At 41.2% G+C, this 144,179-nt stretch overlaps 2 protein-coding genes across 4 annotated transcripts; both read right to left on the bottom strand.

The window, feature by feature from the left end:
* Positions 1-33,010: 33,010 nt before the first annotated feature.
* On the bottom strand, positions 33,011-96,423 carry gcgrb (glucagon receptor b). 3 transcript variants are annotated; one of them, XM_034120659.1, is made up of 14 exons: positions 96,119-96,423; positions 51,938-52,085; positions 51,702-51,798; positions 51,511-51,618; positions 48,851-48,955; positions 48,069-48,175; positions 46,949-47,101; positions 42,303-42,462; positions 39,182-39,242; positions 38,930-38,999; positions 36,699-36,787; positions 36,439-36,583; positions 35,270-35,311; positions 33,011-34,927 (listed from the first exon to the last, which is right to left on the bottom strand). In XM_034120659.1, exons 2-14 carry the CDS (start codon positions 51,989-51,991, stop codon positions 34,517-34,519), a joined length of 1,602 nt encoding a protein of 533 aa, XP_033976550.1. In that variant the 5' UTR covers positions 51,992-52,085; positions 96,119-96,423; the 3' UTR covers positions 33,011-34,516. The 3 variants fall into 3 exon arrangements, with proteins under 3 accessions (XP_033976550.1, XP_033976551.1, XP_033976552.1); XM_034120660.1 differs by having other exon boundaries at positions 46,949-47,105; positions 48,867-48,955; XM_034120661.1 differs by lacking the exons at positions 51,938-52,085; positions 96,119-96,423 and having other exon boundaries at positions 46,949-47,105; positions 51,702-51,793.
* Positions 96,424-119,780: 23,357 nt separating this feature from the next.
* Positions 119,781-133,823, bottom strand: slc25a10 (solute carrier family 25 member 10). The gene is made up of 11 exons (XM_034120638.1): positions 133,325-133,823; positions 126,757-126,876; positions 126,062-126,176; positions 125,880-125,928; positions 125,160-125,201; positions 125,034-125,077; positions 124,873-124,943; positions 122,864-122,956; positions 122,702-122,779; positions 122,503-122,559; positions 119,781-121,612 (listed from the first exon to the last, which is right to left on the bottom strand). The coding sequence occupies exons 1-11, from the start codon at positions 133,412-133,414 to the stop codon at positions 121,511-121,513; spliced, it is 861 nt and encodes a 286-aa protein (XP_033976529.1). The 5' UTR covers positions 133,415-133,823; the 3' UTR covers positions 119,781-121,510.
* Positions 133,824-144,179: the final 10,356 nt, after the last annotated feature.

Here is a 144,179-nt window from a genome sequence, read left to right as displayed (position 1 = left end):
AATACAGGGGCATCTCCTCTTGCACTTGATGTAGCTCTTTTATCTTATCTTGCACTTTATATATCATAGCTGCTACATTGTTCTGCCATGTGGTACATGCTTGTATGCTGCTCATGCTCTTTCTGCATATCATGTATTTATTTTGCTATGTATATAAATGTCATGTTCTTAAATGTTGTATGTGAGGGACTACGGATGGAAACTAGCTCAAAGCTAAAATCCGGCATGTTTACGTTTTTAAAGCATTATTTGTTTTAAATGTTCATCAATGTGCACTGTCCCTCGTCAAATAAACGATTACAAAAAAGAAAATGACTTGCAAAGACTGGTATAAGTCCACATAGGAGTGAGGGATACTCCCATTTGTGTGAGTACGTCTTTCTTTTTCACAGCAGTGATCCCAGGTGGACCTGTGTGCATATTCTTTGGTTCAATTGCATGAGCACCTCTGGTCTCCTGCTTTCCAACTTGCAGCTTGGTCTGACAGCTCATATTTGAGCTGAATCCCTTTCGGATCCTCTTTTGTGTAGCGCAGCCATTTCATTTTCTGCCAACTAACTGTTTGTCCCTCTGTGTCATTGGTTCTGTTTCGGACCGTGTGTTGTAGGGCTGTGCAATTAATCGTATTTTAATCTCGATTTTGACTTGCAACGCTTAAGAAAACAACATAATCGAAATAAAACGATTATTTTGCTGCGTGCGCTTTCGCCCCTGCCTAAAAGCCCCCTCGGCCAGGTTGTGAGTGACAATAGTTGTGCGAGTTCAGCGCGAGCGAAGATGGCAGAACAAGAGCAACTCGTGACCAAGAAAGGTCAAACGAATTCCGCTGTTTGGAAATACTTTGGGTTTAAGGAGTCCGACGTGGAACAAAAAAAAGTACAGTGCAGCAGGGGCGGACTGGCCATCTGGGCCCGCTTTTTTTAAACGCCATCATTTCAGTTGCGCTGACAGGCGACTGAGGTCCACAGTTTCCCCGCAGCGAGGCCCCCCCCGCATAAATAAGGTTAATTCGTTTTTCTGTTTTGCACATCCTCCTATAAATATCTTTGGACATCCAGCACTAAACTGTTTTATTGTAGAGATCACTTACATCTTATCTTCTTGATTTTTTATATTCTATATTTCTATCATTGACCTTCTACTTTCCCCCTATTTTGTATGTAAATATAACATATTCAACCAAAGAATTCAATAACGTGCTTTAACCACAAGGCGGTGCGGGTTAAAAAACTGTCAAGTTTACAGTGAGTGTTAACCATAGACTGTAGATATAAACACAATAAATTAACGCAATAAATTATACTTTCCAGTATAAGTTTCCAGCTTAGTTCATGACGGATGTATTTTGTTATCCAAATCAAATCAAATCAAGTTTTATTTATATAGCACATTTTTAAAACGATTTTTGGTCGAGCCAAAGTGCTGTACATACAATAAAAACACTTTACAATAAAAACACTTTACAACAAATACAACCGCACAAATACAAAATCACACACAGGGAAATGTCAGGAGTCGTGCTCCACTCAGACTAGAAGGCCAGAGAGAAGAAGTGAGTTTTAAGTGTAGATTTAAAAACCCCTAGAGTGTTCCAGAGCCTAGGGCTATATATGTGTGTGTCCACACATATATTCTTTTGATATTTGAACCTACACCTGCAACAGTCAAAGACAGGCAACTGTTGAGGAGTTGGAAGGGTCTGAAGATGTTACAAATAAGGTACACACAGCATACAATGCCATAATAACTTTGTATTATTAGCGTAGGACACTTATGTATGTATAACATCTGAAGATGTGTAGTTTTATTCATGTTTTCACATAATTCTACAGGATATTACTATATTATTTCACATGTTTTACTTCTACACATTAATATCTGATTTGTAAAACATCATAGACAGAAAGGTATATCCGTCATTTAATGGTAAGCTATTTAAATTCTGAATCCATAGATGTGTCTCCCATCACCCAAAACCCCTGACTATTCTCTCAACTCAGTATTTACATTCTTATATTCAAAGAAAATCAGTAATATCTTTAAAAACTACAAGTCCCTGTCTATAAGCTGTGCACCGTTATGGTGTCTACCAATTGGATCAAATATAAAAGTCAGCCGAATTAGTGTTGATACTGCAAGGAGACGTACAGTATTGTGTGAAGAGAAATTGAAGATGTTGTTTAATTGCTGATATATTTATGATCCACGCCACGTATTCAGTTTCGGCGGCAGTTCTTCCAGTTTGTCCAGAAGTCTTCTCATCAGGGCTCTATAAATAAAGAACTATGGCAGATGTGTAATATTTAATGCAGCCGAACCGTGTATTACAATGCATTTATGTGATGACTTTCAAAGAGAAAAGCAAGCACACTCGGAATAAAGTATTATTTAATTTTTTGTAAATGTTTTTCGGATTTCAAGTGCATTGCGGCTAAAACATCACCGAGATTAAACCATAGCTGAGGATCTTGGGTAATCAGTTCAGTGGGTGTGTATCACAATGATGCTCGAAATTTCCCTTGACTCCGGACCGCACAGTAAGCAGCGTTAAAAAAAGCAGAGCCGAGATTTTCAGGATTTTCAGGTTCAAAGTTGAGCAATGTTCAACTTTTGAAGCTGAGGTGGAAGCGTCAGCCAATCAAACCGCGTGTATGCTGGGAGAGACATACTGTACCGCAGGTCATTTCCTCATATTCCAAAAAATTAGCGGTAGGGAATCACCCGGTGCTTTATGACTAGTCCCTATTTACCTACCGGGATATAAACCGGAGGAGCCAGGCATGGAGGGAGGTGGCAGAGACAGTGGTAGGTTTTCGCCTGTTTGGGGAGTTTATATTTACTTCGGGCTTTTTTGCTTTGTATGTCGGGGGCGGGAGATTCATGTGATTGGTTGTTGGTGCCTTGCTCGCAAAAAATCCCCAAGCTTCAGATACGCCCACCTCCAAGATTTTTTTAACGCTGCTGTGTGGACGGTCCGTTATAGGCCTACGTCTGTTTCCGGTGACTTTATTTTGAAATTCAGTTCCTGAGGAACGGCAAAAAAGCCCAAGATAATAGATTTAAACAAATAAATAAAAACAAGGATAATTGTGTGTTATTGATGAGTAAATAACAGTGTGTTATTTAGAAAAGAATGACAAATTAGAAGGAAAAAAATATTTAAAAAAATACAGATTCCAGTATTCTGAGGCTCTGAGCCCTATTTCTTTTCCTCGCGGATGGCAAAAGAAGTCCGACATTATACAATTTAAAATAAAAACAATAATCGTGGCTTGATATTGAGTAAGAACATGTTTTTATGAACCACACAGCTTCCGGTCTTCCAAGACCCGACCGGACAAAAAGACGTGGTGCAGGCACGAAACATATAGAAATACATTGCTTTTAAAATCGTTCTGTGTGACACGAAAAAAAGGGGAAAATCGTGTTGGTGAACACGAATCAATAGATTAAACGTCGTGACTATAACACGAAATGCCGTGAGACTGGGTTGAATTATTACCAATTCCAACTGGTGTATGTTTCTTTTCCTCATCGCCTTGTGGGGACGTAACACTGGGGCACGGGCTGGAATCCTGGCCTTACGTCTCCTTCCATGCTGCCTTGAAGCCTTGCGGAGGCTCAGAGGTCCTCCAAAGGCCAGACGAGACTCAACGAAAGGGTCCTCGAAAGGAGCCTTGTTGGGAACTGTGGCAGGCAGGAGGCTAGCATGCCTGGGGCTAGCAGGCCGGGAATCGCATGTCTGGAGGAAGTCCATAATCCAGCCAGGTAAGAACTTCAACAACCCTGGTTTTTCTGTTGCCTTCTGGAGCGCCTCTGCCAGAGCAGCCCCTCTCTGCTCAACACTAGACGCTCCCCTCCACTTACCATAGCAGAAAGCCAATGAATAGGTAAGAATATAACTCCACCTCAAATGGATCATCTGCTGGGTCCATACTGGTTTGATCGTTCTGCGAGGGTTGGGGAAAATCAGGACCCAAATGCAGAAAGAGGAGAAGGTACAAGGTATAACAAAAAGCGAGCTTTAATTAACAAAAAGCTGTTGACGATGAACAAACAAGAAAAAACCTAAAATTCATGAATCCGTAGCATGAGGAACATAAGGACAAAAACCGAGTAGGGACCAACATGAAGCGTAACATGAAAGACGACGATCCGACATGGAGCATCTTCTTCTTCTTCTCTTCGTTTTTGGCGGATTGCAAACAACTTAAAAGGTGCATACCGCCACCTACTGTACATGAGTATGAATCATCATATCATACCAACTCTTTAACCTATGATCTAATCTAAATAAATCTAAATAAATAAATAAATCAACAAAAAACATGAAATAAATAAAACAAAAATAAAAATCTATGTTCTTTCCTGACCTAATGTTAAATTATTTTTCCTACCCCAGTTTCACTCAAGAATGTAAACAGTGCCTTTCTGGTAGCTCTTACTCCCTCTCCTTTTGTTCCCGAAACACCAACCACACTCCATTCCCTCTCTGCCTCTAAAACTTTAGCCTTTAGTTTTTCTCTTTCCGCTTAATAGATGTCACAATGTAACACAATATGTTCTACATCTTCTTTTACTCCACAGCTCCCACACTTGTCACTGTCACTTTTCCCCATGATATACAGCGTACCATTCAAAGCCGTGTGATTTATTCTGAGTCTCGCGATCGTGATTTCCTCCCTTCTGTTTCTTTCTTTATAAATATTAATTGTAATTGTCTTTTGTACTTGATGATACTCTTTGCCTTTCTGGTCTTTCTCCCACCTTTTCTGCCAGATCTCCATCCCTTTTTTCTTAATTACTGCTTTTCCTTCTCCTTTTCCAAGTTGAACTGGTAATGTGATTTCCTTTTGTAGTGCACTTTTTGCTAATTTATCAGCACACTCGTTCCCTTTCACCCCCTCATGTGCAGGCACCCAGCAGAACTGCAGATCTATACCGCCTCTGTGCAGTCTTAACAGGCTATGATTCAGTTCTATGAGAATGTCTTCTCTGGCAGTTGTTGATTGTAACACTACTAAATGGGGTTCCTTTGGCAAACGTGATATTCTCCACTCCATATGCCCTCGTTCTCTCCTTACTTGTCCAGCCAAACCCACGTCCCTGGAATTTTGCATTTTCCCAGCAATCCTGTAATATTCAGTTTGAAATATTTTCTTCTCCACTTCCTTGTAGTCTGACCCAGTATGACAGAGCAAGTTTCTCTCTTCTGATCTCCAGAGGTGTTTCTCCTGCTTCTATCAGAACTGTATTGATAGGGGATGACTTTATCGCTCCAATACACAACCACAATGCTTTATATTGCATTCTATCCATTTTTAAAAGCGATGTTTTTACTGCTGCTCCATACACTATACAACCATAATCTATTGTGGACCTCATAATTGATCTGTAAATGTTTATTAATGCTTGTTTGTCTGCGCCCCAGTTGCATCCAGCTACAGCTCGCAATAAATGTAATACTTTTTTGCATTTTGTTTCCACTTGATTAATATGCATTTTCCATGTATATTTGCTATCAAACCACAGTCCTAGGTATTTGAACTCATTCACCTTTGTCATTGGACGATCATATAGTGTTAGCTGTTGGCCATCAATCTTGCGTTTGTTTGTGAATACCATGTAGCATGACTTGCTTTCTGACATTTTGAATCCCCAGTTATATGACCACCTCTCCACTTTTTGAATCGCTCTAGCTATATTCTCCATTACGTATGGGGCATTTCTTCCCCTCATCCAAATAGCCCCATCATCTGCGTATAGAGCCGATTGAATGCATGTGTCTAAACATGTAAATATATCATTAATCATGATGTTAAATAATATTGGACTGACTGCACTCCCTTGGGGAATACCATTTTCTATTTCAAAATAATTGGAAATATCTGCTCCAACCTTTACTCTAAATGTCCTGTCTGTTAAAAAGGCCCTTACCCAATTGTACATTCTCCCTCCAATACCCATTCTACTCAATTTGATCAGTAACCCATCCTTCCACATACAGTCATACGCCTTTTCAATGTCAAAGTACACTATTGCCATTATCTCTTTCATTTTCAATGTTTTTTCCACATCATTACTCACTCTTACTAAAGCATCTATTGTGGACCGCCCTTTACGAAATCCGCTCTGAAAACTACTCAGCAGCCCTTTCTGCTCCAGTACATGTGAAAGCCTACGGACAATGATCTTTTCCATCCATTTACATACAGTAGGTGTGATGTAAGAGCTATTGGTCTGTAGTTACTAGGGTGAGCTGTATCTTTCTCTGGCTTATTGAATGGTAGCACGACTGCTGTTTTCCACAAACTTGGCATATCTCCTTCTCTCCAGATTTTATTGAAAAGACTCAGCACCATTGTCATAGTTTCCATAGGCAACTGTCTAAACATAGCATAATATAGCTGGTCTTGTCCTGGGGCTGTATATCCTGTACCTTGTAAGGCTATTTTGAGTTCTGACATTGTAAATTCCACATCAAGAGCTGACCTATTATCCTGTCTCTTCTCCTTCACGTTTTCATTCTCTGCTAGTAACTGCTGTTTTTGCTGCCTATGAATATCACTGAGATGTTCCCCGCTATGTACTGCTGCAAGTGTCCTTCCTAACATATCTGCCTTCTCTTTATCTGTCACTGCCAGCCTCTCCCCATCAACCAAAGCTGGAATTTTAATGGATTTCCTTTTCCCACTCATCTGCTTAAACATGGACCAGACATCACCTAATTTGACTCCTCTGCCAATGGTAGAACAAAATTCTCTCCATGTTCTCTTTTTTGTGTATTTGATTGTCCGTCGAGCAGCTGCCCTTTTCCTTTGAAACTCTATAACATTATTTTGTGTCATGTTTTTCTTTAATTCTCTAAATGCCTCATTCCACCATGGCACCACTTTCTTCCTACCCTTGGTTGTTGTTTTGGGTATACTGTTCTCTGCTGCATTTAGAATATGTTGCGTTATTTGGCTTGTAATTACCTCTATGCTTCCCTCTGATGTTAGCAGGTGGACCGACTCCTCACACCATATCCTAAATTTCCCCCAATCAGCTTTAGCAAAGCACCACCTGGTTATTACACCTCCTTCCTGCATATATACATTAGTATTCATTTTAGTAAGCACTGGATAATGGTCACTTCCTACTGTGGAGTTATTCAAAACAAACCATTCGCATGTATGAACCAAACAGTTTGACACTAATGTCAGATCCAGGCATGAGACTTTCCCCCTGTGTACATCTACAGTACTCTTGTGCCATGTCCATCATTAAGGCATACTAGTGTTCTTTCCTCCAGCATTTCTTCCACTATATTTCCGTTACTGTCTGTATGGTTGCTGCCCCATAGACTGTTGTGTGCATTGAAATCACCACACCAAACTTCCTTCCTATGTTTATTGCCTGCTATTTCTTTAAATATATCAGTGGTTAGATTTTTACATGGGTTGTATTTGATTATCCTAATGTTATCTTGTTTCCTCGGGTTGCAGATTTCCACTATAATACACTCTATATCATCAGGAGATTGCACTCCCTATGCCACTGCCACACCATCTTTGAGAAACGTGGCACACCCTCCACCATTTTGATTATTATCTCTATCATGCCTTATACAGCTAAATCCTGGAATGACAAAGTCTAATTGAGGTCGTAACCAGGTTTCTTGCACACATATTACCTCAGGGACTACCTCTAGAGATCATATATATATTTCTTGAATTCTTGACCATTAGCTATGAGGCTTCTTGCGTTCCACTGTAGTATGTGCAGCACCATGATTAAGGATCTAACCCTCATCCTGATTTTCATTTTCCCCAGCTCCATTTATAGTTAGCATTGCATGTATCTGATCTGCTTTAATATCTTTCATGTCAAGAAATGTTCCAGCTGCCTCCACAATGGCTTTGATTCTATCACTTTTCTTTTTTAACTGTAATGCAACATTTACAGATGGCATATAAATACCACAAAATTCACCTTTTTCACTCTTAAAACATCATCATCCTCTTTACTCTTGGTGGCGCTGTGGGGTTGGATTTTAAGATTACTTTTTGGTGTGTTCCTGACATGTTGTATTGTAATGCTCTGCTCCATTCCACTAGGGGTCTTATTGATTGCTACTGTTCCCCTTACTTTCTTTATTGCTTCTGCGTATGAAACTTTGTTTGTAATCTTAACTCTCTGCACCTCTCTGGCCTCTCTCTGCACTTCACAACCTCCAAACGCAGCACTGTGATCTCCTCCGCAGTTACAACATTTAACCTTTGCATCCTTTTCACATTTTCCATACTCATGTTTTCCTCCGCATCTCGCACACCTTAGCTGTCCTTTACACTGCTGCGCTGTGTGCCCCTCGTTGACATGCGTAGCACCTGAGAGGTTTGGGGATGTACTCCCTAACCATGAAGTTCAAATATCCCATTTGTACTGCCTTAGGTAAGGTTCTCTCAAACTGAATGAGAACTGATAATGTTTCTTTGAGTGTACCATCCCGTTTGCTTTTAAGCCTTGTGACTTCCACTCTTTTGCCTCCTTTTAATTCACTTTTAACATCTTCCATTGACATGTCCAATGGTACTCCTGAGATTACTCCTCTCAGTTTTGCCATTGCTCCTGGAACATGCGCCTTCATTTTCTCCCCATTCAGTGAGTTCATTCCCAGAATCTTTTCCTGCTGCTGTTTGTTATTGGCATGTATCAATACCCGCTTGTTGTTCATGAATTTAGCAAATTTAATTTTTCCAATCTCTTTTTCAATTGCTTTGGTAAGTTTAATCGGGTGGTAATCCATCCTACCATCCTTGAATTCTATTACAACATTCCACTCGTGTTCTAGTACTTTATTCAAAATTGCTTGGCTGTCATTTTGACTGACTCTTGATTTTTTGCTTTGATAAGCCTTGTCTGCTTCACCCAACCAATCCGACCAACTTCGAGCTCTTACTGAACTATCTCTTTCTCTCAAAGATCTTTTCTTCTTCGCAGCTTTGGATATCATCCATTCCATATTGTTTCTTTGGCTACCATCTGAGCTGGTTGACATGATGAAACAGTCAATGTACAGTTTATGCAAATCCGCCAAAATAACAGTCCAATGCTACCGTTTCTGTATGTATCCGAATTTTCCGATTCTCTCTGAGCTTTCTGCCACGCGTCTCCAACTTCACTTCCTTCTTCCGGCTTCCTCCAGCAGCGATCCAGCTCAGTCACTCCCGACATGGAGCATAGGGGAAGACAAGACTAAATACACAGAAGGGTAATCACAGGACAAGACACAGCTGGGCAGGGGAGGCAGAAACAGAAGGGCACCAGGTGAACTCAATCAGACAATCAGACACAAGAGGGCAAACACAGGAAGGAGGACCAGACACAGGGAAAACAGAATTTCAAAATAAACCCATAACTAAACACACAAAACTAAAATCATGACAGTTCATCACATCAAATCTAATGAAGATAGTTTAAATAGGTTTCTCTGAAGTTCAGAAACATCCATTTGAATTGCCAAGAAATGCAATGCTTGTTCCAGATTTGTATTGAGCATCCAATCGACACATAATGAGGCTTACAGCGAACCATCCCATGTAAACGACAACCAAGATTTAAGTTTAACATTTGCTTTTTCATCTTGTCACCCCACATTTTCCATAATCCATTAGCCCAAGCACTGCTCATTGCAGCTGTTTATGAATCATTGAGAGAAAGAAGTATGGAAATAATGAGAGGGAAAAATAAAATGGGAGGAAAATGGGTGATTATGATATAAAAAAACGGTATTTTACAATAGCTGAACACAAGAAGACATGATAACATTTTTTATTTTATGGTGTCTTTAATAATAAGTAACAAAGTAGTAGATAAAAGATCCCTCTGTTCTCATTTACCCATAAAACAGGAGATGGATGATGGAGAGCAACTCATTGTCAAAGCCCATAGAGAACATTTCCCTCTCCTACACAACAACATATAAAGAAATACCCAGAGGGAGCGATGAGGTGTGAGTGTGTTGGTTGATGTGTGTGTACCACGGTTTGCAGTGGTTGAGGGAGAAAGATATGTTTTGTTTATGACGAACACATACAGTCTCAGACCCAGTGAGAAAATACAAAGGGAGATTCATGCTTCCTTTGAGGTTTTGTTGTCCATAACAAACCTCTTATATTCTGTTATACACACACAAAATGTATGCGCAGCAGAGGTTTCATTTACACAAGATGTTAAATTGAATCTGTCCTTTAATCAAGTCCTGCTGCCTAATGAGCATGTTTCACCTCTGAGAGATGTTGAGAGGAGGCGGTGAGATAGCAGAGGAAGGTGAGTGTGATATGTAAGCTCATTGATGGAAACAGAGAGATGATGATGATGAGGAGGAGGATACAGATGTGCCAACAGAAATGGCTCCAGGCTCCCTCCCAAACTCATGCGTCAGCAGTTCCCCTCGGACGCTTAGAGGGGGAAGGAGTTCATAGAGACACAAATGATTGAGAAGTGGAGGAGTGCGGAATGAAAGTAAAAGCAACACATGTAGGAGAGGGAAACAGAGAGGGAACAAAGGGACGAAGAGGAGGGATATGGCCTCCCTACAGGCAGATCACGCAGACCTCACCTCGCGGATGGGGCCTCATCTTGCGAGGGTGCTTCATTTTGCGGAGGGAGCCTCATCTGAAGCTCAAATGCGGCGCACCAGAGTGTAAGCGCGCCACAGTTTCGGCGCTGCGAGGCTCCGCTAGCATCAGTCATTAAAAAGCAAAGATAATAAAATAAACATTAAAAGAAAAGATACATGAATAAAGTTACAGTGCAGTTTAAGATGTGAATAGTTCAATTAAAAGCAGCGACAAAAAGAAAAGTCTTTAGCCTGGATTTAAAAGTAGTACGAGTTGCAGCGGACCTGCAGGTTTCTGGGAGTTTGTTCCAGATATTTGGAGCATAATAACTGAATGCTGCTTCTCCATGTTTAGTTCTGACTCTGGGGACAGAAAGCTCACCAGTCCCTGAAGACCTGAGAGTTCTGGATGGTTCATCATTTAGCAGTAGGTCAGAAATGTATTTTGGGCCTAAACCATTCAAAGCTTTATAAACCAGCAGCAGTATTTTGGAATCAATTCTTTGACACACAGGAAGCCAGTGTAAAGACTTCAGAATAGGACTGATGTGATCCACTTTCTTAGTGTCAGTGAGGACTCGAGCAGCAGCGTTCTGAATCAGCTGCAGCTTTCTAATGGATTTTTTAGTGAGACCTGTAAAGACACCATTACAGTAGTCCAGTCTACTGAAGATAAAGGCATGGACAAGTTTTTCCAAATCCTGCTGTGACATTAATCTTTTAATCCTATAAATGTTCTTTAGGTGATAGTAGGCTGATTTAGTAATTGTTTTAATGTGACTGTTGAAACTCAGGTCAGAGTCCATGACTACACCTAGATTTCTGGCTTTATCTGTTGTTTTGAACATTGCAGACTGAAGCTCAGCGCTAACTTTTATACGTTCTGCCTTGGCTCCAAAAACCATTACCTCAGTTTTATCTTTGTTTAATTGGAGAAAGTTCTGACACATCCAGTCATTGATTTGTTCAATGCACTCACTCAGTGTTTGAATTGGAGAATAGTCTCCTGGTGAAATGGTTATGTACATTTGGGTGTCATCCACATACTGTAGCTATGGTAACTTATTTAGTTGTTTTTCATTATCTGAGCCAGTGGTAGCATGTAGATGTTAAAGAGAAGAGGCCCCAAGATGGAGCCTTGAGGTACCCCACATGTCATATTTGTCAACTCAGATGTGTATTTACCTATAGAAACACATTTTTTTCTGTCCTTTAAGTAGGATTCAAACCAATTTAGAACTGTTGCCGAAAGTCCCACCCAGTTTTCTAGTCGGTCTAGTAATATGTTGTGGTCAACAGTGTCAAACGCAGCACTGAGATCTAATAATACTAACACTGAAGTTCTGCCACTGTCTGTGTTTAAGTGGATGTCATTGAAGACCTTTACAAGAGCAGTCTCAGTGCTGTGGTTTGGTCGAAAGCCTGACTGGAACACATTGAAACAGTTATTTAAATGCAAGTAATTACTCAACTGTTGAAAAACAACTTTTTCAATGATTTTACCTATAAATGGCAGGTTTGATATGGGCCTGTAATTGTTCATTACTGAAGCATCTAGATTATTCTTTTTTAAGAGCGGTTTAATGACTGCAAAGAGATTTGTTTACTCTATGAAGTAGATCTGAGGCCATGCAATGAAAAACATTTTTGAAAAATCCTGTTGGAATAATATCAAGGCAGCAGGAGGAGGATTTCAGAAGTTGAATAATGTCCTCTAGGTTTTTATCATTAATCTGATGGAATTATGTCATGGTGTTTGAATTGATATTAGGTGGACATAGTGACAACACATTTGCTGTACCTGATACAGAGGCACTGACTGCTTGTCTGATTTTCATGATTTTGTCAGTGAAGAAGGAGGCAAAATCATTGCAGGCCCTGGTGGATAGAAATTCAGAGGCTACTGACACTGGGGGGTTAGTTAGTCTATCGACGGTAGCAAACAAGGCACGTGCGTTGTCAGGTAATGATGTCAGAGAAGAAAAACTGTCGTGCGTTTTTTCAATTCCAAATTATAAAGGCCAAGTCTCTCTTTATAGATTTCAAAATTAACCTGGAAATTTGTTTTTCGCCACCTACGTTCAGCTTTTCAACACTCTTTTTTCTGTTTTCACGGTCATGGCCTTTCTCCATGGAGATATTTTCTTGCCAATCACTTCCTTTACCTTAGTTGGAGCAATGGCATCTATAACATTTTTTATTTTTTTATTAAAAGGATCAACTAGCTCATTTACTGAGATGTTAGCAGGGGCAAGTGTGGAAGAAAAATTCTGAGTAAACATTTCCCTAGTATTTTCAGTTAAATATCGCTCAGTCTTTCTCTTTGACTATCTTGGCATAATAGCTTTGCTACAATGTTTAAAACGTTTTTTTTAAATCAGTTGTGATAAACCACATTGAAACACAATGTTATACTACAGAGACTTCACTTAACTTCAGTGCCTCGTGGGGGGTTAAGATGAACCACTGGCTTAATTTACCCCAAAGCATCTGGCTCACTTGGCCCCACACATAGTTTTTGGACAAAAAAACATCTAGTTCTGTCCTTCCAGCTAAACCATGTGAATCATATAAACTCAACACAAAAAGTAAGGCAATTTGTGTTTGGTAGATGATTTCTATGTTGTACCAATGCTTTTTGGCAATACATCTTATACTGTTGGAAAGCCTGTTTTCTTACCTTTCCAATGGTACCAACAAACATGAGGAACAAACATGTGTGGGATGAGCAGCAGAGCTGAGTATGTGGGGTGCGCCCATGAAAGATGTGACAAATCTCCTCTGCCAATGCCAAACAGCAGCCACTCTCCGGTCTCGTACGGCTGCCAGGAACCTGCCATGACTGCCCTTCACCTTCAGGCCTGTTCGCACTGGAACCTCAACATGTGGAGGAACATTATGTTCAGCGATGAGTCCAGCTTCTGCCTACGGCACATGGATCGTGAGGAGATCGTGTGGAGAAGACGCAGAGAACGCTCTGCTGATTGCTGCACCGATAGAGTAGGAGTGGAGAGGATGGAATGACCTGCAGTCCTGACCTCAACCCCATTGAACCCTATTTTGGGATCAGTTTGGCCCTGCTGTCCATGCCAGAGTGACCAACACAACCACGTTGGCTGACTTGGGACAAATGAAGAATGGGATTCCATCCCACAGCAGAGTGTGAGCAGGCTGGTGACAGCATGAGGACGAGAGGCTGCTGTGGCTGTGTTTGGTTCTTCCACACGCTACTGAGGCTGCTTGTTAAATTAATTAATTGTTAATAAATCAATTGTTGCCAATATGTCTTTATTTATCAGACTTCAATCATCCAACAACACCAAACTAGAGACAGCAGCAAAAAAAAAGCTGTTTGGCATTGGCAGAGGAGATTTGTCACATTATTCATGGGTGCAACCCACATACTCAGCTCTGCTGCTCATCCCAAAAATGGTTGTTCCTCACAAATGTGGTACCATGGGAAAGGTAAGAAAACAGGCTTTCCAACGGTATGAGACTTATTGCCAAAAATCATTGTTACAACATAGAAATCACCAAACACAAATTGCCTTACTTTTTGTGTTGAGTGTATATGATTCACATGGTTTTATACCTTGTTAAATAACCAACATGTATGATACATAGCTTTAGACCTGGAAACATTTGCTTTGACATGACAGTAATTAGAACTGACATGTTGAACATTTGCTTTGACAAGCAAAACATGGTTTATTGTGAAAAAAACACATTTACAACTCTATCATGAGCTTCTCTCCATCACAGCCAAATAGAAATGAGAAATGATTGGTGCTTCCTGAATTTATGGTCACATGACAAATGTTCACAGTTGCCTAGATTGTCAGGGTTGAGTGAAGCAGGCAGGACCCAAATGCAGATTACACCAAAAATACCTTTATTTCAAGGTTTACACCAGGGGTAGGCAAGTAAGTTTGGCCGTGGGCCAATTTTTTGCTGTGCCACAAGATGGCGGGCCAGAACATAATCAAAGCCTAATTCAAGGAATTGATTTTGGTAAGAGGGCGCAGCGCCCCTGTTCCCCGGTTCAGAAAAAACTCTGATATCGCTGATAACCCTCCCCATCAACACTCTGATGCCCAGTCAGATCCGCTGATTGGTTCACTGATGATATAGGCGCCCAATCCAGAGCCTCTGGATAGACCCGCCCAAAGGGAGGATCGTCGTCTCTAGCCCCATTTCAGTCCCATATTAAAAGTCAGGGCTATTATCTGTATTTTAACAGACTTATCTTTTAAATTGAGGTGCATTTATTGTTCTCTTCAAAGTAAAACAATTTCTGAAATTTTAGGGAGGATGGTCCTCCCTTTCTTCACTGAGTGAGTTATTAACTAGGTAGCAGTGTTATTTAACATACTTTTATTCTGATAAGTATTGTCAAGTTCTCTGGGTTTTTGGCATTTATTTGAGTGTTTGCCCACATTTGAGAGGCTTGAGGGGCAACAGAGCACGCATGGACAACTGGAATCCTTTTTCCTTTTCTTTATTTCAACTTTTCAAGGACACATTAGGATTCTTTCAGGTTGAAAACCTTTAAAAAATACAAAATAAATAAATTACAGCATGTTTTGCTTTGCAATTTATTTAATATATTATAACCTAAATTAATCAGTAACCAAGTATTTTACTCAACTCAATGTATTTAATAGTTAAAGGGGACCTATCATGCAAAATGCACTTTTGTACGTCTTTTCTACATGAATATGTGTCCCCGGTGTTCCAGGGAACTCACCAAGTGTCAGAAAACACAACCCTCTCTATTTTCCTCCATACCCAAATCTCTAAAAAAGGGGCTGCAACGGATCTGATAAAAACTGATCCAGATTTGAACACTGTCCTGACGTCAGGACGGTGGCGCTACGGCTATTGGGCCAACTCTCCACCTATCAGGGGAATGTGGGGTTGGGCCACGGCCGGCCATTGCCGCTCGAAAGCGCTGGAGACGCTGTAGTACATATGCCAGGCCTGTGAGTGGCGCTGTAGTCTGCCACAAAAGCAGCGAAGAAGACTTCCCGCGCATGGTTGCCATGGTTACCCTTCTGTTTATTCTCCGCTGTGGCTTTTGTTCTCCCTCCCCGAGGCAAGCGTTTGCTCCCGCTGCTTTAATGCAATGCAATCCCTCCCCGTCGAGGCAAGCACTGTAATTCTCTCCAGTTAGTCCACCAGCAGATGACAAACACCCACCTCACCGCCTCTTCCAAGGAACGAGGGGACAGTGCGGCAGAGTTTCAGTTAGGTTTTCTTTCGCCGGTCAAGATGTCCGTTAAAGTTGAAATCTTCCGGACAAAATTAGAAAAGTGCCGGTCAAAGGTCTTCTTTGTTATTTATTGAGCTTTAAAACAAATGAATAACGACTCTATATAATAATATAAGAATAAAACACGGAGGACGGAGATCTCTTTTTCTCCCCCTCTTCTGACTTGATCAGAGCACGCTCCCCTCTCCTGCAGGGGGGCGTGGTCAGCTGCAGCTCACAGAATCAGCCCCCTGCAAAAACAGGGCTGGAGAACAGCAAATAGAGTGAAATGAGGCATGGCTAAAATGCATGATCTGTTTGGTATTTTGAAAACAGAAACGTATAAATACACCTTATATAGGTATGGCCCTACAATATATCATTTAAATATAGCATGATAGGTGTCCTTTAAATAAGTACTTTAATTGACGTCAGTGCACCCCACTGCCTGATTGTGCCTGTGCTGTATGTCATTCATTCTCAACATAGATAAAAGTACAATAAGCATTCTTCAGGTGTAGGTAGATTCTCTATTCGGACATTATAGCCTATATGTGCGACTATATGTATACATATGTATATTGTATACATACATAATGTATGTATATTTTCTATTTTGTATTTTGACATGTATATTTTATATTTTATATTTTATATTTTATTTTATTTTATTTCTATTCTTGTATATTTTGTTTTATTGTAAAATGCCTTTTATGCTGCTGTAACAAAAACAATTTCCCAATTTGGGATCAATAAAGTACGATCTATCTATCTATCTATCTATCTGTCAGTCCGATGTTGTAAAAAAAATAAAAATAAAAAAAATCTCAAAATATTTTTTGATTTTTTATTCTCAAAATGACGGGCCAAATATTATTGCTGGCGGGCCAACAATGGCCCGCGGGCCGCCTGTTGCCGACCCATGGTTTACACGGTGACAAACAGAACACTACCCCGTGAACACAGTCACAGACAAACAAGGAACTAACAATGACAGACAGAAAAACCAGAACTTAAATACACACAAGACTAATCACACAAACAAGACACAGGTGAGGAGGGAGGAGAAAACACAGGGGCACCAGGTGAACACAATCGGGTAATCAGGTAGGAAGGAAAACAGACAGAAATCAACAGGCAAGACAGGGGGGTGAACACTTTTCAAAATAAAACAGGAAACCAAAGACAGAAAAAGACAAGACAAAACACAGCACAGACAGATCGTGACATAGATAAAGGGGGTAGGTCAACTTACCCACTAGCTCATCTTACCCCACTCTCCCCCATGCACATTTGAATTGATTAGACATGATAATGACAGCTGACAGTATTTCTCAATAGCTTAAAGCACAGCCAACAGTACTGTATGGAGCTGTTGCACTGAGGAGCAACATTGAGATGAGGATTACTTTAGAGGCGTGCACATTTTGCTCAGTTTATTACAGTGACCCTCATTAATTAATGTTTACACATTGTGATGAGCTTCATAATGTACCCTCCCACATACCCACTGAGCAGATCACGTCCCACTCATACACACTGAAGACACTATGTTTCCGTGTGCAAAACTACAGGTAGTCATTTCCTATCTCTGAAATGAAAGCAGGTGTGCAAATGCATTCAGGTGCATGTCATATGAGGAGAACATATACATAAAGGAATAGTTTACTCTTTGCTTCCTTGCTAATATTTATTTTTGAACCATTGATACATCTCTCATATATGCAAATATGAAGCTACAGCAAGCAGCTGATTAGCTTAGATTAGCATAAAGATTGCTGGTAAACAGCCAGCCCGGTGCAGTTCAGAGGTAAGAAAACGTATTTTACCGCTAATCTAGCCTAACTCACGATATAACAGGTTACATCCCTTAAAGGTGGGGTAGGTAAGTTTGAGAAACCGGCTCGAGATACTCTTTTTGTTATATTCCATGGAATGCTCTTAACATCGCGATAGCAGTGAATATCTTAAGTGCTTTGACAAAAAATCCATAAAAAAATGTCATCTGGGGAAGCCGTAGTACTGTAAAAAGCACGACCAATCATTTTAGCAGGCCCGGCTAAAATAACTGGATGGCCTACCTGCCTGTCAGCCTTCCATCTGTGCACAAACTTATCTCGTGCCCTCATTGGTCATGTGCGCGTTCATGTGTGTTGGAGGAGGGGCTCTGTAAGGAATTGGCAGATTTTCTCCGGTTGTGTATTTTCAAATTCTAGCGATCTCGAGCCGGTTTCTCAAACTTACCTACCCCACCAAGTGGTTCTAAATGATGCCCGGGTAAACTTGATATATTTGTGATACATCCATAATATTTACCAACCCTATCTTTTAGTCATTTTTCAAACTTCCTTTGTCCTGCTGTGATGCTGTTATTACAGAAAGATCTGATCTAGTCCATTCTTGCTTATGGACTGAAAATGTAACCTGTGATGGTCGAGAACTCCTAGTGTGTTAAAGATAGCTAATAAGGAAATATTGAACAAACAAACATGATATATTGTTCTTTTAAACAAATACTGTGCATATTTGGAAGTGAGCCACCAGCAAAGACTCCACTGCTCCCAGCAAATAAATAGTCCCCCACAGCTTGCGATAAAATGGCAAGATATACTACATATTGCATTTTGATGGATTTTGTAACAGACCCATGCTTTGTCCTTCATGTTTCCATTCTATTTGCAAGGCCTATCGGCTGCTTTCTTTAGCTTTTTGCTTATTGTACTGCTCAAAATGTCCCGGTGTTTCTCAAACTGTTCTCTGGTCTGTCTTTGCCGTCTTTAATAAAACCGGATAAGGTCAGAAGGCTGGGCAGATTTGATGCCTTCAAATGGTCCCTGTGGGAATCGGAGCTCAGTACTCACTCTTTGAAATTCAGATCCCATACGTTCCAAACATGGCTTTCCATTTCTAAGTATGGAATTTTCTCTATTTCCACATATAAAGGAATATGTTTCGATGATAAGTTCAAAACTATGACACAAGCACTAAGCTTGTGCACAGTTTCAAATGTTTACATTCAGTCCCCAAACCTGGACTCTTCATGTCTCGGCCAACCGTCCACACACACACACACACACACACACACACACACACACACACACACACACACACACACACACACACACACACACACACACACACACACACACTCACACTCACACTCACACTCACACTCACACTCACACTCACAGCAACTGTTTGTCATTAATGAAACCTTGAACAAACACTGTGGAGTCTCTGTGGACACATTTCTCCCAAAATGTGCTACTGTTTATATAGGCCACAGCATGAGAGAGGAGATAAGGGAAGTGATTTACAGTGTAACAGCAGAGCCCCCCGGAGGAACCAATGACTGCCAATATGTTACATTTAGTTTAATTTATACGTAATCAGATAAGGTCTTTGAAGCTCTGAGCTTCCTGTTTTGACTCTGATTCAGCAGTGTGAATTATTGTGGGCGGTAATCATTTAGTTTTAAAATTGATCTATGTTTTTGTCCCTCTTTCCAGTCATCTGAACAAACATAAAATAAACAATTGGAAAACTGAATGATAAATATCAAGTAAGAATCCTGACTATTATGACTTGTTACTAGGGATGGGTATCGAGAACCGGTACTAAGTCAGTACCGGTACCTGATTGGACGGTATTGGTATACCGTTAAGCCGACAAACGGTGCTGCTATCGTATATGAATTACGCTACTTCAAATTCAAATTTAAATTCAAAAGCTTTTATTGTCATTGTACAGAATACAACGAGATGTATAGTTACTGCTCCAGCGAGTGCTTTAAAAACAGACATATTAAACACAGATTAAAAGGTCTGACAGTTACGACCAGCAAGTAGTGCACACAGCTTCGGATCGTCATGTAGATGACCAGGATTAATAAATAAATAAATGAATAAAATAGAATTATGATAAAATATATATGATAAATATTACAGTGTATACATAGAGACTATGCACAGTGGGGATATGGGGAGTTATTTGTGTGTGTTTAATGTCCTAATGGCCCATGGGAAGAAACTGTTTGTGAATCTGGAGGTGCAGGCTTTCAGTGAACGGTAGCGCCGGCCCTCCGAGGGCAGCAGGTCGAACAGATGACGGGCTGGGTGGGATGAGTCCTTCAGGATGGAACTGGTCCTCCTGAGGCAGTGAGAGCTGGTGATGTCTTCCAGGGAGGGCAGACAATAATCCTCTGGGCCGTGTTAATGAGAACAGACGATATTAACCATTTTACCTACACGGAACAGAAGTCCAACACCAAGAGTCTAAATCAACACTTATGCTGTGTTCACACCGGACGCGATGCGACGTTTGGGGGCGGCGCGATTACATGTAAAGTCAATGCAGAGACGTGGACAGACGCGAATTCGCTCCGACGGCGTGCATGAAGCGGTGGACGCGGCGCGAATCACACGATTGAGGCGATTGAACGGTGCCGCGTTAAACGCGAGAGTTCAATTTTTTCAACTCGAGCGTCAAATTCACATGACGCGTTCTCGCGGAAGCCAATCAGCGGTGAGGATCTCAGCCGCCGTCACTGACGTTCAACCACACAACATCAGCCGTTAGCTGTTAGCAGTTAGCACACAGAGCTCACAGCTCCTCATATCCGTTCAGAAACTGGACAAAACTTAAACAAGTACAAACCACAGACTGTCTGTGTCATGGTGAATACAGTCGCTGCTTTATTTATGTCTGTAGGCCGTTGTTATGAGTGTGGAATGAGCATATACAACGTTAGCTTAGCCTGGTTGACCCGATCTTCATTCAGAAAACAAGCATTTTAAAAGGTTTTTCGCCTGCCGTCTTGTCTGCAGACTTGTCAAAGCATTAATTCATGGTTGTTACTAACCGGTATCAGTATGTTGTTACTTCGGCATCATTTAGAAACGTGTATTACAATTTAATCACGGTAAAATATGTTCATTTGTTGTAGTTGTAGCTCCCGAGCCAGCGCGTCTTGTTTGAATGACGCGAGTAAACACAGCTGGCAGCCGCGGTGAAACTCCAGCATTTAGAGCGATGCGATAGGAGCGATTAGAGCGAAGCGAATAGTCGCATCGCGTCCGGTGTGAACGCAGCATTAGTAAAACGGGCTAACGGGGCTAATGGCTACTTTAGCACATAACTGGCAAAAGCAATCTTTTCTACGTCATTTTAGTTGTGTTCATACAAACGGTTAATCCAATGTCTCTGTGTAACTTTAAAATGATTACTGATAATCCATCATTACAATTATAAATAAACGCAATAAACGGATTATAATGGTTAGCCGACCGGAGCTTCCGGTTTAGGAGGTGCGCACGCAGCGTCTCGTTTTAACTGAATAATGGTCATGTTTACATGGATTTATGAACTGCCCCTAATTACCGCCCCCCTTCCAGAGACACACTGTCAAACACACTCATACCTGCTTGGTATGACATTGAAAAAGTTACATTAAATGATAAATACAAATAAATTACAATAAAATTACTGTTGTTTAATCTTCACATCTTGTAATCATGTCTATAATTTTGAGCACCAAATTATTGAAAAGTATCGATAAGAGTATCGATAAGAGTATCGATAAGAGTATCAAAAAATACCGGTATCAATAAGCAGTATCGGTATCGGTATCGATAAAATCCTAACGATACCCATCCCTACTTGTTACTAACCAAATAAAGCAACATAATAGCATCTGTTAGTTAGACCTTTCGATATTGCTACACATATCTAGAAAACAGATTTTTTGATTTGTAACATTGGTGGATTAGTAAAACGTTTACAAATGTAAGGTCCCCTATCATGCAAAATGCACTTTTTGATTTCTTTTATACATAAATATGTGTCCCCGGTGTGTCAGGAGACTCACAAAGTGTCAGAAAATAAAACCCTCTCTCTTTTCCTCCTTGCCAACATCTCTAAAAACGCGGGTACAACGGAGCTGATCCAGATTTGCTGCAGTCATGACGTAATATTGGAAATGTGGGCTGGCTTTACGCCTACGGCCCTATCAGAAACGTTGCTGTATCAGAAACAATGCGCGATGTGTTTTGGACGTAATATGGTCTGTGTTTACATTAGAATAGAATAGAATAGAATAGAATCCTTTATTGTCATTATACAGGTATACAATGAGATGAGTAGAGCTACTCCATTTTTTAAGGTGCCATCAAAAATACAAAAACCAACAAGAGACGTACAACATTCAGGAGAAGACAACATACAAACAACAAGCATTCATACTTCAATATTCAGATAAGTTTAAAGTGCATGAATATATCGGTTTAACCTGTTAAACCCGGCGGGGGCTGCAGGTTTTTATTTTTCACGAAACTGTGTCTCAGGGCTTCTTAACATTTAAAAACCTATTAATGTGTCGTACCCACTTAACGGGAAGAAACTCAGTTGCATCTCAAACTGACGATACAAACCATTTTTACCGAAACAAAACACAAGTCTCACAAGAAGCGTCTAAATGAGCCCTGAGCGAAAAAATGCTAACGCACTTAGCACAGAACTCACGGTAGAAATACTTATACTTATCGGATCTGCACAGACAAGATATTAGCTAGCAAGCTGAGATTCCACAGATTCTAGGGGTATAAGTATCAAAGCTTGCGGCAGGGGAAGCAAACCCAGACAACACACAACGTAGCTTTACGGAGCAAAATCGGAAAAGTTGTGTTCAATGGTATTAAAACGATAAAAACGCTGCTGAAGGTTAATCCAATGTGTCTGTGTCATTTTGAAATGATTACTGATAATCCATCATCATATTTATGTCAATAACGGAGATTTCATATTGGCTGCTACGAGAGTGTATGACAGCTTCCGGTTTTGGGCATTCTGGTTACGCAGCACTCATTCACCAATGGGTAATGTTTAGATGGATTTTAGGGCTGAGATAAGCCCCACCACAGTGGTGTCGTCAGCGAATTTGACAAAGATGTTACCTGGGTGGGCTGGACTGCAGTCGTGGGTGTAGAGCGAGTACAGGAATGGACTCAGCACACAGCCCTGAGGAGAGCCGGTGCTGAGTGTGCAGGTGGAGGAGTGATGGGGCCAAGTCTCACAGACTGAGGCCGGTTGGTTAAGAAGTCTTTGATCCAGGAGCAGGTGGGTATTGGGAGGCCTAGGTTTAACAGTTTTTCAACTAAGATTAGATTAGCAAGCATCGCTAACATTCAGAGCTAAAGCTGTACTGGAGAGAATATGTGAAGCTGGATATAAAAAGGTATTTACCTTGTGGTAAACCCGCAAGAGAAAAAGCATTTGAGCTCCACACTATTTCAGAAGTAATCCTTGATGTGGTTTGGAACATAATATGGCGTTTAATCACTGCAGCGGTTTTTTCTTTGTTAAAGCTACGGACCCAGAATCAGCAATTCTCTAACAGGGCTGAAATAGAGGGGTATGAGGCATGGCTAGAATTGGTGATCTGTTTGGTATTTTGAGCAAAACACTTCAGAGACATGTTTTTTATATATCTGAAACCTACAATATATGCCGAGGCTATAAATCAAGGGCGCCGGAAGCGGGGGGGCCAGGGGGCCATTGGCCCCCCCACTTTTCAGCCCTGCCCCACATTTTCGCAGCGGCGGATGCCGTGGAACACTGTACAAATACCGTTTCAATAATTCCCCTCTACTCTAAAGTCGCATCTAAAACGCGATCTGATATAGCTGTGTATATTTTGTTATGTTTGATTGTTATATTCAATCTCATTAGCTACAGGCATTTTTTAAGCTTGTAAAGCTCTCACTCGCCACTCTGCTGTTCCACAGCGCCGCTTCCCCTCCCTCTGCTGAAATTATGAATGTAAGGCGTATAGTAATCATAGATAACACGGCAGGGTCCGTTACAGTTTGTTTTTATCTGATTTCAAATAAACAAAGTCTTGGCTTTCAGAATATTAAACTTGTTTCGGCAAATTCAGATGATAAATACAACTTTGAAGCTTGTAACGGCATAATTACAAGCAACGGAGTAACTTTACATCACTGCAGGCATAACAGCCGGTGTTTCTCGTGAGTGTTTTCCCCGGGAAACAAACACAATACACACAAACGCAAAAATAAACAAACACACACACGTATATACACACACACACTCACGGGCTTCCCCTATCTTCCCTTCGTACTATTTTGATCATTTGCTCTGCTAATAATCAATCAGATCGATCCAGAGAAGAGGAAACTTTAAAGGCCTTTTTCTCAAAATGATGACTCGGTGACAGTCATTATATAATGTGACATATTTTGCTCCTGATATCATTAGAAAGCTAGGAATCTCCTCTTTCCAACAGTGTATACAACTCAAAATGTGTCTTCGGGTCAATGCGACTGATTTCGATGGAGCAGGTCACTTTGCATTAGGTAAAATAAAGCAGGCAGACATAACAGGAAGAATATGTACATTTTAACCCAATCAAATAGGACATTGTCACACCATTCAAATGTATCCATGTAAATTACAACCAATAAACAAGCTTAGATTTGTTTATTTGTTACGTTGTTTACTTTATTTGTTACGTTGTTCTGTGTGTGTCAGCCGTTAACCTAGATAGAAAAAATATATACATTTGCAAACACGTCAGAAGAACCAGCGCAGAAGAAAACTAAATACAGTCAATCTAAACTTAAATTAACAACTGGAAGGTCACATCCCTGACATCCACGTCTCCGGAGCCTGGACCTTCATCAATCATAGAACCAGCGAAGCCAGATAAACCCAAAAGCAGCAGCTCTGCGGCCGCAGAGACTGTCAAAACCGCCGCCACCGCCGTCGTTGAACCGAAACAGGCTGGTTCCGACTGCATGGAGGTTTGTTGTCGGGACATTGAGACGGGTAAAGCTGCAGCTAACTGACCGCTAGATTATTTGGGCAAAGAGAAAGGTACTTCAACGCAGAATGGTACAAAAACAGAGAGTGGTTAATTCTTTGCAAAACCACTAAACGGGCCTTCTGTGAAATATGCAGATTTGCTGCTGTCAAACGGCTTGTAACTTTCTCAAAATGTGGAGATGATAGCTTTGTTAATATCGGAGTTAATAACTGGAAAAAGTGCCCAAGCCTCCTGGACAGCCACGAAAAGTCTAATTTCCACAGAGAGTGTATTAAAAAAAAGTGCGCTTTCTTCAGTCAAACACCAGTCAACATACAGCTTGTCAAACAACAGCGTATTGAGCAGGAAAAAAGAAGAGATGGAATGATGGAGCAACTGCGCTGTCTGCAGTTTCTAACCCGACAGGGCCTAGCAATCAGGGGGCATAATCAGGGCGGATAAGGAGAGCAATTTCCAAAAGAACTCGTAGCTGAGAAAAACCCCATTCTGAAAAGCTTCATGCTCACCGGGAAATATGCATCATGAGACAATTAATGAACTTATAAATCTAATGTATCGGGAGTCTCTCACCACTATATTAACTGAAATTTAAAAGCAATGCAAAACATGCAGTTATTGTGCTTCCAGCAAACATCCACTGATAAACTGCGATGTTAACAACCGCATGATAACCTCATATTTTTTTAACTGAGGATCTACCTGTGTTTAGTCTAGAAAAAGGTAAATGTGTGCATTTTATTATAAAGTTGTGTATATTTACAGACTGTTGCAAAAACTAAGAAACTTATAAACATCAGGTTTAAAACTAAAAGAGCTTTACAAAAAAGTAACACAATTAGAGATGTTTGGAGTTTTATTTTAGTTATTAATTTACATTTTTTGTCAAAGAGATGCTGATTTGATACCGTTGATACAGTTACGGCATTTCCTGTTTCTGCCGGAGAGAGGGGAGTTTGTCCCAAAGCTTGCCGCTGTATCTACTCCCTCCATCTGACAGGAGGGAGCCTCATGTGTCACTCCACGGAGGGGGAGTGTGTAGGGGTAGGGTGTAGGGCGTGGTTTGGGATTGGGCCATACACACGCACTTTTTTGGCCCCCCCACTTCTAAAATGAATCTGGCGCGCCTGCTATAAATAGTATGATAGGAGACCTTTAAAATAAGTCATGTGGTCAAGTGTCAAGACCTCAAGTTCATGGTGTGGTGTAAAGAGTTTTTGTCTCTTGTATTATTTTGAATAATAACCTCTGCCAAGGAGGATGTGTTTTCAGCTTGGCTTGTCGGCCTGTCAGCAGGATTACAGAAAAACAACTGGCCCGATCGTCATATAACCTATCATGAAGGGTGTAGGGTCAAGGAAGAACCAATTAACTTTTTAAATGGATCCGCGTCACTGGGTAGATACACAAATTAAGTTTGACTTTCATTAACTTTAGGGCATTTGTGATGCATTAATGTGGTGTTGTAATAATTGGAAAAATGTATTCTAGACTGAGAAATTCCACCTGTACGTTCGCTTAAGTCGGGCAACACCTTTGAACCAAATATCAGCGAGTTGTTTTGAGCGTTCTGAGCAATACAATCACTTATTGTTAGCTGCTAGTTGGCTGATTGGTGAGTCAGAGCTTAACCAAGAGTCCCTGTATACCAGAGAGTTACAGCAATCAACTGGCTCGATTTTCAATGAGTTTCAGCTTCTTCTTCTGGATGGATGATTATAGTACCAAGGTTTAGAACAAAGCAGTATAAAAATGGCTTTATTGATTTAGTTTTTACTGGTTTTAAATGTCTATTTTCTTTCATATCCAGCAGGCGGCAACTTCACTGGTCTATTACCTCAGCTAACATGTTCCTAATGAGTTTATGGTCTCTAGTGCAAGTTACAGGGGTTTTTCAATACAGCCTGATGCTACATTTGTAAAATTATGCTTCCATTTAAAGTAAAATACACAATAAAGGGCAGGGTAGCTTTAGGGTGTGTAACTCTCGGATTGACAGGTCGCTACCCCAGTGTTGTCGGTTTTTTGTTTTGTCAATTATTTCATTCTAAAACTTTAACCTTTTCACAGTCTCGGCTCAAATGTCAGAGACAGAACCAGTAACAACAACATGGATATCCAACCCAGTCTCACGGCATTTCGTGTTATTAGTCACGAAATTAATTTAATCTATTGATTCGTGTTCACCAACACGATTTTCACATTTTTTTCGTGTCACACAGAACGATTTTAAATGCAATGTATTTCTATTGGTAGTATGTTTCGTGCCTGCAACACGTCTTTTTGTCCGGTCGGGTCTTGGAAGACCAGAAGCTGTGTGGTTCATAAAAACATTTTCTTACTCAATATCTTACCCTAAGCCTAACCCTATCCCTTTTATTTGAAATTGTATAATGTCTGAGTTTTTTTGCCGTCAGTGAGGAAAAGAAATGGCTCAGAGCCTCAGAATACTGAAATCTGTATTTTATGTCATCTTTTTTTCCTTCTAATTTGTTATTATTTGGTGCAGGCACGAAACATACTACCAATATAAATACATTGCTTCTAAAATCGTTCTGTGTCAGAATACTTAAATCTGTATTTTTTTAAATGTGTTTTTCCTTCTAATTTGTTATTATTTACATTGCTTTTAAAATCGTTCTGTGTGACACGAAAAAAATGGCGAAATCGTGTTGGTGAACACGAATCAATAGATTAATTTCGTGACTATAACACGAAATGCCGTGAGACTGTGTTGCGATATCATATGAGCTGTGAAAAAAGTGCTGTTAATTCTATGTTATTAATTTGCTCTCTCAAGCATGTTCTGCCCTTTACATACATATGTCATTTGGGTAATCAGGCATCTTATTAATCAATGTTTCTATATGTTATTTGGGTTTAAATGCCAATCTCCTCAATATAACTAATTGAAATTCAAGCTCTGTTTTTCAGCACATATGTGGAAAGAAGTGCAGCTCATCCAGTAAGATAATGGAGAAGACTGTAGAAGGATGTGATGCAGAGTCGAGTAGAAATAATCTTACTGGCAGGAGGTGCAGCAGAGCGCACTTCTCTGGCAGATGAGCTGAAAAGTCATTACCAGTTATTGAAGTCCTAGCCAAGTGTGGAAGAAATCAGCATCCATTATGTCTTCTTCTATTGCTCTTACATGTATTAAGAATTATTGAGCCATCAGTGAAATGCATTTTATATCTGTGGCTTGGCCTGTAGTACCAGTGTTGTCGAAAAACAATGGCGTTGTGTGTGATAGTTCTTCAGAAATCTCCAGACTCAAATCACAGCTTTGAAAAAGTTCAGTCAGAGCAGCCATACAACTGTCCAAGTTTTACAAATGAACAGACACAAATGCAGACTTGACTACTTGGCAGTTGATTAAAGCAGATTTGTCCTTTTTCGTCTCTCAAAGGTTTGGGTCCTGTTCAACACTGGGTACAGAAATATATTCAATATACAGTCATTTGTACGTAAGAATTTTAAGTTGTAAGCACTTAGAAATATACATTTGATTGCATTTAAAGTGACTGTAGACAACTTATCATAATGAAGTAGTTGATTGCACACATTTGTAATGGATGTAGAATAAAGACGACATTAGCATTTAAATTGGCTCCCTATAAGACTCGCTTTCCCTATGAAATTATGTCTGGCTCTGGGTAGTGTTCTCCCTCTCACAATAAAAGCCCCATCACAATACTTTCTGAATCACTGCAGGAAGTATTGTGCTAAAATGCAAATAAAAATAGCTTACAGTAGCTCCCAAGTAGTTGAACAATTGGAAAACCGCAAGAACTGTGGAAACTCCTACTGGCAAAGGATTGTGGAGGCAAATGATGCAAAGAGGAAGAAAAAACATTCTATCTAAAGCTAGATCAGTAAGTAACACAATCTGCATGTTGACAGTATAAGTACAAAAAAACCAGTATGCATGATGTTCAGTAAACGACCAGTCAAAATCGAAGGATCCAATGTGTTTTTAAACGGAGCAGAAACATATCAAGAAAGTATCCAATACCATTAAATTCAACTTGCACAATTTTAAACAAATTAGACCTTTCTTAACTGTCAATGCTGCAAAGTCATACCTCCACTGTATGATTCTATCCCACATTGAATACTGTTTTACAAACTGGTCGTTTGCTTGTGCCACAAACCTGAAACCCATAGAACAGCTGTACAAGAGAGCTATCAAGGTGTTTGACAGAAAGCACCATCCTAGAAAAACACAATTTCTTGAGTTTTGACAATTTTAAGTCTTTTAAAAGTATGTGTTTTATTTATAAATGTTTACATGGACTGGCCCCCCCTCCCTTAGGGGAATTCATCCACAAAAGACACACTGGACGCTGCACTAGGTCAGAAACCAGAGGAGACTGAGGTCCACCGCAGACGGACCACTTTTGGACAAAATGTACTTTCCATTAAAGGCAGCTCATTCTGGAATAGCCTCCCAACTGAGATACGGGACTGTCCCACTCTCAATAGTTTCAACCCTTAGATGCACGAGTGACTGGACCCTACACTCTTCCATAAGTGGGTCTAAAAGGACCCGTATTAGAATAATATGTGTTTTTATGCAATTTTTGCATACACAAAATATGTTATTGATGTCCCCATTCCCAGTTTGTTTGGTAATAATTGCGATGTTTACTATGTTTTGGTAGCTCTTAACAAAACAGAATGCGATTCGATGCTAGCACCATGAATATTATCTGGAAACGCTAGGGGGAACAAAATGTTGTCTGTTTCTGCTTTAACGTTGTGGCTACAAACCTTGTTTTTTTTTAGCAACAAAAGCGAGTCATGGCAACGTGTTGATGTGATTCAAAAAAAGTTCTGGTGAATTTGTTTTCTCTGTACTGTACATTCCACATACTATAAGTGAAGGATTGCGGTGGGAAAAATATTCGATTTGGATCTTAGACCAAATAGCATTGTTCTCATGAGATTTGTATGCAATATCAATACCACACCCACACCAACACACCCTCACATACTACTCACACAGATCAGTGTTTTCCCCCGTTTTGTTGGACTGTTAAGCCTCACCCAGTCTTAGCCTGTACTTTGACTCAAGTGCTTTCCACAATAGACCTGTCACAACTGATTGATTTATATAACGTGTAGCTCCTTTGTCATTGCTACTGTATGTCATTGTTCTAAGTTGTTTTTGTCCTGATCCCAAAATAACTTCTCCTGGCTTCGTGTGGCGCGTGTATACGACTTCCTATCCATTTATGACTCACAGGAAGTCGGATTTACAGCGACAGAAAGAGATAAACACACACACACACACACACACACACACACACACACACACACACACACACACACACACACACACACACACACACACACGTGCGTGCGCACACACACACACACACACACACACACACACACACACACACACACACACACACACACACACACACACACACACACACACTCAATGATTAAGCTTGTCATTCCAAACCAAATTCCAGTCACTGAAGGTCCATGAACCATTGCGCAAAAATTGAATTTAGCCTTTAAATATTTATTCATTCAATTTTAATGAAGATATGAAATCATTAATTCAGTCATCATAGTGGCCTTAGTTCTGATTATGGCACTAGGTAATGATAATTTCCTCTATCTCCTTTCAATCACACCTTTACCCTCTTCATTCACACTTTGGATATCTCTATCGATCTAAATATTTTCAGGGCTCATGTTGTTGGATACGTTTATGGACGGAAGAGAATCAGCTTGTTGGTCCCCCTGGATGGACGGAAACATACTCGATTAAGGCAGAATGTATCATTTGTGTCAAAATGTTATTGGATTGAATATTTTTTCACACAGTTAAAATACCTTTGGGCTGGTGTTGTGGGCCGAAATTCACATATAAACATTGCTGTGAAGTGTTTCCTCAATTAGCCGTATCCACCTCTCACAGATGGCTTTAGCAGATTGATCCAGAGAGAGAGGAACAGAGGATGGAAGATGTTTTTTTGCCCACTGTTTTCAATGACCTCCTGTTTACATAATGTATTTTCCACTATCCTCCCTGTAGACTTGCAACATCTGAACTGCCCATCTGGAGCATTGGCTGGCCCCAGTAGTTAGACAAATATGACAGTCCCTAAAATAGATAGTTTCCTGCAAGGGAGGAGTCAACACGAACCAACTATTTGATCTGTTTTTGTAGCTGGGTTGGTTGAGTCTTTATTGGTCTGAGCTTTAAGTAATGAGACTCTGGTTGCTCATTAAGCAATCAGTAAAAGATTGTTTCTCTTTTGGTGATAAATCTTCTTTGTGAGGTTGGGAAAATACCAACAAGGTTTTAGTAAAAGCAGATTTCCTAACAGACTGGTCAAGATTGTGATGCTTAAGAAGATTTACTCAATACTTAGAAATACTAACTAACTTGGGATGTGCATTTAAGGTCATTAATAATAGTCACACATAAGAACACGATATGAGCAGTCAAAATACTTCTTTATTAAAGGTGAGGTAGGTAACTTTGGAGAAACAAGCTCGAGTGCGCCAGAATTTGAAAATACACAGCCGGAAAAAATCTGCCACTTCCTTACAGAGCCCGTCCTCCAACACACACGAACGCGCACATGACCAATGAGGGCACGAGATAAGTTTGTGCACAGATGGAAGGCTGACAGGCAGGTAGGCCATCCAGTTATTTTAGCCGGGCCGGCTAAAATGATTGGTCGTGCTTTTTACAGTACTACAGCTTCCACAGATGACATTTTTTAATGGATTTTTTGTCAAAGCACTTAAGATATTCATTGCTATCGGGATGTTAAGAGCATTCCATGGAATATAACAAAAAGTGTATCTCGAGCCGGTTTCTCAAACGTACCTACCCCACCTTTAAGGTGAGCTTGTATTCTGTGGCCATATCATCCAAGAGGTGTACAATTATCTAATTAAGGTGAAAAATAGGTATTTGAGTCTTTCTACCAGATGGTTAGTTGTTTAAAACATATTAAAAACACATTTTAACATAAATACAAATCTACCTAGGTTACTTAATGCTATCGGTTGTGCACATTTGCTTCGAATAAACAGCGGGAGATGGAACGACAGCTGAGCGCACATTCATTAACATCACAGCCTACACCTAGCAGGATTAGCTGGAAAGAGTTCTCATAAGAAGAGATGAATAAACACAGAAGAATACATCTTATTTAGCTATACGGTAATTCATTAAGATAATAGAGCACAGACTTTTACCAACTTCTAATTGTTTGTGTCTCAAAATGGTCAAAATATCTAGTTAGGCATTATTAATCATACATTTGACAGAGGATAAAGTTATTTTGCAAATAGGAAATCGTTTATCTGGCATGCTTTTCAATTCAGTATTGAGAGAATGTCTGATCTCTCTCTCAATACTCACAGCTTAAAAAAACGCAGATAATGTTTTATTCATTTTTTTGATATCGGTGTATTTATTTATCCTAACTATCTATATTTAATTTCCCATTTAGTTTGGTGAAGGCGATGGGCCCTAACTCAAAAGAGAATGAATGCAGTAATAGCAAAGACTCCATAATTGAATCCAAGATTAACGTTATAAATAATCTATCATGAATCTTGAATGCATTTATTCATATAAAACAAATCCTAATTTTAAAATGGCAATGGATGTTTTTAAGAAAGGAAAATGTGCAATACATACAGAGCCAAAGCCAAACCCTTACTTTCAAAATCCTCCCATGCATTCTCATTCTGTAGTCTTTACATAGGGTGAAATTCAGGCGATTCCCATGAGAGACATTGTGATATGATAATCATGCAATATCCTCTGCTGGATTATTTTCCAGCCACGCAGTGAGCCGCCTCCAGTGGTTTATGTTCTCTGTTATATGTTAATACAGGCATGGGGAGGGAGGCGTTTTCAGAGAGATTACAAGATCAATCACACACAAGAATACCCGTACACAAACGCACATTATTGGACATGTGTGTGCAACCAATACATAATGTATCCGCCGACAACTAGTTACCCTCTGCGCAATAACATGCTGAGCAGTCATTATAATTTCATGTTGCATCTCCAATGAATCACGTAACTTGATTGATAGTAAGTCCACTGATTGGCTTTGCAGTCAACAATGATGGGGAATAACTGCCCTATGATATGCATGAGCACACCGATATTTATTCAATATTTCATCCAATGTTGAAACATACTGTAGTCGGGTTTTTGTTGTCAAAAGTACGTCAGCAAGTGACTGGCAGACTCACTGCATAACTGCGGAGGAATGACACTCATGTCTCTCTATCATGTTACATTGACAACACTTCCTGACACTTTTTTGCTGACAGAATTCAGTTTAATTGGATCCACAGACATATGAGACACAACAATTTGGCTTTTATATAAAACTTTTGACATTTTTTTGCTTTGGACCCCGTCCTGACAATTGCAACATGGAAAGTAAAGGACAAGTACAATCATGTTTGTGTCTTTCTCAACGTAATAATTCATGTTTATTCTTTTCTGTCACCTGGACTGCAAGCGAAAGCACAGAACAACAACACATCCCTCCACCAACACGTCCTTGACGTTATAATACCGGTATTAACTTTTATTAAAGTTAGTTTAATATGTACAGTTCTCTCTCTTACACTTCAATTGAGTGCTTGTTTACTATCTTTGTGAAAATCCTTGTTGGTTTTCAGTGTTTGATTCGGTGAACTTCAAAAATGGATAATACCAAGAATTAAATCCAGATCCGATTCCACATTTTCAAGTGAGTCATGTGTTGTTAATGTGGATTTTGAAATGGAGAACCTTTTTTTATTGTAATAGGACTATTTTCCATTGTGTAAAAAAGCACTTCATGTTCTGTTTGCCTCCATTTGACAGAACACTGTTTGACTGAAAAGCAGGTTCTGGTGGCATGTTTTTTAATTACATATATACACTTACATATCACCCATAATTCTCCATAGTCCTTATACATTCAGCCACAAAACTCAGTTTAAAAAGAAAGAAAAGGGGTTATTATAAACAAAGAAGGGAGGACAGGAATGTGCACGAAGGATGCCTGCTTTACCCAATTGATGTAAATGTATTATTATTTTCTTGTTTAGCATGGTCATTTAAAACCAGAATAACTTAAACATTCAAGTCTCTCTAAAGATCAAAGCAACTTCTTCCTCAACACATCAATAGTCGGTAATAGTTCTGTCCTCATCCTGTTACAAACAAGACATCACGAGTCATGCATGTTGAAGTCACATTCAGTATCATGAAACCAAAAGAACAAAAATAAATGTTTTTTCTTGGCACTTTTGAGATTTCTTTGTAGAAGAGTACCACAAATGAGCATCCATTGCTGGAACCTTCCATACAACACAAGTGTGACTCACAACTCACGATGACAACAGCAGTACACATGACTCATGACATACGAGTGACGTGAGCAGGGTCCTATTGGGAGTCCTCCATATGTGCATGCACACACACACGCACGCACGCAAACACACACACACACACACACACACACACACACACACACACACACACACACACACACACACACACACACACACACACACACACTCTAGTCACCATTAGAAAGCTTATTTTGAGTGTATTGAATCTGAAGTGAATCGTTCTTATTAGCTTAAGGTCCCAAAAACAATAAATATTCATTTGCAGCAGGCTGGTTAAAACATTGTGACTTTTGGGGGTTAAGTCCTCTTTCTCTTCCCACTCAGGCTGCCTTGTTTGCACATGTTAAACACTGATCCGAAACATCTATAAGCACAGTTTTATTCTTCGTGACGAGGTCTTTACAGCAGGCCGCCCTCAGACATTAGTCTCCTCCCCTTCAACAGTGTTTGTGTGCAGCTTCTCCTCCAGACACGCCTCCTCTGTGGCCGTGCTCACGTGACTGCTGGCGCCCCGGTGTGACAGGAAAGAGAACTGCAGGGTGTGTCTGCTCTTTGTGGTCCCGCCTTTCCCCGTGCCGTTGCTATAGGAAACCACTAGTCTGCGGTTCTCCTCGGGTGCGGTTGAGCAGGAGGGCTCAGCTTTGTTGAGGCGAGGCGAGTCACCGCCGGGGTCGCTGGCGTTGTTGTCGTGGAGATAGGGCAGATTGCCAGTGACAATGCTGCCGCTCTTGAGATGCGGCGTGTGGCTGTGGGTGTGGCGGTACTCCTCGTCAATGTCCTTACCCAGCTTCCACCTCTTCCACTTTTTTAGCATCTCTGACTGCACCTGCAGGATGGGAAAACAGCGGACAGACGAATGAACATATGTGATGAAGATTAAATAAGACACCAAGCACTTCATCAGATGGATTTGTCTTGCGTAACATTATATTTAAAGATGTAGAGATGAGCTGACAGAAGATGTTGTGTCTGTCGCACGTTGTAGACAAAAGGATAAAGTGGATTATTAAGATTTAGAGATACACCAAGGAACGATAAAGGCTGGAAACAGAAATGCTGATGATGTAAAATGTCTAGTTTATCAGCTCTAAAAGAGAAAGGGAGGAACTCCAACAATAGCAGAGATTAAATGAAGGTGCATCTTGACGTGAAAGCACATCTGTCTCACCTCTTTGTTGATGAAGCAGTACAAAATAGCAACCAGCAGGCCCTGAAACACAAAGTGGAGTTTTAATATTTCAGTCATGGAAGATACTGGTAACCAATGATACGCACTTTGTACTGGGTTTTAACGGACAGAGGTCTAACTATTTAATCTGTGAATTATTATCAACAAATACCCTGGTATCACTTTGGCCTTTATATTACTCCAAAGCAAGCCTGTTGTGAAGTTATTTCAGAACAAACTAGACAGAACATGTGGAGCATATTTAAATTAGATGGCACACAATGCCTCAGTACGGGTCCTTTTTACCTGTATGTTAAAATAGAGGTCTTTGTTACTAAATTAGACTACACAAGCAAAACTTAAAGAGTATATACAAAACTTCGTAGTGAATATTCTTTTGGATGCTGATTGACAGGTTGCTGTAATGCACCAAGGAAATCAGCAATGCAACAACAAAGGCATGGAAGAATAGCAATCACAGCAAGAAACAATACAGGTTTCACATTTTTCTAAAGGATTGGCTTTGTAGATTTTATAAGGAAGGAAAAGAGTGTAGTTGTTAGACCTCGAGGGACAACATAATTCATTTGGTTGAGTGACACTGTATGTAAAAGAGAAACATGGTTATTTACAAAAACTCCACTGGGCATCTTTAAATATTAATCCTATCAATCCATTATTCATCCATTTTTACAGAATTTACGCAAAGTTACTTGTTCCCAATTAAAGAAATGTTGAGAAAAGGAGAATATGATACTGATTAAACACAGTTTGACACCAAAACAGAATAAGATCATTTAACGGTCACCTATTATGCAAAATCCACTTTTTCAGAATCAGCATTTTTGAAACAGGGCTGAAACAGAGGGGTTTGTGGGATGCATGATCTGTTTGGTGTTTCGAGCCAAACTATTCAGAGACATGTTTTGTATATAACTGAGACCTATAATATATTGTTGAGAAAGGGTATAATATGGGACCTTTAAGGTAGACTATTTATTACAGATGAATCAAAAAGTAATACTTAATACTAGAGTCAGATGCGTTTAAAGAAATGACAAAAGGCTAAGGAATTACTTTGTGTACAACATAAAAAATAAAAACAGGAGAGAACACGGATAGACACACTGACATCAATATTTGAGATTCATGTGGAGGTGAGCTCTGACCTGGAAAGAGTTGAAGAGCAGGTCGCAGAAAAGGCGAATGAGGCGCAGCATGGAGCCTTTAGGGACGGACTCATCGATGACGAAGGTGAAGAGGATGGCGTGAATCCCAAGGAGGGGAATGAGGGTCAGAGTGGACTTTGCTAATCTGGACCAGAGGAAGACAAAGAGGGAGATAACATCATATTTCCAAACATGTTAGACACTGCTCATTCTGCTTTGTTACGACTTTCATCAGGTTTAAAGATCAAGGCAGGACTCACCTGAACTTGTAGTCAGTGTATCTCATCTGATGAGCTCTGAGCTTAGACATCAGGATTTTGATGATCCGTATGAATATGAAGAAATTAATCTGTAATAAGAAGAGGGGGGGATCGAAATGATGCAAACACATGCATTCTGTAAATGTTTACAAGACATAATGGGTAAGAGAGACAGATATTCCCCAAAATGCCTTTCTGAGTATTTCTGTGCTCTGTGGGATTTCAGCTGGCAACACACACCACACACGCACGCACACACAAACACACTGTGATGTAGTGCAGACCCTCTCCAATGACAGAGAACATTAATTATTGCAGCACTCAAGATATTAGCGCTCCAAATTTGGTATCATGTGTATGTTGTCTCAACAGATGTGTTGGTCCAAATATGTGTGAGTGCACACAAACACAGTTTATTTAGGTGTGAATATGTGTGTGTGAACTTTAGAGTTGTGTTGTGGATTACTGGAGGATGACATACACAAGATTACGATAAAGAGAGTTTTTCCACAGAGCACAATCTGTGTGACTTCCACAGTGTATGCCACTTACGGGTGTCTGGATATTTCAGCTTGTGTGTGAACACACGTACGCTTTTGCATGAGTTCACAAAGGTTGCTATGTGAATGTGCACTTGTTCTCATACTGTAAGTGTGTCCATCCATAATGTTGTTTGTCACTATGGGAACAAGAGGCAGGAAACACACAAGTGGAAGACCACTACTTATTGCTGTTTGAGCACGTATGTGTGTGCATGTGTGTGCGTGTGCATGTGTGTGTGTGTGTGCGTGTGTGTGTGTGTGTGTGTGTGTGTGTGTGTGTGTGTGTGTGTGTGTGTGTGTGTGTGCGTGTGTGTGTGTGTGATGTGTGTGTGTGTGTGTGTGTGTGTGTGTGTGTGTGTGTGTACATCAATGTGTAAGAACACCAAATACAAATTATGTAAACAATAGTCTACAGCTAATATTCCAAACAATTTAGGTTGAACATTTTGGTTAATTTTATTGAGATGTTTGAAATCAATTTGGATTCTCACTATTATGAAGGTGTTGCCAGTTTAATCTATAAACAGACTCACACACTAGGCCGTGAGATGGTTAACAAGATAAAAAAACTTTAATCAAACTTAAATGCTTCACATAATACTTCTCTTTTCCAGAATACATTTTTAGAAGTTTAATATCCTCTTTACCTGGTAAATAAGATAGAAGATAATACACACAAACATCTGTAATTAAAACATGTTTAACAAAAGAGGAATCCTTTTTTTTTGTGCCAATTATATTTTTAAAAAGTGTGATTCATTTCTTGCTACATTTTGCATGGTTCACTTCAGTGAAAACCTGAGTCAAGTCACAGTCTGTCGTCCCCAGGAGATCTAAAGTTCACCCGAACACTTGACTGAACTGGCTGATTTCATTATTTTCTACTCCATAAAATCATTGTTGGACGCCACACCCGACTGCACAGAGAGGCATTCTGTCGATATTATCTAAAGTACTCAGCGAGGAGGGATCATAGTGGCACTGATGTACAAGAGGGGATGCGGGGAAACTGCGAAATTAGGTGTCATTCTAAGAGGAGTTTTACACTCGCAACCCAACTTCTATAAACTTTCTAACATGCATACGTTCATAGAAGCACAGAAAGCATGTTTTTAAGGGAGACATTTTGACATGTCATAGTAGGGAAATCACAGAGGTATTTAATCACATTAATTATGGATTCATCTAACTGAGGGGAGGTCCTGCTCTTGTGGCTCATTAAAACGCTAACTTGGACACTTAATGGAACTGGGCCATATTAGCATTTCCATGTGTGCTCTTTCTACTAGGACAGGTCAAATTGTCTGCTGTGAAAAAGTTAAATAGTGAATACACTCTCTGCCTTTTCTGCCTGTGGCGGGGTCATGAGGAAACAGTTCACACCTTTGCTCTCTTCCTTGGGACAAATATTTGACTTTTGGTTGATGATTCAGCTCTTTGTTATTCTCTTTTATCATGGCTGTGCAGCCCGGTATTTGACAGTGTCTTTATTCACAGCAACATCTGCCAAGACACACTTTGTGAATGTCAGCTGCTGTGTGTGTCCGTTTGGGTTTGTGTGTTTTTGCGTGCATCTGTAGCTCCATCACATGCCAGCACACTCTGTACCTGAATTTACTTAGTCCATTTGTTCTAATGTATAGTGACAGGCAGAAAATAATTGGGCAAGGAACAAACAGACAGACTTACCAGATAAGCAAATAGTATAGGGGAACGGATAATCCACCAATATCCCATGTTAATATTCCTCTCCCAGCACCTACACACACGCACACACACATTATACATTGTACATTATTGCTGTTTTTTAGTGATTTTGTCACAAGATATTCATACAGTGTGGTAGGAATTCACAGATAAAAGCTGTTACATTCAAACTGCCTTACATTTTATGTAACAATAGTATTATTGAATGTTATTACTGTACGAAAAGTGACTTACTCTTCGTTTTCATACAGATATTTCACTGTGATCCACGGCAACACGAATATGAGCGGTGTACCTGAGAACGAATGTGAGAGTGAACGTTATAAAGTTGTTGAAACAAAGATTAATGATGATATCATGGAAATGGTGCTCCTGGTAGATCATCTGCTACACAACTTAATACAGTTTGAGCTATATTTATTATTTTACCCGGTTATCATGATGATGAGTTTACAAATCTCATTATCTCAAGACTAATCATTTTTGTTTCCCCAATGAGGACATGAAAGGTCTTTAAGTATGAAAGTGTCTGTCTGCCTCTGCAAAGCTTTATCTAATCTGTTCATGAGGCGGGTCTCTTCTTCAGACATGATCTCACCAACAGTTGGACCATCCAGTGAGACCACGATTTGTTATCTCCGCTCAGAGAGGAGTTTCATAATCAGGGAAAAGAGTGTTGGAAATCTCAAGATAACTATATAATTGTTACATCAGAGTAGCAAGCTACAAATTAAATATGAGCATCATAAAGTCATTCACAAGAACATTAAGATTATGTTCCCAAGAAAGCACACATGTTTTTGTTGTAATTATTATGTGTCCTGACAATTCATACTTTTTGAATGAATATATTTGAATTTTTTTATGTACACTTTCTCACAGTCTTAACATACATGATATCCCACCGTCTTGGGCAGTATTAGTGCAAAGTAAAAGAAAAAATAGAAAGCCCTTTGATGTTCCAGAGGGAAATCTGAAGCACTTGAGTCAGTGCTGGTTTGGTCTGTCAACTACAAATGTGAAAATGAAATAAATGTGAGAGTGTGCAGTTAGAGGCGAGATAACCAGTCCCCTGTGGCCAGCTCCTCATCTCTCCTTTTTATTTGTGTTGGCTCCTTATCCTCGCTTGAGACTTAATAACGCAAATAGCTTAATGAGCGGTTGGTCGTCAAGTTGCCTTGTGGGTAACGAAGGCACCAGGTTTTGACGATGAAGTATGTACTGAATAAAAAAAAAAATAAATTCTGCTCTTGAGTGTGACACTTAAAAACGATCTCTGACTCATCCCTCAAACACACTCTTTGTGTTTGCTTGTTTGTTTGTCACTAAGTATCATCACTTCGAAACACCTGTTGACAGGAGGCCCTTGCTGATTTTAATCACTTCACTAAATTACCTGACTGCCTGAGAAAGGATACTTTTTTTTGCTTTTCCACTAGGGGTAGTTCCGTCTCAGGGCTACTTTTTCACCTTTTTTCTGGCCCTCCAAAATCAAGGTTCTTACCGGGCCAACAGCCGGGCTGAATATGCTAAACTAGTGACGTAAACACTCTCGACTGCTGAATGGTCAGAGAGAATCGCTGGCAAAGGGGCTACAACTACAACAAAATGAACATATTTTACCGTGATTTAATTGTAATACACGTTTCAAAATGATGCCGAAGTAACAACATACTGATACCGGTTAGTAAAAACCATGAATGAATGCTTTGACAAGTCTGCAGACAGACGGCAGGCGAAAAACCTTTTAAAATGCGTGTTTTCTGAATGGAGATCGGATCAATCAGGCTAAGCTAACGTTGTATACTGTATGCTCCGACCGTCCACACTCACAACAACGGCCTACAGACATAAATAAACCCGCGACTGTACTCGCCATGACACAGACAGTCTGTGGTTTGTACTTGTTTAACTTTTGTCTAGTTTCTGAACAGATATGAGGAGCTGTGAGCTCTGAGGGCTAACAGCTAACGGCTGATGTTTTGGTTTTGTGGTTTGCAAACTTCGCATTGAAGATGACGTCACGGCAGTTTTACGCAGCGTCGCTCCACCCGCCGAACAGCCGATCGCTCCGCCTACACTGCGTTACTATAGTTACTACCCCTGTTACTAAACTGTAATGGAAACGCAGCATAAAGTGAGCCTGGCCTACCAAGGCCTAACCATACCGTACTAAGCCGTGCTAGGTCCTGCAGTGGAAAAGCGCCATTAGATACCTGTTGACCATCCATGTCCGAATACTTCCTGTTGCCGTTAACCTTGTTCCTTTGAACAACTGCTCAAATAGACTGTTTGCTGTTCTCCTTCTTGGTAAAATGTATGTTTTCTCTTCTCACTTAGTTGAACTGTATTTGTTTGGTTAAAAAATAACAGCAATACAGGTTATTTTATAAGCGTAAATGTCTATGTTAGTCATTGTCTAGTTTAGATGTAATCAGCGCATTGGATGGGCATCATCAGCCTCATGTATATTGGTAATGAAAAGAAGGTTGATGGGCCGTCATCACTTAATTAAAGGTGGGGTATGTAATTTTGGAGAAACCGGCTCGAGATCGATAGAATTTGAAAATACACAACCGGAAAAAATCTGCCACTTCCTTACAGAGCCCCTCCTCCAACACACACGAACGCGCACATGACCAATGAGGGCACGAGATAAGTTTGTGCACAGATGGAAGGCTGACAGGCAGGTAGGCCATCCAGTTACTTTAGCCGGGCCGGCTAAAATGATTGGTCATGCTTTTTACAGCGCTACGGCTTCCACAGATTACATTTTTTATGTATTTATTGTCAAAGCATTTCATATATTCATTGCTATCGGGATGTTAAGAGCATTCCATGGAATATAACAAAAAGTGTTTCTGAAATAAATTACATACCCCACCTTTAATCACATGGTTGATCCACGATACAAGAACTAAACCTCTTATGGCCATAATTATTATAATGGGAGAGAAAGAGTGTAAAGAGCCTGTGGCCTCCAAGAAGACCTGAGGGCGGCAGAGAGTCATACTTTAAAGAACAAACTCAAGAACCACCTTTTTGATTTGATTTAACAGAATGTTATTTTAGTCTTATCTTATTCCTTTTTATTCTTATATTTATTTGTATTTTATTTGTATTATTAATTTTATATTATGAACTGTTTTTTTTAATCACAAAGCTATGTGTTACTCTGGTTATACCTTTGAAGGAGGGGGATAGTATTGTTTTATTTTTTGTAAATTGTGTTTGGTTTGTGAAGCACTTTGAGTTGCCTTTGTGTATAAAAAGTGCTGTATAAATAAAGTTTGATGATTGACAATTGAGGAATCAAATTGCCGATAACACCCAACAGGTGAGCAGTTTTTCTTACCCCAGCCAATGGCCAGATAAATGTAGAAGTACTTCCTCTCGCTGAACACGGTGATGACGAGCAGGCTGTGCAGGTAGATGCCCTCCACCAGCAGCCAATAGTTGTTGGCCATCACGCTGTACTGCATCATCACCATGGCACCTCGACACCACGTAACAGCCTGAACACGACACAGGATGGGGGTGGTGCGAAAAAGACAGTAAGCCAAAGAGAGACCTTCTGTTATTGTACACAAGATGGAAAGTGTGCAGCAAAAATACAATGCTCAGAGTCCTTGTCCCTGTCCTTCACATCACGCGTTTGATTCTAGCACACAATCTTTCCTCACACTCCTACACAGCAGAATATGTTAAACACAAATCGTTTGCTCCTATTTTCAGAAATAATAAAATACTTTCTGCACATTAAAGGGGCTTATTCTCATTCATTTGTTAAAATCTGTGTAAATGAGCACTTCTGCTAACATAATCCTTCCACCTGGCAGTTGAGGCATATGTAGATGCAGATTAAACAGCATGAATATCAGGTGTGCCTAAGGCTGGTCATTTGTATCACCACTCGAGAATGTGCAATTTTATGTTGAAAAACAAATGCATTAGTGACTCTAAACTGTGAAGTGGATGGATTATCTTGGAGCAAACTGCTCACTAACAGAAATGTTAACAAATATGTGCACATCATTTGAGAGGCATTAACTTGTTGAGTGCATTTAAAGTTCTCGTGAAAAATGAGAGTGAAAACAAATATGCGGTTTTCATGTTTGTGCTCAGTATGCAATATCAAACTAAATCGATTTCCAATGTCGCTTACACTTCGGCACTTTCGCAGGAAATCACATTTGTTGTAGTGGCCATTTTGTCATTGTTAATGTGAATTTATGCAAGGCCGTTTGTACCATTTTAAATAAGATAAATTGCATATTCCTCCGATGCAGATGTAGAGAAGCTTAACAAGAAAGGAGTTAGAGGAACTTGAGGGATCGGCATGTGTTGGAGTTTCTGGGCTTTGTTTTTCTCTCTGATATTAAACATTCACAAGTTGAGATGTGTTCTCTATGAGCTGATGATGATGTATGACATTTCAAATACTAATATTGTCCTTCAGAATTTTCCTAGGGGATTTAACTTCCATTCATGAATCACTTGTAGGGGGACTCAACATTTATTGCTTTCTATAATAGCTCATTTCTTCTCATCAGAACCATATTAAGTTATGTATATAGCTGTACAATTTGTAAAAGTCTGTTGAATTTATTCAATGTCCAAAAAGAGGTTGTAAATGCACATATTCAAGAAAAATGTAGTAGCCTAGACTTTGTATGTGCCACAACCCTCTGTCTGATTACATATTCTCACTATACACTGTAGTAAATTTACAATATGCCCCATTAACAGAGCAGGAAGTATTGTGATGTTTTTTTTTGTAAACATTTTTTTTAATTCAATTTATTGAACATGTCAGAAACAAAACATACAACAATAATAATATATATATATATATATATCATTTTCTTTCTTGTTTTTTCTCACTCATAATAATAATTATAACAAAGTACAAACAAATAATAATACAAAAAAAATAAAAAATAAAATAATAATAATAATAATAATTCTCAAATAGTCTCTGTCATGTTCAACAGGGGCAAGAAGAAGCTTAAAAAAAACTTTTCTGGTCCTACCCCCTCTAGCATACATTTTCCTTATAAATAAAATATTAGGTCATCGTCATCAGCGATATGTTTGTCTTTTTTTTACAAAACAATCAGAAAGAAATTACTTTTACAATTACAAGAAATAACAAATGGGATTTTACAGGTCCTGTTCATAACCATTAATGATTTGGCTCCTAAATAATACTTTCAGTTTAGATAGACTTGTACAATATTTCAGTGCATCATTAGAGTTATTCCACAGACTAACACCTTTTGATGAGATGCAATGAAGTTTGGCATTTGTTCGTACGGGTGGTTTTTTGAAAATGCAGTTTCCTCTCAACATGTTCTCCGTGTGAAAAGTCCCTGGATATTATGAGGTAATTGTTGATTTGCGGCTTTGAACATAATTTGAATAGTTTTATAGTCAACCAGGTCTTGTAGTTTTAGTGTTTTTAGTTTGATAAATAATTTATTTGTTGGTTCTCTGTACGAAGTTTTATGTATAACTCGTATGGCTCTTTTTTGCAGGATGAAGATAGGATGTGTATTTGTTTTATATGTGTTCCCCCAAACTTCCACACAGTACATCATGTATGGAAGTATGAAGGAGCATACAGCATAAACAAGGAAGCTTGATTAATTAGGTATTTGGCTTTATTCAGAATTGCTATTGATTTGGATATTTTGGCTTTGATATAGCTTATATGTGGTTTCCAACTTAAAGGGGACCTATCATGCAAAATGCACTTTTGTACGTCTTTTATACATGAATATGTGTCCCCGGTGTTCCAGGGAACTCACCAAGTGTCAGAAAACACAACCCTCTCTATTTTCCTCCATACCCAAATCTCTAAAAAAGGGGCTGCAACGGATCTGATAAAAACTGATCCAGATTTGAACACTGTCCTGACGTCAGGACGGTGGTGCTACGGCTATTGGGCCAACTCCACCAATCAGGAGGAGACAGCCACGGCCATTGCCGTTCGAAAGCGCTGGAGACGCTGTAGTACATATGCCAGGCCAGTAGATGGTGCTGTTCTCACTGAATCTGCCCCTGCTAAAACAGAGCTAGAAATTGTCAAATTGAGCAAAATGAGGCATGGCTAAAATGCATGATCTGTTTGGTATTTTGAAAAAAAAAAAGTATAAATATGCCTTATATAGGTATGGTCCTACACTATATTATTCAAATATAGCATGATAGGTCCACTTTAATTTATTGTCTATGATTACTCCAAGGAATTTTTTTTCCGATACTCTTTCTAGTTGGACGCCATTTATAGTGAGTTTCTTCTCTGTATTGGTCGATCGATTCCCAAATATTATGAGTTTGGTTTTGCTTGCGTTCAATGTTAATTTATTTTGGTCAAACCAGATCTTCATCCTGCTCAGTTCCTTTTCCATTGTGACCAATAGCTGTTCTAAATTGTCCCCACAGCAGAGTAGACTTGTGTCGTCTGCAAAAATAATGGTTTTAATAGTTTTTTATACTTCACATATATTGTTAATATACAGAATAAATAGTAATGGCCCCAATACTGAGCCCTGAGGCACCCCACATGTGACCTGCAGTAGTTGTGATTTATGGCTTTGTAATTCAACGTACTGTTCCCTGTTATGTAGGTAGCTGGATAGCATGATAGTGCAACACCTCTAATGCCATATCTCTGTAGTTTTTTTATTAATAATTCATGGTCAACCGTGTCAAATGCTTTTTTAAGGTCCAGAAATATCCCTATTGCATATTCTTTCTTTTCTATTGCCTTAGTAATGTGTTCCATAAATTCTATAACTGCAAATGATGTGGTTCTGTTAGCTCTGAAACCATATTGTTGTTCATAGAGTATATTATGTTTGGTGATGAAGTCATTTAGTCTTGTATAGTAGATTTTTTCCAGTATTTTAGAAAACTGTGAGAGCAATGAAATTGGTCTATAGTTTGACATGTTTATCTCCAGATGTATGTATTGGTATGACTTTAGCAGTTTTCATTTTATTTGGAAATACACCGGTTTGTATTGACTGATTACAGATGTGAGTTAGTGGTTTGGCTATACATTCAATAATGTTTTTAACTGTATACATGTCAATATCATGACAGTCTGTAGACCTTTTACTCTTAAGTTTTTTAACTGTGTCAATAATTTCATTTTCATCAGTCCCCGTTAAGAATATAGTTTCCTTCACATATATATCTTTACTTTCTACATCTTCACTACTACCAGTATTTGGAATTTCCCCAGCTAGACAAGGACCAACATTGACAAAGTACAACTGAGGTCATGTCATAAATTACTGTATCGTTTTTTGACAGAAAACTGTTTGGGTATTGTGCCTTTCCATTTCCTTTTTTAATAATGGTATTTAATACATTCCATGTGTTTTTAATGTTATTTTTGTTATCCTCCAATAATTTGTTGTAATGATCCATTTTGCTACATCGTATTATCTTTGTTAGTTTGTTTTTGTATGTCTTGTATTTTTGTTCAGCCTCTACTGATCTATTCTTTAAGAAGTCTTTATATAATTCATTTTTCGTTTTACATGCATTTAATATTCCCTTAGTGATCCATGGTTTTTCAGCATATTTTTGTTTCACTATTTTCTTTACACAAGGACAATGTTTTTCATACAGCCCTGATAGAATATGTAGAAATGATTCATAGGCTTCATTTACATCTGATCCATACACTTTGTTCCAGTCTTGTTTAGATAATTCTTCTTTAAGAGAATTAACAGACTCTGGTGTTTTGTGTCTTGTAATTGTGACTGTTCTGGTGTCTTTTTTGATCCTAGTACAGTTCTGTATTGTTGCAAAGACTGGCAGGTGATCACTTGTGTCATTTATTAATATTCCACTTATTACTTTCCTATCCATAACATGTTACTGCAGTGAGAAATGTCCTTATAGAAAGGTATTTCTCTCGTGCTAAATAGCTGCACATCAACACATGAATAGCCGGTGAGGCTGGCGTGATGTTTTGGCTCTGACCGGTATGTTGACCCAGGCTTGTGTCCGGGTGTCCCCCCCGCTCCTGGGGTCCAGAGTGAGGGTCAGCAGGGCGTCTTTGACCAGGATGGACACGGCTCTCAGGATGAACGATGCGAACAGGTTCATGTGGATGTTGTTCCTCATGCAGTGCAGCTTCCTGGTGCAGAGTTGACAGTGTGTGAAATATTTTGACTTTGATATGTTGTATCATATCACTGTAGTAATGCATGCAGGAACATGACTCTAAAACATTCTTCCAACATTGTATTTCTTACTTTTTTTCTTTATGTGTTCCTTCTTTATTCCATCAGCACTTACACTGGCTGTCACTATATTGTTTTACACAATGTACCATACCCATCCTGTTCATATTCATACTGTTATATCTTTCTTTTCTTAATGCATATTTATATATTCATACACCTATATGAATATAATAGGCTATATACATCTTATTTAGTTTTATCATGCAGCACATCGTGTCCTATTTTCTGGAACAGTTTTTTTTTTTAATGTATATCAGGTTATATTTTAAATGTGCATGTAATTTGTATATATGACAATAAAACATCTTGAATATTGAATTCTGTCGTTCATTCCCTGTTTCCCTCCTTTCTATTACTAAACTTATTTTTCCCTGCATCTTTCATTCATTGCTTCTTTTTCTTTTCCTTTGTCCTGTTTGTTCTTATTTCTTCTCTACTATCCCCTTTCTTTTCTTCTCCCTTCATTCATCCCTGCCTTTTCTTATTTTCCTAGTTTGCTTTGTCTCTTTTCCATTTTTCTTCCGCCTTCACGTATTTGTATTCTTCTATTGATTACTTCACCCTTCTTTCTTACTTGGTAGGAAAGCAAAAAGGGAAAGATTTTTCCCTAATATTATTAAGTGCTTCTTTCGTCTCTGTTATTCGTGCCCTATCTCCTTGCTTTTTTCTCCTTTTCTTTTTTCCTGCCTTCCTTTCTTCTTCCCTTGGTTTCCACTTTCTCTTTATTCTCATCGTTTTTCACAACCATTATTGATTCCTTTCCTTTTGTCTTTTCGTTCCTCTACCTCTTTCATCCTCTTCTCTGCCCCCCCCCTCCTCCTCCCTTCCCTGTTTACTCCTCGCACATGTTGTACCTGAAGGTGATGAGGGTACCCAGGGCCAGTAGCAGAGCCCCCAGGGAGAGCGAGTAGCCCACTGTGTACATGATGCGTAACTGACTTAGGATGCGGCCATACTGCTGCTGCAGAACAAATGGAGAGACATAACCAGTTTCATCGACACACACACACACACACACACACAACACACACACACACACACACACACACCACACACACACCACACACACACACACACACACACACACCACACACACACCACACACACACACACACACACACACACACCACACACACCACACCACACACACACACACCACACACACACACACCACACACACACACACCCACACACACAGTGCTGATTAATTCTGACACAAAATATGCAAAAAAACGTGAACCAGGGCCGCCCCTCCCTACAGGCCGATCACGCAGACTGCGTGGGGCCTCATCTTGTGGAGGGTTCACCTACAGTTTCGCCGCGCCACAGTTTCGCCGCGCCACAGTTTCCACCCCCCCCCCCCCCCCCCGTCGACGAGAGACAGAGGGCCTCATCATATAACTTGCGTGGGGCCAAGTTGGCCAGGGTTGGCCCTGATTGGAACAGATGGGGGGATTTTCACACGCTGAGTCTCTTCAGATCGTGTCAAGTTAAAGTTTCATGTTAACAATATCGTAATCCCATCTGCTGGCTTCAAACATGGTAGTTTATACTACACACACACACACACACACACACACACACACACACACACCCACACAAACACACACACACACAATTTTACATAAATACACACCACTGTATACACACACCTCACCAGGGTCGTCCTCACACTCGCTGGTATTCTTTCGCGCCCACTGACCCTCTTCACTGCAGACTCTGTAGACCCGACCCTGCTGAACTGTGAGACATTTTACATTACATTTTACATAAGGATGTCATGTGTAGCTCCCACCGTTCAGAAGTGTCTTAATGCCCTCACAATCATTTAATTTAGTGACGTTATTTTATCTGAAACAAAAATAAATTGTCAATCCTCCATATGGTTAAAATGAAGCTAAAGCAAGCTAAGCACAAAGACAAGAAGCGGGAAAAAGGTTAGCCTTGCTAATAATGAAGGTTAAGCCCCCATTTACACGGGAACGCAAACGAAACGCAAACGAACCGAACTCGATATCAAAAAAGTCTTCCGTTCACACGGATACGGCTCAATAAACGTGTCCCTTCACACAAGACCGCTCGACCCGCTGGAGACGCTGTAGTACATATGCCGGGCCTGTAAGTGGCGCTGTACTTCCGCCACAAAATACACCAAAAGCAGCGAAGAAGACCCCCGAGCATGGTTGCCATGGTTGCCTGGTTGCCCTTCTGTTTATTCTCCGTGGTGGATTTAGCAACATGTAGTTCATGTAGTTCTCCATGTCCACTTGTTGCTGATGGTTGTGGTAGAGGAGCTGTAGATTTTGCACTAACATCTGTAGCATGGTCAGTAGCAGTAGCAGTAGCTACTGACAGTAGCTACTGACCATGCTACAGCAGTGAGCAGCAGAGGTGGGGAGAGGCGGGGCTATGGCTTCATCGTTATCAGGAAATGATCGTATAGGACGTACACACTGAGCCGTTTGGCCCCCCAGAGCATTCCGTCCGCAGATCTATCCACCTTGGGACCCGTTATCGTTTTAGGGGTCCGTTTCCGCGGTTCCGTTACGGTTGCCTGTGAACGAACGGACTATACGAAAGAGAAAAGTAGCGGATACAACCCGTTTCGTTCCCGTGTAAACAGCACCTAAAACTAGCTCACAATTAACATGTCATAGTTTAATTGTTGAACCCATTAAAAAGTTATTAGGTGGTGGTCTACTTCCTGGAGTAGCTGCTGGTTGCCTGGCAACTGCATCTCATGCAATTGTCCAGCACATAATCCCCTGTCAAACTACCACTCAACGTTTTTAGACCTCAAGTTACTAAGTGAGCTTTATAAGTCTTGTCAGGTTAATTGTATTTTTTTAGGTCTGGGCAAAGCTATTTCCAGTCTTTTTACTAAGCTAAGCTAGCAGACAGTAGCTTCATGTTTACCTTACAAACATGAGTGGCATCAAGCATTTGGATGTCATTGGGTCATTGTCCAACAACCTGTCCTCCAGTTATCAGATAATGATATTTTGTACCAAACTAATAATCTGATCAGAGCACTTACAGTAAATTGCCAGATGTTCCGTGCATTCATGTGACTTGTTTTTATTATCAAATCATTAGCATGGCTTAGCCAATTTGTCTATACAACGGTAAAGGAATATTGTCCATTTCAGTTTCCCAGATCCCACTGTGATCTTTAAATGTTTGGTTTTGTCCAACCAACAGTCTAACATCCAAAGAGATTCCCTTTACGTAAAGAAGAAAAAGAGAAGGAGTTGGAAACAGGGGTTTGACTCTCTACACTTGCTGGAGAAAACAAGGAAATCCCCTGCTGCTACTCCACAGGAGATAACAGATATAATCCTCCCCTCACACCTATGCAATGCCTGCTACCTGAGGGAAACCTGAACATGAAAAATAACAATTCTATGCAGGAAGAGCAGCACATCTTAGAGCCTCATGCTTCATGTATCAACAGTTATCTCTCTGACAGCCTGCACACTAAGGGAACATGAATCACAGGAGACACTGTTTGAAGCCTTGACACCACTTTCAGGTTGATAATGAGAGTGGTAGCTGACTGATACGTATCACACCAGTTGATGACGTATCCACTCTCTTCTCACTACTGCATTCACTCATCAGAAGAATGACAAGGACATATGAGCTTAACTGACTGAATGACTTTAATGAAAACACGTTAAAGAGCACGTGTTCTCATGCCCCTCAGTGCGTCCTTGTATTTCTTTAACAAATTCAAGTCAGTTACATACAAGTCACTTTGTTTCCACTAAGGTGTGTTAAAGAAGAGCTTTAGTTTGAAAAGGGGGAACATTTCTGCATACTGGAATTGCTCATTTTAATTAAAGACATATTATTTCAGTTATATTTATGACATTATAAACCTGGTTACATTTATCACATTGTTGCATATGGCACTTTACTGATATATTAAACTGCTTTTAATAGATATATTTGCACTCTTTCCCACGCTGCCACTGCTACACAACTATTTCCTGCAGGCAAAATAAAATGAATCTCTTATATCATCTATTTCTAAAGGAGTACTCAACCCCACAACTACTAACACTGTGTTATATAAAAAAAAGTTCACATTCCTCTACGGTAAAGAATGAAAAAACTGAGAAATTCTAAGTAAATGGGGGCCATGTTTAAAAACAGTACATTTATTTCAAAACATCTGGCTCAATTATCTCAAAACTCATAGAGTATTGAGATCAAGTTTTGCTATCTATACTTGTCTTGTATTTTGATCCTTTGTTCACCTTGGCTGTGGGCATTTTCTGTTAACACACATACCTTTGCGGTACCATGGCAGGAACCATGGGCAGGACACATTGACAGTTGTTCCTGGGAGTCCATCAGGCCAGCAGACGTACAGATCAAAGGTCCGGTTACACACCAGCCCTGCAGCGGAAAGCAGGTCTGTGAAATCATGCTACTTAATTCTACTGCAGAAACATGCTAATGCTGGGAGGAGAGGGGCTCACCGGTGGCGGGGGGCGTGGCGTTGAGGTAGTCCAGGCACTGGTCTTTGTAGCTGCTCCACTTCTCCTTCACAAGCTCTAGGGAGTTTGTAGAGAAGACCTTCAAGAAGAGGAAACGTCATCAAGCCTCGTGAAGTTTCAGCAACACCATCATCACATTTTCTACACCTTCATCTTTCTAGATCAAAGACACATCTCATTGTGGTGTGTGAAAACGAAAGAGACACTATGAGTCGTACCTTTGTGCAGCTGCAGAGCAAAAGCAAGGCCAAGAGGAGACACACCTGGGACATCCCACTGACGCTGGGAGGATGGGGGTGGGTGGGGACCAGAACACAGAGGAGACCCGACACATGAGGCGGTCTCAGCCCTGTCTCTCCGTGTGGCCTACACACACAATATGGAGGAGCTTGTTAGTGGAAAGAAGGTGTGTGTGTGTGTGTGTGTGTGTGTGTGTGTGTGTGTGTGTGTGTGTGTGTGTGTGTGTGTGTGTGTGTGTGTGTGTGTGTGTGTGTGTGTGTGTGTGTGTGTGTGTGTGTGTGTGTGTGTGTGTGTGTGTGTGTGTTGGTGGCCTTTTGAACTGCAACTGAAAGAGAGACAGAGTGAAATGATGAAGATATCGGTGATCAATGACCAGAAAAAAAGTTACAACCGGTGATATACTGACTGCTCTCTCACACACAATCCTTCACAATGGAAGCTCTGTATGAACAAAGATCTTGTGAACCCAAGGTCATTGGTCAAAAACATACCTCTTCACACATTCTTTCTAAGCATTGAGTGCGAAAATGCAGCACAAAAGCATCAAGCATGGATGTTTAACATATAGAAAGATGGGATTGGACAGCAAGGGTGAATGGATCGGAGTAGAACATGTACCCTATTGCAAGAACAAAGATGTTTGTGTGCATTTGTCTATGCATTATGGCAAGTATACCACATATAAGGTCTGGAAATCAATAGCATCAAATTACAGGTAAAATTGTTTGTGTGTTGAGCTGTCACATGTCCTGTAGATCGTCTTCATCCATGAAGTTGGAGAACAAAACGAAATCTGAAACGTTTCTGCAAAAAACACCTTGACCATGGAAACATTTTTGGCTAAAACGTTTCAAATTCCACTCTGTTCCAGTCTCGGTGCTTCTGTTGGAGTGCCGTAAGGAAGATATGTGTGTGTGTTTCATTATGTCCAGTGCATTGAACTGCTGTACCTGCCTGAGATCTAAGTCAAACATCGATAGCCTGTTGTGTTAGCACAGCAGAATAACACCTTCATTTTGAAACAGAACAAACATCCATTCAGTGAGCTGCGGCTGTTTTTTCTTCCAGTAACAAACCTTCTATCTTGTGGTGTTACAGTAATAACCTTCCTCTTTACCATCACATGCAGATCTTATCAATTGAGGGAAGACAGAAGCTTTACATGCTCCTGTAGGCAGATTTCATGTTATCTACATGTTTGGTACACAATTTGTGAGATTAAAATGTACCGGGATGATAAATGTTCATTGTGAAACCTAGTTATGATGAAATATGCTGAGGATTTTCTCTGTCAGTGATATAAATACGACCATAGATTATGAGATGGAGTCATATTTTAGGCAGCTATTGACTCAGTTTACACTGGAATTCATTTAATAGGGCACATACCAACAACTGTTCTGTGCTTGTTTATTCTCATTGTCAACAAATCGCATAAAATGACCAAAACCTGCTTTACTAACACGTAGTGTATTCACTTAAAAGCCCGATATACTGTATTGCTCTGTTACATGAACCTCTATTGTTGTACAACACTTCTTAAAAACACATCAATGAGCCATATTGTGTGACTGGGTGACATTTCCATTCATTATGACAAAAACATACACTGTTTAGAGTCAATCGCTCACAGGATGTACTGCTAATGTCAATACTCATTAGACTAGAGCATGCACTGTATCAATGCATTATGTTCTTCGGTTTGACTGAATTACTTAGCATGTTTAGGGATGACATGGTGCTTCTTTTATAAGAATCTCTATGTGGAAGACTTTGCTTCATCTTTTGGGGTTTCTAGTTTTCTGGTCACTGAGTGATAACTGTGAAATATTATTCCTTTACCAAACAGGTCATATTTTCGGTTTATCTTGTTTGACTTGTTGTTGTTTGTCTGTCTAGCAATGATAGAAAAAGCGTTGGAACGATTTTCATTCAAATTGAAGAGTGTAGAACAGGCAAAGGATAAACCTCTTACATTTGGAGTGGATCCTAACGGACAAATACACACATGATATTTCACTTTTGTTCGTATTGTGAAATAAGGAATGGGTTTGCTGGAGGACAGCTCTCTGAGTGCCCTTCTTGTTTATGTTGTTATACATATTAATTATAAAGTCTTAAATAAGATGTTCTTGAGGAAAACTGTCATTGTTACTGTAATATTTATTCTCTGTTATAAAATATAAATGATGCCTGCTTGTGAATAGTAACAATCATTCCTAAGTCAGGTCATTTTCTGTTCCAACGTGCATTTTTGGTTTAAAAAGGATCTTTGTAATCTGCAGTTTTATGTGATTTCATCTCCTAACCTCCCTCATATGAACAGTCACATGCAGAGATTTACATGGTAGCTGGGCATCTGCGTGTGTGTGTGTGTGTGTGTGTGTGTGTGTGTGTGTGTGTGTGTGTGTGTGTGTGTGTGTGTGTGTGTGTGTGTGTGTGTGTGTGTGTGTGTGTGAGCATGTGTGTGCCGCTGGCAGCGCCTGTGTGTCTGCTTTGTGTTAACCACAATACAGAGAAGAGGACAGTGCATAATCACAGGATTGTCTCAAACTGATAGCCTTATCGACCCCTCATGGAGGTTTTACATTACACACACACACACACACACACACACACACACACACACACACACACACACACACACACACACACACACACACACACACACACACACACACACACACACACACACACACACACACACACACACACACACACACACACACACACACACACACACACACACACACACACACACACACACACACACACACACACACTCCAGCGTGCTGTGGAATGAGGATGTCCTAATGCCTTTTGCAGCCTGTGAGGGTAGCACCTCGGGTTGCTAAGGCCTGCAATTTAATCCTGTGTTGCAGAGGACTGCAGCTACTTTTGGATGAATCTATCCGTGTTATTGGATTCAGTCTTTGTATCGCCAAAATGTCAGCCCTCCTCCAGGAGTGAATACAAATCTGCATTGCCTTTTGATTGGGGAGCATTTTTGAGTTGCTTTTTTCTGGAGGGTTTTTGTAGAGAATCTTTATTTTTAATGAGTCCCAAAAGGCTGTAAAGGCTTCTCTTTTTACTTTGGAGCAAGTAAAAAGATAAGACATATTTCTTTAGAGAGTATGTGCTGACGTCACTTGCCGGACAGATTGAGTGGCAAAAGGGGTAAAAAAGCATCCTGCAACATGGCAGCTGTTTAAATGGCAAACTGCGAAACTGTGAGTAAAACAAACTGTTTAAATTAAATGCAGTCCGACTGAAAAGAGATTGGCACAACCGTAAAAAAAAAACGGTCAATGGACACTGATCGGGGATCCTCACATTTCCATGAAACATATCTTAACACAGGTGTTAAACATAAAGCAAAGACGGAAGAAATACTTAAGCCTTGAAGTTTGGATGTACTTTAAGGCAGCATTTGTTTTTTGATTTTTTTGTAGCAAAGACACCAAAGCATATTCTGGTCTTATGTGGACTGGATGTATTTTTTATTTTTAATACAGCACCTTTTTATTTAGAAAACTGTGAGCTAGCTTGCTTTGAAGCAAACACTATACTGTATAGAGCGTGACATGTACACTGAATATAAGTGAAAGAGGATCATTATTTAATTTATGGCTGTCAATACAGTGTGGGAAGATTTTACCCAGAAATCCAGCAGACCTGAAGATAAACAGAAAACGCAAAGCAACGTTTAGTTCTCCCTATTTGGTTGTTTCTGTGAATTGCTTCTCTTTTTACAGCTTTTGAAAATCTATAAGAAAAGAGCTCTATTCATATAGTCAATCCCACAACAACCGACTCTTTCCCATTCTAATATGTGTTATTAAAGCTGAACCCTACAATTGCAATTCATTTGGCGTAGCAGCAGCAATTTTCCTTCAGTCAGACAAACCTTTATTTGAACTTTGAGCCATTACTGAGCCAATACTCACATCCTTCTTCTGAATAACCACTCTGGACATCATTTTACATGACGTCCCTGTATTCATATGATGAATACGGAGCTGTGTGTTTGTTTGTCTGTGTTACTGTATCCAGGAGAAAGAAAAAAACAGAGATAGAAACACTAAAGCAAGCAAGCAATATATCTGCACACCGACGCTCACTGGTTTTTAAAAGTGAGTCAAGGCTTGTTGCTTTGGAAGATTCCACGATATTGTGATGTTCATGTAAAACAAAAAGGACTGGCGCTCTCTTTCTATGTGTGTGTGTGGTCATTGTAGAAGTAACATTTGCTTAAACAGACTTCGATTGCGTTTATTTGTTACACCCACACAAACACACACATTGTCACGATCTTATGAAGGACCCAAATGCAGCACTCGAGAAACCAAGGAGTATTGGTAATGTACTTTATTGGTAATACTACCAGAGCAGAGGAATACCAGCAGAACAGTATCAGCCGGATGATGTGCAGGCCGACGAACCAGAGGACAGCGGGCAGAAGGTGAGTCAGGGCCGGGCAGAGGGTCAGGGAGCAGGCGAGGCGGTCAACGTAGGTACAGGCAGGGTCAGACAGCAGGCAAGGCAGGATAGTCCAGGGACAGGCAGGATCAGGGAACAGGCAGAGCAGGCAGGTCAGGGACAGGCAGGGTCGGAACCGGGTGGGCAATCTGGTGACAAACGCGTGAAAGACTAGCATGAAGACAAAGTACGATCTGGCAATGGGTGTGTGTCTGGTGAGGGTTTAAATACTGGCAGTAAAGCTAATGGGTGCAGAAGAGAAAGAGAGTGAGCAAAAACGTGGGTGTGGTTAACAGGTGAGACAGGTGAATGGAAAACTACTGGTGAATGATGGAGCAGAACTGTGACAGAACCCCCCCCTTAATGGACGGCTCCTGACGTCCCTAAACACTAATCTACAGAGGAGGGTGGGAGGTGGGGTTAGTACTCATCTGAAAAAGTTCTTTCGGCCTCCTTCTCCTGCCCCCTGTGGGAATCGGCGTCCTCATCAGAAGCAGGCCCCTCACTGTCCTCCTCGGAAGAGCTGACAGTATGTGGAGAGACTCTCCTAGTGTCTCTGCCCGTCGATGTGATGGCCTTAGAAGGTTGCTCGGGATTGCGCTGATGGAACTCTCTGATGAGCCGGGGGTCCAACACATGACGAGCTGGAACCCAAGACCTCTCCTCAGGGCCGTAACCCTCCCAGTCTACCAGGTACTGGACTCCTCTCCCTCTGCGACGGGAACGAAGCAGTCGATGGAAAGTGTACGTAGGTCCGCCGTCAATCATCCGGGGGGGGTGGTGGAGGAGGGACCGCAGGAACCAGTGCACTCTCTCGGACAGGTTTGATCCTGGAAACATGAAAGGTGGGATGGACCCGCAGAGTCCGAGGCAGTCTTAGCCTTACTGCTGCGGGATTGATTATCCTTATAATCTCAAATGGTCCAATGAACCTCGGTGCAAGCTTTTTCGACTCCACCCGTAAAGGAATATCCTGGGTGGACAGCCATACCTTTTGGCCCACCTGGTAGACGGGTGCCTTGGAACGTCGGCGGTTGGCAGAGGAGGCGTACCGGTTGGCCGAACGAACAAGAGTTATCCGGGCTTGATTCCAGGTCTGGCGACAGCGACGAATGAAAGCCTGAACGGACGGACAGGTAACCTCCCTCTCCAGGGCCGGAAACAGAGGGGGTTGGAACCCGTATGCACACTGAAATGGGGACAGCTTGGTGGCCGAACTGATCAAAGTGTTGTGGGCGTACTCGACCCAGAGCAGTTGTTTAGCCCAGGCCGCTGGGTGCTTGGAGACTATACAACGTAAAGCCGTCTCCATCTCCTGGTTCTTCCTTTCGGTCTGACCGTTGGACTGAGGATGGAAACCGGAAGACAGACTGACCGTGGCCCCAATGAGCGTGCAGAATTCCCTCCAGAACACCGAGGTAAATTGGGGACCACGATCGGAAACCACATCGGTAGGTAGCCCATGGAGCCGGAACACATGGAGCAGGACCAGCTCCGCCGTCTCTTTAGCTGAGGGGAGCTTGGGTATCGGCACAAAATGAGCCATCTTACTGAACCGGTCTACCACCGTCAAAATGGCAGTGTGCCCGTTGGACGGTGGCAGACCAGTAACAAAGTCCAGAGAAATGTGGGACCAGGGGCGATGAGGGATAGGCAGAGGTTGTAGGAGACCAGCAGGAGCTTGGTGAGAAGACTTGTGTTGATTGCACACAGGGCAGGCATTAACAAATTCCCTGGTGTCCTCCTTAAGTGTTGCCCACCAGAACCTTTGCTGGACTACCTCCCGGGTACGTTGGATACCAGGATGGCAGGTGAGTCTGGAGTTGTGGGCCCACTGGATAACATCAGACCTCAACATCTGCGGAACGAACAGGCGGTTCGGAGGACAGGCACTGGGTCCCGGCTGGTCATCCAGGGCGGCCTTGACCCTCTCCTCCACTTCCCAGGTAAGGGCGGCGACGAGCTGAGGAGTCGGAAGGATGGTGTCTGAGCCTCTGGGAATGTTACCTCCCTCCCCAAACTGACGAGACAGAGCGTCAGCCTTAATGTTCCGAGAACCAGGGCGGTAGGAGAGGGAGAAATTGAACCGAGTGAAAAATAGGGCCCATCTAGCCTGTCGGGAATTCAGTCTGCGGGCCGACCGGATGTATTCCAAATTCTTGTGGTCGGTCCACACCAGGAAAGGTTGACTGGTCCCCTCGAGCCAGTGGCGCCACTCCTCCAGAGCCAACTTCACTGCTAGCAGCTCCCGGTTTCCAACATCATAGTTTCTTTCCGCTGGTGTCAAACGCCTCGAAAAGAAAGCACAGGGATGGAGTTTTTGGCTGTCTGTTGCTCGCTGAGACAGGATGGCCCCCACCCCCATATCAGAAGCATCCACCTCCAAAACAAATTGTCTTTCAGGATCGGGTACTCGGAGGATGGGGGCGGAGGTAAACCTGGCCTTAAGGTTCTGGAACGCCTCCTCAGCCGAGGAGGACCACTGGAACATAACCTTAGAGGAGGTCAGGGCTGTGAGTGGAACGGCCAAGGTGCTGTATCCACGAATGAACCTCCGGTAGAAGTTGGCGAACCCGAGGAACTGTTGTAGCCGCTTCCGGGAGTCTGGAACCGGCCAGGAAGTGACTGCATCGACCTTGGAGGGATCCATCTCAATGCTCCCCTGTCCCACGATGTATCCCAGAAAAGAGACAGAGGATGTGTGAAACTCACACTTCTCCGTTTTAACAAACAGTGAGTTCTCCAGCAACCTCTTGAGAACCGCCTGGACGTGGTGCACGTGTTCCTTCAGAGTCTTGGAAAATATCAGGATGTCATCCAAGTAAATAAATACGTGTCGGTCCAACATGTCACGGAGCACGTCATTTACCAACGCCTGGAATACTGCAGGGGCGTTGGTAAGTCCAAAAGGCATCACCAGATACTCGTAGTGCCCCGAGGCAGTGTTGAAGGCGGTCTTCCACTCATCCCCCTCGCGAATACGTACCAAGTGGTACGCGTTACGCAAGTCCAGCTTGGTGAATATGGTTGCTCCCTGCAGCAACTCGAATGCAGAGGAGATAAGAGGCAGTGGGTATCGATTTTTTACAGTAATGTCATTAAGACCCCGAAAGTCGATACAGGGCCTTAGGGTCTTGTCCTTCTTCTCCACAAAGAAGAACCCCGCTCCAGCGGGTGATGAGGAAGGGCGAATAATCCCAGCCGCCAGAGAGTTATTGATGTACGTCTCCATGGAAACTCTTTCCGGAGCAGACAGGGAGTACAATCGACCCCTGGGAGGGCTGGTACCGGGATGTAGGTCGATGGCACAGTCGTAAGGCCGGTGTGGTGGTAGGGAAGTAGCCCTCGTCTTGCTGAATACTTCCTTAAAGTCCAGATATTCCGGTGGAACCCCTGTAACATCCGGAACTTGGCTGGGGTTCACCGAACGCTGAGGCGCGGCAGCCTGTTTCAGACAGATCTGATGACAAGAGGGGCTCCACCCCAAAATGGCTCCCGTCTCCCAGTCAATGTTAGGGTTGTGGCGGCGGAGCCATGGGTAACCCAGGATAAGCGGGATATGTGGAGACCGGAGAACATGAAACTGAATAGTTTCGTGATGGTTCCCGGACAGGAGCATGTGAACAGGTACAGTCTGATGAGTCACTGTCCCCAGCAGGTGACCGTCTAAGGCGCTGGCTGGAACTGGGCGAGATAAGGGAACCCGGTCTATTCCCAACTGCAGCATAAGCTCTTCGTCCATAATACTCGCGTCCGAACCAGAGTCAATAAAAACTGCAAGAGCCTGAGAGCTATCCGGTAATAGCAACCTGGCGTGGCTCAATGGTCTCTGAGCGGGAACAAATCCAGGGGTTTGGCTCACCAGTATGTTCCCCATTACTGCTGAGCCTTGCCTTTTACCGGGCAGCGAGAAACAAAATGGCCGGCCCGGCCGCAGTAGAGACATAGGTTACCTCGTCTGCGATGTTCACGTTCCTCCAAGGTGAGGCTGGTGCGACCCACCTGCATGGGCTCATCACCCCCTGGTTGCGGCTCTGGAGTGAGGGGAGGAGTCCCAGTCGAACCCGGATGTCGGGGCGCCCATGCATGTTGAACTCCCTCCGATCGTCGCTCCCGTCTCCGTGTCTGGATGCGCCGATCCATGCGGGAAGTCAGCTCAATCAGCCCATCCAGTGAGTTGGGCAGATCAAAAGACACCAGCTCATCTTTAATGTAAGCCGCCAAGCCACGCAGATAGGCGTCACACTGGGCTTCAGAATTCCAGTTGCTGAGGCGGCCCTTGGTGCGAAACCCAATAGCATAATCCACCACAGATCCATTACCCTGGCTCAGGCTCAGTAATCCTCCTGCAGCGTCTGGACCCACAGACACGGGTCCAAACACCTTGCGCAGCTCCGCGGAAAAAGCGGGGAAAGAAGAGCAGGCGGGTGTCTGCCGCTCCCATTCAGCTGTGCCCCACAGTCGGGCTTTCCCAGTCAGATGATTGACCGTGAACGCCACACGAGCTGCTTCAGAAGCGAAAGTGTGTGGCTGCAGCGCGAACAGGATAGAACAGTTAGTAAGAAACGGGCTGCAGCCCTCCGGTTCCCCGGCGTAACGCTCCGGAGTTCCCACCCGAGGCTCTGGGGTAAATCCCATCGGAGAGAATGCAGAAGCGGGTGCCGGCGGCATGGGAAGAGGCGCTGGAGCAGCCCCTACTGCCGCCGCTAGCTGCTGCACAGTAGCCGTTAGCTGCTGTAGCTGCGCAGCTAAATAGGTTAGAGTCTGGTCGTGTGTAGAGTTATCATGATGAGCCTCGGTGGCCAGGGAGGCTATCGAGGCTTCCTGCCTCTGGAGAGCGTCCTCAACTCTCTCGAAACGGTCTTTAGGTGAAGAGGAGTGCGCTGGGTCCATGTTCTGGCCAGATCGTTCTGTCACGATCTTATGAAGGACCCAAATGCAGCACTCGAGAAACCAAGGAGTATTGGTAATGTACTTTATTGGTAATACTACCAGAGCAGAGGAATACCAGCAGAACAGTATCAGCCGGATGATGTGCAGGCCGACGAACCAGAGGACAGCGGGCAGAAGGTGAGTCAGGGCCGGGCAGAGGGTCAGGGAGCAGGCGAGGCGGTCAACGTAGGTACAGGCAGGGTCAGACAGCAGGCAAGGCAGGATAGTCCAGGGACAGGCAGGATCAGGGAACAGGCAGAGCAGGCAGGTCAGGGACAGGCAGGGTCGGAACCGGGTGGGCAATCTGGTGACAAACGCGTGAAAGACTAGCATGAAGACAAAGTACGATCTGGCAATGGGTGTGTGTCTGGTGAGGGTTTAAATACTGGCAGTAAAGCTAATGGGTGCAGAAGAGAAAGAGAGTGAGCAAAAACGTGGGTGTGGTTAACAGGTGAGACAGGTGAATGGAAAACTACTGGTGAATGATGGAGCAGAACTGTGACACACATTCTCTCTAGGGAAAAGGAGGTGGCACTATTAGCTCATAATGCAAATCATCAGCAGATGAGGCCGCTGTGTCCTTCTGCTCTCCTCCATCTGCAGTTTAATGAAACATTCCTGACAACAATACTGCACTTGACAAATGTCAGTTTGTCAGTCCCTTTCACTCATATTGGTCATCATCTTCATAAGACCAGAGTGTACTTTTTCATTGTCTCTCTTTCTCAGTCCGTATCCGTGTGTCAGAAGTCAGAACCTCTCCTCCCACACATTTCCATTCAAGTGCACAATATGTATGTTTGTCCTGGGGAGAAACACAGAAACAGAGCAGGAAGGAGATGCAGAAGGAAGTGGAGTGGAAATGTGTGTCAGCAAATCATTGTAGAATCTAATAAAATCTACTTATCACACATCAAGGACCTCGAACGATCCAATGACCGATAATGAAGTCAATCAGGAAAACAGACCTCTCTCCATTACCATTAAGGTTATCATTAAGGTTATACTGTCCATGCTACCTTCTATGAGCACCTCCCAATTATGTTTTTTAAATCAATAAGCCTCTCTGTAATTAGGCAGTATAGAGGGTATGTGGGCGGCAACAGACAGGAGTGCAGTGGCTGTAATGGAGTTAAACAGAGCTCTAATTATGTTGTTTCTGCCTCTGTGAGCTGACAGCCAAATGCTCTGGAGCTCCAATACCATGATTTGTACTCTCTTTCTTCACTTCATTTACCGTCTCTATTGCTGACTTTTTGTACGCAGCTTTTAAACTACATGTTATTAGGACATCATTAAAATGTGAAGGTTTGGTTCACCATGGTGACAAAAAGGACATGATTCATCACTTGCCACTTGTGGTAATTTGTATAAATGACCTTCGTTTGGTCTATTATTAGTCAAATTGTGTCTCATGTTCACTCATTTCCCTTTTTGTCTTTCTATTCTTTGTCAATATGTGTCTTACAAGGTATTGTGAAGGTTGTAGCTCTTATTTTGAAGGTAACATATCTTTAAGGGCACTGATCAGACTTTTTAGTTATCGATACTGATACCTGAGCTTAAGTGTTTGAGTCAGAATTGGCCAAACATCCATTTTCTGTAGCTATTCATCACTAATGTCTTTTTAATCAAGAATAAAACATAATAAGACCACAGAATATGTCAATATTTAGTTTCACATTAGGTTAAATATTGAGTAAATTGCCCTTTCAATGATCATACAGTCATGAAGCCATGTACACTAATTTGATGTATGTCTTTTGACAACCCTCATACATCTCTCTGTCCTGATTTCTGCCCTTTTTAGTGACAGTAGTTAGGGCAGATAAGCCTAGTGACAGTCACAATCATTTTTGTGTGTGTGTGTATTTGTGCGTGTGTGTTTGTGACTGTGCATTCAAGCGTGGAAAGCTTTGTGTTATCATTAACTGAGGTATAGCAGATGGAGGTGACCCAGTATCTGCTCCTTCAGCACATGTCATGCATCACAAACAGAGCTGTGCCATCTATTTTTCTTTCTGTTCATGTTATCTTGTCTGTCTTGTTCTTGGTTCTCCTTGTTTTTCCCCAACTCGTCTTCTTTAAAACTTTGCAACCGTTTAAAAGCAATCGGGATTCTCAGAAATTTCTTTTTTTCTTCTTCTAATTTTATTTTTGCCTTCCTCAGGGGAGAATTGTCTGACCATCTTGTTTCCTGGGAGATCAGTTTAGTGGGAAATACACAGAGATAGCAGATGGGTTTGACAGAGACAAACACCAGTCCCATGTCATCTATACAGTAAGCACCTCAATTTAAACAATAGCTGATCAAAACTCTTTACAATAGATCTAATAAACACATTAGCCCAATGCTAAAGAACTCAGTGACCTGCACTGTTTTGGTATATCAGCCTGTAACGTCCCATAGTATACGGAGAAACTGAATGTAGAAAAACACAGCGGCTTCATGGTTCTCATATTAAAATAGTGGAGATAGTTTGGCTCCCAACACTGATATCACACTCAAATCATACTCCTTCCACTTGGAGACATCTGGGATGGAAAGACTTTTGGATGCTGCCGATCCTCTGGCAGATGGTCAGGGCGGCTTCGAGCTGACAAATTAGCAAAATCATGCACTGTTAAGATTTCATAATGGAAAACATTGCATCTGAAGTGTCCAGTGGCGATCGTGGATGAACCCACATGAGCGTCGTAAAAGTTGTGTGTAAATGTGAGGAGTGTGCGAAAGAAGGGGAGAGGAAGACAGAGCACATGGGAAGAAGAAGGCTTGCCCAGTACATACCATTCTCAGTGTCCCGTGGAGAATGCCAAGAGCCAGACCCTAAATCCTCAGCCATGTGCTCCCCGGACTCCTCCATAAAAATGCTTTACTTATACCACAGTTATCCTGCTCACTATATATTGTCCTTCAGGCTCGCATTGCTCCCATATAAACCCTCTCTCCTATGGAAACAAATGACAGCACATTCCCCTGCCAGCACACACACAAACCAGTTAATAAGTAGAAGATGCAGTAAACTACCCCATGTTACCTGCTGTGGGTTTATTCAGCTGTTTAGGGGGAGAAATGCAACAATATAAGGTCAATTCGTTTTTTACATTTTTGCCTCACTTTTTGCCAAACTGTGCTAGGCAAATATCAATAAGGTAAATATCAATAAGATATAGGAACAGTTTTAGGTTTTGGGAAATAAAGTATGTTTGTGCAGAGGGTTAGGAAAACTGCTGCCACTCTCATGTGAGGCAGCTGCGGCTCAGGAGGTAGAGCGGGTGGTCTGCTGATCACAGGGTCACAGGGGCATGATAACAAGCCCCCGTCCGGGTGCTGACACAACACCACACTAAATTCAGTTCATAAATTTGACACTTAAAAGTTTCTTTAAATATTTATAATTTCCTTTTCAAAATATATATCATTCCCTTTTTGGAAATGCACATGAAACACTCTTACCATTGGCAGCTCCACAGCTATTATTTAAAAACAAAATACTTTCCTTTTTTAAAGTTTGCTTGTGCTGGTATTTCTATTTCCCCAACCAGTGATGAATAACACCAGAAGCAAATGCCAGGAGATTTTTCAAAAAAAAGATTTATGATTGGTCCTACACAATGAATGTGCATCAAAAACCTTTTTGAGGTCTTTTGGACAAAAGTGCTTCATAAATTAGGCCATTTATCGGTTAGCTTAGCTTAGCATAATGTCTTTAGACTTTGTACAGATGTTAGCTAGCTGCCTCCTGCTGCTTCATTACTGTACAGACATTGGAGTGATATAAGTCAGTAACTCTCAGTAGTAAAGAAAAAGAGTATAAAACAATGCCAAAATTAGGAAACATGATATTTTGTTTGAAGGTAATGTACAAACAGCTTGCATAGCCCAAGTGACTAAACACAGCTATTCTGATGTCCTGTACTCGCAGTGAAGCTGTGGGCTTCACTCTCCAACTCCGGCCAAACAGTAGAGACTAAGAGACTATTAACCCTTAGAAGCCGAACTAAAATCCAGCTAACCTATACCTATACCTGCATCCTGTAAACCAAGCTAACCCACATCCTAACCAGCCTCTCTACTGAAAACACAAAAAGTGATCAACCCTCTGATCAAACTAGTAAACTAGTTAACTGCCAAAATGTCAACTATAAATGACAATTAAAAAAGAAAAGTAATCCCATTTCAGTAGGGTGCACAACACTGGTAGTTGACATTTACACAATCAAAGGACAGATGAACCAGGGATGATCCATAGTGTCTCCTAAGCCCTGTTTCCAGTTGAGAGAAATATCACAAGTGAGAGTGTTTATAGTGTGTCATATCCAAACTAACCAACAAACCTGACTGTCATGCACTTGCCAAAGGTGCATCTGCTAAACACATCCCGACACACTCCGTCAAACCTGTGACAAACACCAACATGAGGGACACAAACCGGTCTTTGGCAACCTGATACGCTAAAATAGATATAAATGGTGCATAAAATACACATCAGCAGCTCTTCTCATGGGCTTTATAATGCACAAAAACTAATAGAAAAACATAACAAGCTAGCAGCAAGAAGCTAACAGTCCTGTGCCCCTGTTCCTGTTAACAGCTCTGTTTCCATAACTCAACTGTGCATGTGTTCAGCACCTGCATACATACCTGCATGTGTGCTGTTTGAAGGAATGGATGGAGACAATCATGGCATCAACATTGTGCTCACAGTAGCCTACATGAAAACACACGCAAGAGGATGGGGGGTGGGCAAACAGAAGACTGTCTGTCTGAAGAGTTAACATTTTGAAAAGTGTATCTGTATAGAGAGTTCCCACACAATAGCTTTTCATTATTCCTCTTTATATTAATAACTAACATGCATTGAAATTGATCCTTTTTAAGTAATCGGGATATTACCCTTTAGAACTGAGATGGAACGATGAGCTTTTTAAAACAGTAAGTTGGAAAATTGTTTGAAAATCGAAGCACATCAGCCATAAATGAGACAAAACGCAAACTGCATCCTGCAATCAACGCACACATCAAACAGACTACCTGATTTGAGCTTAATACATTATAACTCAAGGAACTGTGAAAAAAAAACGTTTACTGAATTGCCTTGAAATATAGTTGTATTGTTCTATGTTGACGAGAGTACTTACGCCTACTAACATCTCCTGATGAAATACAACTTTTCAATTCAGCTCAGTCATGTTATTATCCAAGATGTGAAACTTTATTAGCAGATATAAAAGAGCAAAACAAAAGATACAAGGACGTCTTTTGTCCAGAAAACATTCAGGTGTTTAAAAATGTTATTCTGTGCTGCATGCTGTCAAAATGAGATGTATCTATTACATCTCGCGACTCTTGGCATTTTATGTTGTGATGTACTTTTAACAGTATTTCATTGTTCCCAACATCAATTTTTCCCCCTCTTGTTTTTACCAACATTTGCTTTTGTTTTCCTTCTGTTTCCATAAAGACCCATCCTATAGTTCATTATGAGGGTCATCATAGTGATTAATAATGCGCTCATAATTCCAACTGAATGTACTAATAAATACAAATAATGCTTTCTGAGGCCTGAACCTTAAGACAGATGAGACCTTTAATGATTCATCGTGATTATTGGCAATAACTTGAATGTCTACATCATCAAAATACACAATTCTATCATTGATTTGAATGTCCTTACCAACAGTAAGGCCTATGCCATTGATCTAGTCTGGATTTGTAAAGATCAGCAGATTATTGGTTTTGTTCCATGACAACCCCTTCTCATTTACATTTCAAAAGATACATAATATCAAGCTGATGTATCCTCAATATCTTTTTGGAAATCTATCACACTAAGTCAATAATACTCAAATGTAAATAATGTATTTAAAATGTTACATACAACCAGTTATTTCACCAGGGAACAAACTGTTAAACAAAGAAGGAACAAAAAGAAGAAACTGGAGCTTCACATTAAAAAGACGAATGGGAACTAAATTCTCTCATTTCTGCCTAATGGGAATTATTTGTAACAGGGAATCTGTTTGAGTATGAAAAGTGAGCAAAGTAAAGCGGAGAGAGAGAATGTGGGGTCCATTCTTCTCTTTCCGATGAGAATATTTCAGATTTAGTGAGGAAACATAATTAAATAAGCTAAATAGACCCATATGTGCCAGATGCCCCGAGAAATACACAAGCTGTATCTCTGTGTGTGAGTGAAATAGACACAAAGAGAGAGAGTGTGTGTGTGTGTGTGCGTGTGTGAGTGCGTGTGTGTGTGTGCGTGCGTGCTGAAGGGGTCTGGCTTATAACTCAACTCAGAGTATTTGGCTGCAGCTTCACTCCCTTTAAATTATAATAAAGATAATTGAATTTATAATGTTGTCGTCAGAGAATGCTCAAAGTCGTAAGACCACATCAAAAACTCAACTGAATGTCCTGTTAAACACTGGCACTAATTTAAAGGCTAAATTAGTCTCCTGTGAACAATTTCTCTGTTCAAAAAACATTCAATGTAAAATGACCAGCAGACTCAAGATATGTCTGGAACTACCAGCATTGTTTATGAATCAAAAATATTGATAATGTCGTAACACATGACTCCATTTTTGTCTTTATGAACTCCCAGACAATATTTAATAAGGGACATTTGGCAGGGTCAGAGTTCAATATGTGCAGCTGCTCTAAAAAAAGGGAGCTTTGGCATGTAAAGTCAAAAACAATTCAAATGCACAAATACTTAACAATTGCTTTATGAGCTGGATGAGGGGATCAGGGAATTTAGTGTAAAATCAGTTTAAGTGCCAGTGATCTTTGTTCATAATCACTTGAGGCAGAGACGTCTATGAAGTGGTATTTTAATTATTTCAAATGTACACAATGTAATTTCATTGAGCTCCAATAGGCTTTTCAAGTTAAGAGCTTTAATGGAATGCAAAATGAAAGGGCTTCCTTTTATTTTGCATTCATTTGGAAGATTTGCATGCAGGTAGAACCCTTCTCAGTGTGTTGAGAGTTAGTTTCAGGTCTTCCCAGGGTTGGACCAAATTCAAATCTTAACTGCGCTCCCACACAGGTGTGTTAAGCTATCCTGGCTGATCAGAGCTGGAGTGAATGAGCTGTGCTGGGACTTTGCTAGGAGTATACCTTTTATCACAGCAGACATCGTTGGACAAGGGAATAAGATTCAAAGATATAGTCTTATTTAACTTTTGTCCCTTGAAAGTTAACTCCCTTTCAGTTAAATTAAGAGTTCAGAGTTCACTTTTATTCAACACTGCCTTGTGTATTTTCTATCAAAACATTGATGCAATCTTCGGTAATGAAGGCGTCATTATTTCATGATCATCTTGTTTTGTACATGAGGATACCCCTCAGAGTCTGTTTAAAGTATGATTGCGTTCCTCAATATTAATTAATTACTCACATCTAAAACATGACATGCATCTTTTATTCAAGGCTGAATGTGGGGCAGTCTTTTAGGACAGGGGGCTATTGAGACCACCTCGAGTTCAAGTAATTAAACAGCACAAAAAGAATCAGCGGAATGAGTAAAACCCTGTTTGTGTGGAGCATACCGTGTAGTTAAAGTCTGAATGTATTTTATTGAATAACACTTCACACCATGTTTAGATTCATTCAGCATTTTCCTATATACTGGCAAGTGCTAGCAATGGGTTTCAAAGGTTAAGGAGACGTCTTGCAAAGGAAATTGTATACTTCTACAAAGAAGAAAGAAATTGTAGAAACAGAAATGTAAATCAGTGGGCCTTGAAAGCAGCTCTACAGGACCTTACCCTCTGCGTCATGAGGCATTCAATAAGCCTTCAAATCCACACTATTGCTGTATGATGACACACACAGGCAATATGGTCCTGTATATCCTTCCCATATATCTTGTAATCTCATATCTAACAGCTTAGATGAACAGATATCACCATTAAACTTCCACAATTACATTAAGACAATTATTTTGACAAGTTTTCTTCTTTCATAATTCTTGTTTCATTTTGTTGAACCATTAGAGGAAATCGTTTTTACAAAGGGAGTTTTGGATATCTTATTAGAAATACAAGGTTTTATAAATCAGGCACAAAACTAAATCCAGTTTTTTTTTTCTTCCTTCAGGTGTTGGAGGCAGATACACACTAAGCCTGTTGAGTGTAAATATTTGTGTGTAGCAGCAGGTTTGTCATAGCTGCTGACTCTCTGCAGAGCAGGCTGGGCTCCATTAATAATGGACAGCGGGACGGAGCTTGGACAGAAGCACCGAGCCGCAGAGAGGGATTATGGAAGGAACGCTTGGATTGAACATAGAGGCTCTGATACTCAGGTTACATGGACTGTGACTCTGCAGGGACCGGGACTCGGCGGTCCCACAGTTGAGTGGAAAGTCATTTCGCCCTGAAAATACTGATGCAGAGGCACAGACTATTGACTGTTCACTAAACCCTGCCCACCTAGATACTGTTGCTACACGTGTCAAGGTTTATATCTTAGCACTGCATTAATATTCTTTGATGAAGACACCAGATTTACCGCTCAAAATAGCAAGTTATCTTTTAAAGGTCACCTATTATGCAAGATCCACTTTTTCACGTCTTTTATACATAAACATGTGTCCCCTCTGTGTAAAGATATTCTGAACGTTTCAGGAAAAAATATCCGCTAACTTTTTGTCCTGATCTATTTATAAAAACTATATAAATGTATATATCTGAAAATGAGCTGATCAGATTTTGGCCACTTTATGATCTCTTAATGTTTTTCGGGTTGTGTAACCATTAGCCAATCACCAACCAAGGTAACCCCCCCACCTTATCACCTGAATCTCCTCCTAGAGCACCTTTGTGTTCTTTTTAACCAAATATCTCTCAGAGGGGCGTGAGGAGTGGCTCCTTATTTTCATCTAAAGTAACAGACAGAGAATCTGCACTTTTGAAACAGGGCTGAAACAGAGGGGATTATGGGATGCTACAATGCACGATCTGTTTGGTATTTGGAGCCAAACACTTTAAACAATAAAAAAATAAAAAACAGCAACTATATGCTATGCGCCTGATTGTCTCTTTGAGCTCTCCTTTAATGAAGAGCATTGCAGCAATACTCTCCTTCAAATTATATGAAAACATATGTCCCTCTCATGCTACCTCCAGGGCTTTCCTATTGGTATACCCACAATTCCCTGTCCTTCTGCTCTCCACTCTCTGTCCCCTTCAGCATGTATGTGTAAATGCATTTAATTAATATGCTAAATTTCATCAGTACAAAAACCCATACGCCTCATACAGATAAGTATTGTTTAGTGTGTAATTCTTATGTTGCATGCATGGTTACATTTTTATATACAGAGCATGACTGAAGGGGCCTGCAGGAAATTATGTGAGTGCGCCTATGCATTACTGATGTTGATTAGGGAAATTAAATACTATGAACAAATATGAACAGTTGGCCACACAGTATGGACGATGTGACTCTCTTTGGTGACACCATATCATCCAACACCTCACATCCAGCAGCATCCAGAGCATCAGCCGATTTCCCAGTGGGTGGAAACATGCTGTTATAAAAATGCAAATGAACTGTGTAGTTTCTACTTTTAGAAATGAAGACCACTAAGGACACAGCTTGCGGCATGAGATCAGACGTAAGAGCTGTTAATATAAGAAGTAACAGTTTGTATCGAGCAAGAAGACGCATGTGTTACTGTCAGATGAGCCATAGTGTTGGAAATGGAAATGAGATCACTTACTGTATGGAGGAAACTAGGCCCAGTTCACTAACCGCGTGTCTTCTGTGTACGCATCCTGTCTACATTCATTTCCATTCATTACAACGTTTTTGCTAAACTTTCCTCACTTAATGAACAAATGCAAATGTAACATGCATAGAAAAACTATCATTTGTTAAGATGGTTTGGTCTTACTCCCTCTTGGGGACATAAGGCACCAATTGATGCTCTAAAGGCGAGACACTAAAGGCGAATCATCATTGTTTTTAAATATGGAATTTAACAATACATAGCTGAAGGACATTTTTAATGAACTTGTTTTTTCTCACTCGGTTTCTCACTCGGTTTTTTCTCACTCTAGCATCATGCGGCTTTCACACCGGCGCTTTTCACTTTCTAGCTCCTCGCGAGAGCTTTTCTGGTTCAGCTCCCGTTTCCCTTTTCAGCTCCCGCTCTGTTCACACTGCCCAGAGCTGCCGCTGCTGCGTCATGACGTCACAGTTTACGTCGCTGATTTTCTCCCACAACAACAACGGGCCGGGGACTGCGTTGCTTTTAATCATACGAAGCCAGATTAAATTAAATAACGACTTCTCCAACCTTATACTTTTCTCCAGAGTGCCGTGGTTCATTGTTTATTAATGTGTTTCAGCGGCATTTACCGACCGCTGCAGTGCTGGCTGCTCTTCCACGGGAGTTTATTGTCCCGTTAGCTCCGGGTTAGCTCACACGGCTCTAAAGTATTCACTGTCTGACTGTCACACAAGCAGCTGATACATATCCCCAGTTCCCCTTAAGTGAATGTGTGTCAGTCTGAATTGACGCTGTTTGGCATCACAACGCTGTTATGAAAGTTTCTCTGGTATAACATGGGTGATGTTAGCATAGCAACCGAAGCTAAACTGACTACTTGCTAAGCCGTTTTCTATAGGCACATTTTACCGGCGTATTTTTCATTATGATTCTACTTCTGATAGTCGGACATGACAACCTGTATAGCCCATGTACAGTATCTCCACAATGATCAATAACAGCGAACGGATGGTCAAAGTAAGGTTTCCTGCACGCCTCGACGTAAGAGACGTAAGCGACGCCGCGTCATAGCTCCGAAGCTCTTGCCTCTGGACCGACAATTTTTTGGAGCTGGAAGTGAACCGCATTCCGGAGCTATGACGCGCCGCCGCTACGGTGTGAACAGGAAAAACCGGCGCTTTTCAGGCTCTAGCTCCCAGCAGGAGCTGGAAAAGCGCCGGTGTGAAAGGGGTATCCAAATGTCCACTTCAGTAGCACCTCAAAACAACAAACCCTTGCCATTCTTGTCCCTTTTATGAAGGTTTTTACAGATGTTTGCTCATATATAATGCATAGCCTGATTTATAAAACATTCTATTTCTAATAAGATATCCAAAACTCCCTTTGTAAAAACCATTACCTCTAATGGTTCAACAAAATGAAACAAGAATTATGAAAGAAGAAAACTTGTAAAAGAAAAAATAATCATCTTCATGTAATTGCGGATGTTTTATGGTGATATCTGTTCATCTAAACTGTTGGATATGAGATTACAAGATATTGAGGGCAAGATATATAGGATCATTTTGCCTGTGTGTGTCTTTATGCAGTAATAGTGTGGATGTTAAGGATTATTGCATGCCTCATGACGCACAGCTGAAGGTCTAGAGCTGCTTTCCAGGCTCACTGTCTCTTTATTCAGCCTCTTCAAGGTACAGTAAGAACATTTACATTTCTATTTCTACAATTTCTCTCTTCTTTGTACAAGTATACCATTTCCTTTGCAAGATGTCTCCTTAAACTTCGAAAGCCCTTCATAGCACTTGACAGTAACATGGAAAATGGTGGATGAATCCACCACTAAACATGGTTTGAAGTGTTATTCAATAAAATACATTCAGACCTTAATTACACACTGTGCTCCACACAAACAGGGTGTTTTACTTATTTCGCTGATTATACCTCTTCTCGTGTTGCGTTTGCTTGGCAACAGCTTGAACTCAAGGTGATCACATTAGCTTCCTGTCCTACAAGACTGCCCCACATTCAGTGTTGAATTAAATAACAAACACAGCAGGAGTATTTCTTTGTCAAAAACACCAATCAGCAGGAAATAAAAAGAACTGCTGAGACCTAACAATGATTAACATATGACAGTGTGTGTGACTGGAAGGAAGGATATGTACAAGTCAGCGGAAAAGATGTGCTACTGATAGAGAATGATAACTGTGAGGTTTGATTGACAGCACTCTACCTCGCTGTCTTTCTGCTTCAAAGCAATATGACAGAGGAAAAGGTGAATGAATTCGAAAAGGAAAAAATAACGACTGGAGAGCTCCACAGGGCCCGGTTGGCACACTGAATGTCATTCATAACATCAAAGCGTCAGTGTCAGAACACAAGAGCTGTGACAAGCGGCTTCATTAGGATATCAACATCCAGCCTCAGGCGCTCTCTGTCAGGAGATTAAGAAGCAAGAACATCTGAAGGAAAATCAATTATGGCAAGGACAGTGGATACACACATATAATATAATAAGACAGGTTGATGAGTGTGCACATTAAATGACTGACAGAGTAAAAAGAGGCTGATCCTCAGCCAGCAGCGGAGGCCTTAACGCAAACAGTTTACTGTTACTAAAACACTATTTATACCCACTGAAGTTCTTATTTGTATTTCTTCATTTCACACAAGAAAGGTTTTTCAATCATTTTGATCATCAGATGTCATACAGTAGTTCTGATTGACAGTTTTACCTCTGTTCCAAATCAGTGACTTTCTAAATGGGGCGGCGGTGCCTAAGTCCATAGGGAGTTGGCTTGGAAACTGGAAGGTCACCAGTTCAAGTCCTACAGAGGTGTTCCTGAGCAAGGCACTCTCCCTACACTGCTCCCCGGGCGCCTTACATAATGGCAGCCCACTGCTCCTAACAATAGGATGGGTCAAATGCAGAGATCTTTCACATTTCCCCTCTGTGGGACAGATAAAGGTTTAAAAAAAAAAGAAAAAGACATTCTGTTTTTGACCCTCATTACTCTGTCCTTCAATGATGCAACTATAGAAAAAGAAAAGCGGAATACATTTACATTTAAAACCTTTTTCAAGTCACCGGTGCCTGTATCATAAATGAACACTATGGTGTGACTAAAAACCTGCCAAGATAAAAATACAAAAGGTCAATCAAACTGTGTGTTTGTGTCAGATGTACCTTTATGTGTCACACACAGCGTGACTAACAACCAGCTTAATATTTTTGTCAGCTTTCAGTTTTGGCAAAAAAACAAACAGAACAACGCAGCATCCCAAACACAGCCTCCTCATTAATTTCAAATAGGTCATCACAGTAAGGTACTGACTCAGAGTGTTGGGCAACACAGCGCAACGGCATCCAGCAAGGCTCTGCGTTGGGCCACTCAAATATCTGTAAGTTCCCGGTCCTGATAAATCAAACTTGAAAAACATTGTATTAACAGTGTTTAAGTTGTGATCGCTGTGTGAGTGTGATAAATTGAAGGCTGTAAAATCCTTCTTCACAGTGGTATAAATCACAGAGCAGTGTGCAGGCGTCTGATAAGCCTTCAAACTCATGAATCTATTACTCAAACCAGCCTTTCCTGCAGCAGCAGCAAGAACCTTCCTCAACTTGTTCACACTTAGAAGCAGCTCTCCTAGCTTACGCCCTGTATGGTTTGGGTTTGATGATTTTTAAACCTACTTCTGGCAAAGTATGATTGTTTATTCTCACAGCTTAATGCTGACCATGTGGTCTACACTGTGGTGAGGCTCGCCCCCGCTTCAGAAATGTTTCAGTGTTTCTGCAGACTAAGAGCACAATAAGCAATCAGTTAAAACAGGTCTAAGCTAATCATAACAAATACTGCTCATTTCTGCTTTATACGGGGTGATAAGATATGTATTCTCAGATCTAATGAGCCTTAGTGGTATCATGAAAGACTTATCTCTTTAATTGTCTTGTCCTGTCAGCCCCCTTTAAACACTCACTATGGATATATGTAATATGGTTTCATTTTTAATTGGACTGAGATATGTGGATTCACTGTGTTATCTCTTTCATCCCTCTGATGTACTTAAACCTCGATTATGCTGCAGATGTTAACAAGTTTTAAGAACTTCTAAAGCATTTCATAAATGTCATCTTCACCTTTAATATGATATTGAACCAAGAAATCTATTAAGTCATTTATCTGCATGAACTTCAAGGGCAGCAATTATTTTTTGGTAGTTACTTTATTTATGGCCCTAAAAGGAGTCGATTAATTGTTTGGTCTTATGTTGATTTTAGTAAGACAGTAAAACTGAGGGACTAAGTTCTTGGGACAGTGTGTTCTCATTTTACGGTATTTTTGCATTGTGGTGGTTGTAGTGACAGTAGAGGTGAATGTCCGGGAACCCTGTGGTCAACCATGAAGAAGACCCTTTAAGATTTTAATCAGCCTCTTAATCCACCACGATTCAGATCTACATCATATTGATCTGTGTTTGGCAGGCGCTCCACACACTGACGCTCATGACGGTGGTCAGCTGTCCAGCCGAGGCTGATCGTTGCGCTGATTTAGTTGAGATTGTTCATCAGGATGTGACCGGGCAGGGTAAACCCACACGAGTAAATCTCAACGGACCTCAAGTGGGATTAAGGTTTGTAATAAGATGACTTGTTTTCCATGGATCGATATCCTCGCTGCTCTAGTGTCCCTGCATGTGTGCCATGAACCACGATCGGTGACCTGAGTCTTTGCTTTAGTCACGTGTAACGGAAACCAAACACGGCAGCAGCTACATGAGGTGGCAATTTAATCTGCTGTAAAGCTTTTGTAGCAACAAGTAAATTGCATATATCCAGCAGACAATTCTTAAAGGTTTATGAAAATACTGTATCCCAATGCCCCATTTTTCTGTACACTTGTTCCCCAAATTCAAAAGAACCCAAATATAATCCACTTCCTCCATCTAATATTAATGATTCAGTTTTCCAACTTCCTGTTCCTGTTTGGCCACAGTTGACTAATCCTGGAAACCATCAGGATTGGAAAACAAAGACATCACAATATAATTTAAAAATTATAAAGTATTTTACAAATACTGGATCAAGTCAACACACTTAAAATGGACAGTGCCTATGCAATATACACATTTAGACATCTCTGGTGCATTAAGTGATGTGTGTCTTTGGTCTGGGATGATCAGGTAAAAAAGGGAATAAAAATGAAATGCACAACCAAATATATAATATTTTTTATTATCATTCCCTGTTCCAAAACCTGGCTCCTAAATTAATTAATTACCCACAATGCAACTCGACCCATCTCTGTTATGCTAGTAGCATGAAATGTTTTCAAACCTATAGTCTTCAGAGGTGCTCAACACTGATTTAAATGACATCACTTGACGTATTGTTTATTATTCCCCAAAGACCTTTAAACCGAATTGAAAGTATTACAATTGTCCCATATAATTCTGTAATTTAGATGACGGTGATTTTAGATACCGAATAACATGTTTTGATGTGTTATTGATTTAGGCACTTCCCGTTTATCCAGAGTTCAACTAGAACTACACATAGGCCACTTGTAGTAGGACCTGATGTGTTTAGATCAGCCCCAACTAACAAAAGACTGACAGAAGGATGGTAAACAGAGAAAATGTTGCAATTGCTAATATGTCTGCTATTCTAGCATGAACAATGCCATGGATTGTTCAAGGCACAGTTACATAGGCTACTGATGTTTCAGCGCCAGGGGACAGGGCCATGCATTCCTACGAGACCAAACCTCAGTGAGATAATGAGTCAATAAATCATGTTTACTTGACCAACATACTCCACTACTAACAGCCCCTCTGCCCTGCACTCTCTCTGCTCCTCAGGGAAGAAGAGGGGGGATGGCAGGTTAACAAGGAGCGTGCATTTGATCATTTTGCTAAGTAGGATGACATCCTCCCTCATACAGTATGCCCTACTGATTGTAATAAGACTTTAGGGCTATCTGTGTTCACGCAGTTAGATAGTTATGGCTCCTCCGTCCGTAACTGAGAAATCATTCATACATTTCCTGTAGTGTCAGAGTCCCTCTCTGATGAATGAATCACAGTGATGGCAGTCTGCATTAAATACCCTGCCTGTTCTTCAATCAGAGGGTACACATATAAATGATTAAAGATTGTGAAATTATCTGGCAGTGATTACACATGATCAGCAAAAGAGACACACATCCTGCCAGTTTCACTCACACATAATTATCTAATCAATGGAAATCAGGCACACACATTATGGATGAGAAAAAAATCACATGAAAATATTTTTTGTTTGTTTCAAATACTATGCCATATATTTCATAGAAAACATGGATTTTCTTTGGTAGGACAATTCTGCCAGAAGAAAAAGTTACATCTATGTTACGAGATTTCCATTCGAAAAAACACATATTTCTGGAATGCATATACTGTATCTCTGGTAAAGATATAACTTAACATGTTTCCCTAATGCTAAATTCACGTCGTACAGAATCTTTCTGGAGGACAATTTAAAATACTGTGTTTGTTGTTTAATTTGGATGACTAATTGTCTAGAACCTCATGTTGCATTCCTATTGCCTTCCCTAAAGTTTGATTAGGCTCTAACTAAAAAGTCAACTTCGAGACGAACAGGACCGGTTTTTCGATTCAGGAAAACTGCTCCATATTTGCCATCCAATGAGTAATGCTTCTAGCATGACTGAAGATAAAAAATGAATAATTATTTGCTGCATACTGTATACATTATTACGTTTCCTTACTGTGTTTGTTTGTTGTCGCTGTATTTTTCTTTTAATAAAGAAAGTTTGCATGTCCTATTATTGTTGGCCACTCAGCAACATACTGTACAGCCAATTAAATCTAAATACAAGTTTAAATTATTTTTCCACTTGTTGTTATTTTCCTGAATTCCCTGTTGTACTTTAACAGTGGAGTGTGCAGATAGTTGTTCAACTTTACAACTCTTTAATTCATCGTTAATTCACCATTCATTTGTCACTGCCAACATAAGCTCATTGACACTGGAGTGGACGGACATCGGGATGAGTTTCCCGTAGAGAGCAGCTATAGGATAACGGTTGTCCCAACAACAGGAGTCATGACGACAGACGAGCAGCATGACTAAAACATTAGTTGGGAGTCGGTGAAAGACATAGCGGGGTAAGTGATATCCTAGAGGGTAAATGTTCACCTGTCTAATTATAAACACTGTCTTTCAAATAACGGCGCACACAAACACACACACACACACACACACACACACACACACACACACACACACACACACACACACACACACACACACACACACACACACACACACACACACACACACACACACACACACACACACACACACACACACACACACACACACACACACACACACACACACACACACACACACACACACACACACAGAATGCATGGAGGTACTCAAGAGCGAGACAAAAACTCTTACAGGGAATGTAGTGTAATGACGTCCATTACCATTTTGTAGAGTCACCTTTGAAAACAGGTTTGAAAAACATGGAGAGTTAAATCCATCAGCCATTTGTTACTGTCCATTTAAGTACTTCATGAGTCAGTGGAGTAACAAGTGTCAGTTGGGATTTGTCTGCGTAAGCAAACAGCAGAGACAGCCGATCTGTGTTCATGGTGTCAAAATGTCTTGTTTGACTCACAGACATCACAGACCAACTCTATCTACATTGCATCTCTTCCTCCCTCCTCCGTCTCTGTCCTTCCTCGCAGCTGTGTACAGTAGATCACATTATCTATTAGCACTTCATGTTTATGTCATGTTCGGGCACCTAGTAAGGATGCCACCTGGGCGCCTCCCTAGGGAGAAGATGGATGGATGGATGGACATCATGTATAATGGATCAGCTTAGAGGCAGAGGATCTCGCCAGCTTTACTTTACTTTGCTCCCAGCATATCTTTGGTCCATTTGCGGCACTTAGTACACACCTGCAGTGCTGTGGAGAAAAGCTTTCTGTTCTCTCGCTTTCCATGCAGAGAACAAAAACCTTTCTCTCCTCTTTCAAAAGCTTCAGTGAAAGGAAAATAACTATGCACTTTAGAATACTTTTCTTCAGACGTATTTTAAATTGGCCTGCAGTACACTGTAGTTAATGAATGGCAAACACTATATTACCCAGGAAAAATGGGAAATGTATGAGTTTTTCTTATGTGTCGAACAGCAAAAACAGTAGTAACATGAAGTGCTTGATTTGAATTTCACACGTCCTGAGATATTGATACTGAAATTGTGCAGGGGTAGAATAAATACCGAGTTACAAAGGCTAGCAGAGAAGCCTTCAAGACAGAGTTTTTTGTGTTTTTTGGAATATTCTTGCCCTCCCATTTTTTGAATAACAGAATGCTTGTAATGTTCTAAAAGATCTTTATTTTTCCCATACTGCCTGTGCTGCAGCACCTCTTTTCACCCTCTGTCGGAAACCAGAGCCCAGTCTGCTCTGATTGGTTAACTGGCTGGCTCTGTTGTAATTGGTGAACTGCTTAGAAATGTCCCGTCCCTTAGCCTATCACGTACAATGTGTTGGAGCGCTAGCCAATAGAATCACGAATGTAACATAGTCATGTCATCATGTTACGGATGTAAACAAATGGAGGCGTTTCAGGCAGGGTGGGAGTGAGTGACTTTGAGATGTTAGCCTTAGCCTTTGCCATTTATATGCACAAAAACCTATATAATATACTTAAGGAAACGGAAAACCCCCAAAAGTATTAAAGGAGAGGTGTCATGGCATTTCCACTGATCATAATTCCATTGTTGAGGTCTACTAAAATAGATTTATATTGTGCATTTTTCCAAACTCACATTGGTTTCGCATACAGCATCTCTGTAAACTACGTGTATTCACTGAATTTCACTCTCTGCCTTTAACGGCTTGTTGTAGCTCCAAAAGCTCCAGCCCCCACCCTCCCTGTGAGCACAGTGTGCTCTGATTGGTCAGGACGTTGTGAATCGCGCTGAGCTCCGTGGAGGTGTTGTTTCCTTGTTTAGCGATACATAGCGAAACACAGCCAAACTCATCCCGAGCACACACAAACTCACAGTCGAAGTAAAAACAATAAGTGTGGCTTGATATTGAGTAAGAAAAAGGTTGATAAACGCTGTGAGAATGGGTCTGCAGAGAGAATTTCGCCGCGATCCCAACTGTCTGTTATCAGCTGAGCTGCCTGCTCCCTGCACACAGATGTGTGTGTGAGGAAGTCCGTGGATTGGTCAATTTGGACCAATCAGCGGGGGCTTAACGTAACGGCTCCGCGGACGTAACGTAACGGCTCCACGGATTGGTCCATTTCGTTCTGGGTACGGCATGACATCATGCCGTACCCGGAAGAATCAAATGGACAAGGACGTATCTCCAACGAGGCGTTTTGGGGAGGTATTTTCTGTGTTAGAGTTTTACTCGCTATCGGGTGTACTTTGAGGGTTTTGACTCTGCACACCGTTTACATGCATAAAAACCTTCATAACACACAAGGGGACGGGTAATAACCGGAAAAGCATGACACCTCTCCTTTAAAGGGCCCCTATAAAAGAACTGGGGAATCATCTCAAGGTTTCTAGAGAAAATCAATGTCAAACTATATCAAACTTTTTTTTTCTAGGGGCTACATTTATTTTCCAGCACTTGTCGTATAGTCTATTCCTCTTCTCTTTATCGGTTGTATCATGCTCCTCTCTCTTCACACTTTATTGTATTGCTAATGTAGCTCATCAGACGTCATTTGTCATTTAGTGAAGACAAAAGATACCCGAACGCTGCGCTGTGCCACTGTGAAGCTTCCAAGAGGGGGAGTCGAATGAAAGTCAAGGGTGTGGGCGAGGACTAGTGGAGAATTGTTCAGCTGATCACACACACACTTAAGCACACACATACCCACCGACACATACTGAACAGATTACTGATGGGCAGAGGTGGGAGAGGTTCAATTTTACGCTTCAAGAAAGAGAGTGAGAAAATAAAAGGAGAGTCAGACTGGGGTAATTTGAGAGTGAGCGTTTCAGAAGGACTGGAGGGGGGAGAAATGTAGTGGCACATACACGGATGATTTATCTACATTTTGAGGGGATTAAATAAATAAAAGGAAAAGGAAAGGAGGGGTAACAACATACAGCACAAAAACAAAGGGAGTTTACTTAACTGACTCACTTATCAGACTGCATAAAGGAAGTATTATTACCTTTAATGGGTGAAATGGGCGAGATAATTGATTTAGATGCGGGGCAGGATAACTGAAAGTCATAGAATGAAAGAGGGAGTAGTGGAGTCATGGATGACGCAGGAACGTAATGAATGAGATGGACTGATTCATGGTTTTCAATTTCACTGTTCGTCAGAGAAACTCACAGAGCAGGGTGGAGATTAGATTTATCCAGATACTCATTAACGAACACACACACACTGCAGGCACATGCATGAACGTCACAGTATGGATGTATAAAGGCTAATAGTCCTATTTGAAATGACTGTTTTGCTCTTTATGGCTGCGAGTTAACAAGCAGTTTGCCATATGTCCAACGAGTGTGTCTGTACCATAGAGATCAGATGACTGACAGGTAATATTGACGCTGCTCGCTCCACTCTTCAGCGTCCTAACTCTATGCATACTTAATTTTTTAACAGCACAGTATCTTGAAGAAATAGGGTGCTGCTATCATGTTGCAGATCTGCTAAGAACATTTTTGATTATTAATTGTGACAACCATCTTGCTCACCTTAACAAAGTTCCTTAACCATTGCCTTAACAATTGTTTATTTGCATATATGACAGAGCTTAATAGAGAGTTTAAGCTTGTAGGCGTATGTCCTAAAACTTTACTGTTTTGTTTCAACCTCAACCAAGCAGCAACTAGGCAGAGGGCGACTCGACTGGTTGTAAAAATATGTATAGAAGTCTACGAGAAATTGTTGTTACTTCAAAGTTGATTTATTACCTCAGTAAACATTTTCCTTGCTAGTTTATTGTCTCAAATGCTGGTTTCAAATCTTCTTCAATGCAGCATTATGTTCATTTAGTAAAAAACGGTCACATTTAGAGTGAAAAAGACAATAAACCACAACAAGGCCATCTTGTGATTGACGGGTATAGCTAACAACAATTAACACTGAGTAGACACTGCAAACATGAAAAACAGGAATTTAAAGATTATTGATACTATCTGTCATGACTTCCAATATTAAATGGTATACATTTATTGTGTACATTGTATTTTGACATTGGGACGCAGTCTTTTCTCCCTTGCACTCAGTCTCTAAACACTTAGACATATCTTATCACCATGTTAGTGTGAAAACATGGTGATAGTCCCTTTATCAGATTTGTGATTCTTTGTGTTTAATGCATGCCGACTACAATTAAAACAACTTCCTTGCTTCACCTTTAGCTCCATGTCCGTAGATAAAGTTCAGGCATTTAAAACAACTGTAGGGCGAGAAACCCTGCGATCATTTCCTAGATTAATTAACCACAGAGGCTTCTAACTGAAGACATCAGCATCAGACCATCATTTAGGTTATAGCATGTAATGTCTAACCAGGCAGGGGCAATCTACCTCTAATGTGCTTTGAATGTGTGTGTGTGTGTGTGTGTCCACAGCATGCGTCAGAAACCAGTCTGGGTCAATGTTGATTAAATAAACAATTGTGTTTATAGAGCAGACCTTCTTTCAACACGCATGCATGTACCATATACACACAGACACCTCTAACATGCTAAGCTGTCACACCACTTTGCTGACAAAGAGACAGCCTTTTACAATGGAATAAAGTACAATTGAAAAACCTCAAACACCACCCCCACACACACATACAATATCAACAACAGAATCAGGCAGGGAATATTTAATAATATATATAAACTAGAGAATGCAATTCCTGAAGAAATTGCTAATGGGAATGCTTTATGCTGAAAAGCTGATGCTGAACTTGTTAGGATGGCGTGGAAGGGTAGGACCCAAATGCAGACTATCAAAAAGGTAACAGGTCTCGTAACAAAAAGCGAGCTTTATTTTAAAAGCTGATCAAAAACAAGGCATGAAACAAATGGGTTGTACAAAAAACTGACCGTGACCAACATGGAGGGAGACAGGAGAGACAACCGTGACTGACATGGAGGAAGACAGGAAAAACCAACAATGAACCGACAGGGGCACACAGGAAGAGACAAGACTAAATACAGGGAGGGGTAATCACAAGACAAGACACAGCTGGGGTAAGAGAGGCAGAAACACAAGGGCAACAGGTGAACACAATCAGACACACCAGGGGAACTAATGACAGGAAGGCAAACACAGGAAGAAGGAACAGAGAAGACACAAGGAGGAAAACATTTCAAAACAAAAGGTGGAAAATGAAAACATAAATACAAAACCGTAACAGAACCCCCCCCTCAAGGGACGGATTCCAGATGTCCCAAGAAAACCCCCAAAAGTCCAAAAAATTCCAGCAGGGTGGGTGGAGGGGGTCTGGAGGACGGGTTTGAGCTGACAACCCAGGGGCACAGCGGAGGACCCGGAAGGGGTCTCGGGCGGACGGCCCGGGGGCAAGGCAGAGATCAAGGAGGGGGTCTCGGGCGGACGGCCCGGGGGCAAGGCAGAGTTCAAAAAAGGGCGAAGACCACAGCGGGCGAACTCAGGGGGCCGGGCATGAGAGCAAAGGCAGCGGCTGAAAGCGTCAGGAGGCCGGGCTCGAGGGCGAAGGCCACGGCTGGGGAAATCAGGGGGCCGAGCTCGAGGGCGAAGGCCCCGGCACTCAGGGGGCCGGGCTCGAGGGCGAACAAGAAGGCGTCGACGGGACAGCTCCGGAAGCCGGGCAGGAAGGTGCTGACGGGACAACTCCGGAGGACGGGCAGGAAGGCGCTGACGGGACAGCTCCGGAGGCCGGGCAGGACCCGTTGTCGGCCAGACAGGAACCGGAGCCGACGGAACAGGCGTAGACGGGATCCTGGACATGACATGGACTGGTGTCAATGGGAGCCCGGATGGAGCAAGGGCTGGTGTCGACTGGACCTCCAACGGAACAGGACACAGAGTTGGCAGGACCCCCGGTGGAACAGGTGTCGGCGGGACCTCCAACAGGACAGGACACAGAGTTGGCAGGACCCCCGGCGGGACAGGTGTCGGCGGGACCCCCAACAGGACAGGACATGGTGTAGGCAGGAAATCTGGTGGAGCAGGTGTCGGCGGGACCCCCAACAGGACAGGATCTGGTGTTGGCAGGAAACCTGGCGGAGCAGTAGTCGGCGGGACCCCCAACGGGACAGGACATGGGGTTGGCAGGACCCACAGCTGAACCCCCAACGGCACATGACACAGGGTTGGCAAGACCCCCGGCAGGAGAGTAGTCGGTGGGACCTCCAACAGCACAGGACATAGGGTTGGCAGGACCCCCGGCAGAAGAGTAGTCGGCGGGACCCCCAACGGGACAGGACATAGGATTGGCAAGACCCCCGGCAGAAGAGTAGTCGGCGGGACCTCCAACGGCACAGGACATAGGGTTGGCAGGACCCCCGGCAGAAGAGTAGTCGGCGGGACCTCCAACGGCACAGGACATAGGGTTGGCAGGACCCCCGGCAGAAGAGTAGTCGGCGGGACCCCCAACGGGACAGGACATAGGATTGGCAAGACCCCCGGCAGAAGAGTAGACGGCGGGACTCCCAATGGGACAGGACATGGAGTTGGCAAGACTCCCGGCAGGAGAGTAGTCGGTGGGACCTCCAACAGCACAGGACATAGGGTTGGCAGGACCCCCGGCAGAAGAGTAGTCGGCGGGACCCCCAACGGGACGGGACATAGGATTGGCAAGACCCCCGGCAGAAGAGTAGTCGGCGGGACCTCCAACGGCACAGGACATAGGGTTGGCAGGACCCCCGGCAGAAGAGTAGTCGGCGGGACCTCCAACGGCACAGGACATAGGGTTGGCAGGACCCCCGGCAGAAGAGTAGTCGGCGGGACCCCCAACGGGACAGGACACAGGGTTGGCAAGACCCCCGGCAGAAGAGTAGTTGGCGGGACCCCCAATGGGACAGGACATGGAGTTGGCAAGACTCCCGGCAGGAGAGTAGTCGGTGGGACCTCCAACAGCACAGGACATAGGGTTGGCAGGACCCCCGGCAGAAGAGTAGTCGGCGGGACCCCCAACGGGACAGGACATAGGATTGGCAAGACCCCCGGCAGAAGAGTAGTCGGCGGGACCTCCAACGGCACAGGACATAGGGTTGGCAGGACCCCCGGCAGAAGAGTAGTCGGCGGGACCTCCAACGGCACAGGACATAGGGTTGGCAGGACCCCCGGCAGAAGAGTAGTCGGCGGGACCCCCAACGGGACAGGACATAGGATTGGCAAGACCCCCGGCAGAAGAGTAGACGGCGGGACTCCCAATGGGACAGGACATGGAGTTGGCAAGACTCCCGGCAGGAGAGTAGTCGGTGGGACCTCCAACAGCACAGGACATAGGGTTGGCAGGACCCCCGGCAGAAGAGTAGTCGGCGGGACCCCCAACGGGACGGGACATAGGATTGGCAAGACCCCCGGCAGAAGAGTAGTCGGCGGGACCTCCAACGGCACAGGACATAGGGTTGGCAGGACCCCCGGCAGAAGAGTAGTCGGCGGGACCTCCAACGGCACAGGACATAGGGTTGGCAGGACCCCCGGCAGAAGAGTAGTCGGCGGGACCCCCAACGGGACAGGACATAGGATTGGCAAGACCCCCGGCAGAAGAGTAGTCGGCGGGACCCCCAACGGGACAGGACATGGAGTTGGCAAGACCCCCGGCAGGAGAGTAGTCGGCGGGACCTCCAACATCACAGGACATGGGGTAGGCGTCGGCCATAGAGCCAACAGGACACGGGGTGCTGGAGTCGGCCGGACCACCGACAGAACACGAGGGGCTGGAGTGGGCCGAACCACTGACAAAACACGGGGGGCCGGAGTCGGCCGGACCACCGACAGGACACGAGGTGCTGGAGTCGGCCGGACCACCGACAGGACACGAGGTGCTGGAGTCGGCCGGACCACTGACAGGACACGAGGTGCTGGAGTCGGCCGGACCACCGACAGGACACGAGGTGCTGGAGTCGGCCGGACCACCGACAGGACACGAGGTGCTGGAGTCGGCCGGACCACCGACAGGACACGAGGTGCTGGAGTCGGCCAGACCACCGACAGGAGACGGGGTGCTGGAGTCGGCCGGACCACCGACGGGACACGAGGTGCTGGAGTCGGCCGGACCACCGACAGGACACGAGGTGCTGGAGTCGGCCGGACCACCGACAGGACACGGGGGGCTGGCGTCGGCCGGGGAGCCAGTACTGGAGCCGAAACTGAAGTCGGGACCATGGCTGCTGGGACCGGAACAGGGGCCGGAACCATGGCTGCTGGGGCCGGAACCATGGCCGCTGGGGCCAGAACTGGGGCCGGAACAATGGCTGTGTGGGCCGGTACTAGAGCAGGCACCATGGCTGCTGGGCACGGAACCGGAACACGGAACCATGGCTGTGTGGGATGGTACTGGAGCACGGTACCATGACTGTGTGGACCGGCACTTGAACACGGAAACATGACTGTAAGGTCCGGTTCTGGAGCAGTGACTATGGCTGCTGGGCACGGAACAGAAGCCTGGACCCTGGCTGTGTGAGCCAGGTAATGGAGCACGGAAGCATGGCTGTGTGGGCCGGTACTGGTACACGGATCCATGGCTGTGTGGGCCGGTACTGGACCACGAGCCGGCCTCCCGACCTTGCGTTTCTCCGAGGCCCCCTGGAGGCTCCGTGGACCTCCAAACGCCAGGCGGGATCCCAAAAAAGGGCCAGAGAATGGAGCTGGAACCACTGGAGCACGGGCTGGAATCTTGGTCTTGCGTCTCCTAGAGATTCTTTGGAGGATCTGTGGGCCTCCCCAGGCCTGGTCATACCCCAGGAAAGGGTTAGAGGCTTCGGACAAGTCCTCGGGACTACTTGTGAAAAGTTGTAGCCACTCAGGCAACATGCTCCTAAGCCAGGGCTGGCGAGCAACCTCCTGACGTGCCTCCTTCAACGCAGCCTCTCTACCACGTCTAGAAGAGGCGCCATTCCAGGTATAAAAAATGTACTCCAGAGAGTACCCAAGACATTCTGCCTGTAGAGCAAAACGATCCGAGTCTGCTGAGTCCAAAGCTGGTCGGTTCATTCTGTTAGGATGGCGTGGAAGGGTAGGACCCAAATGCAGACTATCAAAAAGGTAACAGGTCTCGTAACAAAAAGCGAGCTTTATTTTAAAAGCTGATCAAAAACAAGGCATGAAACAAATGGGTTGTACAAAAAACTGACCGTGACCAACATGGAGGGAGACAGGAGAGACAACCGTGACTGACATGGAGGAAGACAGGAAAAACCAACAATGAACCGACAGGGGAACACAGGAAGAGACAAGACTAAATACAGGGAGGGGTAATCACAAGACAAGACACAGCTGGGGTAAGAGAGGCAGAAACACAAGGGCAACAGGTGAACACAATCAGACACACCAGGGGAACTAATGACAGGAAGGCAAACACAGGAAGAAGGAACAGAGAAGACACAAGGAGGAAAACATTTCAAAACAAAAGGTGGAAAATGAAAACATAAATACAAAACCGTAACAGAACTGCTATGCTGAAATGTAATGTGCAAGAAGAAAGTGAAGAATTTAGATTGAAATGATACATGAACACTGGGGGCTTGAATGTGTGATAAGAGAATTAAAGAAAGTAAAAATTCTTGGAAAAGCAGCAGAATATTTGAACTGCAAACTTTTGAACTAACTTGATGGCGAATGATCTGTCGCCATGGCAACGGTATTTGATAACACCCCATAATACGCTTAGATGTGTTGATGGCTGCATCATTCCCAAACCTGTGAAGTTGTGGGCCGTTTGGAGCATTTTCACTGAAGTTATGAGAAAACCGTGTTGCATAGCGAGCGTTATGTTGCCAAGGCAACGACATTTGAAGAAATCTCAAAACTGTCACGTAGATGTCTTCACGGCTGGACTGTTAGCACACATGTGAAGTTTGCGCACTTTTTGACAATTTTCATAGGAGTTATAGTAATATCGTGTTTTTTTGCGAGGGATGCGTTGCCATGGCAACAGCTTTTGAGGAAAACTCACTATTGGCACATAGACATGTTGAGGGCTGGACCATTAACCATTATCTGAAGTCTGGTGCTGTTTTGACCCTTTTCATAGGTGTTACGACAACATCGTGTTTTTTGGCGAGGGATGCGTTTCCATGGAAACGGCATATGGTGAGATGTCAGATTTGACGTAAAGCTGTTGAGGGCCGGACCATTAACCATCATCTGAAGTATGGTGCTGTTTTGACCATTTTCATAGGAGTTACAACAACATCGTGTTTTATGGCGAGGGATGTGTTTCCATGGAAACAGCCAATGGTGATATGTCAGATTTGGCATAGAGCTATTGAGGCATGGAGAGGTGATATACAGGTGAAGATTGGGGGATGATCGGACCGTGTCCATTGGAGTTACAGCGACATCGTGTTTTATGGCGAGGGATGCGTTTCCATGGCAACAGCCTATGGTGAGATCTCAGATTTGGCGTAAAGCTGTTGAGGGCCGGACCATTAACCATCATCTGAAGTCTGGTGCTGTTTTGACCATTTTCATAGGAGTTACAACAACATTGTGTTTTATGGCGAGGGATGTGTTTCCATGGAAACAGCCAATGGTGATATGTCAGATTTGGCATAGAGCTATTGAGGCATGGACCGGTGATGTACAAGTGAAGTTTGGGGGAGGATCGGACCGTGTCCATTGGAGTTACAGCGACATGGTGTTTTATGGCGAGGGATGCGTTTCCATGGAAACGTCATATGGTGAGATCTCAGATTTGGCGTAGAGCTGTTGAGCTGGTCAACAACACACGTCACCAAGATGGCCGTCACTACTGTCTTGTCAACAAAACGATTGACTACCCTCACTATCACCACAATGAAACACGTCCTGAAGAATGTCATGCAAAGCTGCCTGCCTGCCTTCCTTTGATTCTCTCTGAACTGCCTGGTCGTTTTAATGTTTAATGTCAACCATTTGTGCAGATAGCATGAAGTAGAGAAGATCGCTAGCGTTAGCGTTAGCATTTCTCCCCCGGGCTTAAATGGTGTATTATAGAATGATCACATCGGTGACAGTACTCTTCAAAGGGTTCACGAAATATGACTACTACTCTTACTGTTTAACATTTTGGGTTACTTAATGTTACTTCATGTTAAGGCTAATACAAATGACAAGGCTGTAATGCTAACTAACGTGCTAGCTACTAGCTAGCTTGATCCACACACTCCTGGTCCTTTCATCAGACGGGAAGTGAAAGAACGAGCAAGACCCATTGCTGGTATGAACAACCTGGTACTAAGCACACAGGCATCTTGTTAAAGTTATCTTATCTTAGCCAGCGCCATATAGATAGATTCTATCTATATGGCGCCATACAGTATAGATAGATTCTATCTATATGGCGCTGATCTTAGCTATCTCAATTGTGCTGATCTTAGTGTCTCAATTGTGACATCACTTACGCGACTCTGGGATTTGTAGTCTTTCTAGTTGCGTATTTTTCATAGTCTTATATGTGACCCGCTCTATCGAAATCAGTCGGAAGTCGCAACGGCTCATTTCAAAATAAACGTGGATTTGCGGAAAAAACTATTTTTTCGGGGTTCGGGTGTTTTGTTTGATTTTAAATAAACAAAGTCTTGGCTTTCAGAATATGAAACTTTTATTTCCAAAATCACACGATAAATACATTTGTGAAGCTTGTGAAGGGAAGATGACAGGCACCTCTCAATCGCAATCTGCTGTTCCGTAGCGCAGCTCCCCCTCCCTCCGGCTGAAATTATGAATGTAAGGTATAGTAATCATAGATAACACGGCAGGGTCCGTTACAGTTTGTTTTCATCTGATTTCAATTAAACAAAGTCTTGGCTTTCAGAATATTAAACTTGTTTCGGCAAATTTAGATGATAAATACAACTATGAAGCTTGTAACGGCATATTTACAAGCGGAGAACGGAGTAACTTAACGTCACAGCAAGCATAACAACAGCCGGTGTTTCTCGTGAGTGTTTTCCCCGGGAAACAAACACAATATACACAAACGCAAAAATACACAAACACACACATACACTCACACACTCGCGAGCTTCCCCCAGACCAGTAATCCAAACGGAAATATTGATATTATTATTGATAATAATCAATCAGATCGATGGATTCCAGAGAAGAGGAAACTTTGAAGGCCTTTTTCTCAAAATGATGACTCGGTGACAGTCATTATATAATGTGACGTATTTTGCTTAATATTTGGAGTACAACAAAAATCTTGATATCATTAGAAAGCTAGGAATCTCCTCTTTCCAACAGTGTATACAACTCAAAATGTGTCTTTGGGTCAATGCGACTGATTTCGATAGAGCAGGTCACATATTTCAACAGTTTTACGACAAACTGTGACTTTTTTGACATGGAAATGATTTTTTAAGATTGACAAACATCATATGTGTAATTCATGGCACAATTCAAACGAGATCGAAAGATAAGTTTTCTCTCTCCATTGACTTCAATACATAATTTTTCCGAAATAAGGTCCCATGGGGCGGAAGTAGATGGGCGTGACTTCGCCACTCTATATCAGGTGGAGTTATGACATCATCATGTCATATCTCCAACACACAGGTGTTTATGTTTGAGCTAACAACGTTATGAAACACCTGTGCTTGAGCCCAGAGATCAAAGGTTTGCATGGTGATAATGCAATAATCAGTGAGAGGAGAGCCTTTCCATTGCCTTTCCATTGTTCTGAATGAGAGATAAACCTCTTACATGTGAACGTTTTGTTGAAGAACCGTAACAGATATCAGTGAAATTTCAACGCGTGAAGCATTTAAAGGACCCTGAGCATCTGAAGTGTGCTTTTTGTGTACTTTCGGGTCAATAATGTGGCCTTTTTGGTAGATTAACTAAAGGTGTGCGGCTGCTGCTGTGAGGAAAGATCGGCCTGAATTTACAATGGTTCTTAATGGAGACATGTTGAAAGTTGTTGTCACTTCATGCCCTCAAGAGGCATTTTGTTTAATTATTTTGCTTAATTTATTTTTATTTTTCAAGCTACGAGATGTTTTCCTACGTTTCTAATGAAACATTATGTCTCAGGAGTGTAGGGTTTGGGAATTATGGCAGGTTTAAAAAAAAAATATGAAGGCAAATTTCAAGCTGTCCTCCACTCTCGTTGTGACATCACGCACTCTAGCCTTAACGAGCTGCGCAATACACACTAATGTTAAAATCTGAAAAAGGCCTCTTTACCAAGGTCTGAACAATGTTTAAGATCTCTAAAAGTATGAATCTGATTTAAAAGTTGTATCAGCTGTATCAGCATTCCCACTAAATAACCTCTGGATGAATGTGTGCACAGTTACTGTATGTTAATGCAAAATGTGTTTGTTGGTGATGTGATAAAAGACAAAAGGTGCAGGGTGCTCTTGTGTAATCCGTTCCGCAACGCACCCTGATGAATACATATCAGAAATATCAAATGGAGGAGTCTACAAAAGAAATAAAGTGCATGAAATATTCAAGACTTTCTTTTTGAAATTAAACTCCTTCTCTCTTTGAGCTTCTTAACAACAGTCCGCAACACAAACCTTCTTATCAGCAATTTGGTTCATACGACCTCGGTTTTTGCACATGCAAATCTCTCTGGCTGAGTGGTTCCACGCTGAAATGACGCACTTCTTTCAAGTTAGATCTGGCCAGAAATTGTGACAAAGTATGCTTGTGTTTGGTTCTGATTTGAGGTAAAAACACAGATTGATATAGTGCTCAATATCTCCACAAGGTAAACCTTTTACTGGGGGAGGATGGGTATTTATTTTTGCATTGCAACATGTTAAACATTTCAATCAGCTTCAGCTGTCTGTTTTTTACTTAAGTTTTTTAATCAGCTTGCTACTCAGCACACAAAATGTATGTGAATTTTACCTTGATCCACCCTCGCCAATCAGAACTGGGGCACCAGGAAAGTACCACCTCTCAGCAGGCACTAAAAATGGGGGTAAAAGTTCCCGGCACTAAGTACTCTTTTTGGTGTGAACGCGACATAAGGGGTACTAACGGAACCGAACGCGAAAAGTACGGGGTAAAGTACTTCGGTGTGAACGCCGCTCTGGCTTCTATTATGTATTGTGTTTTCCTTTGAATGTCTTTTAATGTGTCATTGGCTGAATGTGATATTATGTGTCAAAGAAAAAACTCTGCCTTTTGAATCCAACGAGAAAATGAAGTACTTTTTTATTTCAATTTTGTCTCTGTATTTTGTGCTGTTAACAAATATCAGCATAAAGTAAGATGACGGACGTGGTAAACGTAACACCTCGTAACTTCAGCATGATTAGAGCATTTAGCTCAGAGCCCCGCTATGTTCAACTTCAACAGATAGCTGAAAGCAATTTGCAGACTGTTATGAGTTGAGAGGCTATTTCCAGTTCTCATGGCAGCCGTGCTTGCCCTGTCTCTCAAGTAGGCTTCAATCAGCATTCACCTACAGTAGTCCTTCATTGATTCAATCCCCAACTACATAAGATGACAACATGATAGCAATCAACAATGTACGTAACAAAATGCCCCTGTACGCTCTGTTTTTATCACAAGGGCCAAATCAAATCCATACCGAATACATCGCTCAGCACCACATCATTTGGTGGGCGTAAATGACACCATTTTGATTACATTTTATTGTGCATACTGAAGTAATCAAGGGTTGACCATTTGTGTTGAAAAGTAGTGGGGACATACTGTAAGGTTTTGGGTGAAAATATCATTTTTTTTAAAGCAGTCTTTAAACATATATTTAAAGTATGAGTATGGAATAGTTAAATATAACCCCTCTTAAAGGGGCTCAACATAGGCTTTTACAGGCTTGACATAAGAAATGATGAACATTGACCATAGAAATAACAGCTATCTGTATGCACCTTTCACAGACAAAGGATGGAAAACTGTGTCAAGAAGAATCTATGTCAATCATTTGTTAAAGTTACTGATTTAATATAGATTTCATTTCAGGTTTTCTTGTATTGTAAACACATTTTTTCAAAGTGTTCTTATTCGTTACGTCGACATGCATCAGTGCAGTGACCAACCTCCACTGAATATTAACTTTTAAAATGTAAGTTTGTCATAGTAAATACCGGAAGAGACAGGAGGGAGCAGTGTGCCATTACTAGCTATGTTATCTGCAGACATTAAGTCAAATGGAAGTCTGATTTACTGTAATGTATAGCTTTTAAATGTAAGCCTTACTTCTAGTTCCAATTATCAACATAAGTTCATAGGTCAAATCGATCACTTTCTTTAAACAATGCCCCCCACAGGCTCCACCCACAGCTCTTGTGATTGAGACTTGTCCGGTCTTCACAACAACCCTCCATCTCTGTTTGCTTATTTAAAAAAGACTTTAACCAGTGAAACCTCAAGCTTTCTGACAATAGTTTCAGGAGGAAGAGGATAATATAAAAAGACATTAGCTAATTTCGTCCAAACCAACATCCAAGACCACCGTCTGTTAATCAATATCTGTCCTTTGTAAATGTGCGCCTACCCATCCTGACCAAATCAAATCTCTGGCCATCATACCATTACAAAAGAGTGGTCTGATGTCTGAGAAACCAGGGAGACCTCAGGCAGGACAACTTAGGATATTACTTATTGGAGATGGGGGGGGGGTGAAAGGACGCAGAGGGAGAGGAAGGGCTCTGAAGCAAGTACAAGAACACATTTGGGGCAGTTCTTGCAAACCAGGTGTACCGGCGCACAATCTGCAAATGAAGACAGATGGGATGATAAATTGTTCTTAGGACAGGCTTCACTAATGGACAATCACATCAGCATCTCTCATCCCATTTTAAATCAGAAGACAATTTTCATGAGAGTCCAGTTCAGCTTCTCCAAGGACAAACCTGTCAGTGAGGTGCAGAGAGTCAAGGTAATAAGGGTATCTTTATCTTGGATTGTGTGCCGCAGTGCGTTAGAATTTTTTCGCTCAGGGGTCATTTAGACGTTTCTTATGAGACTTGTGTTTTGTTTTGGTAAAAATGGTTCATATCTTCAGTTAGCTGAGATTCTTCCCGTTAATCTGGTGCTACACATTAATAGTTTCATAAATGTTAAGAAGCCCGGAGACATTATCTCGAAAAAAAAAAAACGGTGGGAGGGGTCCAATGGGGGGACCGCCGTGCTTAAAAGGTTAATAGTTTCCTACATCCCAAGCAATCTGTTCAGATTGCAATACTTATTTTGTCCAATATATTCCATTTATGTCATGTATTACAAAGAGGGCAGGCAAATCAGCACATTTGCAAATCTAGAACCCGTAAATACTTTCTACACATTTTTGATTGAAGAAATTACTAATAAATTAGATTGATAATCAATATATTTTTTTAATTAATTGTCTGCAAAATAATGTATTGATTCATCGACTAATGGTGCAGCGTTATGATCACAGAACAATAATTGGATGATCTGGATGTAATAAGATGTTCCTTATTACAGCAGCTGCACACAATTAGACCCTTATAGGGATATAACATTGATTTGTGTCTGATGTGGCCTCTTCAGGCTTCTGTAAACTAACTGATGATCACCACAGGGCCACTCTCGGCCCCTGAGGGCATATTACAGGGACGCTGGTTACAGCTGCATTAGGCTGCAATAACTCTTCTGTGCAGATGTCAAATGTAGGCAGCTAAACAACCGGCAGTGATTGTCTAATGTCTTCGGATTCTAGATGATTACCCAGCACAGTCTGGCGTGTCTTTACGCGGTGATAACAAGACATTTAGGGTAAATGAAAGGAAATGTAGTTAGTGGAGGTAACAAACCATTTTCATACAGTTTGTGAATGTGTGTTGTGTGCAGCAGTCACATTTGAATCGAACTTAAAAGCATATTTACACACATCATGTAACCAGCTTTATGCAGCACTTCATATCACACAGCCCAAACCAAAAGAAGCCAATATCAATAAGCATTTGCATATCAATGACTTTCATGAAAACATAAGCCATAGAGAGAGAGGAAGAGAAAAAGAGAAGAGAATGACTACCCCAAACCTTTCATAAATACATTTAAAGGGATCATGCAGGTATGCCTTACATTTGCCATGAGCAGATAAGATTTAACATCTAATACAATATCCATGGATTCATATTCTGTCTTATGCCTTTCTTACACTTTCAAAAACGACTTCCCTGTCCTGGACACCAACAAACAAAAATACAAAATGTACATAACAAACACACTACATAACAAACACAGTCCAACGTGTATAGATTTTGTTTTTTGTCTAGCTCCACAAAGCAAATAGTAACAATAAAATACAATACAATACCATAAAAAATAGAAAAGGTTCCCAAAAGAAACAGTAAAGGAATATTCCAGCATGTTTAAGAAAGAGTAAACAGTGAACCAGCATAAACTGCATCATTGATATTGTGCAATGGCAGGTGATTTAAATGGTGAATGATGTATACGTTATGGATCACCATGGTAGAAAGAGAACAAGCAGATAATGATAACAGAACCTGGCTTGCTGTTCAAATACAAATAAGACAAGTTGCCTGTTGAAAGAGGAAACGTTTTTTTCCTCTTTCTTTTCATCTAAATTCGTTAATTCCCTCATCTAACACACACACACACACACACACACACACACACACACACACACACACACACACACACAAACCATAGCTTCTAGAACACCTCCAAAAGTTTCAGAACAAAATGTCGTTTGGACCACAAGGAGAAAAAAAAGGAAAATAAACTCTTATAGGCTGCATCATTCGACACACAAGCTCCTTAAAGCTTTGATAGAATAGCTATAGTTAAGATGAACACAGCAAACATTAACAAAAATAGTTTTTACCTAAGCGTCCAGACCTCCTCGTGCGCCCCTGGCACCCCCACACCGTGCGCTGCTCATCTCCCGGCCCGGCCCATCACAGCAGGTACTGTCCGGAGAGCACAGCACATCACCGTGTCCGAAAGTGGAGATTTAAAAAATAACTCTGACGTTCAAAAAGAAAATAGAAAGAAAAACTGGACTTTTGAGTTCTCAACCTTTCTGTCCAGGCTGCCTTCTCTCAGTACATTCCTATAAACCACTTTCCTAATTGAAATCTCGCTTCTGTTTCAGTGGACTGAAGTGTGTCCGACTGAGCGAGGCTGAACGGTCCGCTGCTGGGGCTCTGCGCTCCAGATTTTCGTCAAACTAGTCAGGATATCCGGGGTACTTCCGGTGAAGAGTTTCAAAATAAACCTAACAAATATGTATTTCAAGGTTCATGGATGAGTAGCCAGATAAGCACACAAATGACAATGTTTATAAGCCATTTTTGTAATTTAAGGTCTTACATTTTAAAACTCCTATAGCAAAAGAGTACCATATTGTCATGTGCATTTGTTTTTTAAAGCAGCAGATGAAGGCCTGCAAACATTTGGAACATTTGTTGGATAGTAAATCCAAAAATGTGGTCATGCTAACCTACGAGAATATGTAATCAGCGTAAAATGCATGAAATACAACCTGGCCTATAAGCGAACCTAGATAAAACGTTTTTATTGATACTACAATATTTATTGTTATAATTGTCAGAGTAAGAGTTTGACTTATTTTAAATGAAGCGTTGCACATCTGCTCTTATGAATGAAGGAACTGCTTGTGTTTTAATGTAATTTATTGTGAGTCTATCCTGGCCGTACATTTGTAGGTATTTGATGATCTCCTTATAAGACAATTGTATATCATTATGTGATGAAACACAATAAGGGTTTTCTTTAATCTGTAAAATCTACACAATGTGCCTGGACATAATACATGCTGGTTTAAAGTTAAGGTGTGTTTGTTTCATTGAATTGATCACCATAATTGAGGCATTGTTATTGTTACAGTGAATGTTTTAATGAATGAGTGCAACAGTTAGGAATGTAAAAATCCTAAAACAGCTACAGTATGAAGTTGGCTTGGAGGTAGAGGTGGATGGTTAATTTGTTCCAAGGCTGCATTAATTCACTCTTAAAGGTAGGTTAGGTAAGTTTGAGAAACCGGCTCGAGATTGCTAGAATTTGAAAATACACAACCGGAGAAAATCTGCCACTTCCTTATAGAGCCCCTCCTCCAACACACACGAACGCGCACATGACCAATGAGGGCACGAGATAAGTTTGTGCACAGACAGGTAGGCCATCCAGTTTTTTTAGCCGGGCCGGCTAAAATGATTGGTCGTACTTTTTACAGTATTACGGCTTCCACAGACGACATTTTTTAATGGATTTTTTGTCAAAGCACTGCTATCGGGATGTTAAGAGCATTCCATGGAATATAACAAAAAGTGTATCTCGAGCCGGTTTCTCAAACTTACCTACCCTACCTTTAAGGTTGTCAGGTTTTCTTTCTTTTCTGTAAAAGTCACACAATGAAGGTGGATCTAAAGCTAGAACAATTGCATCTCATCTGTTATATTTGAATGAAAGTTATTGTCATTGTTTGCTCATTGACAGATTCTAAAGAACAATACATCAAACTGGTCATGTTTATTAGTGCCAACTTTTGTGCCTTTATTTTGAAATACCATTCAACAAGGTTCCGGTAAGTGTTTTCCTGAATGTAGGCAACTTTATCCAGGTCGGTTCCTGGCTGGTCTTTCTAATTGAATGATCCTTAAGTCATTGAATGTATTTTTATTTTCTGACAGAAGGACTTTAGGTAGTGATTGTAGTGGAGGCTTTTATTTAAGATATGCTAGATAGAAAAGGGACCCCATATGTGTCTGCACTGGGAAAAAGATGCAACGATAGGATACATTGCAGGGGGGTGTTGAAAGGTTACACTCAAATGTGTGGGCAGCATTCAACAGGAAGATACTTCTGAAGCATGAAAGCAAAGTGAAAGCTGCTTCAGAATTCTGATCAGTCTGCCCCTCTGTCCCTACCCCCCTTCCCTCAGGCCCATTTATTTCTGAGGATGTTTCCGGACCTACCATTTTTCACCTGTACACCACTTGACCTGCTCTGTGTCCTTCTGCATTTGAGTCCTCAGTCCTATCGAAATGACACCATGAGGCACATGCTGATGAAGCAATGAGACTCGTGAGAGAAATGATACTGGAGACCCTGTTTGTTATCTCCTCTCTGACTCCAGTCCCATGACTTCCAGCCCTTAAGACTTGTTGCATCATATCATAGGATGCTCAGCCACAAGAAAAGGGAAAATGAGGTAACGTGAAGTTCCCTGGTGCCAAGTTTACAGTGAAATCAGTCATACAGAACCTGCCATTTTTGTAAACAAAATAGTAAAACAAATGTATTCACATTATACAAATGTACTGGCAAATTAAATCTCAGCTGACTTTGTTAGCGTTTTGTTTAGTGTTATTTCCATTTCCATTTTCAGTCATACATGATTTACACTCGTGGACTTAAAGGGCCCATCATGTTTTTCCGGTTATTACCCGTCCCCTTGTGTGTTATGAAGGTTTTTATGCATGTAAACGGTCCGCAGAGTCAAAAACCCTCAAAGTACACCCTGTAGCGAGTAAAACTCTAACACAGTCTATGCTGCCCCAAAACGCCTCGTTGGAGATTTCTCATTTTCCATTGTTTACTTCCTGGGTACTGTGACGTGTGAATACCCAGAGGCCACACCCTCTGCCAGCATTTCACGGACCAAAGCTTCACGGACCAAAGCTTCACAAACCTTTCAGCGATTCATGCCGGATATGCACAGCGTAGGGCACTGAAGAACGATGCTGTTCCTACTTTGTATGGACCAGCGGGAGATTCGGGTACACAACCTGTAAGTATTCATTGTTGTTTGTGTATTTATGATGTTTAAAACAAACAAGGTATCTACCACGACTGTTTAAATGGGTAAACGTTTTTCGGGCTGCTAAGCCATTGACACAGTGCTAACTGGGCTAACTAAGTTGCCATCGTTTCCATATATCAACTCCAATGTCAGCAGATGGCCTTACGTGTATCTCATAGCAGGAGAATGTCTGCATTCACACACAAAATACTCATAGACAGTATACTCCGGGTGATTTACCGTACGGTCAGTCGCGAAACTTAATTACATTATAGTTGGCGTTCCTAGCGTGTATGCTACCGAGCTAAAAAAGAAGGCTACCAAGAGCTAGACATGAGTTTGCTAGGGAAAACATTGTTTTTATGCCAGCTACAATGAATGACCGAACGTAGCAGACTACCCGTATAAGATTGCAATTGTAAACATGTTCTTGCTAGCCTAATATGAACCACTAGCTGTTGTTCATACTAGGTTGGCATATTACACTGAACAACTAGTGTAAATTACCTTTAATATGTTTAACCTTTTGTAGAGGTGGTTATATTTGTGTCCCATGTTTTCCTGTGGTAAAGTTTTAGTTTTGTACTTTTATTTTGATAGTTATAAGATCCGGACCTTTATTTTGAAGGGACTTTTGCCGGAAGTGAATAGAGAACGGAGGAGTGTAAACCAAGCCCCCAGGAAGTGCGCCGGACTCAGATGAAAATATTCGTGCTGGCCAAACGGCGGTACTACACTTCCTTTTGGTTGCCAGGCCCGGAAACACTTTTTCCCATTGACTTACATGGGGAAAGAGTGGTCTGTAAATCGTTGGATAATTTTTTTTAAACTAAATAAACTACCCAGTATGAACACTTGTATAGCCCTTATTAAAAACATTCGTTCCTCAAGTTGTAAAAATGTGCTAATAACGTTATTCTGTGAGTTATTTCCCTCTGCATTATGAACGCGCATCTAACCCACGGGACCGCGCCGCCCGGCACGTTCATGTTACGTGTTCAGCACTACATGCGTTTATCTTTACCCATGGATGCACAATAAGAACGGACCCATATCGCCTTACTGCCAGCCGGCGGAGCTGTAATAATGGATATATTGCACATGTTTGCTGTAATTCATCATTTGTAAAATATTATACTACATGGGCTGTATGATTAAATCTTGTACCGTAAATGTTGTATTAAATAAAGTTAATATTACCGACGTAGATTAACGTCCCTGTAGCTTCTTATTGCACTAAGAAGCTTATTGCACTGTATATATATATATATATATTAGGGCTGTCAGTCGATTAAAATATTTAATCGCGATTAATCGCATGATTGTCCATAGTTAATCGCGATTAATCGCAAATTAATCGCACATTTTGTATCTGTTCTAAATGTACCTTAGAGGGATATCTTTCAAGTTTGTAATACTCTTATCAACATATGAGTGGACAAATATGCTTTATATGTTTGTTTATTATCATTTGAATAATGACAAATATTCTCATGAATATTAAACACAACAACCTCTGAACATTACAAATATTCGCCTCAATTCAACCTGGAACCTCTCTCATACAATAATACTGTGTGTGTGTGTGTGTGTGTGTGTGTGTGTGTGTGTGTGTGTGTGTGTGTGTGAGAGAATGTGGAGACACTGTGATGGATCGTTGGAGCTATGTGCAGCTCAAGGCATATATGCTCGAATGGGAGCTGCCTGGACGCTGCAATCATGTTGCGCGTACTATCCGTGCTGAGTGTGCTGACTTTTCGTACAATGTCCCACTGTCTGGCTACCTGCATAAAGTCAAGTGCTCGGCGCAGTTGTCGGCGAAATGTCATTGAAACAGCTCCTTATATCCGTTAGCGCAGCAAGCTAGCACCAGATGCTAACAACAACATCAACACGTAAGGTGTGCCTCGCTCACACTCCCTCCCGGTCCTCCCGATGGCCAGTCCGGGCCTGCCAGTGAGCGTGGAAGTGTAGTCTGCCACAAGCGGGCGGCAGGAGCGGGGCTGTCAGCATCAGCTTGTAGATGGTATTTTACACTCGATGCGCTCTGAAACTACGGCGGCCGAGGACAAAAAATACACATGCGTTAATCGCGTTAAAATAATTAGTGGCGTTAATTTTTTTTTGCGTTAACGCGTTATTAACGCGTTAACTTGACAGCCCTAATATATATATATATATACATATATATACATATATATATATATACAGTGCAATAATTATTTCATGCTAAATGAAGCTCTGTTGCTTGGATATCACTAGATCCTGTTACAGCGTAATATAAAAGTACATAACGATTGATGTGTAAATTAGCATAATTACTAGCTAACCGCTAGCTGCTAACTGCCGCCTCGTTAATATCAAATCTATCATAATAACAAACCATTACCATGCTGTCATGAACGTGCGGTGCTGTTACGTGTACGCAAATTGACGTGCTTGATGTGAACGAGCATTTTGGGGGGCATGGTTAAAGTTGCGCATGCGCTATGAGCGCACATACGGGTACTTCTCAGGCATGCCGGGTAATCTGTGACGTTTCGCTCTCTCAAAAGTTGGGCCATTTTATCATCATGCGCGAATGAGCAACTCTCATAGGAATGAATGAGGCCCCGCCTCCCACACTGTATCCAGTTCTTATTATACATCCATGGTGTAAACACGTGTAATGACGGATGAATGACGGAGAAATTAACATAAAATAATTAGTTACGTTGGGTTTTTAGCACCTGGCTGATAGGGGCACAAGGTTTGTTATTACTTTAATTAATATGTGTATTGATATTATGTGGTGTTATTTCGTAGTTTTGCAGAGTTTTGAGTCCATGCTTTTGAATTAGCAAAACTGCTATATTAGCCTACATGTGTTCTGCTCTGTTAGTTAGGGGGCAGTAGTGAGCTATAACTGCATTATTTAGTTTGTATTAGAAATGTAACGTTTATAAAATGCAAGGAATGGAGATGTTTTATCTGTGAGATGGTGGCTAATTATTGTGTTTTCTTTCTTTTCATAGCTCTTACGTTGGTACGTTAATACTTAATGTATACATGCAAGGGTGTACAATAAAAGGATACCATCAGTTCGAGAGTATGACCATTATTCAGCTGGGGACGCTACAACTAGCAAACGTAGGTTAGCATATTAATCTAGCTGGCAAGCTAACGAACATAAAACAACTAAGTTTCTCTAATATTTTGTGATTTGCATTTGATTTCGTCCAGCCAGATCAGGAAACTCCTGGCGTATCCGGCATGACGGGATGACCACTCTGATGCCTCGTCCTAAAAAGCCCCAGCAACAGCTTACAAAGCTGCGATAGGCAAGATGCCGAAAACGCCTATAAGGGGAGGAATGGATGATATACAGTGTATATATGTATATTTACACATGTTCATTTTGTACATTTCTAAAAAATAAAGTTTGATGGAAATACTTAGTAGCCTTTCTTCCCTGAATTATTTGCTCCTATAACATATCATTCATATATAGCAAACCATGATTTGATTTTTCATCAAACACAGTAGTAGTTTATTACAGGTAAGAATAACTTACTCTTCTTCCGTTCTACGCCTCAAAGGTCCATAATCGAATCTGTACATGTTATGGAGGTTCTGCAGGGTGTATGGGTTGAGACAGTTTGGCTCTAGTCCTGGGTGGTGTACCATGCACATAATAGGTGCTGGGACTTGGTTCATTCGTGTTACAACCTAGGAAGGTAAGATATTTGTAACATAACACGTTTAGCAATTAAACCAACTATGGCAAGGAAGAAATAAAAGGGCATATAATAGTCTATTGACTTGACAAATATGTATGGTGTTCTTGGCAGCGACGTGCAGTCAGGGGAGGAAGGGGAGGCAGAGCCTCACCTGTCATACTCCAATGTAACAGAAAAACAACTAAAGAAAAACTAAATAGTAATAATAATAAAATGTCTCCACTGATCTGTGTTGTAAGTGTGATTTCTGTATGATTCCAATCGCTTTTTATTGTAAAGATCAGCAAATTGGCCGAGTTCCGCTACAACTACATGGGAGCGATGAGGAGTGAGGCAGGGACGAGCTCTGCCTCTCGTAAGCCCACAGTAACTGGCTGGAGCGCGGGCACTAATGGAGCGCGGGCACTTATTTTGTGAGCGCGCTCAAGCCAGGCTCATTTGCTTACTGTGGGGTGAGGTGAGGCACAGATGAGCTCTGCCTCACCTCAGGATGCGTCACCCCACAGAAACTGTCTGAAAAGCGGGCCCTAAGCGCATGCCTGTTACCATCTCACTGTATGTCACCAATGTAATGTTTGTAGATCCCTTTATTACATTTATCCTCGCCATCCATATTCTTTAAATAACTTATTTCACGTATATATGATATTTAGGCCTGCTGGTCTCATCATACAACGGCAATGAAAAAAGCACCAGGAGAGGCAGCCATAACCTCTGCCGCACTGAAGGGGGCGCACGTGAGCCCACAGGTTCTTGTTGCTACTGTTATTCTACGCAGAGACGGTAGACGCAAACAACAAACTAGACTTTTGTTTTGAAACTAGAGGGAGATAAGGAGGACTTTTACAAAAAAGTAATGGGGATTGTTGTCCAGAAGGATAGCATGGACTTCATCTTCAAGTCAAGGTAAGACCACAATTGTAATGAACATGGGATCTTAGTCATCTTACTAAGAAAGAACAATCCAATATTTAGATTTTGGGTATCCTTTTGTTGAACGGTCTGTTTAAAATGAATCGAAGCATCAGACTAAAAAAGCTTTTGAAAATAACCGAATATTTCGATTAAGGTCAAAATATAATATTTGTAAATCTGACTCTGAAAGAGTCAGTGCCTCACCAGCCATGAACCTCACCGCACGTCACTGGTTCTTGGCATATAATGTTGTGTGCTACACTGTAAAATGTTTGGCTGTAAAATTACAGTAAATTACTGGCTACTAGTTGCATGGATTTCACAGTAATTTAGTGTAGATATCTTTACAGTAATTTACTGTAGATATTTTACAGTAAATTAGAATAAAAGTACAACTAAATACTGTGACTTTACAGTTGCCATGCCCATGGAATTACTGTGATATAGCAGTACAGAGCTGTTATGGTACCTTGCTGTACATATATTACAGTAATTACCTGTATTTTCACACTTTTACTGTAGAAGTAATGCAACACAGTAGCCAGTAATTTACTGTAAATATACAAATGTAAATAATACGATAATATATTGTATATTTGACTAGTTAACTGGGATTTTACCATAACTACACAATTCAATCAGCTCAATCAACAAAGAAAAACAAAGAAAATGCCCATTTAAACTTTTTATTACTCCATTGAATTGCAAAGTACATTTCACAGTGTCTTGGACATGTTGTTACGGCCCCAACCTCTACTCCGCGGTAGTGGCTCGTGCTGAGACCCGCAACATGAAAGAATACACGCAATAACCGGTACTTGAGAGCTTCCCAGAGTTCCCCCCCCCCCTAACCAGAAGTCAAATATAAACCCTATGGGAAACAAAATAAAGCCGCGAAAACTGGACTACCAGGTCCTCCAGGCTAAACATTAACACATCTGCAAAAATATGGCCTACAGCTCAAAATGGCAAAGAGGTATTCTAAGGAGAGTGTCTCCCGGCGTTAGGATAGGCGAGACATCCTTCTCCTCCAGCTTCTCTTTATATATACACGGCTGAGTGGAATTTGGAACACCTGGGCAGAGGTGGAGCCAGGGGCAGACCAGGTGCACCTGGGCAGAGGCGGAGCCAGGGGCAGACCAGGTGCACCTGCGCAGCAGGGAGACAGAAAAGAAAACAAGGAGGGGAGCACTTAACACGTGTACAGACATGACATCCACTCGAAGTCAACAATTTTTCTGAAGAATGTGCTGACATGGGGGTTTAAATTGCCATGCCTCTTTTTGGCTTTCGAGCCCGTCTCAGGATTAATGCCCAGGAAGCACCTGAAAACAATAAGCCAAGACAACAATTTCAATTTTACATAGATTTATAGTTGCATCATTTATTTTAAGGCACATGCAGCGGTGCCCCTTTCAATTTAAGTAAAACCTGCACCAAAGAAAGAAATTAGTATTTAAAGCCAAGCAAGAGCGATAAAAGCAAGAAAATCACTTAATGTGTTGTGTTATCACAGAGGATGGTCTGAATACAGTATTTTACTATGACATAATACAGTAACATGTTGTGAAATCCTGGTAATCATTTATCCTGTACATTCACAGTAATTAACTGTGCCTGTATTGATTTCACTGTGAAATTCAAAATTACAGTATTATATTGTGAACATTACAGGTAAAGACTGTAAAGTGGTAAAACAGTAATTTATTGTAAAATATTACAGCTAAATATTGTGAAATCATATCATATTTTACAGTGTACTGTTGGTGTTTTCAGCTAGCTGGCTACATAATGTTGTAACTGTCAGCTAGGCTACCTTTCTAATTTCTTTGCAACAGACGTTTTCCACTTCGGTAGGCATCATGGCGCAGTTTCCATAAGTGCACCTAAATAACAACAGTTGTAGGTACAGTTCGGTTAGTTAGCGGACAAACTTGTTACTGTGATGTAGATAAATGATGCAGTTCTAACATCTGAAATGTAAGAGCGATACTAAATAAAAAATGTCCACTGTGAAACCGTCTGCTCTAGTCTAGTTTGGGACGGTGGATCAGGTCTATCACGTTGGTCTGTCTCACTTTCAGGATCGGACTCCGGTTCAGAAATATACGGCTGTACCGACGCCATTGTAAAACTGATGTTCCGCTCAGAGCCGAAAAAAGCACTGTGTGGGCGGAGCCTCTCTGGTGGTTGACTAATCAGAACAGAGTGGCCGAGCTGACCAATCGGAGCACACTGGGTTCACAGGGAGGGGGGGGCAGGAGCTCCAACAAGTCGTTTAGGACAGAGAGTGAATACACATGCTAAACAGAGATGCTGTATGAGAAACCATTGCACAATATAAATCTATTTTAGTAGACCTCAACAATGGAATTATGATCAGTAGAAATGGCCATGACATGGGACCTTTAAAGACAGGAATTACATTTAAAAAATGTTTAAAAGGGTATTTGAGTGACATAACCCATTTCCATATGTCTTGGCTGCAGTCAGTTTTAATTTTGATGATGGAGTTGAGTTCTAAAGTGTCCCTGTCGGACAATCATTTACATGTGTATGCTACTCTACAACAGTGACGTGCGGTGAGGTTCATGGCTGGCGAGGCACTGACTCTTTCAGAGTCAGATTTACAAATATTATATTTTGACCTTAATCGAAATATTCGGTTATTTTCAAAAGCTTTTTTAGTCTGATGCTTCGATTCATTTTAAACAGACCGATCAACAAAAGGATACCCAAAATCTAAATATTGGATTGTTCTTTCTTAGTAAGATCCCATGTTCATTACAATTGTGGTCTTACCTTGACTTGAAGATGAAGTCCATGCGATCCTTCTGGACAACAATCCCCATTACTTTTTTGTAAAAGTCCTCCTTATCTCCCTCTAGTTTCAAGACAAAAGTCTAGTTTGTTGTTTGCGTCTACCGTCTCTGTGTAGAATAACAGTAGCAACAAGAACCTGTGGGCTCACGTGCGCCCCCTTCAGTGCGGCAGAGGTTATGGCTGCCTCTCCTGGTGCTTTTTTCATTGCTGTATGATGAGACCAGCGGGCCTAAATATCATATATACGTGAAATAAGTTATTTAGAGACTATGGATGGCGAGGATAAATGTAATAAAGGGATCTACAAACATTACATTGGTGACCTACAGTGAGATGGTAACAGGCATGCGCTTAGGGCCCGCTTTCCAGCCAGTTTCTGTGGGCTTACGAGAGGCAGAGCTCGTCCCTGCCTCACTCCTCATCGCTCCCATGTAGTTGTAGCGGAGCTCGGCCAATTTGCTGATTTTTACTATAAAAAGCGATTGGAATCATACAGAAATCACACTTACAACACAGATCAGTGGAGACATTTTATTATTATTACTATTTAGTTTTTCTTTAGTTGTTTTTCTGTTACATTGGAGTATGACAGGTGAGGCTCTGCCTCCCCTGCCTCCCCTGACTGCACGTTGCTGCTCTACAATAATAACAAGACAATGCGGTTCATCATTTTCCAGAGAGACTTCATTCAGGGTCAGTGCCCATTCATTAGCAGCATAACCTCGCTTATTTTACGAAGCGAAGGTTATAAAGAGTGAACCCTTGCAAAACATAATTATAAAGTCAAATGTAGGCTTCAAGCAGCAAGCTGCAGCGCCTTTTACAGTATATATGACAATTGGGACTGGGCAAACAAATTAATTAACATTATGTAATTCCTTAGAAATTACATATTGCAAATGTGCACCCCTTCCTGTGTGACAGGCACGTGCACACATAGACATCAAAGTGGGCTTGAGCCCCTGCCCTTTTTCTTCCTCCAGAGAAAGTGCCCTTTTTCCCCCTTTTTTATTTTTAAATAAATGAATATATATCTACTGCTGTTTGCGCACAGTTTCCCTTTCCAAAAATATATTGATTGAATACAAAATTAAAATATCAGGTCAGGAGATTAGACTGTGAAGTTCCGATGCTCTCTCTACCCTCCCTCCCTCCCTCCACGTCTCGCGCACAGCGGTGAGGACATCGGCAGTCACTTCAGACCGACAGGTAGCAGCACCTCCCACCTTACAGTCCCATGTTATGCCGGCTTTTCTTGGCTTATTTTGAAGGTGAGTGGTGATGAACAAATGACTAAACTGCCAGTGCCTCGAGTTTACAGCTAATTAGCTAAAAGACAAAAACAAATAGTTAACTAAGGTAGGCTACTAGCTAATGGATAAGTTAGCTCAAGGTTTAGCTACGGCAATTTATCATGGGCATACAGGCTAATGTAGCCTACTGCACTTAAGGGGAGACACTAAAGGTGAATACAGTAAAATGTGTATCTAATAACTGCAAATTAGGCGTTAACTAGTACACTAGTAATAAAGTACTATTTTATCTCTTATCTTATCTTGATTAAAATGTGCTAATTTGCATGCAGTTACCAAGGCATTGCAGGTGAAAAGGATAAAACAAACAAAAAATGTCACCTTACAACTTCCCCAGATAGTTACTTACGTCAAGTCAGTATTTTCCCCTGAAATGTTGTGTTTAAAATTATGCAGATTAGCTTTAAATCTATAGATAACTTCTATCTGGCTGCTCATTTAATAACTATTAATTGTACTAGTTTGTTGTCTGCTCTTATGCGTAGTGAATATAGAAGACCATTGTCTCTGTGTTAACTATATTTAACTTTTTGTTTTACATTTTTTTTAATATAAATGATTATGGGAAGTGCCCTTTTTCTCACTTGAGCTCCCACCCCCCAACATGTCTGTGCACGTCCCTGGTGCAGTATGTGGCTCTTAACCAAAGAACAATACATTTTAGCACCAAGTGTATTAAGAGTTGTGCTTACAGTATAAACATTCCTAAACCATAAAAAAAGACGTGTTTCTCATTCATGACAAACAATGCTTGGTCACGTGAACAGCATTCCACTAAAGTGCAAAAGCTTCACAGTCTGCCAGTTCTTACATTGACATTGAGCTGAACCCATATAATGTTGATGAGGTTAACCTGCTAAGTGCAAATGGGTCAATCAAATGGCTCAATCAAATGGGCCTATTATAATGTGGATCGAGTAGGCCAATCAAATGACAGGATTCCAATGGGCAAATCAAATTAGTTAATTCCTATGGACCAATCAAAAGTCTTGATCCAATGGGTCAATAAAAATGACTCGATCCAATAAGCAAATGAAGATAAAATCAGTACAAGAAACACAAATATAAAAGTAAGAATATAAAATAAGAATATTACAGATGCAGATCACACACGGTGGGCGATGCCAAGCGGAGCAATTTGTGACTCAGTGTCTTGCCAAACACTTCAACACATAGATTGCATGGGCTCGTGATCAAACTACTGACCCTCCGATTGATAGACAACCATTTACCCCTCGAACTAAAGTGAAATAACATCTAAAAATACCCTTTTTACTAACTTAAAGGGCCCATGTCATGCTTTTCCGGTTATTACCCGTCCCCTTGTGTGTTATGAAGGTTTTTATGCATGTAAACGGTGTGCAGAGTCACAAACCCTCAAAGTACACCCTGTAGCGAGTAAAACTCTAACACAGAAAATACCTCCCCAAAACGCCTCGTTGGAGATACGTCACTGTCCATTTCGTTCCGGGTACGGCATGATGTCAAGCCGTACCCGGAACGAAATGGACCAATCCGTGGAGCCGTTACGTTACGTCCGCGGAGCCGTTACGTTAAACCCCCGCTGATTGGTCCAAATTGACCAATCCACGGACTTCCTCACACACACATCTGTGTGCAGGGAGCAGGCAGCTCAGCTGATTTCTCCTCCCTGGCTGCAGGCTGATAACAGACAGTTGGGATCGCGGCGAAATTCTCTCTGCAGACCCACTCTCACAGCGTTTATCAACCTTTTTCTTACTCAATATCAAGCCACACTTATTGTTTTTACTTCGGATGTGAGTTTGTGTGTGCTCAGGATGAGTTTGGCTGTGTTTGGCTGTGTATCGCTAACAAGGAAACAACACCTCCACGGAGCTCAGCGCGATTCACAACGTCCCGACCAATCAGAGCACACAAGGAGGGTGGGGGCTGGAGCTATTGGAGCTACAACGAGCCGTTAAAGGCAGAGAGTGAAATTCAGTGAATACACGTAGTTTACAGAGATGCTGTATGAGAAACCAATGTGAGTTTGGAAAAATTGCACAATATAAATCTATTCTAGTAGACCTCAACAATGGAATTATGATCAGTGGAAATGGCCATGACAAGGGCCCTTTAATCATCATTCTGAAAAGCCTGTGAGTAGTGAGGCCTTTTCCCCCCGAATCCAGCAGGACCTTAGGCTGGATAGGCCATCAGGGCTGCCATGGCCTTCGAATAAGAAACACAAAAGGCTTCAGGATTTTCTGAATTACATTTTTGCTGGATCCTGGAGATGCAAATGATAATGCATTAATCTAAAGCCTGGCTCAGTGTCTTCAGATAGTTCAGTTCTCTGGTCAGATGATGAATGATCTCATTTCTATGTATTATTGCCATTTTACCTCAACCTCACTCTCTGTCATATTGCCGGTGGTACTTCATGAAAAATGCAATTTAATATCATGGTGACCTCTGAACTGGAGCTGTTGCAAGCTGTATGTGCTCAACACAGACCAGGACCTTTAACACATACATGAACCCCAAATCACCACACACACAGTTTAAATATAAAAGAAAGAATTTTCTTATGATTGACTTCACGAGTCTCGATGAGGAGACAAACAAAAGGACCATTGAAATCTGAGCTGAATTCCATGGAGAAAGGCAACTTCTTTTCCGTCTGAAAATCATATCAAGTTTTTCTTATTCCCTGAAGTGATCACTGCAAAACTATCTGAGTCATTCGATGCTCCCGCTGCGGATAAACTGACAGCTCTGATCTGAGGTTCATAAAGATATATCTTGGCAATTAACTTGTAAACATTGTGCAGATGGCAGATCTTCAGAATAATAGGACTCTTTGATACCATCTGCTCAATTTGATTGAGTTATTCTTAATTTCCCTCACCAGTTGTGATGAAGCTTCCTTCAATGTGCATCCTATTGTATCTGTGTGTGTGTGTGTGTGTGTGTGTGTGTGTGTGTGTGTGTGTGTGTGTGTGTGTGTGTGTGTGTGTGTGTGTGTGTGTGTGTTGTGTGTGTGTGTGTGTGTGTGTGTGTGTGTGTGTGTGTGTGTGTGTGTGTGTGTGTGTGTGTGTGTTGGAGAGAGAGGGAATTACAAAAGAAAAATGAACTGTCATGTTAGTCAGACTCCCAATACTGTTTCTTAAATTAAAAAGTAATTAAATTATGCCAGTTGATCAAAACTATCTGCCAAATACAAATGGTCCCTTCATCTTCGGAGTGTCATTTAAAACCCATCACGCAACAGTTATCAAAGAATATCCGTGATAATTTTTCACTGACATTCATTTTATTAAAGGTAGGGTAGGTAAGTTTGAGAAACCGGCTCGAGATACACTTTTTGTTATATTCCATGGAATGCTCTTAACATCCCGAAAGCAATGAATATCTTAAGTGCTTTGAAAAAAAATCCATAAAAAAGATTCATCTGGGGAAGCCGTAATACTGTAAAAAGCACGACCAATCATTTTAGCCGGCCCGGCTAAAATAACTGGATGGCCTACCTGCCTGTCAGCCTTCCATCTGTGCACAAACTTATCTCGTGCCCTCATTGGTCATGTGCGCGTTCATGTGTGTTGGAGGAGGGGCTCTATAAGGAAGTGGCAGATTTTCTCCGGTTGTGTATTTTCTAATTCTAGCGATCTCGAGCCGGTTTCTCAAACTTACCTACCCCACCTTTAATGTATAAGTTTGAATTGATTTGTCACCCTAAGAAGGTACACATTTGATCCATGCTAAAAATAAAAGCATACATTACATCTGTGAGGTTTCCAAAACCCCCAAGGAAATAAAATGCATCGCTGCAGTTCACTGACTCCATCGTTACCCACAAACCATTGAGTTCTGGCCTATTACAAAATAAGAAAAGATACCATAGTGACGCCCCCATGGTCATTATCAGCGTCAATATGAGGTCTCTTTTTCCTCAGCGCCATTTGATTTCCGCCACCACTCAACTGGTGCCATCCAGCACTCAAAAATCCCTTCTTTTGTTCTTCATTGATGTATTTTCCCAGTTCCCCTATTTTCAGTTTACCTCCCTGATGGTCGGTGACATCAACATATAATCCATTTCCTGAGGACATCTTTACACAGAATTCACTGTCAGTAATTGCATGTTGAATGTCTCTGAAACCTTCTCCAAATTAATATAGGTACAAATTAGATCTTAACAACTTAATATCTTAACCTTTTTTTTATGATTAATGCATATGTGGAAGTCTTGTTGTTCAGCTGCGAACAGATATTGTATCTTATTGTGAAACTATGATGAAAAACCTTTGAATCTGTACGGTCATCCTCAAGTGATCGTCAAAAAGACACGATACAATATAAGCAACATCCCACAAAAACACACCTCGCCCTCGTCATTTACACATACAAACACACACATCCTACATCCAAACATGTATTATTTATCATTAGCGGAGAGCTAAAAGAGTGCGGCCATGTACACAGACACATGAACTTCTGTCCTGGCACCCTTGAGTGTCCGAGGGCAATTTTGTCAGCCAGTTTGAGCGTACCCTTAATGCAGCTGTTCAGAAAGGAGTTCTCCACAGAGTGACCCTCCATATTGGATCAGATCCCCAAGAGACTGAGAGGTCACTAAACCACACTGAACCCCTGTAATGGTGGAGCAGAATAGTCGATGTGCAAAATAGCCATTATATACCGTCTTTAATGAACGATTAGAGAATAACGAGTAATGAATATGCTTTATAGGGATCTGCAGATAAATGTTTAGTCTTCTCAAGCACCCACTACCAAATATCTCGCCTGATTGTTTGCACTTGACAATCACCTTCACTGAATTTTACTCAGGTGTAACTAAAGTCTGATTTAAGGGTTGTTTATATTTCACATCATTAATCCAAATCTGTAAAGTAACTAAAATAAATGTAGTAAAAATACCAGGTTAACCATAAAGAAAGCCCTCAGGATTACAAAAGACCCCCCATCACCCCAGCCACAAACTGTTCTGTCTGCTGCCGTCTGGCAGGCGGTACCGCAGCATCCGGACTAAAACCACCAGACTCAGGGACAGCTTCATCCCACAGGCCAGAAGACTATTAAACACCTGAACTTTGAAACAACATCCATAACATTCATCTGGCTGCTACTTAGAAATTATGTATCTAATATATCATATTCCAATCACTTGTATATAGACACCAATGTGTTTCCCATCCCCTAAACCTCCAGGGATGTATACAGTTTAATACTGGCAACTTCTAATTATGGAAAATACGAAAACGTCTTTTAAAACTACAATTCCCAGTAGAGACGCGCCATAGAACATGTTGCGAAACACACATATAGCCAGCATGTGTAGTTCTGGGGGGGGCGTGGACACGTTCGAATCCTGTATTGGATAGTGTGCCGTCGATGGGTTTCATTCCATTTCAAAGTGCTGTTTGGCGCTCGGCGTAAACTTTGCGCACTGCCACTCCAACATCCAATCACAGAGCTTGAGGACTAATCAAGGGGTTTGTCAAGCAAATCGGCTGGTGTAGTCCTAAACGATAGCTGAGGATTATGGGTAGTGTAGTGTCTTCTGCCATCCTAAACTCCGGAAAAATATTTGTTTCTCCGAATCGAAGGGGAAAAATACAAAAGTGTAGAATTCTCCGTTATCCAATGGGAATGGACGCTCACATTGCCTTTAACTGCCGCCGACATGGACCGATGCGGTGGTTCCCTGAGCGTCAAATACCGCCGCCGATGGGAATACATTGCAATCAGTTGAAAGCTCTTTGCGTCCGTTTATGAAGCTGAAGGAGACTCGGCGCGTCACAACTGCACGCCAAAGGACCCTGACCAAGCGTCGCTATTGGACTATCAGGGAGTGAGACTGTGTTGTATCTTGACCTTAAAAAAGTAACTTTACTGAATTACTGCAGATAAAGTCCATGTGGTGGGAACAGTTATTTGTCTATGTGCACCCTGACGTATTTGAATTATGGGTTTGAGAGTAATTTTAACCAGAGCAATATGGTGTGTTGTATTCTTTTCTCTGTTTTGAGAAGTGAGTATTTGGCATTCAGGTCAGATGGTCTAAAAAGGCGAAGAGCTAACAAATCCTTGTGGAGCGCCACAGTGGAAGAGATATGGAATGAACTCCAACTGTTGCATTTTGAAGAGCATGTGCAGTATGGGTTCAGTTTCTTGAGAGAACATGTCAAACAGGATTCTCTCGTCATTAATGTGAAGGTTAGGGCCAGAAGTCGACACATTTGTCTCCGATGTCTTCATTAATGTAAAGGTTAGGGCCAAAGGTTGAGAATCATTCAATGGTGTTTACATGGAAAAGCTGCTCTCTCTTATTGTGGTCAAAGGGTTGAATTCTAACGGTTTGCTTGAAGATTTATAGGAACTGATGAGGTTTATAAAACATTTGTCAGGTGTATTTTTCTTAATTATTACACATCTTAAAATCCTGCTTTTCTCCAGTTTTCAGGTTTTTAAGTCTGGAAATGTATTTCACATATTTTGCATTTGTTCAGTTATTTGTCCATGAGTGACAGTGGATGTATAGTAAAAGGTGCAGGGGTCCCATTGAGGCTGCATATGTATTAAACCCCATGACTGTGATCTGCAAAATCTTTTTCAGGATATATGAATAAATAATCCTTGAAAAAACCTTGAAAACGAATCGTGCGTCATATAGACTCTGTAGACATGAAAGGATGTCTTTAAACCCCCCATTTGAGTGTGTTGCTATGCATTGTAATATAGCTTCAATAATTAGTTCTGCCTTGAATGTAAAGCAACTCAATCTGAAAACAAAACATGAACATGAATGGGAATCATTATATGCATATATGCAAATGATATGGTGTATGTTTTCCTCTCCTCACATTTCTAAGACATGGTTTTAATAGCTATTCCCTATATATTTCTTTAATGCCCTATGAGACACTGCCGCAACAATCTGCAAGTAAAAGCATGCACACACATCCAGACCATGAGGGGATGACCCTGAAAGTGAGCAGATCATGAACAAATTTAATAAAATTGCACGATTCAAGCCTCCAATATCTACTTCTTTTACCCTGGAAGTAAATAATCCTGAACCATAAGTTAAAATGTAAAAATAAAGAAAATGCAAGTAAATCTGAGCAAGGGAAGGGAAAGCAGAGACACAAGATCATTAGGTTATTAATGGAAGGTTCACAGACACACATCCCTTCAATCACACTTAAGACGGAAAGTTAATTGGAGTCAGCTTGAATTCATAGATCAGTCCTTTCACACCAATAAGGCGTGAGTGCACATATAAATGAACATATAACACACCCAAAACAACATACATTTGCTCTATTTGTATTAACTTCCAATCCCCATCATCCTGCCTCTCACTCACTAACCCCTCCAACAAACACAGGGACATGTCACAAAAGAGGAAACAGGTCATTAAAGCACACAGAGGCTCCTTGTCTTTGATACCTCAGTTGTTTTTGATTTAGTGAAAGAAGAACAATCAATGTGTGAGGCTGCGCGTCAGGAGGGATTATCTCCCGGGTTCTAAATCACAGAGCCTGCTTTTTTTCTTAACACCGCTGCTGATCAGAGGAGAAGTCATTGTGATCCATGCTAACAACCACCCTGCACACAACAACCTGGCAGCCCCCTGCTGTTTGTCCCACTGCCAGCCACAGTGTAAATTATGATCACTCACATATTCCTCCCAGCTGAAATGTAATGTGAGTGTCAGAGAGAGATTGTTTCCCCCTGTTGCACACCCAATTTATAACCCTATTTTTTGTAGATGGATCAGTCTTAATAGTAGGGCTGAAATATGTGTTCTGGTTTGTGTGTGAGGGAGAAATACAGTCGACACACAATTAAATTACACACTGCCCCCTAGCATTTCTTATACATACCAATACTCCCCCTCTGTTCCAGATGTTTAAACTTTATGTTATTGAGTTTCCTTCCTCTGTTTATGTGGAGTGAATGACATTTCATTCCTCTATCTTACAAATATAAAGGGCTGCAATGTGTTGCAAATATATGTGGCAACAGTAGCACATACAGTATTTGTAGATTTAATTTCATTCCACAAGAAGGAATTTCTTCATTCGCGAAGTGCTGCTGACTCTTGCTTTGTCAATGTGCTGTTTCAAAGGACAAGCATGCAATTTTATACTCAATTGTTAACATAACTCAACTACAGAGGTTAAAGGCAAATTCATACTTTTAATATCTGCTCATCTGCAAGGGTCCCAAATGTCGAGGGTCAACGTGCAGCCTAAAGTTTGTGACAGTGCAGATACGCCTGCTCTGCATGCTCCTGTTTTGTTCCAAACTCAAGTCCAGTTGGTGGCAAACTGTATGCACCTCTAATGTGTTGAAGAAGAAAGAACATTGTTTTTCAAAAGGGTTGTTTAAGGAGATTTGCTATTAGGGTCATTGCCAACATTACATGTAATTTAGCAAAGTCAATCTAATATAAGACACTCACTGTTGAAGGAATACAAAGACAGACACATTTTGTTGAACTTCTGGCAAAAAATGTAATGGTACCAACTGGAATAAAGTTCTGATCCGTAAATCCTCATGAGTGGAACTGCAGACCAACAAGGTAACTTCATTGTATTATGAATGAAACCATTTCATTTCTTTTTAGTATATGGAAAAGAAAAATGTCTGACATGTTTATTTGCATCTAGAGCTGCGACGTGACATTTGATTACAAGTGGTCACTCAGCCGATTTTGAACCAGGGGATTTAAGTTTAATTGCAATCCATTTCTTTAAAAAGAAAAAGAGAGATAAAGCCATTTTACAACTACATTCCACAATAAAAACTGATTTAAAGAAAGGGAAGAACAGCTACAGCTAGGATTTAAATGTAATTCAAGTTGTATGTCCTCTTCACACGGGAAACCTGGCCAAAAGGTGCTGCAGACTGTAAGGCAATTTGATGTATATAACACATTTAATCAAAAAGCCGATATATGATTTACATTTCATCTCTGTGTGTTCGTGCTTCAACAGGACCTCCTTCATTGGGATGCAGTGTGTGAACGTTGAAGTGAGCCTTTCAATCAGAGCACTTTAAATCGGACACCTGGTCGTCACGTTCTGTGACTGATGGCAGCTGGACACGACAGGATCATTTCACCTGAAGTGTAACAGACAATCTGGTGGACAGATTGCATTGCAATACATCACCAATGTGTCATCAATGAGATGTTGTTGAGTTATTGAGGTATTGAAGTAGATCTCAAGTAGTCTCCCATTGTTGTTTGTATAACACTGATCTGTTTCACTCAACCTTTCTATCCATGATTTTCTTTCTTTTTAATGTCTCATTATCACACAAAAGCAATTTTTTTCTAACCTTCCCACACACACATTTTGTTCCCATTTTGGCCACTTTGGGGCACTGCAACAAGGTAGGAACACACCACTGACACACAGTATAATCTATTTAAAGTTAGTACAGCTGTTGGCAAAAAGGTCCAGTGTACATGTCCCATAGACACAAAGAAACATTAGCATTCATTTGGAGTTATGTTTGTCTTGATCTGATGAATTTGAGGTTGAATATTATATCTTGCCTTTTTTTCTCTGAGCCCTCGACCATCCTCAGATTAAACTGAACTGTCGCTAGCCTTTAGAGTGATCCACCCGGCACCATCAATGCTCTCTCTCAGAGTGTCTACATTTCTGAGTGAATATAAATCACCTATAAAACATAATAAAACTGTTACTCACATATCTATTGTGTCATTACAGTGACTTTTACTGTAGCAGACATATTCTACTTTTAGCCTTTTATATGTTATAGCTAAAGGGTTAGTAAACAGTTGAATATGTATACATCCAGCAGAGACAAGATTCACTCTTATTTTAGCTTTGTTTTGGTCTCCACCAACTCCGGAGCGAAATAACTGGCTTTGGACTTTCTTCTCAAGCTAACAATGTCTGCTGGTAGTCAGGGCTGGATCATACTTCTCTGTGGCTTCATTACAAAACGTTCACATTATACAAAATCGTCAGGAAACATTGTTTATGTGGAGCTTTAACTATTAACACATTTGAGTTCTTCATATTATAGAAATAACTTTTCTATCGAAGGAAAATGAAACGTGTTGATGATACTGGAAACAGCTGATACAAATACAACTTCAGTGCTCTTCCTGAACGCTGTGCGTCATTTCTAGGGTAACTTTGTTCAGCTTTATTTGTCTTACTTTATTCTTTCAAGGGTGAGGTTAACAGCTTTAAAAACACCTTCAAAGATTCTCTCATAGAATTCTCTTTCACATTTTCACACCCACTCACAGTTATTCTGAAGTCAAAACCTTGAGTAGAAATTGCCCGTTCACTAGTTCATGTTGCTTTTCAGTGTACCTTTTGAAACATGAAAACAAATGTTTGCTCAGTAACAAGGTCCTTCATTGAAATTTGAGGACATGCAATGATAAAATGTCCCTGTTAGGAAAAGGGTACATAAAATCATGTTGAAGAATTCTATTTGAAACATTTGGCGAGGTGTTGGCTCTATACTATAGAGCCAACACCTCGCCAAACAGACTATAGAGTCTATAGGAACACCAGAGTAGACGTGAAAATCATAGTCAAATATTTGTATGCCTTATGAACTAAATGTAATTCCACTCAAAGTAATACATAAAAAAAGAGCACATTTCTGCTCTGATACATGCCAAGTGCAGTTATAACACTGCTTTGAGCTGAAGAAATTCATACAGATGAAAGTACATACAAATGTATCTGGATGTGTTTTGCATTGACAAAAAATAATTTAATTGTAGCTACTGCACTTTTGCTTTTATTATGTGTTTTATTTGATTCAGTTAATGTATAAGAATCCATCAGTACCACAAATTGAAAAAAGTGAGCATTGGTGAAAAGTCATGAAACACAGGTTTCACAGTTTTGGCAAGGACATACAGATTTACTCAGACAATTGTTCATGTGCAAAAAAAATAGCTGTAGGAACAGACAACCTAAATGTTTCGGCTCTTAGCTTTCATCCCTTAGAAAAATAAATGGTCTTTATTGTACAGTTTGTAGTTTAACTAGAAAAAATAACTTATTGCTTGATTGTTCATGAGTGTGGCTGATAGGATGATGGTTCCTCCTAAAGTCTAAACACATTTCTGATATAACAAGAGAAAAATGTGAAGACCTGCAGCATCTTTTTTTCACTGCACACAGGCAGCATGTGGCCTCAGCTGTGCTAAACTGACCGTCCAAGCAGTGGAATAAGGCTCACAGATTCCCACACATATGAGTGCTTATATAGTCATTAAAGCTTTGCATGTGATGGATAGTTTTAATTAAGGATCGGACAGTAATGTTAATCTAGGTGGAGGAACGGAGTCAGACTACTGCCGTCCATCATAACAGCTGAACATCACCACTGGAGCAAGCTGAACTTCTGTAAAACAAAAAACTGATCTCATGTCAGTGTGCTGGTGTGAGGCGCAGATAACATTTAAATAAGTCCTTATATATAAGGATAACGCTTGATTCACACTCCCTGCACGAATCATTATGAGCCGAGAGAATACTTACACTGAGATATTCCTGTTTGATTGATTTTTAAATCCACATTAAAAACACACTTCTTCTCTCTGGCTTTCTAATTAGAGCGGAGCATGACTCCTGACTTTTCCGTGTGTTTTATTCTTATTTTGTTTTTTAAGTTATATCTGTTGTAATTTATTGTCGTTTATTGTGTTTTGTAGTAATGTGTTTTTTATTACATGTACAGCACTTTGGCTCGACCAAAAATCGCTTTTAAATGTGCTTTATAAATAAAACCTGATTTGATTTGATTTGATTTGATAATGACATGATTTATGGAATTAGACAAATAAAATCATTAACTCTACCATGAATTACATCCAATCTGGGTTCCTACCAATATCCATGTTTTCACATGACATTCTTCTGTAAGGTAAACGGTGAAAAAATACAAAACAAACACATTTTCCATTAGTATTTTAATTCCAAAATCATTGGTTAGTCATCTACAACATAAACATTTACAACACCCATCGCTGAGGGTCCCTCCAGTTTCATTTCTGTGCATATAAATAAAGCTGGGGTTAACATTGCTTACTATGGCTGATCAGTACCTCACATTATTGAGGGACGCTTGAACATAAGAACATGCAGAATTGCAGTCAGATGTTCTCTTTTTTTTTTTTTCCATACTCATCCTTGGTTTTCAGGATTCATTCAAGTTGTTGGCAATGATATCATTTACACGTTCCTATACTGCCCTCTGGAGGACAAACTGTAAGGCAACATGACTCGACGAGGTCTCCGTCAACAGAGCAGGCACAGCACAGGAAAGGCAAAGGCCAAAATGATTGTACTATAACTGAGAAAAGTCATAGTTCAGATTGGCATTAACATTGTAGATTCCAAACATTATTTTACTTTTAGAACATGTTATCGTATGCAGCTAGTGTTTCTACGCAGTAGTTAGTACAAGTCCAGGGATTTTAATAAAGTGCCTTATAAAACAGTAGCATCCTGAGTCATAGAGTCTGACAGGCATTCAGCTCAACGAAACAGTAACATAACAGATGGAAATGCTACATCTACACTTCTACAGTCCAGCGGTCTTCTACAGACATCTCTATTCAAACAGTGAGACCTTTTTAAGAGATCAAGTGGCTGTCCAGTATTTCACTGGGTCAGGGAAGAAAGAGCGCCCTTCCCCAGGATTTTACCAGCCTGCTCTCTCTGCGTCACAGTTTCTCCCACTCACGCCCAACTTACTTAAAAACACGAGACAAACAAGCTTGGTCCTCTTCTCCAAAACATATGGGAGTGAAACGATGACAGAGGAATGAAGAAAAGGAGAATCGGGTCAAAAGTTGAGGATATTTTAACCTGATAGTAGTTCCAGTTATAAAACATCAATTTAGTGAACTGTTCAATTCAGGTTGCATCTCATTTGGTCACCACTGTTGGGAATGATTACTATGTAATGACATACAACAGCGTTCAGTCGTGTTTTAGTAATGGCTTCTGGGAACAATAGATCTGAAAGAATGGCACTACAGTTTGTTAGCATTTTGGACTTGACACTCATGAAGTATTAGAGAGACATATTATTGGCACTCTTTAAGCAACAACTGTGGATTACACTTATGTTAGCTCTGAAGGCTTTGTACACCACTGGTGAAACTGCTGAAATTAAAACATAAATCACTAAATCTGAACTGGAAATAGTTAAAAGTCAACATTTAGTGTCCGTCTTGACAGATTAATTGCTCCTTAAATGAACAATTACTATACTATATGTAATCCCGTCACAAACTAACCCTACCTGAAATGAAACTGGTCATTAAACATCTGCTAGAGCTAATTCTAATTTGGCAGGTCATTCTAATAACCAAATGTGAAGCACTTTGACAGTAAGCGTGTTCTTTCTTAACATATTTATAATCTATGATGATAGAGGAAACCGTTAGTTCTTGTAATTGTATCTTCTAGAAGTTGGTGCTCATAAAAATCAACATCATTATCAGTCGTGAGATAGAGGTAGAGCAAAAAGAGAAGGGGACCATGCACCAGCCCATTAAATAAACGGTGGACCACGCCCTTTCTCCCTTTTTTGCCTAAAATCTAAAATGCCAAGAGTAAAGCGATGGCGGGGGGGTGATGTGGCAGTTTGGGGTTCAGGGTCGCAGAGCGTGCTCAGGAGATGATGCGGATGCCGAAGTTTTGCTTGAGCTGCTCGAGGAAGATGAAGGTGAGCACTGTGTGAGGAATCAAGCGGATTCCTGCGGGGACGAGACCCTGCAACAAAAATCAGCAATATATTACTATTTGTAAGATACCCCATTGTATTTTATTTGTAAATCTGTTGAAAATAAAATCGATGTTATTATTTCCAAAATTCAATTTTGTGAAACAAAGTATAGACAACTTTTTCCTGTAGTCAAAAAACTGCCCTCTACTGTAAATGGAGGAAATGTATCTCACATTTAACATGTAGGTAGTATGCTTTTAATATCAAGTGCAGCTTTTGCCATCATAATCATATTTATGGGATTTTTTGCTTTTTGTCTGTTTTTTAACGATTTTGAGCAACCAGAGCCTTTATTGTAGGGACAGTATTGGAACGGGGGGAAAGAGGGGATGACATAACTTTTTGTTTAAAGTAAGAATAAAGTCATTTGGAGCTGCATCAAAAATGCTGCCTCACGCATTAAAGTGTGTATACGTGTTATATTGTGAGACAATGTAAACAAAGTTGCACCTAAACCATAGCACACATGCAGTAACAGGCATTATGGGTGTTGAGCTTGACAAAGGCATCCACATTTGATAATTGCAGGTACAGTTTTTTTAAGTGCTTATAATGCTACGGTTTACTGGCTGCTTTATAGCCAGCAGAAAAAGAGACATGGGTCAATATTTGTAGAGAAGGGGGAGAGATTAGCTGAAAGGCTAAAGGGGAGTTGTCGTGTTGTGACTTATCAAAAAACATCACCTAAAACTAATAGTATCAATAGTATTATTTTACAGTTGGCAAATTGAAAACATGCAAAAGATTGTTGGAGTCGATTCTATAGAGTTTAATTATAGCATGCCAAGAAGATATTGCTCTTGTTTTTAACTTTTCATTTAAATCTGCACTAAACAACGAGTGTTGTGTTCTTATATTGTTAGTATTGTTGTCTTACCTTGTAAAATGCCATGGGACCAAGCTTGGCAGTTTCTTGTAAGCAATGCCTCACCCCCTAAAGAGAGAGACACACTGGATGAGAATAAAGCTGAGGAATGAAGGGAGATGGACAAAGAGAAACAGAGGAATGAAGGGATTAGAGGAGACAGTGATGAAGGGTGAGAGGGGGGGGGGGGGGGGGGGGGGGGTCCACTTACTGTGTACTCGCCCTTCGAGCTCATGAGCCTCGTCTTTAGTACGTCCAGAGGCTGACACAACAATGTAGCACAGCCTCCCTGCGGGGAAACGTACCATTAGTTTAAAGAGTCCTGTCAACTTTACACTGAGCCACATAACACAAGAATGAACCTGATACTCACAGCGATGAAGCTGGAGAGAAAGTGTGTGAGTATGTTATCCCCCATCATGCCTGTGCCCAGCACCAGCTGCTTGGCCTGGTCATAACACGCCAACTGAAGGTAGGAAAAAAGAAATTGTGCCATTTTAATGATGCATCTCTTTACTACCTGAAGCTAACTGAAGCCACATCGCTAATGCTCACTACAGCTCCACTTCCAAATAATTGTACAATGAGCCACACAATATAAAGCATGAGGTCACCTCTGAGACTGAATTAAATCATCTGTAGGAAAATCACATGTCATGATAATTAACAAAGACTCATCCACCCTTCACAACCCCAGAGTACCCCTAAATCTAGTGAATTTTAGGTCTTGTGCGAGAATCATTTGAACATTATCCACAGCACTAAAAAACAACAGAGTTTTCACCATGTTTCAACCCAGCGAAGTTTTGGAGTGACGTCAACAAACAGCAGTTCCCTAACGTTCAGAGAGTAGCGGTCTGTGTGCTCAGTATGTTTGGATCATACATGTGAATCAAGCTTTTCACACATGAACTCAAAAAAAAGTACCACTCGCTGCTCCCTGACTGACAGCACTCTTCACCAATGTCTTAGGATTGCATTGACATCCTATGAGCCAAAAATCACTGCTCTTGTTCAAAACAAAAAATGTCACTTCTCCCATTGAGAAAGTCAGCGATGACAAATCACAAATGAGGTGATAGTAAGCACCTAGTTTACTATAGTAGACGTGTAGTGTAGTATTCATTCATATGTTAGTTACCCTTATCCCTTGTTATGGGTTTGTGCACTGAAGGGTTTGACAGTTCTTTTTGTATTCATTTAAATGCACTTTGTAATGTGTGTAACGTATGATTTTTTTGTTATTACTTGAAAAGTGAAAAAATAGTATTGCTACAGTACTACCTCTTTTTCTTACATTGGAGCTCTTTAACTGTTTGTTAATGCACTTTTTGATGTGCACGTGTCATATGTATCCAATTTTATTTTGTATGTATGAAGACATGTATTAAGACTGCTATTATTGTATTCAGTTAAATGCACTTTGTGATGTGCCTGGTTCAAATATTCAATATTTTACTTCAAAAGCAAACAAATGTAATGCTACAACTGTGCACTTTTTGTTTTTTTATGCACTTTGAGATGCCTCAGATTCTGTTAAATGAATGCTAATTTGTTGTGTTTTTATGCACTTTTTGACGTGCCTTTGTTAGATGAACAATGAATAAAAATGGCATGTTTTTCATCGCAGTAATATGTGTTGGTTTAAAATGTGTCATTACCCGCTTTTTACAGGCCGCTGAATGTCTGGCCCAGCTGAATTTTGTAGTTATAAAATCTGGCCCAACTGAATTTGTAATTGAATATTCCTGGGCTAAAGCATCTGTATATGGACAGGTATGTATCATTAAGGTCTAGTGATGAATGGCTTGTTCCACTTATATGTAACTATGGAACCATTGGAGGCTCCTCATAATGATGAGTGGACATTCTGTAATACATTCAGCTTCCTCCAGGCAGCCTTCAACAAACATACCTTGTATTTAATGCTGTACCTTATTGGGTTGGCTACAGTTAATCCATAGAAATGCTCTGACATTGTGCGACTAATTGGATGCAAAAAGTATATATCCTCTGGGTGTGCTCACCAACACAGACTTCACAAAGTTAAATGAAGTTGAGGTTATATGGAGGCATGCTTTATGCATTGTTGGAAATTAATAATCAATTAAATTGATTCATTCATTCATAATTAAGGTAACTCTAATTTAACTCAATTTAGTATCATTAGCTTAATAAAAGGAGTTACGGATTGATTATGGATTCTGAATTGGAAATATCATTTAACATGGTCATCAAATGCCTTCTTAGTGTATTTACGAGAAAACTTTTATCTTAATTGTGATAAAAAAAACAGACAGTTGCTCGTCACTGGCTGGAAAATCACTCTGGCCTCGTTAATACCTGCAGGCAATTTAAACGTATTTCATATGTGTGACTTGCCTGTCCCACAGTGACCATTGCTCCTCTGCTGGAGGCCATGCTGGCTCCTGAGTACAGTCTCCTCAGACCCTCTGTGGGGCCAGACACAAGTCAGAGGTCAGACATCATCGCGCAGATTGCTTTACACAAAGTTACACACACTTTATTGATCGAGGATTCACCTTCTCTGAAGACTCTGAAGAGCCCATCGATGGCATGTTTGTAGCTGAAAGAAGGAAATCATTCAGGTTTAAATACAATAAGAGATTTAGATAATCTAAACTTTTCTTATATATAGTAACACTCACTTCCTCCTCAGCTCTGGTGGTAGTTTCATGTCATTCTGCATCCTGTATTAAAAAAAAAGTAATTGTAGTTTTGTTTTCAGTGAAAAAAATGCATATTTTAGATGGTTGAGAATGTCCAATGTGGTACATTGAGACAGTTAAAGCGTCTCCTCAGGGTGAAGTACATTGACCGAGAAAGTTATCCACATGCTGGCATCTGCATTTGCTTCAGCTGTATATTTTGAATTAAAAAAAACACAGCTGAATACCCAAGTCAGCCAAACAGCAGTTAACGGTATTCTCGTCCAGAACGTGATCTGCACTCTGGATGCCATTTCAGTTTGAACTTTTTGTAATACAAGCAAAGAGAGTTGCATTTAGTTTTTGTTATGTTTGCACAATGGAACAGGTTTAGGAAGTTCTGTGTTTGAGCTAATAGAGCATACACACTTCCTAGCAACCCAGAAGTGGAGCATACAAATTCAAGATAAAATGGCCTGTGATTCATCCAACTATGTCACTGTCGCGTCAAATGAGAGAGCTGGCAGCCGGAAGAAAACCTGTTCTGGCAGCATCATTCCTTTCTCATTAAATAAAGCACACTAAATTGTATAACTACAAATCGACTATATCTACCGTCAACACTGATTGGACATTATCATTGAAAGTTGGCAAATGTTCCCTTTAAGCATTTAAATCTTCGGTATTTAAATCATTGATTGAATGGCAATGTAATGTTACCTGACATTCACCATGTCTGCCGGCGTTCCAACAAATCCGCCAGTAAAACCTGTTGGCAGAGAAAACTTGTTGGCACACAATCCGGTATGGGTTATACTGCGCGTGCGCGCGCACGCGCGTGCGTGCGTGCGTGTGTGTGTGTAAAAAGGAGGAGAAGTGAGGCAGAATGGGTGTGTTTCTACCTCCGAAGGCTCCCAGCAGGACCTTCTGGTAAAAGGGCATGGGGCCCTGGTTTGTGCTGCCCATCATGTCCCTCACTGTCTCATAGATGGCGAATCTGGTGAGTGAATAGGACATCTGAGAGGAGAGGAGAGGAAAAAAGAATGAGTATCTCACACTTTTTTTTTAAATATAATTTGTTTAACCACAAGGAGGAGCCTTTGGCAACACAACCAATTTAATTTTCTGACTGTGATTCAAACGTTTCTAAAAAAGTAACCAAAACTAACTTTTGGTCACGTTAGAATGGATTTTTCACACGTCGATATTTCCACCTTTTTATTAGCAATCACTCTGAGGCAGCAACATATGAATGTATTCAAATCTTATTATAAAGCACTGCTTCGAGAAAAGTTAACAGTTCCTATGTCCTCATTCAAACTCCCTCACTGTAACCAAAACCATGAATACATCATTGTTTACTCAAATTTCAGTCAGAAATCTTTACTGTGTTTTGCCTTTGCCAACAGCCAGCCTTATTTTATCATTATTGTGGTTTGAAATAGTTTTGTCTGTAACTCTTTATTGATACCATCTTAGTAAAGGCTGGCTCACAAAAGAGGTTACCACCCTCCGTGACACTTACCGAGTTAGATTCAGGTGAAAAGCCAACAAATCACAAACACGTCAACACACATAGGCATGCAAACAGACATACCTGTCTGCAAAGGGAGGCAGAGAGGCCACTGTAAAGAGCCAGCACACCGTCACTCTTCACCACATGAATGGCCATCCCCATCATCCTCTTCTTCACCTCCTGCTGCGTCTGCAGGTGTACCTGGAAAGACAGTCATGCATTGGGGTTATTTTTAATACCAATTTGGCACTGTGGTGACATAAATAATAAAGAAACCGTTGAACACAGAAAACAAATCTATAAACATGAGACGTTGTGGTTCTGTTGGGGTTGACAGAGCAACATCAGTTTTTTGGGGGTAATTTATGACACCACTTCAGATATATTTGGTAAACTAAATGTGTCAAAGGGCTACATGTGTCAGCTCTTAAAGGGGTAGTTCAGCTCTTCACTGGATCCTAGACATCCCATAATACAACTCACAATCCTTTTTAATTAGACCCTTTGCTGTCTTGTAAACACACGTGTCTTCAGACTTAATGTCACACAGGCAGTTATGACCAATTCACAAGTTGTTCTTAAGCTGTGTGTGTGTGTGTGTGTGTGTGTGTGTGTGTGTGTGTGTGTGTGTGTGTGGGGGGGTCCTTGTCAGAGGCCTTCACAGCTCTATAACGTGAGCTTTGTCCTCTGTTCTAATCAGTATTTGGGTTTGAAGCTAAGCTCTTCAAAAAACAATGTTTACTGTCTCATCACTAAGCTTTAAATATATATATATTTATTTTATTACTGGGACTTATAGATCACAACATATTTGTAAAACAGTTCAAAAGGTTAAACGGCTAAATTCCAACAAATCTGTATTGATGTGCAAGTTTGTTTTAGATTATAATTCTACATATATATATATAAAGTAAAATACTAAAAAATATGAGTGTAGCTATGTATCTGTTCATACCATAGACTGTATATATAAATGGACGTAGTGTCCGTGACGTCACCCATAGGATTCTGCAGAGTTGCCGAGAAGCCCTTAGTAGGCGGAGTCGGCCACTAACGTCTCGACAGTGACGTCAGAGTCTAAAGGCCCTGACACACCAGGCAGTCACCAGAGAACTCGCCGACATCCGACACCGACAGATCCATCGACGAGTTCTCCTGCGTATTGGCCGTGTGTCGCACTGAAATACACCGCTTTACTACAGCCGAGCACGTACGAACTGCGCATGCGTGAGTGGCAATAACTCTCCTTACCAGCAGGCGGCGGTAGTGTGTATTCGTCATTCAAAATAGGCAACAACCGGAAGACAGAGAAGAACAACAGACTGATATACAAACAAATAGCGGGTGCCGTTCGAAACATGTTTTAGAATATAAAAATACATGCATGATGAAATGAGCACATAAAGTGCAGACATACTATAAAATCACAGTCAATAGACCTGCATCTGATGATCGCAGTGTTCTGGCGGGTGTGTAGTTTATCGAGTCAGCAATGTAATAATGGCCACTTCTTGCTAAATTTACGATGAGATGAAAAACCGGACTTGACCAAACAAATCACGGAGCTCTCAGCAGAGGACAGCTGGGGACGCTCCCGCCGATATCAGAGATGTCCCTGCTATGTGTGGAAGGTAAGAGAGGACATTTAAATCGTTTGTTTACGTCCCTCACTTCCGTTTCGCTTCTCATTTGCTAGCTGAACAGCTGATCAGAGTGGTTTCTTGGCCCGATAGCTTGTGTCCAACACCCGGCCGATTCAACATGTTGAATCGGCCGGGTGTCGATCGTGAAAGGCCAAATAAGGCGTGCCACGGCCGAGGGTTCGGGACACACCAAATTAACTTTGGGCGACAAGGAACCCGTTTTCGCCCAACAACGCAAGACGGCCGATATCGGCCTGGTGTGTAGGGGCCTTAACTCGCGCCTGCTCCAGCCTGATCCAAATAAGGGCAAAGAGGCGGGACCTGCTGCCACCGAGCTGGAAGTAACAGAGCTAGCTCAAGCTAAGAAGCTAAGATAAAATTAAAAAAATGCATACCAAGTTACTGCGTGGCACTTTGGTTTTGATAAAACAGTGTAGTTCCACTATATAAACGTTACATTCATAATCAAACGAGACAATCTGCAAGAGAATTTGCTATTTTTTGTTATTCTTAATGCTTGTCATTCACACGTTAATAAAATAAAATAAGTACCGATACATAGCAGAACAATTGTGGCGATGTTCAGCTTAATAAGCCTTATTCAACATAATTTATTTAGCTAATACTACAGCGGGCTGCAGGCGAACCAAGTCCGCGTTTCGCTGCATTCCTTGATCTCCAGTTATAACGCCGGACTCCACCGCCGGGACGCTAACGGAGCCGCAGGGGGCTAGCTACCACTGGGATAATTGGGTCCCCTTTTAACATTTGCTCCCGTTTAGCATTATGGGCGTCATCGCCATAGACTATAAAAGTCTTACCCAAGGCTGAATCATAAACTAAACTGTGTATATGTATGTATATATATATATATATATATATATATTAGGGCTGTCAGTCGATTAAAATATTTAATCGCGATTAATCGCATGATTGTCCATAGTTAATCGCGATTAATCGCAAATTAATCGCAACATTTTTATCTGTTCTAAATGTACCTTAGAGGGATATCTTTCAAGTTTTTAATACTCTTATCAACATATGAGTGGACAAATATGCTTTATATGTTTGTTTATTATCATTTGAACAATGACAAATATTCTCATGAATATTAAACACAACAACCTCTGAACATTACAAATATTCGCCTCAATTCAACCTGGAACCTCTCTCATACAATAATACTGTGTGTGTGTGTGTGTGTGTGTGTGTGTGTGTGTGTGTGTGTGTGTGTGTGTGTGTGTGTGTGTGTGTGTGTGTGTGTGTAGACACTGATGGATCGTTGGAGCTATGTGCAGCTCAAGGCATATATGCTCGAATGGGAGCTGCCTGGACGCTGCAATCATGTTGCGCGCACTATCCGTGCTGAGTGTGCTGACTTTTCGTACAATGTCCCACTGTCTGGCTACCTGCATAAAGTCAAGTGCTCGGCGCAGTTGTCGGCGAAATGTCATTGAAACAGCTCCTTATATGCGTTAGCGCAGCTAGCTAGCACCAGATGCTAACAACAACACGTAAGGTGTGCCTCGCTCGCGCGAGTCGCGCCACACATACACACTCCCTCCCGGTCCTCCCGATGGCCAGTCCGGGCCTGCCGGTGAGCGTGGAAGTGTGGTCTGCCACAAGCGGGCGGCAGGAGCGGGGCTGTCAGCATCAGCTTGTCGATGGTATTTTACACTCGATACGCTCTGAAACTACGGCGGCCGAGGACAAAAAATACAAAAAAATACACATGACAGCCCTAATATATATATATATATATATATATATATATATATATATATATATATATATATATATATATATATATATATATATATATATACACACACACACGTATAAAGGGTTACGTCCTTAGCTGGCTAATGAGCTATATAACAAGCTAAGCTACCAAGCACACAAACACCTGCTAACGGGGTTAACATGTATAATATTATAATTTTAGACTTCTTGGAAGTTCTGTTAGTACATTCAACCGCACAGCACAACATTTTAGTTGTCTGGTATTTGTAACAACATTCCCTAAAAGGCACAATCACCACGAACACGGCTAAAGGGTCAAGTACAGTAACTACAACTAGCTAACGTTGTAGCCTAGCAGAGTGGACAAGTTGCTGTTAGCTGACAGTGAGGCACGTCCATCAAAGTGACCACGCCCTAATTTATGCAAAAAAGACCTACCTAACATAAATAAAAGGGTCGCGTTATAAAACAATTCACTCAACAATTAATAATCATTAAGGTGGAATCTAACTATATCCCCAATAATTTTGATTGCATCCAGAGGTAGAAACATGTTTATTTCTGCTGTAAAGTTGGGCATTTTAACATGGGGGTCTATGGAAATTCCTCCTTTCTGCAGTCATCGCCTATCGGCCATTAGATGAACTGCAGTTTGTGGCACTTCCTTATTGGCCTCCCGACTCTGCCCCAGTTTTGCCGCTTGGTTCAGACCTTATGAATGACGCTTTCAAACTTAAAAGTATCCTTAACAAATTCAGAAGGCTTCCTCAGGAGAACAATCAATCAAAACCAAAAGTTGATGAGATACTCAAATCTGGTTCAAACTGGTGGACCGACAAAAAGACATTTCCGTTAGAAAGTCTTACAAAGTTAATCTTCAATTCCCTTTGATAATAGGGCACAATCTTTTATGAGCAAGGTTTCACTGGAAACAAATACTAAATACTGCATAACTTCAGGGAATTTAATCTAGACATATTGAGTAGAAAACTCTGGTATGATCTTTAAAGCTCTGATTCAAAAGGAACCACATTATGTTGTGCAAACGCATTAAGCCATCAGCAGGTGAATGTGTAGAGGAACACGCGTGCACAGTGGTGAAATATTACACCCAGATAAGTTGATAAGTGTCTTGCTGAAAGATTGACTTTTTAGTTGAGGTCAAACAAATCCGGTCGAGGACAACAACAATAGGCCAGCCTGTCTTGGAGTGTAATGATATCTTGGTTAACACTAAGGAAAAAATAAATCTCTGCACCATGACTAAGCATTCTTTGCCATGGGATGTGTGTTTGGTAAAGCCCTACTTCCCACACTGACATAATTATTCCCTCTAAAGTACATTTTAGGCTTTCTAAATTTAGATGCCATTCTGCAAGCTTTAACAGGAATTTGGTAACTGTACAGCATTATGAAGACACTTTTTAAGCTTTGTAAACTGTATCCAAATAGTCACTATCTGCCTCTGCTGACAGAGAAGCTGGCACATTTTTAGGTTAATGACAGTGATTCATGACCTGTGAAAGTAAAAATGTGTTCTTAAATATCCTCAAGGTTGCTACTTTAACTGCTCAGTAAACAAGGGTAGAAGCCTTTCAACAGAACCAGACTTAAAGAATGAAGATCCCAAAGCTGATAACACAAATATGTATGAAAAGTTCTCTAAAAAGAGTTGTTGTGGTTTTATAGATTATTGAAGAGTCCACACTCTAAAGTCTTACTTAAAAAAACACACAAAAGTTATTTGCACTTAACTCCCACCTTTTGACCCAGATCATGTGCACTAAATCTGGCAATTTAGTCCTAATAAAAAGCCTTCCGTCACACTGGAGAATGTCTAAACTGGTGGGAACAGGTTTCACTAACTGCGTTGGTTATTAGGTATTTTTGTTAGCCTCAATTATTGTAGGATTTAACATTTGAAATGACTTGAAATTGGGGGAAATTAATATCCTTAACATTCATTATGCCATCCTCTCTTATTGAATTTATTTTTCATTGTTTGTAAAACGTGTTGGTGAAATTCAGATGCGAGAAAAACATGCCAGATCCAACACGATAAGACTGTTTTCAGAACCCAACAGAAAAATGTATTCCTGGGATAATTCTACCTTAAGTGTATCTGGCATCACCAGATAACAAGCAATTAGGGCAGTTTTGAAGCACCTTCGAGGGAATTCAGACATAATTACACAACTGCCTGAGGAGCAGTTAGTATCCTCAGGGTCATGTCGGGCAGACTGCAGTACAACCAAAGGAGAGGCGCAGTAAAGCGGGAAGAATTTTGGCATTAGCAAGTGAAAATCTGGCTTACTCATGTGCAGCACAGCAAGCCAACGATTAACAAGAGTGAACATGCATGACCCCATGACCACACACACACACACACACACACACACACACACACACACACACACACACACACACACACACACACACACACACACACACACACACACACACACACACACACACACACACACACACACACACACACACACACACACACACACACACACACACACACACACACACACACACACACACACACACACACACACACACACACACACACACACACCACACACACACACACACACACACACACACACACACACACCACACACACACACACACACACACACACACACACACACACACACACACACACACACACACACACACACACACACACACACACACACACACACACACACACACACACCTTATTTTCAAGAAACTTATGAGCACATTTCTGGTAGACACAATATATATAAAGTTGTGCTTTAGCTGATTTTTGTGGAGGAACTTAGATTTATATCTCCGTCGAGATGTACAATTGTGGAGTGTTAGTCGACTATTATGTTTTTGTTCAGAAACTGCCCTGATATTTATCTTAAATCTAGGCTACATTGGGCCATTCTGATTACTTTAAAATGAATCTAAACATTGCTTTATATTATATTTGTTACATTAATAGCACTTAAGGTCATTTAGGCTAACCAGCTACCACTTGTCCTAACCTGTGCCCTATATTTGAGCAGACTTGCACGGTGTGATGGACATTGATGCCATAGCAGAGATATGTGATCCCTCAGAGTATGGCACCAGAAGCTAATTCAGCAGTAGCACGCACACAGTAATATGATAATCGTCAGGAGTTGAATAACTGTAAATTAACCCAGTGTGTAAAGTAGTGTTGCAGGATTTGCAAACAGCTGGAGTTCAGGCCTGCTATCCTGCACACAGCAGCGGAGGGTTACCTTCAGTAGATCCAGTGGATGCGTGCAGCAGGCGGCCCCGCAGGAAGCCAGCCCACCGAAGTACCACCGTGACATCCGCTTCTCGACCATGGCTCCGTGCTATGCCGTTGTCCGATGCAGCTACAGCGGGAGCTTCCTTTCTCCTCGTCGGTCCGCCTCCTCTGTCCGCTTCCAGGCTGACAGCTGGCAGTTGGCTACGTGTTTTACAGGACACCGATAACCTCGTTAATCTTCAAACATAACGATAAGAGACCGCGCCACTCACTGGGGGACTTTGGGCTCTAGCAACATCGTGCACACTCTCATAGTGCGTGTAGAAAAACACAGTGTACGTCTGTGTGTGTACACTGTTTGGGCTACCACATGCAGCCGGAAGCAGCTGTGTGCAGCGGAAAAGAGCTCAGCCAATTGGGACCGTGGACGGCGGAGCTGCCTACCTACCGGGCCCCGAGATTCAAAGGTCGACAGCGGGGTATGAGAATGCTAAAGCCCCGAACAGCACCAACTCACACACAGCCCACGTTCCCCTCCACAAACTGTCATGAGGGTTTAAAGTGATACGCATGCTTCCTGCAGCTGTAGAGAGGCGAAATATAGAACCTGTCTCTTTTAGAGGAAGAGGAGAATAGCATTCTCAACCAGGCAGAAACTTGAAGGACCGTTGATCAATTCACGTGGCCTCATATGCAGGGGTTATATGGGAGTAGTTTTGTTTCATAAAGATAAAGCAACACTTTCTCAGAATCAAGCAAAACTAAGAATTTAAGAAAAAAAAAAACTGAGTCAAGCTAAATAAATTTAATTTAAAAAATAAAACTATAAGTTGCAAACAAATCATTTGTGTAATCATGTAAACTATAAGTCTTTTTTCTTTGTTTTAACATATCTTTTTGTTTGCAGTTCTTGTTGCTTCTTTCTCAATGATCAGACTCATTTTTTGTTTTCGATTTTGACACAAACGTCCCAGGTGGGCGTGACTTTCAGGGGTGCGTCCCCATTGGCTACTCGGTTTTTGAGTGACAGCCCACTACACCACAGATCATACAGTGCAACTATTATATATACAGTCTATGAGTGCAACTCATGCAGCAAACTCCGGAGTCCACTCTGCCACGTTTGTGTTGGTGTCTCCAGGAGACAGTCTCCTGGGGAGTTTTCATGAAAATATCGGACTTATCTGTGCATTATGGCCTACTTGTGTTGTGTTAAATAATTTCCCAATTTGGGATCGATAAAGTGTCTGTCTATTTATTTATTTTATAGATAAAAAAAACAAGCTGAAGGTGATTTTCAAAGACATGTTACATTTCAAAAGCATATATTGCTATGTTTAGGACAAACAATTAAAGACTGCTTTAATTTAACAAATTTTACAATATAAAAGTGGCAGATTTGCTTTTACCCAGGGCCGTCCCTCCCTACAGGCCGATCATGCAGGCTGCATGGGGCCTCACATTGCGCAGGGGGCCTTGCACAGGGGGCCTCGGCTTGTGCGCAGTTCTCCGCGCAGTTCTCACCCCCCCCGCTGTCAAATGTAAGATCTCTCAGGCACAAGATGGATGAACTTCACCTCCTGATCCAGTCAAACAAAACCTACGGTGACTGCTCCGCCATCTGCCTGACTGAAACTTGGCTGGATACACACTCCACCGAGCCGACAGGTCAGTGGAACTAACACACAAATCTAAAGGTGGTGGAATATGCATTATGGTCAGAGTTGGGTGTAACGCGTTACAAAGTAACGCGTTACTGTAATAATATTACTTTTGTCGGTAACGGAGTAGTGTAACGCGTTACTTTTATAATTCAGTAATCACACTACAGTTACTAACATTGCCCCGACACGCGTTACTTCGTTACTTTTATAAAATCAGTCATAATCACACTGACAGACAAGAGGGGTTTCCGCCGCAAATGTATATGTACGTAATCTGCGCGACTTGCGCGTCCACATCCCCACGCGCAGTGCTGCATAAACATGGCAGAGTCAGCGATAACTTTCGAGGGGTGGAGGTATGCCCATTATTTTGAGTTCGTCCGAAGAATAGACAGGAATGTGACGGTGAGGTGCAAACTGTGTCCAGGCCAGAAGCTGTTATACACTGCTGCAAACACCACGTCAAACCTCAACAAACACCTGCAAAGAACACATGCTAAGGTGAAGCTAATAGCTAAGGACCCCCGAACCCAGAGTGAGGATGTTGCGAGTCGCCGCCGCCGACCGAAGCAGCACAAATTAGAATTTGGAGGACCGGTAACCAAAGCAGAGATGGACAGGCTTGTAGCATCCTTCATAGGAAATGTTGCCCATTTGCACAGTGGAATCACCATCGCATCGTTCAGAGATATGCTGCGCAAAATACAGATAGCAGGAGACAGAGGACAGCCATAGTCAGAGCTATCTGGATCAGTCTTATGCAACAATGGAAACTGAACTAAAGAGAACATTTGAAACTTTAGCAGTCTGCGTGATCTGCCTGCAGGGAGGGGCGGGCCGGCCCTGCGAGTAAAGTAACGAGTAAAGTAACGAGTAAAGTAACGAGTTACTTTATGTAGAGAGTAACGAAGTAGTGTAATATATTACTTTTTTTTAAAGTAATATGTAATATGTAATATATTACTTTTTTTTAGTAACGACCCCATCTCTGATTATGGTCAACCATCGCTGGTGCACAAACTCCACCTCGCTAAGCCATGCATGTTCCCCACTTCTGGAGCATCTAACTGTCAAATGCAGACCCACCTACCTTCCCAGAGAGTTTGCATCGATAATCATAATCGGTGTTTACATTTCACCTGAGGCTAACGCTAACACCACCATGAGCGAACTAGCCAGTCACATCTCCTCCGTGGAAAACTCACATCCAGACGCAGCAATAATTGTGTTAGGCGACTTTAACCACACCAATCTGTCCACGGAGCTGCCCAACTACCACCAGCAAGTTACCTGCCCCAGCAGAGGAAACAACACACTCGACCACTGCTATACTCCACTCAAGGAGGCTTACCGTGCCTCTGCGGGAGCTCCGCTTGGCAAGTCGGACCACGCAATGCTGCTGCTTATCCCGAAGTACAAACAAAAATTGAAATCCTCGGAAACACCAATAAAATCCTCCAGGTCCTGGTCCACAGAAGCCATTGAAAAGTTGCGTGGATGCTTCGCATGCACTGATTGGGAAGTTTTCCACGCAGCTGGGGACCTCCATGCCTACACCGACACAGTGACGTCATACGTCCAATTTTGTGAGCAGCTGTGCATCCCGACGAAAACAGCAAAGCAGTTCGGCGAAAAGTGACGTCACCCCATTCAAAGTGAATGGTGAAGCTTCCAACGCACGCCGCTGTGTGGACGGGCCGTAACGGCCCCTACACACGGCGGCGTGCGTTGACGCTTGGCGGTGGGCGTGTCTTGAGCTTGGGGAGTTTACGCGAGCAACGCGACCAACAACCAATCACATGAATCTCTCCTGTCAATTGCATAAAAGGTTTTACATGTCACACTTTATATGATGGACATTTATGACATTAATGTCTATGGTGCTATTTTACGCAACATTCCATGCTGGCTAAATACTGTCTATGCCTGCTAGCTGTCCATTCAAACGAAGTACACTGGATATAAACTCCCCAAACAGGCGAAAACCTACCAGTTTCACCCACTGTCTCTGCCACCTCCCTCCATGCCTGGCTCCTCCGGTTTGTATCCCGGTAGGTGAACAGGGACTGATCATAAAGCACCGGGTGATTCCCTACCGCTACGATTATTTTCTCCTCCATTTTTTGGCATATGAGGAAATGAACTGTGGTCTGGCTCTCCCAGCATACACGCGGTTTGATTGGCTAGCGCTTGTACTGGCAGATTTGCATAAGCGGGATTTGATTGGCTGACGCCTCCGTCGAAGCTTGAAAAGTAGAACATTGCTCTACTTTTGCAGCGAGCACCGCGAGAAAAGCTACGCTTTGCTCCCACAATGCAGTTCGGCGAAGCGTGACGTCACCCCATTCAAAGTGAATGGACAGAAGCGTTGAAGCGTCAACGCACGCCGCCGTGTGTAGGGGGCTAGGGGCCCTAACAGTCATCATCATGTCAACCACAACACAGAGAAATACTGATAGAAATGTGTGTGTAGTTGTTGATACATTGCTGACAGAGCAAACTACATTTGAATACAGATTTAAGAAATATCAGTTTTTGAGCATGTAATAAGCATGTTTTGTCTTTACTATACTACAACTATATTATAATAAAATAATATAGTATTTATATTATGGAATTGATTATGATTATTATTATTAGTAGAAGTAGTTTATTTACATTAATTATATTTTAATCTTTTTGAGGCTAGTATTTTCACTATATTCATTTCATTTCAATCTTTATTTCGAACAGATTAAAAAAAAATAACAAATAACAAATGTGAAAAACAGAATACCGTATTGTTAAAATACAGTATTTATCCACATTCACGATAATATTTATATATTCAACAAAAAAAGTCTTCATATTAATAATAATAATAATAATTAAAAAAAATCATATGTGTCCGAAAGGGAGTAGAAGGAAGCAAATGCTTATTAATTCCCACCCCTTACTTGATCAATGATTGTCCTTTAAGTCATTATGCAAGTTATTCCTACTTACATTTACATTTATACATACATATACAATAATTTCTCATCTTCAATCACCTCTCTTCATTCTCATAGTTTTCCAAAAAAGTGTTTCTGTACATCCTTTTAAACTGAATTATGCTTGTGCTTTGTTTTAACTCCTGCTCCAAACCATTCCATAAAATCACCCCACAGATTGTTATACTCATACATCTCAGTTGTTCTGACCTTGAGTTGTTTAAAATGTAGATTTCCTCTCAAATGATACCCACCCTCTCGGTCTATGAACAATGTTTTTAATTTCCTAGGAAGTAGATTATGTCTTGCTCTGTACATGATTTGTGCCGTTTTAAATGTAACCAGATCAGTGAACTTCAATATGTGTGACTTCAAAAATAATACATTAGTGTGTTCAAGATATCCAACATTATTGATAACTCTTATAGCCCTTTTTTGTAATGTGCATAACGGCTGTAGGTTGGTTTTGTACGTGTTTCCCCAAATCTCCACACAGTAAATCAGATATGGCAATATCAGTGTGTTATATAGAGCAGGGGTTTTCAAAGTGTGGGAAGGTGAGCCTCCCCTCAGAGAACATATGAACAGCCGCGCCCCCCCTCCCAATTATTATTGCTATTATTATTATTATTATTATTGTTGTTATTACATTGCATTTCAAAGAGGTCCAGTAAGAGAACATGTCATTAAATGCTCTGTTTTCGCTGTCTACCTTCCGCCATTTGAAATTATTCCGACTGTTTCTCTCCTCTTGTCTCGTCTCTGTGAGTGTTTGAATCTATTGTGCTGACTCACTGACTGCACCGATTTGATTGGCTGAGTAGCGTCACCTCCTTAAAACATTAAACAATCACTTTTTAAAACCTTTTTATCTTTATGTTTTAAACATATTGTATAAAACTCCTCCACTACTTGGACTATTCCTTGCACCCCTCTAGAATAAGCCCGAATGGTCTCAACCATATTGCATCAGTAATAACGTGCACTTGTTGACTTGTTATAACAAGATCGCAAGGACACTGGTAGCGATCGTACAATTGAGTGTTGTTCAGTTTGTGTGTTGTGGAACATGCGTGTCCGTGCATGAAAATATACCACACACCCAATTACAATAGCATGTTCAATTCACTACCCTGGAAGTTAATAAAGTTGTTAAAGTTGGAACAGCCTGTGGACAGCCGTTCTTCCTTACATGTCAGTCGCCGACACCTTCTTACAGAGGACAGGCACATCTAGCTGCAGCACGACCCGTATATTTTCGCACGCCGTGTTCTCAACACATATCTTTTAAACATTTTTAACATTTTCAACATCGTGGATACATCCTTATATGCTCCCGGCAACACACTGAACGTCAACTTTATCTCCTTATTACACTCACCCCTACTTTAGTGGGAACAATGAGTCTGCGTCTTTGATGCACACAGGAATAAACGCAGATCATCCTCTGGCTGCAGCCTTGACCGGCACTTCCTTTGATCAGAGTCAATGCGGAAAACCCGCACTCACACAGGTAGGTGGAGGTGAAGGGAATGAGCACTTTAACAGCCTTTTTGGCGAGGTGGGGGAACTCGGTCTCCACAGACAGCCAAAAGTGTGCAAGTGTCACTTTACTCGTCTTTTTCTCGTTATTATTTTTTCTCACGCTGCGCCTCCCCTGAAGCTCTCTGGCGCCCCCCAGGGGAGGCGCGCCTCACACTTTGAAAACCGCTGATATAGAGTATACAATGAGTTGTAGTCCAGAATGTGTCTGGCTTTTCCCAATATTGCGATAGTCTTAGCCAGTTTTGCTTTTACATGAGTGATATGAGGTTTCCAGCTGATTTTGTGGTCTAAAACCACACCAAGGAACTTCATTTCATATACTCTTTCTATGTTTATGTTATCTAGTATTAATTGCACATGTGGATTTGTTTTATGTTTTCCAAATAACATCATCTTTGTTTTGCTTATATTTAATGATAATTTGTTTGTGTCAAACCAATGTTTTACTTTAATCATTTCTGCTGTTATCACTTCCATTAGCTCTTTCAAATTGTCACCGGAACAAAAAATATTAGTGTCATCTGCAAATAAAATAAATTTCAATATATTTGATACTCTGCAAATGTCGTTGATGTATATTATGAACAGCTTTGGACCCAACACGGACCCCTGAGGTACTCCACAAGTTATGTTCATGTATTCTGATTTATGTTCACCAATTTCAACAAATTGTTGTCTGTTGCTTAAATAATCTCTCACCCAGTCTAATCCCACCCCTCTGATGACATACCGTTCCAGTTTTGTCAGTAAAATATTGTGATCTATGGTGTCAAATGCTTTTTGTAAGTCTATAAATATTCCCACTGCTTGTTTTTTATTGTCCATGCAGTTTGCTATTTCCTCACTTAATTCCATTAGTGCCATAGATGTTGATCTATCTTTTCTGAATCCATATTGACTGTCATCCAAAAGCTGATGTGTTTCCATGAAATTGTCAAGTCTTTTCGTAAAAAGCTTTTCAAGGATCTTGGAAAACTGAGAGAGCAGTGAAACAGGTCTGTAATTTGTGTAATGGTGTTTATCCCCAGTTTTATATAATGGTATAACTTTTGCTATTTTCATTTTATTTGGGAATTTACCAGATTGAAAAGACAAGTTAAAGAGATGAGTCAATGGTTCTGCAATTTCTTCAATAATGTCTTTTACTATAATCATATCAATATTATTCCAATCGGTCGAGGATTTGCTTTTACATTTTCGCACAGTATCTATGATTTCTTTTTCTTCGACTGGTGTTAGGAAGAAAGAGCTATTATTTTCATTCCAGAGGTCCGTATCTTCCCCTTTAGTTGTTTCTACGGTTTTAATTTTTTCTGCCAGATCTGGCCCCACATTTACAAAGAATTCATTAAAACCATTAACCACATCATCTGTATTATTAATAACATTATTTTTGTCCACAAAAAAATCAGGGTAACCTGAACTTTTTGCTCCATTTCTAATGACACTATTTAATACTTTCCATAAACCTTTCATATTATTCTTATTATTCTCTAATATTTTTATTATAGTATTCTTTTTTACATATCCTCAGAATATGGGTTAATTTATTCTTATATCTTTTATATTTATTTTCTGCTTCTGAAGTTCTATATTTTATGAATTGTCTATAAAGTGTATTTTTCTTTTTGCAGGCATTTTTTAGGCCATTAGTGATCCATGCACTGTGAGTTTGTTTGTGTCTCTCTCTGCATTGTTTCACAGGACAGTTTTTGTCATAAAGTGATGTAAAAATGTTTAGAAATTCATCATAGGCCTTGTCAATATCGTCTCTCTCATATACTACCCTCCAATTCTGATTTAGTAAGTCATTTTTAAATGCAATTATGTTATCTTCAGTTCTCAATCTTTTGTATTTGAAATGGCTGGCGACTTTAGGTTTCTTAGAACTGCAGTGATAGACAATAAAAACATGTAAATGATCACTGATGTCACTATATAATAGTTCGCCTACTGTATTGTTTTCCATAATGTTTGTGAATATGTTGTCTATTAATGTAGCAGAATGAGAAGTGATTCTACTAGGTCTGGTAATTTTAGGATACAAACCCATACTGTACAATGTATTGATGAAGTGTTCTGTCATTTTATGCTTATATATTATATATTCATTCTGTAGTGCACTATTAAGATCAAAACATATCTTAAGTCTGCTTGAATGATGGATTTCTTGTCTGCATTGGTCCAGGAGATCATCAACCTCCCAAAGATGCCACTACAAAAAAACTGCTCTGGAGATGTTGTCATTTCTCCACAAAAGTGAGTTACAGGAACTGTACCCAAATCTCTGGATTGCCCTCGGCATTGCAGTAACTCTTCCTGTTACAGTTGCGTCTGCTGAGAGAAGCTTTTCCAAACTGAAGCTTATGAAGACGCACCTCCAGTCGTCAATGGCACAAGAACGCTTAAGTGGCCTGGCTATCATAAGCATCAACACACAGTTGGCACCTTGTCGATGACTTTGCATCCAGGAAATGCAGACGTACTGTATTCACCTGTAAACACATACTGAACGACATACATACACATTTACCATTTACCTCACTGTATAAAAAAGTAACTGTGTTGATAATAATAATAATAAACAGGAATTATATTTGTATATAAAGTACTTTGTTTCGAAAAAAAAAATGTTCACTCCTGTCGGTGGGGGGGGCCTCATCTCACAATGTCGCTTGGGGCCCCAAGTTGGGCAGGGACGGCCCTGCTTTTACCAGACCTACAGGAGGTTGCATACCAACACAATTAGGAACATGCTCACATCTTACTATGTTGGTCTGAAGAGCTGAAGCATTCATACACAATGGATAAAAACGGTGTTGTCTCATTCTATATCCTGTGAGAAAATGATATACATTTAGCATTAAAAATTCGACATACTATTCCTAGCCTGAGGAAGATATGAATAATCAACAGATTTGAATGGAATCTCTAACATTTTCATGTAGAATAAAGCCAAAAGAGTGATTATACAAATTACATTTATTGAAATTTGAACCAGAAGATGAAGTCTCAAAGAATGTTTTAAATAAAAGGACATAAAACTAAAAGGTGGATAATAATAAAATCTATTAAATGTATATGTAAAGACATTTGGTCAAATGAAATGACACTGAGCAAGTGATAACAGCAACGCCCAGCGTGGATGAAGCTGGTGCAGGTCTTTCTTCATGCTGCGCTGGTGCACAGCGTTAGTGATGGGAATTCCGGCTCTTCTTGGTGAGCCGGATCATTTGGCTCGGCTCACCAAGAAGAGCCAGCTCTTTCGGCTCCCAAACGGCTCTTCAGTTTACCACATATTATACCTTTTATAATTCAATCAAATGTAGCCTTGTTTTGACTAATGATTTATATGTGTACACATATCACTTAAATTATTCAATACATCCTTTGTACGGAAGTATTCAAAAGTAAAAATGACATGTTTAATATCAATTATTTGCTGTGGCCAATTGTTTTCATTGCATTTACAGACCCTTGTATCTCTCTGATACCACCCAATGAATGCACAGACTTGCTTGTCGAACCACGCTACACAAAGCAGATAGCAACACCTATAACAAAACCCGAGGTGACAGGGCTTTCAGTGTTGCAGCTCCTAGACTGTGGAACAGCCTCCCAGTACATATCCGGACTGCTGAGTCTATTGAACTTTTTAAATCTCAGCTAAAAACTCACCTCTTTGCACTGGCTTTTAATACTAGTTGAACATTACATTTTTACATTTGTATGTGTTTTTTAAAAAATATTTTTCTAGTTATTGTGCTTTTTATCATGTTTTTAATTATTGTTTTATTATTGTACTCCCATTGTGTTATTTAATATGTATTGCCTGTACAGCACTTTGGTCAACTGAAGGTTGTTTTAAATGTGCTATATAAATAAATAAAGATTGAGATTGAGATAAAAACTTAAGCATAGACATTTTAAAAAATGGGCTACTCTATCGACATTTTAAAATTATATTTAAAGAAAAGGCCCTGACTAAACAGCAGGGCTCTATTTCAGTATTAACTATAGAAAAAAAGACAGCAACAGCTGACATCAAATCTTTGCCGAGCCCAAGGATAATCATAAATAAATAACATAGTGAAAATAAATATATTGCAATGCTCAGTACAGCAGCATCCAACCGTCTCTAATCATAAAAAAACATAATAAAAATAAATGTATTGCAATGCTCAAAACAGCAGCATCCAACAGTCTCTAATCCTTGGATATTACATGTCACTGCATGCATGCACGGAGCAGCTGTAGCGCGGAGATCATCATATCATTCTGTCTTGTATTACTTAACAACAACAAAATAACAAAAAAAAACGGCTCGTTCGCGGGCGCGAGCCGGCTCCCGTCGTTCACTTAAAAGAGCCGGCTCTTTGAGCCGGCTCGTTCGCGACCGACACATCACTACACAGCGTGCTGTCCCCTCAGAGGAAGTGGGAAAACGGGATAAGACTCTGGACACCACGCTGTCTCAATGATCCACACTGTTAATATGAGAGGAAAATAAATGTTTTAGAAAATGAAAAATATGAAGTTAACAAATAAAACACAGCTCAGGGACGGTAGGTTTTCCTACAAAGTTAACTCAGCCTCCATTGATTTTCATATCAAATTAGCGTGTTAATAAAATAAGCTATCATGGCTTATACTTGCATATCTAAACAGAATCATGAAAGCC

The sequence above is a fragment of the Trematomus bernacchii genome, unplaced genomic scaffold, assembly GCF_902827165.1.
Source record: "Trematomus bernacchii unplaced genomic scaffold, fTreBer1.1, whole genome shotgun sequence".
In the NCBI taxonomy this organism is placed as follows: domain Eukaryota; kingdom Metazoa; phylum Chordata; class Actinopteri; order Perciformes; family Nototheniidae; genus Trematomus; species Trematomus bernacchii.
This window is presented reverse-complemented; position numbering and strand designations above follow the sequence as displayed.

Excerpts from the sequence above, each read along its gene's own strand:
- gcgrb (XM_034120659.1), bottom strand. The coding sequence starts at position 51,991 with ATGTCCCAGGTGTGTCTCCTCTTGGCCTTGCTTTTGCTCTGCAGCTGC. Across the intron at positions 51,799-51,937 it reads TGCTCTGCAGCTGCACAAAG|GTCTTCTCTACAAACTCCCT; the intron begins GTACGACTCATA and ends CTCTTCTTGAAG. Across the intron at positions 39,000-39,181 it reads TATCTGTATGAAAACGAAGA|GTGCTGGGAGAGGAATATTA; the intron begins GTAAGTCACTTT and ends GCGTGTGTGTAG.
- slc25a10 (XM_034120638.1), bottom strand. The coding sequence starts at position 133,414 with ATGGTCGAGAAGCGGATGTCACGGTGGTACTTCGGTGGGCTGGCTTCC. Across the intron at positions 125,078-125,159 it reads CCACCAGAGCTGAGGAGGAA|CTACAAACATGCCATCGATG; the intron begins GTGAGTGTTACT and ends TCCTTCTTTCAG. Across the intron at positions 121,613-122,502 it reads GTCCCATGGCATTTTACAAG|GGTCTCGTCCCCGCAGGAAT; the intron begins GTAAGACAACAA and ends TTTTTGTTGCAG.